General features: G+C 39.0%; 1 protein-coding gene across 3 annotated transcripts; it reads left to right on the top strand.

Annotated features, from left to right (window-relative positions):
* The first annotated feature begins 38,941 nt into the window (after window positions 1-38,941).
* On the top strand, window positions 38,942-121,272 carry MEF2A (myocyte enhancer factor 2A). 3 transcript variants are annotated; one of them, XM_063314490.1, is made up of 11 exons: window positions 38,942-39,043; window positions 62,619-62,812; window positions 70,427-70,630; window positions 93,462-93,593; window positions 93,658-93,795; window positions 95,252-95,471; window positions 95,586-95,645; window positions 106,294-106,484; window positions 111,849-111,975; window positions 113,741-113,867; window positions 115,625-121,272. In XM_063314490.1, the coding sequence occupies exons 2-11, from the start codon at window positions 62,759-62,761 to the stop codon at window positions 115,983-115,985; spliced, it is 1,614 nt and encodes a 537-aa protein (XP_063170560.1). In that variant the 5' UTR covers window positions 38,942-39,043; window positions 62,619-62,758; the 3' UTR covers window positions 115,986-121,272. The 3 variants fall into 3 exon arrangements, with proteins under 3 accessions (XP_063170560.1, XP_063170557.1, XP_063170559.1); XM_063314487.1 differs by lacking the exon at window positions 93,462-93,593 and having other exon boundaries at window positions 38,944-39,043; XM_063314489.1 differs by lacking the exon at window positions 93,658-93,795 and having other exon boundaries at window positions 38,946-39,043.
* The last annotated feature ends 355 nt before the right edge of the window (window positions 121,273-121,627 follow it).

Here is a 121,627-nt window from a genome sequence, read left to right as displayed (position 1 = left end):
AACATACCTAATACTCCTTCCTCCTCCTGTTTTCCCCACAACAACAACCCTGTGAGGTGAGTTGGGCTGAGAGAGAGTGACTGGCCCAAGGTCACCCAGCTGGCTTTCATGCCCAAGGCGGGACTAGAACTCTCCTACTACACCTGATTGGCTCTTGGGCTGAGAGAGATGGACTGGCCCAAGGTCACCCAGCCGGCTTTCATACCTAAGGCAGAACTAGAACTCACAGCCTCCTGGTTTCTAGCCCAGCACCTTGGACTAATTAGCATGGCTGTTGATGTCCACAACATCTGGAGGGTGTGTGGATAGAGAGGACTGTGCTAAAGAAGTTAGGAAACAAGCTTGTTTTTCTTTGCAGAAGGTGGGCCTTAAAACTTGGATTTGGTTTGGGGTTTGTGCTAAACCCTTTTTTTCCATTTTCATTTCTAGCAAACTGAAAATTTTAAGTTTATCCTCCAAATCAACACTGGCAAAAAAAAAAAAAAGTGAATACAAGGACCTTGGTGTAGCTAACCAAAAACACCACAGGGCACAATTTATAAAAGGGCAAATGCCGTTTTTCCTGTGCTTCTTCCTATTAATACAGTCCTTAAAAGCATAGAAGCCTTTTTGAAATCCAGGTGATGACAAGCTCTTAAAATATTGGTGTCTGTATGACACAAATGGAGGTGTGAGCAATGATTAATGCCAGCAGCCAGGACTTTTCAGACGTTTCATTAAAGTCATTAGAGCTTAATACCTCCTCTGAAGTTCAGATGAAAGGCATAAGCAGCTTAAAGGGGTGCCGATGATTCAGAGCTGTGTCTGCCCTTCAGGCAAGATGAAGGTGCAGGACCTTCTGTTTTGATTTTGTTTTTGTTCCAGTATGGTATTTTAGCCAAATGCTGAGCTAGCAGCAAGGGTAGAAAATGACTCTTCTGAAGCTAGGAGTGGTTTAGTCACTAGAGGTTTGCAATTTGTTTCTGGGCTCGGTGGTAATAAGATGTCCCCTACCTTCTTCAAAAACTGCTTGATCCTGCAAGAGGTACCTATGACCAACTATAAATAGTGGTGCTGCTGCTGCTGCTGCTATTGTTCATCTTTCTGTAGCAGAGATGATGCTGGTCAAGGCCAAATGAGGAAGGGGAGTCGGATTAGACATTGTAACAAGAAGAATAGGCCACTACGGCTATTCTTGTAAAAATTAACATAATAGGAAGGTGGCCATGATAAATAAATGCATCCTGACAGGCAAAAAAAAAATTGGTTGGATTTCTACCCTGCATATATGTAACTTTACTGATTAGTATATAAGTGCACGTCACACCAAGGTATGGCTGGCTGGCTTACGTTTTGTTGAATAGGTCACAGCTGGAATCTTAGGATTTCATGGAGTTTAGTAGACAGGTGGTTATAGGAATGATGGGGCACTCTTTTGTATTTAGCGCTAAGCCATAGTTCACTCCAACTGTGTGCGTTGATTAACCTCTAATGACCAAGCTCACACATAAATCTAAGGAATAAACTATCTGTTGTAGCACCTGGCCTTTCGAACCATACTTCCCCCCTCCGCCTCCCAAGATCTGTTTGGCCCCTCTCCTGACGTTTAAACAAGCCCTTAAAACCTGGCTATTCTCTGAGGCCTTGGGCTAGAGGAGGTGGTGAGCCTCTTGGGTGATGAATGGTTTGTCAGGGGGGGTTTATTTTTCTCTGGATGCTTGCTTGCACTGTTTTGTTTTGTTCGTTTATTTATTGTTCAAATTTAATTTCAATAATTAATTAATTTAATATTGTGCATGGCCCAGATTTGTGATGGAGTTAGGCAGCCTTATAGATGTATTAAATACAATTTGCGAATTAAAGCAGGTCCACGTGTTCGCTAAGCGTACACCCAAGAAAGCACGCGTTCAGTATAATATGTGAACCCGACCTGGGTAACTTGCCACTAGTGCCAGTAAAAAAATATCCTCTTGCTTATTGTTACACATGGCTCTTTAAATCATAGGCTTAAGCTTAAAACCTTTGAATGGAAACTGGCTGCCACTGGGGTTTATGAAACCCAAAATTGTCACTAAGGCTCATAGTTTCAATGCCAGTTTCCATAAACCCCAAATGGTGGGCAGGTTCAGACATCACTATGAAGCCTGAGACATTGATTCAAGACCTGTGTGGAGAGGCTTAGGCAGCAGTGTGTATGCACTCTTTAATTTGGCCCTTGGGCCTGCTGTGTCATGGGAATGTCTCCCTTTTTAGTGAGCTGAACTAAGCAGTGGACCAATAAAAAGGGGGCTCTGTTATATGTAGTCTGTAGATACGTAGTCTCTATTTGAAGTTACCTAAGACAAGAATAGTGTGCTCCCCTTACTCATCTAGAAAAGGATGAATTGGGAGATTTGAGGTAGTATAGCATATAGCATTTCTTCTGTATCTGCTTGTGGTCTTATTTAATATTTTGGCTCTCTTTGCTTTGTGGAGTCCTTGGTGCTCTCTGAGCCTTGTTGTCTTCCTGCAGACGTTTCATTGCCAGACTAGGCAACATCTTCAGTGCCTGAAGATGTTGCCTAGTCTGGCAATGAAACATCTGCAAGAAAACAAGGCCCAGAGAGCACCAAAGACTCCACAGTTCAACCATGAGCTACAAATATTCGCTTCGATCGGTCTCTGCTTTGACGGCGGTTTAAGTCAAAGCCTGTGTGAGGGCTTATCTCTGCCTAGCTGTCTATCATGCTGCGGCAGCACTTGGTGATGCCAGCTAAGACGTTCAAACCCAGAACAGCTTTCTGGTTCCAGATGGCAAGTTAAGCCAAACAAACACGAGCCTCAGCAGATTCCCTGGGAACCTTGTACTAGAGTTTTGAACTCTACCAGTAGAAACCAAATAGTAGAAATGTTATTTTTAAACATGAAATGAAAAGGATATTGTTTTAGCTTTTAATTTCAGGCATGAACATTTCAGGGATCTGTAAGAAGCTAAGGCTCCAGGATATTTATCTATTTCTTCTCTTTTTAAGGCTGCCCACTCACCAGGCAACTCTTTAACCCTTACATGGGGCTAAAAATGTGCACATGATACCCATGTGCTTCTCTCTATACATGTTTCCTTATATATCCTGAGACTTGGAGAGGTTTGGAGTTGACCCTAGTCATAAAGAAAGCTTAGGACTTCCAAAAACAACTTAAATGTGTTAATTCATTGGACATTTCTTGATTAAGTTAGTTTTCCCCCAAATAACTTAATGTACTGGAGCTATAGCTTCCAGAATTCCCAACCAATTAAAACATCTTGAGCTAATTTGAGGTGGGAAACAAAATGCAGAATAGGAATGGAGTAAAGAAATGCTAACAACTGGCCTTTGTAGTGATGGTTCTCAATGTGTGGAATGATTTCAGCTGTCACCCCACTTTAGAATCAGTTGACCTTCTGTGAAAGGTTGCAAGGAAAATACATTCTGACTGACTTCTGGGGTGTCTGGATTGGATTTGGAGCTAGGCTAAGACATTTGAAAGACTCACTGCTGTCTTCTGCTTTCAAGAGACTTGGTTTCACGTTCTGATGGTCTTTAGCTTGCACTTTGCTATTGTGTGAATTAAGTTTTCAGTAGTGTTATGTACCTATTTCATAATCTGTTGTTCCCCAGCTTCTTTGAACAGGAGAGAAAACGGGCATTCCATAGACATTTTGATTTAGCATGAGCTGTCAACACTTCTGGCTGTGCTGGTTCCTACCAGTTCTTGCTGAGTTGAGCACTTGGGCCTTGGGCTGGATGTTTGCACCTTGGCACTCAGTGTACAAGGACAAGTTCCAAAAGGCAAGGCAGCAACAAGCTGAGTCTGTTTCTTCCCATAGATGGGTGGGTGGAAATTTTAATGAGAATCACAGAAATGGTGAGATACCACATGATCCAGTCTTTGCCAGCTTTCCAGTTGGATACTGTGCTAGAGCAAAAAAGGGCTAACAGTCTGGAAGTGGAAAGTGCTGTGACCAATAGATTGCATGCCAAAGGGGGAGGGGGGCATGTTTTCTAACCCTTTCTGGATTTGACAGTTTTTCAAAGCTTAACAGGAATGCAAGATCCCATCCTCAATATCTATAATTAAATAAGACCAAAAGATATAACAAGAAGAGTCTGTCTCAGTTTCTCCTTCTGTTTCTCCTCCTCCTCCTCTTAAAGAATTGACTTTCTCTCTCTCCTCTTTCTAGAGATCTGGTGAAGCCTGTCTGGTACCTGTAAGTACCAGACCTGTGAGAGGTGAAGTTCCCAGCTCCTTGATTTTGTTGTTTCAGGCTCAGTTCAAAGACCAAAAACACTATGAACTAGATTTCTCAAAATTTTCTGACATTATTGTATTAAAGAGGTTGGCAAGAATGTAGAACGCTTAGAATGCATGAAAAAAAACAAGTGATTTCTAGTAATGGTTGGATTTTATTTTCTTCAAAATAGGGAGTAAATCCCTCCCCCTCCACCCTTCCCAGCAGGTCTTAGAAGACTGTTGAAAACATCACAGTGATAGGATTTCCAAATGTCTGCAGCCTGCTTCCACATTCCATTATAAGACTGTGGCTGGGTTCATATACAGTATTGGGCTAACCATGATTTTTAATAATGACTTATTAAATAAGTCACTATCGACTGAGTTTACAGATTGTTCAAACCCAAACCAAATATATCAAAAAATGGTGAACCATAACCAAGTGAGCAAAGTAGTTTGATTATTAGCTACTCGTTTCCTTCTTATTTGGCTTTGTTATTCTCCCTGTTGAAAAGTTCTGGTGAATTTGAAATCTTACACATTGTAATTTTTATAGTAAGATGTAAAAAAGAAAAGTATACAGAGTTCAAGGCAGCTTACAAAGGAATAACAGAGTTCCCTACAACAATGAAGATGGTATAATAATCAGTGAAATGTTAAACGAAACAGGTAACAAAGAAATAATGCAATTGTAGCAAAATTCTACATCTTGGGTACAATCATGGAGAAGGATGGTCCCTTTGAAATGAGGTGATAGAATTCATCAAGGTTCAATCTCCTACATGAGGAGTTGGGGGCAGGGGAATCTCCATAAATTCAGTAGAATTTATACCCAGGCATATAAGGTTAGAGTTGTAGCATTAACACCCCATTTCTGGAGGTACCTTCTAACTGGAATTGCATGTAAGCTTTAATGTGCATGCAGCATCTTCAGCGAAACTTAAGCATGTTTATTCAGCAGTGCTTCCCAGTAGGGCTTCCTCATTGGCTTGGTTCACACTTCGTGCATGGTGTGGTTTTGACTTAGCATGATAATTAATCCAGCCATTGTGATTTATAAATCATGGTTTAAGGTTGAATGTGTTTTATGAATACAGTCCCTGTAGGTATGTTTAGGACTGGAATAAAGCAGCCTTGCCAAGATATTAAGCTTATCCAAAGTGTTCTGGTTTGCTGCAATTGATCAATTCTTGCAAGCTTTACTTTGTGTTTCCAAGTAGCAAATTAATTCAGTCCAGGGAATTTCACTGAAAAATAACATTTCTAGCCTTGGAGGTGAGTAGCTGCAGAAAAGGATCGTGTGTGTTCTAGCACACTTTCACACAAAGCAGACCAGTGGTCAAACTCAATAGATTTGACATATTGTTGTGTGAATTGAGCATGTTCCCTGAATCCTCCAAAGTGTACAGGATCTACAATTGCCTTATAATGAGACACAGTGAATCAACTGCATCCTTCAGTGATGACAACAGCCCTCTAGCCACTCAACTAGCTCTTTCACCTAGAGAACAGCAAACATGGCAAAAGAACAATCTAGGGACATGAAACAGCCAACTGAATGATGATTTCTTTTTCATTGTTTCCTGGACTGGAATCTTCAGCTTTTATATCCATTAATAGGCTTTCTATCTCTTTGGTGAGGAACAGGATTTCTAAGCCCACCGGAGGCTGTTGCTTTAGGTATCACAATCTTTTCCCCAGCAACTGATTAAACGCCAAGTCTCAAAGTGTTTGGAGCTTAAGTCCATTCGCTACTACTGTTGTAGCTTTGAGAAACTTCTCTTTGAGATGCTAATTTTTTAGTATCTAGGAAGTTATCTCCAACTCCCATGGACCATCCAGCCTGGTACTGCTGACTTGTAGATTTCTCTTGTTTTTCACTGAGCAAATATATTTGGCTAAGCAAAGACGCAGTATTGACAGAGCTGGTTTTTTTATTTCCAAAACTGGGCAACCAATAATAGTTGCTTGTTATTCGTGCTAAAGGAGAGAACTTAGTGTAGCCTGACACAACTTTGATTCCTGAAAGCACCCAGTTTGCATGGCTTGAAACACCAATTACATTTCCCTTCCCCACCACCCATCACTTCCTTGCCCACACATTCCACTTTCCTGGCTTGTAAACCATCTTCCTGATGAAGAACTCTTGGATACTCAGAGGTCTGTAAAGTATTTTGAGAACATTCCGTCAGCCTACCAAGGTAGCACCTCAGAATGGACTTAAGGATATTTATTCATTTATTTATTGTCTCATTGTCAACATCGGTGGTGACTCAGTATCTGTTAACAGCTTCAGGCAGGTATGTTTTGCAATCTAGAAAATGCTGGGGAATCAAGCCTGAGGCTTTCTATATGCAAAGCAAGCACCCTACAACTGCTGCAGGTCACTCTTTCACCTGGAGCTTGTTCTTAACACCTTATATGCTTCTGTCCTCAGTTAACTGGCTTTTCATATGTGCATCTATCCATGGCTCAAACATCTTTTTTCTGCCATGTCCTCATAAAGTTGCCTTTATCTCATTCTTGGGCCAGCCCATAATTGAGGAGTTTAAGTGGCCTTTAGTTTTACTGGCATTAAAATAGCATTTTCCTCGTTTGGTAACCATCCAAGTACAGTCTCAAGGTGTGCAAAATCTATTTGATCTGAGACCCACTGCCAAGGAGGAACTCAACTGGTTGCAGTGACTAGAAACAGAGGCCATGGAAGTAAGCTAGGGAACAGAAAAGGAGATAGCCAGCTTCATGCTGGCACAGTTTTCTGCAGACTCAGAGGTAGGTTGATAGCATTTCACCTCAGCAGCAGGAAAGGTCCATGGTGTTTGAGGTTTCCCTGATATATTTCTCATGCCTGAGCTACTTGAAGGCTCACATTCAATAATGTGGTTGGGAGTTGGGGCACTGCTTTGCAGATGTTCCATTCCTACTTGAGCATGCAGTTCCAGTCAACACTTATAAAGGAAGAATGATTGAGCCCTTGTCCTCTCCAATGGCCTCTCCCGCATGTAATTCAAAATGTATATGAAACTGAGTTGAGAGGTCATCCAACAGTTTGAGGTAAGTTTTCATCAGCATGCTGATGATACTTAATTGTACATTGCCACTTCATGATGGGCTGTGGACGTCTTGAACTTGCATGGAAGTCTTGGAATTGGTAAGTAGAGACTGTAAAGGACTGGATGGGGAGAAATGAGATCCGACTAAAACCTAGCAAGATGGAGATGCTTTTTGTCAGCAAACATCTTGGTCTTCTGGAAACCTCAATCCCAGTGCTTGTTCTAGATAGAGTTGTGCTGCTCCTGAAGAGCTGGTTCAAGGCTTGTTGAGGGGTGGGGGCCTTCCTGGATGTGTAGTTCCCTCTTGAACAGTAGGTGGAGGATCTTTTGGTCAGAGTACAGTTATGGCCCTACCTGGACAAGAAAGCCAAAAATGGCCCAACCTATCTACATTTTTAATGTAATTTTTTTTTTAAAAAATTCTCCCATCCTAAGCATATCCAAAACCACAAAAAGGAAAGAAGCTGCACATGTCTATCAAGACCTTTGTGGATTGAAGTGTCAACTAAATAGGAAGAACTGGCTGTACCTTGGCTTTTGTTCCTTCTGTAGCTTGGCTTGACTCTCCTCCTGAATCTTGCCTAGTGGAAAACTGGACTAACCTTCTTCCTGACCACAGCAACATGTGTGTGCTAACAGGGGCCATAGGTGTATTTGATGCAGGCAGTGAAAGTTTAAGCAGTGAGACCAAGTGTCCAAAGGTAAGTTGCTCAGATCTGTTGCTGGAGATCATAAGGCTAAGACCTCTGTCACTTCCTTGGAGGAAGTCAAAATTCAACAACCAGTTTGCAAGAACCAGGCTGAACCAGCCTAATAACACCTCTGCATTATTTTTACCTGTCCTCTGTGCAAAAGGACAGGCCTGATTATGAAATAAAGAGGCACTTGTACCAACAGAGGCCAAAGCAGAGTTGTTCCAGTGCACCTTTGGCCTTTGATTTACTTTAGCTTAATGGTGCCTATGATGTTTTACATTGTTTATTGATACTTTTAAATTATTGATATTTTGGTTGGTATAGTTTTGTTTTGTTTTTGACCAAGTTGTATGTTTGGAGTAGGTTGGAGTATAAATATTGCTAAACAATGAAGAAATATATAAAGAAGTCACTTCCAACCTTCATCACAACAAGTATAAACAGATTTAACAACTCTTCACCCCATATAAGGTTAAACAGATACTGTATCTCTTCATCCCATATTCCATCCCTTCTCTATAAGCAAATCTATAAAACATCAATATTTAATCCTGGTGTCAGCAAAACGTCCATAAAGGGTTGCCAGAACATTGCAAACAAAATGTCTTCTTTTAACCTTGATCAAACAAACCAACTTTATATTCCTTCCTTTTACTTCTAACAGCCTTAATCTTTAATTCAGTCAAATATTGTCATAGGATTTTATTTCTCTTCAATTCTTCTTCATTTCATTGGACAGATTTCTTCAAGGCTTTAACAAGCCTCTTGTAGATCCAATAAGAAAACCTTCTCCAGGTCATTCTCTTGGTTTATCATTTGTATTTCTCTTTTAATTTTTAAAAGTTCAGACAGTTTCTTTTGTATGTCCAGGAAAGCGTCCTTTTCCAAATCATGCTCTTGGTCTGTCATTTGTAGTTCTACTTTTGGTATTTTATCAGATAAAATTTGTTCCATATCTGTCATTCCTTCATTAATATCTTTTAGACATAGTCTGCCCATAGAAGCAGACAACATTACTGACAATGTTGATATTGTAGTTACTAATTTCTGGCTCCATTCTTCAGAGATCTCCTTTACTATTTCCGATATTATAACATTTTGTGTCATTTTTTAAGTCCCAGTATTAACTGACATCAAGAACAGGCTTATTTTTTTTTTCCTTTGACTTAATTTAGTCCCCTCCAGTGTCCAGATTCTAAAATCATCACTTACCTTTTGTTATGACTCGCAATAGCCAAGATAGCCAAAATAAGCTGTTTCCCATGAGTTGTTGTTTATTATTTATAGTTAATTTCAAAATCTTATAGTAAAAGTCAATATTCCAAATTTATCTGGACCCTTAAATCCGTTTATATCTTAAATCAAAATCTTATTTAGCTTTTTGCTGTTTATTTCAAATTCTTTAATTTCTTAAGCTTTTAAATAATTTTTCTTTTGCCCAGAGTTGAAGATAAACTCACCCGATGAAGACTTTTCAAACTTGTCGTTCCGAAGGTCTCTAATAGCTTTAAGATGGTTAATAGACAATTTCCGAAAGTGATTAGAAAGTGAGGCTTGCAAACTTAATGTCCTTTAAAAGGCTCCACCACAGTTGCAAGCAAGATGGCCAATCCTGTTGTCTCCCAGTGCTCACACCCACGGAAAACCACTATCCCTCAGTCTCCTCATGAGGAGCAGCCATCTGGAGCGCATGTGGGCAATCTCCCATCCTCTCCTTATCCGGAGAGGTTCCAAGGAACCAGTCTACTCACTGATTCCTTGGTCTTTGCCCTGGATGTTGACTCTGCTTTTGCAGAACTGTCTAGTTTGCCGTACCTCCCCTGGAAGTCGGATATAGCCAGCACTAAAAAGAATTGTGAATGGCTTCATCTAATGCTTATGCCTTTTAGTCTTTCAATTGGAGATTTAGAAAAAATAAAGCTGGAACAAAGCACAAGTTATATAGAAAATAATTGTCAGTCCTACAAGGTAGATCAGATCAGGAAATTGACTCCACAGGAAGGTTAGAACTCTATTGAGACAAGCTATCCAAACAGAATCTTGCAAGTCTGCTTGTTACATCCCATTGAGTCAGGGAGGAGCCAGCCTGAGTCTCTTCTTAATACAATCTCCCTTCCCAGGACTTAAGGAATGCTTCTGTCCTTTTTGTTGACATAACTGATTCTGAACTTCTGCTTCAAGGCCATCTCCCTGGCTCTGTACCATAATTTAATAGATGGATAAAAATGGTATGTAATGTGTCGTTACATTTGATTTCATTTTTCTGCTTCAATATATTATTACGACATTTTGAGCTTTATGGTTGTCGACATAAAACTTCTCAAATGTCTGATAAATAGAACAAAAGTTCTCCACTTTATACACAATCTGATTGCTATGTAAATCAAACTGAGCTTTCCACTTTCCCCCCCCCCCATTTTCTCTCTCTGCCTTCTTTCATCACTGTGTCCTTTTTGTGAACCATACATAATGCTTTAGCCCATTCCTTCAGTGCAAAACAAAGCATCCGGTGCAAAGCAGTTAAAATTAAATGTGGAAACATTTTTTTTTTATTTATAAATGTGTACATGAGTATTAAAATGAATGCTGGCTCTTTCATCTTTATTTATAGAGAAAATTACTGTTTCCAAATACATTTATACCTGTTAGGATTTTGTCATTTGTAATGGAAAAATGTTTGCCAGACATTGTTTCTCTACTTCCCTTGTACTGTTATGGACTTATATTAAATGCCACTTTTTTTTGCCAGGAACTTTGAGTGTTATTTGAGAATAGCCAGGTATGTAAAATATGGCAGTAAAGAACAGCTGAGTCAGAGTTAAAATACTTCTATTTAGTCTGATTCTGCAAACAAATTGAAACTCTGCAAGGATCTTTGCAGTTAAAAGGCCGCTAAATTAAACCCAATTTCTTATGATGTCCTGGGTTTCCTTAATGTTACATTTCTGGCAGATATTGAGGATTTATATTCTCTAGTTAAGGGACTCCTACCTTTTAAGTTATTTTTCCTTTAAGGAGCATATAATCTGTTTATTCACTCATTCATTCTGTTTTTATTCTTTTCCAACTCAATGGAATTTTGGAGGAAAAGTATGTAACAAGAGCTGGGATTCTGTCCTCCATCAGCAGGATAACTCTCTGAAAACTGAAAAGAGGTAGGGGAAGAAGCTGTAGAGAAATAGCGGACCGCACTTCGCTGGGGGACGGCACTTTGCTTGGGGCTGTGAGGAAAAACGTAACAGAAAACGGAATCCCCTCATCGACCCCTTCATGAAGTTTCAGGTTGCTCACCGATTCCCAAACATTTATTATATGAAAATACATTAATAAATACTACTATACTTTTTTTTTTGTCCCTTTGAGTCAGTATCGATTCCTGGGGACTGTGTCAAGTCAGTATCGATTCCTGGGGACTGTGTCGACTAGTCCCTGCAGTTTTCTTGGCAAGATTTCAGAAGTGGTTTGCCCTTGCCTCCTTCCCAGGGCTGAGAGAGAGTGACTGGCCCCAGGTCACCCAGCTGGCTTTGTGCCTAAGGCAGGACTGGAACTCACGGTCTCCCGGTTTCTAGCCTAATGCCCTAACCGCTACACCAAACTGGCTTTAACTTCAATTAATAGTACTACAAATAATAATATTAACAATAAGAAGAATTATTGACCCCTTGGATAGTCCCACTGATGTCTGGGGGTTGATATAGACTACTTTTGGGAACCCTGGCCTAGCGCATCCCTGTGGTGGGACAGTTGGGCAGCAGCTACGAATTCTGCAGATTGCTGTATCCTGAGCCCTCAATGATCCAGTGGAGTATATGCAGCTTCCTGGTGCTTCCCGGTGTGTACATCACACACACGCAATGCAAGAGGAAAGCAAAAACCCCAACTTACACAACACATTGCTTAGAAGAAACCATAGGTGCTTCCTATGACCATTGCTGGGGAAGTGTTCGGAATAATTCAGAAGTGATATTCTGCATCCTTTTCCTACCATGTTTAACTGCCTTTCAAGACCACAATCTTCTCATGATGACTTATAGCGTAAAAATGATTTCCAAAAGGGTAATAAAAAAAATGCCAAATACGAAGACATTGAAAAGCTCATCAGCAACACATCCCATTCCAAAACCCTAATTAGAAGTTTAAAAGGAATCGTCCTATCAGTGGGAGATGGGATTTAATGCCACTGGCATTGGACTGAACTAGCACTTACTTACAAGTACTCTGATTGCTGCTGGTATAATATTATTAGATTTTTATCCCACCTTTTTTTTTAATCAATCAATTTTATTTTGATCATAGACCAGCATAGAACTAACAACATAACAATTACACCCCAACAGAAATAAAAACAAAAAGTCATATTGATAGAATAAAATAAGGCAAAGATAAAATTTAGTAAAGGTAAAGGTTTCCCTTGACATTAAGTCCAGTCGTGTCTGACTCTAGGGGGCGGTGCTCATCTCCGTTTCAAAGCCGAAGAGCCGGCGTTTGTCCGTAGACACTTCCCTGGTCACGTGGCCGGCATGACTAAACGGAATGTCGTTACCTGCCCGCCGAAGCGGTACCTATTAATCTACTCACATTGGCATGTTTTCGAACTGCTAGGTTGGCAGGAGCTGGGACTAGCAACGGGAGCTCATCCCGTCATGCGGATTCGAACTGCCGACCTTCTGATCTGCAAGCTCAGCAGCTCAGCGGTTTAACCCGCAGCACCACTGTGTCCCAAAGATAAAATTATTAATGTAAAATTACAGAGTACAGGAAAGAATCCTATAAAATTACACTTAATTTTGCAATGAATAACCTAAATGCTATAAATTCTAGTATTACTTATGCCCTTTTATTTATCTATCTTAGTTATTTATAGCATTATTTTTTAATATTCAGGAGGGAGGGCTGCAGTGAATGGGGCGATGATACAAACTGGACTGGTCCAGAAATATAAGAAGGGCCATTATTTTGCATTTGTACTGTTTGGGGTCATGATTGAGTATTTCTTGGAAATTTTTTAGAAAAGTTAAACCTCTTTTAAGGCTTATGCCACTGGGGTGTTGGTTGGTTGTTTTCTCCTGCAAAATAGGAAGAAACCATGTACTGATTTTTAGCAATCCAGATTAAGTGCTCCGGAAGCTGCAACCCAATGGTTTGGTCCGTAAAGGTCACGCAGACCAGGTTTCAGCTATACCTGACTGACTGCTTTTTATTTTTTTACCGCTTGGGTTTTGTCTTCCCAGCTGATATTTTGCAGCATATTTTGCTTTGCTTTGCTTTGCATCTGGCGGTAGCGTTTCCCTTTTCCCTTGTCTTCCTGAATGCCATTATTTGATCAGGAAGGAAATAGTTAAGATGGAATGCAACAGGAAAGTTGCTTAAACAGGAGAGAAGGAATTGCATTCACAGTACAATGCCCCACTTTTCTTTCCCCACCCCTCTCTTTCTCTCTTTTCTCCCAAGTGTATTCTACACCTCTTTTAATGAAAAGAATGAAGGATTAAAAGGGCCAGCAGCTCCAGCTATTTTCACTGAGTGTTCTAACGTTAAGTATACAAGTGGGACTTTCCTCTCAGCTGTCTTTATCAAAGGAGCCACTTGAAATCTTTCCATCCTCGTACAATGCAACTTGCTTGAAAATATTTTTAAAATGCAAAGGGAGGACGATAGAACTGGGGGAGGGGGGTGAAGAACCTTAAGAGTCTTGCAGAAAATCAGGCAGTTTTTCCAACATAATTCTTTCCCAGCATGTGCATGCATTAAAAATAAGACAGATTAGTTGTCCTTTCCCCTTAGCTAGTGATAAAGACTTACATCCTGCTTGGACATAAAGGGGGAACATTGAACAATCCATGGGAATGGTGCTTGCAGAAAGTGCGAGCCTTAGCTTTGCAGCTGCCAGAAAGAACTCCAACTGTGTTGCAATGATTGTATGTGACCTACATTTTGGCTCTTTTTAATCTCATCCTCGGCCTGTCTAGCTATGCTGTTTGTTTTTCTTCTAAAAGATGGATGGCGCAAAGCCATCTTCCAGCTCCTTTTGGTAAATCACATTCTTTCTCTCCCACCCCTCTCATAGGCAGACCCAGACATGACTTCTCTGTTGATTCCTCCTAGTCAGGACCGTGCCGAATGCTGAGGTCTATTAGTTTAACATTGAAGAGCAGGGGGCCTTAAGAAGAAGCCATGCCGAGAGCATCACCTGCACTGCTGCTGTCTACCCTTCTAGAGTAGCTCGGGGATGGGTTTAGGGGTGGCTGGGTAAAGCTTGATTCAATCAAGCAAAAGGTAGTGATGAGAAATAAAGCCCACATGGGTCAGGTTCCCCAAAAGAAGCATCTCCAGACCTGACTGGCGAACGTATTATTTCAAAAGGACGGAGCCTCAAGTGCCTTTTGGGAAGGCAGAACCAAAATGAAACCAGGAGACGGGGTAAATTGAGGGAATGCCATCAGGCGAGTTGCAGGCTGGGCAGACTGAAATCTGAACACTACTCAGTCATTAGGCCTCCATCTCGGGTTCCACTTTGTGCTGGGTGTCTGTGTGCGCAGATCAGCAGCAGGACCCTTTACCGATCTTCACATCAGTATCACGTGAGGCAGGTGCCCAGAATTTCACTCCCTGCTGCTGTCTACCTGATCCCTCTTAAGAGAAGGGGGCCAGCATCCTGTGGTACTGATCATGGATTACTCCTTGTATGTTTTCTAACCTGCACTTTTACTCTGTTTTATTCCAATCCTGTTTTTTTAAAAAAAGCTTTATTTATTATCCAGCGCTGAGTACCATTTTTGGAAGAAAAGTGAGCTATAAATGGCAATAAATCAAAAGGCCCAGAACAAAATGCATGTCCTGGGGAAAATGGAAATGCAGGCAATGTTGAATTTAATTTGTCTATTGGGAGGGGTGTGTTCTCCTATGGAAAGTAAGCTGCACCCTTCTCCTTTAAGCAGCAGCAGTTTCACAGTATTCCCACCGTTGCAATTAGTCTAACGCTGTATTAAGTAAAACATTTCCAGTTTGGGAGTGAGCTGTTTTTGTTTTTCTGCAGTGCTACAGACAAAAAACAGGCCAGATCTTAAATCAGGGAGCTGAAGCAAAATACAAGAATCAAAGAAAACAATTCTGCCATTTGGCTTGTTCTGCTAAACTTGTGTGAAGTTGGCAGGACCTTCAGTCGCTTACATGGACCTGCCTTTTTGTAGCAGTGGATGGAGAGAACAACTGGAGCCCATACTTTCTGACATGTTCCTTGGCAGAATCATCACAGCAATAAAGGGAAGAATTTCCCAGCCATTGCTGAGTTCCTGTACTTTCCCCATGCATTTCTGGGAGGCTACGTTAGAGAGTACCAGTGGCAGTCAGTATTCATTTTCCTTCCCCTGAAGTTAATTCCTTGGGAACGACAACAAAAGAGCCGTTTCCCCACTCCTTTTGGATTGGGAGGGAGGTCACAGGTGGACAGAAAAAGAAATTGGTCCCTGAAGCAGCGTAATTACAGGCATTGCTTGCAAGGCAAGATGCACAGATCAGGATTGTCTCTCATGGGATTAAAGCCTGGAATCTGGAAAAGTTGGCTTAGTCTGAGACAAGGTTCCATTACGGGCCAAGCTCACTGGTTTTGGTATTTCTGTTCAGTTCTTTGTAGGGTGTATTATGTTCATACTTAGCCCATTTGCTTAATTATTTCTGTATGTGATATGCTACTAAATGCAACAGGTAATATACATTATATGGAAGTTTAGTGTCGTGGTTAAGGCATCAGGCTAGAAACCAGGAGACTGTGAATTCTAGTCCTGCCTGAAGCACAAAGCCAGCTGGGTGACCTTGTGCCAGTCACTAACTCTCAGCCCTAGGAAGCAGGCAATGGCAAACTACTTCTGAAAAATCTTGCCAAGAAAACTGCAGGGACTAGTCCAGGCAGTTACCAGGAGTAAAAAGAACAAAACAAAACCTGACTTGAAGGCACAAATACACACACACAGACACATGTTATGTACTTACAGCAGCATAATGCATTTGCATATGGCTTTTAAAATATATGGGCATTTCCAAACAATTTAAAAAGAAATAACATCTGGGTGGAAGAATCTTTTCACTGCCTACCTAAATGACCCAAGAGATGGGTCAGGTCTTACATCCTTGCATCGTAAATGAGCTATGGATGAAGTAGAGACCCTGCCGTGAATTCCCAGCAAGCATCCCTCTTTGAGATGGGATGGGAAGTGTGTCTCTTGGGCTGAGAGACATTGGCTCAGTTGGGCCCTTATCTTATACCATGGTATGACTGGTTTGAGCCAAAATCCCATTTAAAACCTGTAATTAAAGATTAGAATGGATGATTTTCTAAATCTTTTCAAAAGCAGCCAAAGGCTGAGCACTCTTAAGTCACTTGGGAGCAAATTCTGGGCAGAAGGTTTTGTCCCCCATTCCCATCAGCCTTTACTGATGAAGGAGCGAACAATCATAAGGAAGTTGGGCCATGTTGGGAGACCTTCTAATGTGGCTTTATCAGGACAGAAACAGGTGCTTTCTCTGCAGTTCATAGACTGCAGACTTTCAATTGCTGCCGCTTCCTTTAATTAAAAATTTCCCTGGGCATTCAGGTGGATTTTTTGTAAATTAGCAGCTAGCAGACAGAAACCTTAAAGTCATTATCGGGTGGCAAATTTTTGCACCAGATTTGTAACGGCATGCCATAACACTGAGGTTAAGTCTGATTAATGGTTATAAAAGTGGATAAAATTATATGGATGTATATTATTGCATGTAGTGGTTGTTTAATTTGATTTTGACCTAAGCCCACAATAAAGTTTGTTTGTTTACAATTGTTTCAACAAAAGCTAACACTATACCATTGATAGCCATACTAGCTATCAACATAAATAAAACAGTAGGCCCTTACATCTTAACCCTACCAGAGATGTTGCCTTTCTAATTAAATTTTGCTCTAAAATTACTCAACAGAATCTTTAAATTGATTAATATGCCCATGAACGTATTTAGCTCTATTTAAATGTTTTAATTTATTTGCATAATTATAAATAATGCAGTCTGGATTGGAATCACTATATGTGGGAAACGGGGAGAACATCTAATCCTTCACTCTAGCCCAGTGTTTCTCCACCTTGGTTGTTTTAAGATGTGTAGACTTCAACTCGCAGAATTCCCCAGCCAGCCAGCTGGGGAATTCTGGGAGTTGAAGTTCATACATCTTAAAATGGCCAAGGTTGAGAAACACTGCTCTAGTCCCTTCCTTAAAAAAATTTTTAGATTTTCCACATGAGAGTAAGCCTAAAACTATTTTTTTTAAAAGATCTCTCTCTCTTTTTTTAAATACCCACATACTAGGGTGGTTGTTATTTTTTTTTCCAAACCAAACATAAGGGTGGGGGGGAGATTAGATTTCCCCTCCCCAAGCACAATTTGAATCTTTATTAGATTAGCGTGTGTTTACATCTGTATCAGAATCTGAAAGGGATGGCACACAGTTGATATATCATCCAGTTAAGCCCAAAGATGGTTGTGGTTGAGCAAAAGCCCTTTCAGCATTCATCACAAATCAGGATTTTTTAAAAATTATTTTTGCACATGGCTTCCAGTGTTTTATGTATTTAGCATTTGTGCACTTCCCTAGAGCTTTACTGCTAGGATAGCAGACGTCATTTGCTACAGCCGTTTGAGCGAGAGCCAGAAAGTCTAGGGAATAGGTTTCTTGCTAAGTAATTATTCAAGTATCCCAAAGCATTCTCGGTCTGTGACTCCATGACGTCACCAATGCACGCTTAGTGCGCCCGTGTGTCCAGAAAGCAAAGAGCGCAGCTGGGAAACATGAAGCAGCATCTGCCAACCCGGACTCCTAGGGGTACTAGAACACACAGCAAATGCCAGTCCAAACAACAGTAATGAAATCACGACAGCCTAGCCCTAGAGGTACCCTTGGGTCTGAGGAAACAAAAGACCCATGGGGATAGAATGAGAGAAATTCTCAATAGCCATTCTGGAAAGAACATTAGCAGTCTGGCCACCTGCTTGCTTTATTTATTTATTTATTTGAGGTCCGCGTGAGTCATTTTTATGAAAATACAATACCTCTGCATAAGGCCTTCCAGACTTCCATCTCAAGGCTCAAAAACATCCTGCTACGTGCACAGAGCAATCAGAGGAGATCAAAGTCTGTTTCCCAATAACCTGGATTCTGTTTCCTGCCCATCCGTGATTTTGTTTTAAGTGTGTCTGACCCTCCACCCAACCATTCTCAAATGTCTTCAGTCTTCCCCATCTTGTGCTACATCCTGTCTGAATTAATGGTTTTACTTTTTGATTTCTTAGCCTATGGCTAGCTGGCTTCCTCCACGGCCACTGTATGCCAGAGAATTCAGCTTAAAGAGGGTTCCGGTTGCTTTTACTGTACTCAGAAGATGAAACTCAAGAATTTGAGAACCTGGGCTTCGGAGATAGGCAACTTTTAAGGGCCAGCAACACACTTAATATTTTAACAACATGCTGGAGATGCTTTCGCAGAATGGCTGCCAGAGGGCTGACTTGTTTGGCTGCCCCATCAGGTGTGGGTGTGTAGGTGTGAAGGTGTGGCCAATCACAAGACATTTATTGGAGCAAACTAGTAAGTTGGCTCCCTGCCATTCTAGGATTCTCTCAACCAGCCCAGCTTATCTATGACTTCTTTTCATCATCTTCTTCTGGGTTCACTTCCAGACAGGTATTGGACCACAGCTATCCTCCATATTTATCTTCTATCTCAGGGGGTTTCTGTGAGGCATTCTACTAATTAGCAATCAGGCTAGAGCAGGGATGGGAAAGCCCCCAAGTCCCTTTTTTCTTTTTTGAAGCCATTAGTGGACAGCTAGGACCACTGAATGGAGCAGAGCTTAACACAGCAAAAAGACATGCACGGAAAGGAATATTATCTAACATAGCATTAATGAGCACGTTAGAGAAATATAGGTCCAAGCATAAAGAATTACACACTTAGACAATGCAGGTTCTAAAGTAAGCAAAAAAAAAAAAAGTCTTACTCATTTATTTGGTCCAGTTAACATCCATTCAGGAATAATGATTCTTGTTCTTCTTTCTTTCCCTAAACCAAATTGACCCTTAGCCCTCTTTGCTGCTAACGGCTGCATGCAGAATGGGGGAACCTCCTGACTCTAGGCCCATGCATGGCCCCCAGATGGAAGGAGCAGCAGCAGCATGCTTCCTTCTCAGATGGTAGAGGAAGGTAGAATTAAGGAATGTGGGAAGGACAACAAACAGCTTCCTCCAGAAGCACATAGAGAATTGCATCCTAGAATGAACTCATCCACATGCTAATGAGGCATGCTGATTTGCTGGGACCTCCAACACTTTTGGCAGCCTTTGACAATCCCTTTGACCACAGTGACCAAAAATGATTGCACACCTTCTCATCACTTGGGGAAAACTATGGCCTTGGTCTTAAAACAGATTGTTCCCAATTTTAAAAAAAACAAAGGAAATCCACAAGACCCAGCCTCACCCACTTGGAGTGCAGCCCCCAACCATTTTGTGGCTCTTGGCTCCCTCCCCCAGGTGTGAAGCACAGCCCTCAAAAGGTGGCCCATCCCATGCTAGTGGTTGGCTGTTAGGGTTGCCTCAGCCTGTTTCCTGTTTGCTTTTCTTTTTTCATCATAAGAATCAAGCAAAAACTAAAGTCAGGTGGAGCAGGAAACTGGGCACTTGCCAGAGAGGTGACCATGGAGACACCAGTTTCCATAGGCACCATGGTATTACTTCTGCTGTATTTTATGGTAGACTGCATTGCATATACTACAGCACAAGAACATTTCTTGCCCTGTTCCTGCCACTGCACAGGCTCTGCAGCTCAGTATTTTCAAATAAAGAAAAGCAAGATAACAGACTGCTGATTTTGATTCTTCAACCAGCATCAAGAAATCCTGTGAACATCTGCCGAATTTTCAACCCTCCTAAGTCCTAGAAGGCCATCACAGCAACAGGAACAAAACGGGGTTCCACTTCCACCAGCCAGATGCCAACCACATTTATTTAAGAATAAGCACAGTTTCTGTTTAAAGAATAACATTTTTTAAAAAGTAAAATAAAAATGAGCAGCTCTAGCCTGGTTAGTGTTCAGTGGGACTCCTCCAGTCACTAGACTTTTTTTTTTTCTTAAAATCAGTATAATGGGATTATTTCCAACCAGCTTTTCACAGGCTCCATTTTAGGAATGTTTCTGAATTTTTGGCTGGATTTAAGATCATTTTGCATTTGAGATGGTAATATCTTGGTATGGCTATATCTAATGCCAATTTTGATGTTTTCTCCCTCTTTCTTTTCTTTTCCCGCTGTCTTCTTTGCAATCTTAAAGATGTCTCACAAGTCCATCCTGCAATTTTTTTTTAAATGGCATCCAAAGAATCCATAACCTGAACTCATATGTGGCATGGTTTGAATGCCAAGGAAACCAAAAACGATCTTCAATCTTCCCCAAGACTTTTAAGGCAAGAAGTTGCAGCTTTACAGAAAATGCACGAAGAACAGTTTTGTTTTGTTTTTTAAAATCTGTTCAATCGTGTCTAATTCTTGGAGACTGCCTGGACAAGTCCCTGCAATTTTCTTAGCAAGGTTTTTCAGAAGTGGTTTACCGTTGCTTCCTTCCTAGGGCTGAGAGAGAGGGACTGGCCCAAGGTCACCCAGTTGGCTTTGTGCCTAAGGTGGGACTAGAACTCTCATACCACACTTGATTGGCTCTTGGGCTGAGAGAGAGGGACTGGCCCAAGGTCACCCAGCCGGCTTTGTGCCCAAGGTGGGACTAGAACTCTCCTATCACACCTGATTGGCTCTTGGGCTGAGAGAGAGGGACTGGTCCAAGGTCACCCAGCCGGCTTTCATGCCTAAGGTGGGACTAAAACTCATAGTCTCCTGGTTTCTTGCCTGGTGTCTTAACCACTAGACCAAACTGGCTCTCGAGAAGAACAGTTGCAGGGTATTAAAACAAATACATCAAAAGAACATTATCCAAGCTGCAGCAAAGGAGCCAATACTATACAAAAAAGCAGACACAAAAAAAACTGAGACTCTGAGCACTTGCACTGAATTGTTCTCATTGCAAACCCACGACACTATAATCAACATCTGCTCCTGGACTCTCCCAGCTACTTTGCCTGGAAAGAACAGGGGAAACAAACTGTACCTTCTACACTTTTGTGGGTGGATTTTTTTTTTATTTTCCATGATGGGATGGTGGTGCCTGATGAAGCTAGACGAGTGTGGGTGAGTGAGAAAGAGAAGAAGAAGGGGGCTCCTTCAGTGCAGGAGAAAAGGAAGCAAGTCTGTGAACCCTTCAACTTCTTACCGTGCTGACACATTTTCTTTCTGGCTGGGTCACCTGCAGAAAATCTGATCAGGAGCTCAGCATTAATCTCCTGAGGCCTCGAGAACCCAGCCACAACATATGGATAACAAAGCTGAATTACTTCTATTCCAAGAAATTCATTCTCGGATTTCTTAGTCCTCCTCCTTTCTTCCCACTTTCCTCCAGCCTCTTTTTCCTTGAGAAGAGAACAAGAAAGAGCCAAAATGCCAGTTTTCAGAAGGCAATCCAACACTAGCAAGTGAATGAGAGAGAGAGAACCAGAACGCCAATTCATGATTTATGAGCAGAAGACAAGGCCAAGTTATTAGCAAGGGCAATGTTGTTTCAAAAAGAAAATGGCTTTTGGATGGTGCTATCTGCTGCAAATGCTTCCATGACACTTTTCGGCAGTATTTCAGAAGGGTGATTCCCCACACCAGCCCTTCCTTAAGTGAAATACTGCCTGCATTTGCAGCTCTTTCCCCTCAATAAAGTTGTTCAGAGTTTGGGGAGAAACGTTTTGGTCCATTGAGTAGAACCTTGGCTGGTGAAATGAGCAGAGGTGATGATTCCCATCTTGGCCCTTTGAACTGCCTATAGGAATTCAGTGAAAGAAACTTAAGCAGGCAGTCATCTCACCATCCAAGAACGCACGGCACAAAAATCTTGCACCTGAGCGAACTAGCAAATGAAGGCAGGAGAAACATACCTGTCTTGCAAAACCTCTGAGCAGAATTTGGGGCCACGTAATGAGTGTTTCCCTGCACAGGATATCGCCACAGCTGAAAGAATGTAATTAAGACTGAATCAGAAGATGTATCCTATGTTTTGCCCCCCTCCCACCACCAACGTGACAGAGCTACTTTGACGCTGGCTCATTGATTCCACTCCAGGCTTCATTAACAGTGATTGCTTTTGTTTAATTTTGCTGGTGCAATTATTTAATGGAGATAGCTGGCGCCATTTTACAAAGGAGGAAAATAAAGTACCTGTTTGCAGGTGATAAGCTGGTAGAGCAACTACCAGCCAACCAACATCCTCTAAGAGCTTCTGGGTCCCTCTAGGACCTACTAGATATTGATGTTGGCTTGAGCCCTTTCTGAACATATGTATACACATAGTGGCCTGGCTCATGCTTTATATCAAACCATAATATTCTTTGTTTGATTTTACCTTGGTCTGTTATAGAAACACCCAACCAACTGTGGCTTATTAATAGGTCATGATTAATGCCACGATGTCTGTACTTGTGTCAAACTTTGGAGTGTAAGTAGCATTTGTGTGTCATAATTTGGTGTCATTGTGGTGTGCTTGCAAACCCCACTAGACACAGTCTAAGTCTTACAGAGGCTTAGTACATCCATCTCACCCTTTCTTTTAACCCTCCCCACACCCAACAAAAATAAGAAAAGAAAAGCAGATTGCACAGACAACCGTTGAAGGAACTACGGAGTTTCTAGAGCACAACCTGAAGGTTATGATGATAGAAAAATCTCATTACTTTTAGAGCGCTTGGCAAACTGGAGAGTAAAAATCAGATCCGGCAGGAGAGACATGTTATGAGTACTGTCTGCTAAGGGATGTCATCTGATGGGACTCAGCAAGAGAGCCTTTTCTGCTGTGGCACCCGCCCTTTGGAACCTAGTTCCCCCAGAACTTAGATTGGCCCTGTAATGGGCTGTGACAATAACCCTGAGGAAGAGGAGGAAGAGCTGCAGCCAAGGCAATGGTCAGATAAGAGAATCTGAGTCCAAAGCAGGAATGCAATTTGAAAAAGCATCTTCAGGCCTGACCCTCCCTAGTTCTCTTGAGGATAAACGCAGGGAGGGGGGAGGAGCATTCAAAGTTGCAAGATTCTGTTACTGAGAGCCTATAATAAAAGGAGTTTTGATATTCATAACCTTGGTGTTCAGGTCTGGTCTACCTTGAAGGGCTGACAGGTACATACCCTTCTGGCCTTTAGGAAGGACCTGAAGACTTGGCTTGGCCATCTTGCTTGGTCCAGTAGTGGTGGTGTGGAACCTGCTGAATAGCTATGTTGTTCGTAAATTGGATTGCACTGTCACAGATTGTGTTTTTTATGTTTTTAATAGTTTTCATTGTTTCTAATGTGTTTCATGGTTTTTGTTGTATGATTGGGGGGGGGGGTTGTACTTTTTTTGTGTTTTAACTCTGTGAGCCACCCAGAGTCACGTATGTGAGATGAGAGGCTACATAAATTGAACAAACAAACAAATAAACAAACAAATAAACAAACATATTAGCTGTTAGTAATGATTAAACAGTTGGGGCCTGGGGATTCTGGAAGTTGTTATCTCAATACATCTAGAGGGCACCATGTGGGGAAGATGGATGTGAAACAATTCCATTTTAAGGTCTCTAGTATGGTACCTTGAGAGGAAGAGCTCCCCTGCTCCATAAATGCAAATAATCCAAAGGAGAGCTGTGGGGTGCCAGCTATTCCAATCATCTCCAAACACTGGAAGTGATCTTTGATGGCATGTGCTGCAACTTTGCAAGGTACACCTGACCTTGCATTTTGGTTAGAGCACAGGAATTAAACATTAGAACGACGCTATCTTGGTTACCTTTCCTTGCACTACGTTTCTTAGAAAGGATGGACTGTAAGGCCAATTCAATTGGGGTAACTTTAAAGGGAGAGCCAGTTTGGTGTAGTGGTTAAGGCACTGGCCTAGAAACCAGGAGACTATGAGTTCTAGTCCCGCTTTGGACACAAAGCCAGCTGGGTGGCCTTGGGCCAATCACTCTCTCTCAGCCCTAGGAAGGAGGCGAACCACTTCTGAAATCTTGCGAAGAAAACTGCAGGGACTTGTCTAGGCAGTTGCCAGGAGTCAAGACTGTATGGAAGGCGCACACACACACAACCTCAAAGGACAACTTTCTTCACAATTGCATTTAAAACACTGGGATTGGGTTGGTGCTGGTGAACTTGCATTGCTTCCAGACCTCCATCCTAATTGGACATGAAAATTGAGTCTGTGTGATTGAAACTCACTTAAAAAACAACAAATAAAGGAGTGTTTTAAAATGCTGGAAACATCTGCAATAAACTTTAGAAACTTTAGATCAGAAAATATGAGGCACTCCATTTTCTTCAGCATGTCCAGACTGATGGCCTTTACATCTCACCAGCCCAGGGATGTGTCAGTCGTTACAGAACGAGCACAAAGCTATAATTGGGCTGCAACGTGGGTAAAGAGGAATTAGGTAAAACCGATGGAAGACAACTTGTACAATACTGGAAGTCTTCCCAAAATGCACAGATGCACAGAATGACATGACAAACAATATGGTACATTATCCACTGTGTTTATCACATGAACATGAGGCATGCTTCTTCCAGTTGTCAGAGACAGGCAGGAATTGCTGGAGAGACCATATGCTTTGGGTGATCAGTATCCCTGCGTCTGTAGTCTTCCAGTACTGCCATGGATGTCAGGGTTGGTTGGTTTTTTTGAAAATCCAGTTTTCTGTTTGCAATTTACACAAATTCAATCCTTCCTTGTGCCTTTGTAATTTTTAAAAAATCAGTCCATCTGCCATCTTCTTCTGCCAGATTAGCTTATTTCAGCTAAGTTCATAAACTGACCAGATCAGAAAGTGTCCATCTTAGTCCTTTCTATTCAGCTTCCCAACATAGCTAGCAATTTATCCAATTTCATTTTCCCTTTTTCCTCCTCCCTCCTCCTGTCACCTTTTTTTTTTTTGCAGATAATCTGATTGACTCTTTATTTAAATCTTTGAGTTTTTCTAATAAAGATATTGCTGTAATGATTTTCTAATCATTCTCATAGACATTAACCCACATGGCTATTTTTGTTTACATTAAAAAAAAAACTTCCGTGGGCTTTTTTTCCCCCCTTGGCTAGGCATTGACTCCTGCATAACAGAATAAGGAATATTTGTCTAAGATAATGCTAACAAAAGATTATTGTTTTATTGTTATTAATCCCATATGCTAAAACTATACATATTTAATCAATTATAACACAGAAGGCTAATGAACAATTCTTTTAGTTGACTGGCCATCTCAGAAATATTTGTACAGCTATTTGGAATCACAAATTCGTTTCCTAACTAGTACAGGCTTCAGTGGCACAAGTAAACATAAATTTGCCCTTCTAGTAAAAACAAAACAACTACTTCAAGTCAGTTTGTTGTTTTGTGTTTTTTAAAAGGGATGTCAGCTAAATTTAGCAAGAAGATGAGGCTAAATTGCTGGAGGACAGCTGGATGTCAAGGTTCCCTTTTACAGCTGGCGTTCTGATCGCTGCTTTCATCACCTTCCTTTCACCCACTTTGTTGTTTCTTAAATTTTTATAAATATAAGTATAGTTTCCTTCAGGTATAATAAAGAATCTATAGCAACACAGACTGTACAGAACCCTTATTTAGAATTTCAGATGACACTTAAAAGTATGTTAGCAAGTAAATGAAGACCAGGAGAAATGTGATTTCTGTTAGTATTTTAAATAGGATTGTTGTATTCAGGCTGCAAAAAATCAGAGTGACCAGTAGAGGGCAGCAAATTTAACTTGGGCATCTCTTTGCTCCCCTCTGCGGGTTATCTGTGTTTTTGCAGCCCTTAAATTAGCAAGCTGAAGCAATCGAAGGAGGCAAACATTTTTTAAAGTCTTAAGACAGTGCTTCCCAAACTTTTTTCCTTCATTACTCCAAACCTCTTATCTGAAAGTCCTTTTCACCCAATGTAGGCAAAACACTTCAAGTCAATTTAAATGTCCCTGTTGCGGTTGGGTAATGGATTCATGAGTTGTTACCCAAAGAAAAACCACTTTTACCCAATTCTGGATAATTTACCCAGGTCTGGGAAGCACTGTCTTAAGAGCATGGAAATCACTAGGAAAACAATCCACTATAACTTGCCTTCCCTCTATGTTGTATTAGGGGGGTTGTACTGTATGTAAACTTAATGGAACAACATGGCATCGACATGCACGGTATAGTAAATCTTTTAATTGCCAACAGGTGGTGCTATTTCTTAACTCTTTTATAAAAAACACATTAATTAACTGAAGAAACTAGAAATGGAAATTCTCCTGGTTTGGAGATGTTGGGAGTGGGTGGAACAGAAGTAAAGAGTCAAAGAAATGGAGAGCAGAATCAGCAGCTGAGAATTTCCAGGGCAAAGCCTATGGCTATTCCAAGCCGAAAACCACAATCAATTCTATATTTGCAGCTAGGATCTTTGTTCCAACTTTAGTTGTGGTTAACATGGTTGATTTTGTTCATTTGATATGGAAGTATGTGATGTGGCCACCTGAAAATGAGAGGTCAGACGTTTTGGTCCAAACCTGAGACTTTGCCACCAACTCTGTCTGTGTAGTCTCAACACCACACCGAAAACTTGGTGCATTTTGTCTGTGATATAAAACGTAAGTTCTTTATTTCTGCCATAAGCCAATAAACAAGTCCTCCCCCACCTCTGCCGCTTTATGCTGAGCACTGAATGTGAAATGAGGAAGCTTATTTATTCATGTTTTTGCAAAGCAAATCCTTCACCTCCGTAGGAGTTGAAAAGCAACACTTGGCACACAGACACCTCACCTGTTTTCTGCTGTCACTGGATGATTAATAGTCCTCCAGATCCTGCTGCTATGTTCAGGACAAGCCTTTTCAGATGGCATCAAGGTAATATCCATATGCACACATCATTAAAGCTAGAATGTGGGTTAGCTCCTCAAACAAAATAAGTTCAGTTAAAGGCAGAGGACTCAGTTGGACAGACATCTCACTCTCTTCCTTATACTGTCCCTGTTGGTGTGGAGGCGGTGGTGGGTGTTGTTATCAGATTGAAAATGTCCACTTTGGAGTGCATGCATTTGCTTTTTAAATTTGTTCTGTTCTGCAGGTCTTCAGTTAATCTTTTCTTTTGGAAATTCTTGCCTAGTGGCATTATAACTTACGCTCCCAGGCATCATCCAGCAGCCATTCTTAAATTTCTGCTAAGAAGATTCCATCACTTTGGATTCTTTTGCCAGGCTTATGTACCTATTCTCAATTCTATTTTTATGTTCACATCTTCACACTTTTTGGGGTATGTGAAATGTTCATGAGACTTTTTACCAATTTCAAGTAGTGACATATAAACCATAAAACCTATTAAGAGCTGCAGGACATAGACTAAATTTATTCCATGACTCACTCCTGAAGTCAATCTTCAAGAGCACAGTTAAATCCTAGAATAAATAGACTGGGTTCCCACCATAGGAAGTCATTATTTGATTTAACAATGGTTTGCTGAATAAGCAAGAAGAAGTATAACTACAAGCAAGGATACTCAAATTATCATTTTAAACCACAAAGACTAGCTTTACACATCATGTTATGCCAGGACCAAATGGATCCTGTTGCCTCTTGGAACAATGTTGAGACTAGTCATAAAGTCAGATTAAACAGAGATGTCCCAGAGTCTCCCTTTCATGGGTATCTGGAGAAGAGGAGGCAAGGAAACAAATGTAGTCATGTGTGTGGTATTATTGTGCCTTCTATTGGACACTGATGGGGCCCTTCTGCCATCAGTACCACCTGTCCTTGCTCCTTATGATAACGGGCACCTTGGTTTTCAGCTCCTGTTTCACAAATTTGAGGACTGTGACAAATATCCTTTACAGACCCACAGATCGTTGGTTGCCATTTGTTCGTTCGAATTAAGCCTCCATCTGGCAAGTTTTTCAGTGTGAAATCTGTCTCTGCCTTCTGGTATGAAATGTTGAAACAGGTTTCTCATCAACACATTGGGTTGGAAAATAAAGCTATACAATCTTAGGGAATAACATTTAAAAGACAAATAGCAAAGGAAGAGGAAACATACCTCTAGAAAATTTTTAGTGGCTAAAGCAATTCAACAATATACAATTTCCCCTGTCATATATCTGTGTATATGAGTGTTGCCCAGATTAGCATTGAAGGCTTTTGATGACTGTAGTTAATGGTACATTAAAAATAAAGGTCATTTGGGTAGTAACTGGACAGGAGTTGTCAAAGTTGGAAGAAAGATAATCAGAGAGACACAAGTCTTTGTAGTCAACGGGAGCTGATTCCAAGTATTTATTATTTGCTTTGGGGGAACAGGTGCTACTTTATAAATCCCTAGGTACAATCTCTTCAAGGTTAATCCACTGATACTTCCTACAGCTCAGGAGAGGGAGGGCATAAGGATCAACACTGTTTCCCCATCTTCACTTCCTGAGTTGCAAACACCGGCTTGGTGTTATTTGCATGACAGTCATTGGATCTTTTTGGCTTTAGCTCTATGCACCAACTGAAGTGTGCAGTGGAATGTAAGTGGAGGCAAAAGATTAAAAAATAAAAATCCTTGGAAGTCAGAGTTCCACTGTCTGGTATCACATCCCAAGCTTTTGCCAGGCTTCACTTGCACTTCCACTGTGTGCAAATGGGAAAGGGTATGACTTTTACCCTATCCACTTGGCTTTAGGATTGCTTACTCCTGACTCATAAGGGTTTACTCATAAGGATCTGGACTCTAGAGATCAAAATGTTCAGACATTGTTCAGGTAACAGAACATATTGCTCAAGGGAGTTCTAAGAAATCATTGCAATGTAGAGTTCTCATATTCAGGGATTCGACAAACCAGGAGTGCTTTCATCCATGATGCCAACTAACCAGTCCTCCTGGTTGATTCTCCTCTTCCAGAATCAGACACTGTTCCATACCCATGAGCCATGAAGATGCTTTGTAGTTCTGTCAAACATGGGCTTTCTTCACGGCAGCTGCTAGCACAGCTGATACTATACTTTTGGTTACATGTGGATTGGGATGCTCAGCATTTAGTATTTGCTATTGATATATCTTGTACAGTTCTTGTACCAAAATGTTACAGTGTGGAATGTTGGAGAGAGAGAAAACGTGAGAAAGAAACTCGGAACAACCTCACATTGATTTTATTAAGTAAAAATGGGACAAGGAAATGAGAATGCTCATTCCTGGAATCCCTGCCTTGCCTGTTTCTTAACCTGGCCTACTTCAAAGGGCTGACATCAATCCTGAAAGCCTGTCCAAGTTTCCCTCTCTCCCATCTTACACTAAACCTGTTTTCCTGTTTCTCAGGACTGTGTCATCTCTTCTGTAAGTCCTCCTTTAACAATCTGCTCCTTCCTTCCCCAAGTCAGTTCTCATTCCTTTACACCAGTGTTTGTCAAACTTGGCAACTTCAAGATGTGTGGACTTCAACATGCTGGCTGAGGAATTCTTGGAGTTGAAGTCCACATATCTTAAAGTTTGAAAAACACTGCTTTACATGCTACTGGAATTAGCATTGGGGAGCTGATTTTGTTGGGATGTTTTTATGATTGGGTGACCCTGTCTATACCTCATTCTGCATTGCTTTTGAGGAGGTGTTGATCATATTTTTTTACTTTAATTTGTTTATTGTAAACAGCCAGAAGCTGTTGCAACTGGGCTGCATGGAACTACTTGTGAGATAAATAACCTCAATCTGTTATGAGCCACCCAGAGTTGTGTTTGTTAAGATGGGCAACCATATAAGTCTTTTAAATAAATAAATCAGGTGTGGGAACTACCATCACTACCACCATCCCCATTCCCAACTGGTGGATCCATGTCAGGTTGCATTAAAAAAACCAACAAACCAGGGGTTGTGTAATGCTCTACGCCTAAACAGAATATTCCAATTTAACTGGGTCAAGAAAAGCCAAAGTGATGTAAGTTACGTTGTGTGTTGCAAAGCCTCTTTTCTAAATGCATCACAAGGCCTCATGTCTGCCCCAAAGGGCAGAGTTGTGCCACAACGCCACTTTCATCATTCTAATGAAAGCAGGGACATATTGTGGAGGCTGCTTTTCCACTGGTAACATTAAATTTAATGCAACTTATCTGGAAACAATACCTCCCCCTTCATAACAAGTATAAACAATTTTAGTAACTTATCACCTTCTCTTAAAATACAACAAATGATCTCTTTTTCCCATATCTCATCTCTTATCTATAAACAAATCCTTAAAAACCTCGTTATTTCAGTCCTGATCAGCAAATGTCCATTAAGAGTTACATCTATTTTGACCTTGATCAAATAAACCAACTTTATATTCCTTCCTTTTAACAATCTTGATCTTTAGTCCCTTCAAATACTGTCCTAGAACTTGATTTCTTTTCATTTTTTCTTTGACCCTTCTCAGAAAATTCTTCAAAGCTTTAACAAGACTCTTTTGTAAATCCGTTATAGGAAAGTTATCCAAGTAACTCTTCTGGTTTGTTATTTGTATATCTCTTTTAATTATTTAGACATCAGCTGGTTCCATTTGTAGATTCAGTGTAAATACTTTTTCCATATCATTCTTGTAGCTCGTCATTTTTAAATCCACGTTCAAATCTATTTTGGTCTTATCCAGTAGGTCATTTCTTTATATACTTCTTTTTCTTTACTATATTATTTTTTCTTTCTTTTTTCTTTTTCTTTCTATTTTTTCCTTCTTTTCTGTACTTTCTAGTTTTTCTTTATATTCATTTTTTTTTTAGTTTGTATTATTGTATTGTAATGTTTAATAAAATCACTATTAAAAAAAGAAGAAACTGTTGCATGTCATGTAAGAGCATTGCATCACACCGGAAAAGCTTCCTTTGATTTTAAATGATATCTGCACACACCCATCTTCAAACATTATTATATATATATATTAAAAAAATTGATTAATAAATTATATATGTGTATGTATGTATGTATGTATGTATGTATGTATGTATCTTCTGGCTTTTTAAATGAAGGTGGTAGGCAGAAGGATATGAACATTTAAAATTACCCAAAGGAAACTCATGAAAAAGCTCTGGTTAAGGTTGCAGTCCAAAAATCCCGGCTATGTTATGTCAGAAAGTTTAACTTGAAAGCTGCAGTTTAATGAATGGAAAGATAGCGCAAAAGCAGGAAGCCAAGGGAGCTTGTGAAAATAAAATCCCAATGGCTGGGCTGGAAACAGAGACCTCAGCTAATATCCCTGTGTGTACAGTATATAATGTTACAAGGAGACATTCAGAGGTTCACATTCCCCAGCCATGAACCAGTTACCACTTAATACCAGTGATTAATTTCTAAAATTGGGAGATCCAGAGCTCACACTGTAAGCACTGTTTTGAGGCATGGTTGCTCAGCAGTGGGGAATTCACTGTACGCATGGAATACCCAGACATACTTTCTTCCAGCTATAAAGTCTTGTTTTCTTGCTGAGGCCTTGCAAGACATGGCTTGAATTAAGTCAGCATCACTTGCCAAGGTCTAGAAGCCCCAGGAGAGAGCCTTGCAGCTCCTCCGCTGGCCACCACTTCCTCCTCCTCACCAACCCTGTCCAGCTGACGGAGCAAGAAGAAACAGCAGCTGGTTCAGAGGACCAGCTGAGCTCCAAAGGAAGGAAGAGGCCAGTAGCACAGGATGAGGTTCTCAAGAAATTGGGGCTGCTGAATTCTGAATCACTGGATATGTTGGGTGGGAATTCTGGGGGTCATCCTCCTAACAGGTTTGGAGGGCACCAGGGTGGGAAGGCAGAGGTCAACCAAGGAGAAATGGTAGTAGCAACACAATGGCAGTGATCTTAAGTCCCCTTGAAATCAGTATGAAAAGGCACATCTGATTTAAGACCTACTTATTTTAATGGGATTGAAGCCTGGAATGCTTTTGTTTTTTGCTGTCCAATTGTGTCCGATCCTCAGTGACTGCCTAGACTAGTCCCTGAAGTTTTCTTGGCAAGATTTCAGAAGTGGTTTGCTATTGCCTCTTTTCCAGGGCTGAGAGAGAGGGACTGGCTCAAGGTCACCCAGCTGGCTTTGTGCCTAAGGTGGGACTAGAACTCTCAGTCTCCCAGTTTCTAGCCTTAATCACTACACACACTGGCTCTCTTAATGCATATTTACTTTCTGATTGGACTGGGTCAGACTTAAGGGCTGGGCTCGTACATGGTGAAGAAACCATAATGTGAGTTGTCTCACTTGATGTGCACATTTTGGCCCAGATGGCTGAGTTCAACAATAGTGGGTTCATGTACACAGCCACTCTGAGAACAATGTGGATACCTCTCTATGCCTTTATATCAGCATAGTGGGGGAGTAATTTTAACCCCTAGCCAGCCATGGCTGATCTCAGAAAACTAAACATGGTCAGGCCTGGTTTGTTCTTGGATGAGAAACCACCAGAAATTCCGGGAACTAAAACAAACAAGTTGAGGAAGAAGGCAAAGGCAACTTCAGAAGGACATCGTTGTGGGGGAAGAACAGAAGGGAGCACTGCATAGACTGCCCTGAGCTCCTCCATGAAATGTAGAATGGAAATCTTATAATTAAATAAATAAACAAAACATCCCCATAGCGTTGCCAAGAAAACTGTGCTGGCATGCCCAAGTAGTGTGTCAAGAGCATCTGTCATTTATTGCAGAAGAAGGAAAGTAACCCAAATTGTGTACTCAGTGGAGGGAAAGGCAATCTTTCACTGGATGGGGCCCACAATTACTCTTGATATTTTGGGGGGTTTACGGATGCAGCAGGGAGCCTGGGAAGCAGGCTGCTCTCATTGCCATTCTTCACCTACCCCATAATTGTTCAAAGCTAGATATGCAATTTTGGGGTTGTTTTGCAGGGTAAGAGCAGTGGAAATGGGAGCAGGAGATCTCCCCAAGGCTTCCTGCTTCCATTTCCATCCTTATTTTTGAAAACCAAACAAATACATGTGCCTCTAAATAAACCCAGAACCCTATTTTGCAGCCAGCTTTCACAGCCAAATCCCAGAAGACCATACCAAACATCTGTATTGCTCCCACAAAATTTACATGGATGTGTCCATGAAGTTGCCAGGAGCTGAGCTAGATTTGCAGCAGAGTTTAGCTTTTTACAAATTGTTTTTTTGGCTTTGCAGGTATACTAATGTTCCTTGAACTCTGATATCTGAGAGGCCAGGAACCTAGCAGGAGATGATTTGGAGAAAAATGGCATTTATGTTTTCTGAGTTAGGGGAACAGACTCTGTTCCTGATGCTTAGGTATAATCTGACAGTGACAATATCCATCACTGACTAATTAGACTGTAACTTTTATGCTGTGTCATGAGTTCAGACTACACACTTTAGGACTGAAATGTTCTCATTTCTTCCTCATCTTCTCCTTTTGATAACATCTTGCTTGATGAAGAATACAAATGCCAGTATGCTAATATGTGCCATTTGGGAATTCATTCAGTGACTGATCTAGCTATCATCCAGCTAGATGGCAGCATGTAGTTCATCTTGGTTCATGTCAGAAATGAAAAGAAGTATTGGACCTGGTTAGTACTTGGATGGGAGACCATGAGGAAATCCAGGGTTGTGGGTTATATTGGGAGGTTGAAAAAACATCCTGGAAGAAGGTAGTATCCCTCCATTATTGCACTGTTGCCAAGAAAACTACCTTGACACACCCATGAAGTTGTCAGGAGTCAAAACTGACTCCAAGGAGACTTTACTTTTTGATATAGCTAACATCTATGTCATGCAGAATAAGAGAGCGCCTTGAAAATGTTTTCATCCCCTTAAAATACGCCTTTATGTACGTACTTATAAATAAAGGTAAGATCAGATGTGAGGGTGAAGCGAGGATTCTAAATCTGAGTTCTATTTTACCGAGTTAGTCTTCGTATTTTGGGTGTGAATATGATTTTTAAAAACAAAACAATTTGGGAGGTATCTGAAAATTCAGGGGAATATAGGGGAATCAATTCTGTTTCATCTCTTTATGTATCACAAAAACTCAGTTGCTATTTATATCGTATCCTTTGAAGCCAGCTGTTTATATTAGCATGCAGTGGGAATGAAAATTCCAGCAGATGAGCATGAATTGCATTGAGATCTGCATGGAGTCCTCTCCCTCCCCTCCCCTCCCCTCCCCTCCCCTCCCCTTCCCCACATAAAATATCAGAAGTTTCACTTGAATATAGGCCAGTTTGAAATGCAGATAATGTCAGGAGTACAAATATTTCACTGCGATTGCACAGCAGGAGATAGAAGAAATCATACAGGAAGCCTTATTGGAGCTGACTCCATAAATCAGATCGACAATCTGCGCTTGGAAGTGTTTGAAAGGTTGTTTTTTTTTACCTGTTCACTTCAATCTGGCAAATCAGTGCTCCGCATTACCTCATTCTTAGCCAAGCGGTGTCTGATTTAATCTTATGTACTTTGGTCATTTGTCTTAGAAAAGCAAATATTCCCAAGGCAACTGAAATATTGAATGCCATATATAAAATGTTAGAAGTATTTTCATGCAGCAGTACAGAACTAGGAATTTATGAAGTACAGCTTCTTTTAAGCCAAAATGACATTTTTCACTGTAGTTTTGGAGTTTAAATATGGTTTATTCAATAAGCCACAATTGGATAGGTTGACACAAGCTAGTTACACCCTCAGGATAACACGACACAGTGAGCTAATCAACGAAACCTTAGTACAATGTATGAAATCATATGCTTCTGTAGGTTTTATATGTGAAGAAGCAGGATAGGAAGAGTATTGATGCTTTTGAACTTTGGTGTTGGAGAAGACTCCTGAGAATATCATGGACAGCCAAGAAAATAAACAGATGGATCATCGAACAAATCAACTCAGAGTTCTCCCTTGAGGCACTAATGACCAGGCTCAAATTATCCTACTTTGGACACCTTATGTGAAGACCCAGCTCTCTGGAGAAGGCTGGGAGAATGCTGGGAAAGGTAGAAGGAAAGAGAAGAATAGGATGACTAGCAGCAAGGTGGATGGACTCAGAGTAGCAGCAGGTACATCACTAAAAGACCTGAAGGAACTGTTGGAAATGTTAACAAATCAGCATGCCTCAATTAGCATGTAAATTGAGTTTCTCCCAGGATGCAACCCTCCATGCTTGTTAGAGGAAGCTGTTTGTTGCCACTCCCACTTCCTCTCTCTCTCTCTCTCTTCCTCCTTCGCCATCAGAGGAGAAGCGTGTTTTGCTTCTGTCTCCATCTTGGGCCTAAAGCCATGTGCCTAGCCCTTTCTTCCATGCAGCTCCTAGCAGCTATAGGGCTAAGAGATCACTAAGTATATTTAAAGAACAGAAGAAACAGGGAACATTATTTTTCCATCAAAGATGGATGTAACTGAACCAACAATAAAGTCAGTAAGAATCTTAAACCTACTTTATCTAAGTGTGTAATTCTTTATGCTTGGGAGGGCTGAGTGTGTAAGATCAATAACCTGTGTTTCTCTGATGTGCTCATTAAAGCTATTTAAGATAATACTCTTTTTCTGTGCGCAGCTTCTCCGCTGTGTTAAGCTCTGCTCCGTTCTGTGGTCCTAGCAGGCCACTAATGGCTTCAGGAACAAGTCAGGGACAGATCATCATGGAGAAAATCTATCCATGTGGTTGCTAAGAGTCAACACCAATGGCATATAATATATTGTTCCAAAGCTGTTTAAATGTTAGATATTTCAAACCCACATTGAAGGTGGCTCAGAAGAGAGGAATACGTAACAAATCAGAGCGAAGAGGGCTTTTTTAAAAGACATGAGGAGACAGCGCAACAGATTATGATAAAACCAATGTGTGGGTACAGGCAGTTCTGTTATTTCTTGTAAGTACTCAGGTGGTTGGGCAGCTATTGCTTTAAAACGAAGTGCAGCCACCCTCCAGATTACACAAGTTTTGTTATACTTGGGGATGACCTTAGTTACATATAAATGTTTATGTCTGTATACTTTAAAAGAAATGGCCCTCCCCTCATGACAACTTTGGAAAGGTGGTTGAAGGTGGAATGCATCATGCTGGGTTGTTTACAGACCTTACATTATCTTAAAAGTACTCTTGGCAGACCCTAAGCAAGGAAGAGTGGAAGGAGATATATTCTGTATACCTTTCTGCTTCAAAAAACTTGCACACTTCTGAGAAGATCTACAGGATTGTGTTATGCCCAGGATTCACTCTGGACCTAGGACTGCAGCTCAAACTTGCTTTACCTATTATTAGCATAGAAGAGGACACACCCACTTCAAACATGTGAGTGTTTAATGTACGGAGGATGACTCAGAAAAACTTTTTCTAATGGGAGTGCAATGGGAAATACCCTGATTATAATATTGCCAGGAGCTTTGTTGTCAGAGATCATTAAAATTATTTACATCTGGTAGAAAACTCACTAGGAGAGATCTTAGGGAAGAACAGTAATGCCATCCAGGTAGAAGTGGCCCCTGCCATTATTATACAGTTGATTGGCTAATTCTCTGGGTATTACATCTGGAAATCTTAGGGACAGTCTTGCATCCTGCACAAAGTTTTACTCTTTGCATATTAATCTCTTAACAGCATTACTGTGATACCGAAAAGAAGGCAGGGCTAAAAATATGAAGACATCAGATAAAACTGTGAGGCCAAATTATTCCTGGATATTAAAGAGATGTCAAAAGAAGGGACCAAATATAGGTACGGTAACTATATTTTCTTGGAAAAAGTAAAGAACAAACCTGAAAAAGGGACAAAGCTGAAAGAGGTTGATAAGGATAAAAGAAAAATTGTTTATAACTTTGCTTTACAAAGGAAAATTCAGGAGAAAAACCAAAATTTTCTACATTCTAATAAAAATATCTAAAAACAAACAGTATATGTAAATGTATTTAAAAAGACAATTCAGTTTCCATATTTTTCACACAAATGTGAAAGACTGTGCCTTCAGGGGTACCATTTGTCTGGTAAAAGTTCAGTGACCAAAATAAAGGACAAAAGTCAGGTTTTGAAAAATAAATACATCTAAAGGACAGCTTTCTGAAATAAAGGACTCTCCTTTATAATAAAGGGCATATGGTCACCCTAAATATAGGTCATATTCTCAGTTTGACTGCAAATTGGTCAAGACCGAGAACAAAAATCCCATTGGGCTAGTTCAAGATTTAGCAAAATTGCATGCAAACTTGGGAGCTCCCAGTTCTTCAGAGTTGTTGGAAACTCAGACACCTGCCTGCAATTTGGTGGCCGGAGAAAAATATTGCTTCAATGTGGAATTGGGGTATCAATTTCTCCCCTCCTTAAGACCCACATCAGTGTGTGTGCATTTGTGCTCTTATGAATCCTTCTAGAGTGGGAAGGACTGTTTTTACTGGGACTTATGGATAATCAGTTAGAAAAGACTTATGGAAGATTGATTTTATATATGGTAACTGCAGCAAGATTATTATACACACAAGGATGGAGAAATATTAAAATACCCACCATGGAGGAATGGATTGTGAAGATGGCAGAATTAGCAGAAATAGCAAAATTGACCTGTTCAGTCAGGGATAAAACATAAGTACTTTTATAAATAAAAGACTGGAAACCTTTTATGGACTTTTTGCTAAAAATGGAAAAAAGTGAAATAATAAGTTCTGGATTTGCTGATTGAAAAAAGGGTTAAATATGGGATAGAAGGAATCTTTGTACAGTAATGTAATCTTAAAGAGGGATAATTAGTTTATTTGTAACTGCTGCAAAGAAGATGGGAAGTCACTTGTTTTTCCCAATTCTATTGCTTTTTGCACTTTTTCTTTTCTCTAATTTTTCATGTTTATCTTTTATATATGTATACATCTTCAATAAACCCATATGTAAAAAAATTAGAGTGGGCGGGACAGGTAGAAGAGCTCGTGCTCACAGGAGGACCGTGATTGGCTGGAGTCCACCTGACAGTGGCTTCTTAAGACGCCTTTCAACCAATCGCGCTTTTCCTCTCCCAGGGGCCACTTTCCGTGTCTTCCCGGGGAGGGTGGACGAGGTGCGTGTAAAAGGGTGATATGATGCGTACGTAGCGAGTGTTAACGGAGCTGTGCGGAAGGAAAAGGCTGGAACCAAATTGGTGCCCGGGAAGGAGGCCTCCTCCGCAGGGAGAAACTCCTAAGGGAGGATGAATTACTTCTGCGCATGCGCTGCTTTTTTCGCTTCTGCGTCATCCGTTCCCTTAAGGAAAAAAGAGGAAGGAAGGCGCTTTGGGCGCCTGCGTTCGAGCATTTCCACTCCGTATCCCTGTCAAGGACGCTTCGAGCAGCGCCCCGCCTCCTTCTAATTGGTCCTCCCTTATCCGGTTTGCGGCCCTCTGACTGGCGGTGCCTCCTGTCAAGCAAAGGAACGGGATCCACCTATCAACATTTCCACGATTGGCCCCCTGCTTCTCTCTGCCGTACGTCATCCTTTGATTGGATCCTGGCGGCATCCGCTCCCGCCCGTCGCCCTATCAGCTCGTGGCATCGCGCTCTGACGGCATGAGTAACGTCAGAGGCCGAGCCGCTCCCCTACTGTTAAGTAAATATAGTTCCACGCCGGGGAAAGCGGAGGGGGGGGGCTGGTCTTTGAAAGGAGGAGGAAAAAAGTAAACGAAAGCGTGTCCGAGGAGCAGCGCCGGACTCTTTAGTCACCCTTCCAGCCCGCTCAGCCATCCTGCGGTGTCGGCGGGGCCCGGCCCGGACGGTCATGAGAAAGAGCAGCGGAAGAACACGAATGTGAAAGGGAGGGTGAGCCGTCCCACCCGCTCGGAGAACCTTGAAGCGAACGGAGGGGGGCGGGGAGGAATGAAAGCAGTTCCGGCCGTGCTTGGGTTGTGTCGCCTAAAAATAGCGCCCCGTGGATATCCATGCGCTGGTGTCAGTGTCTCCGGAGGAGACTCGGCTTTGGCGGCGGCGGCAGCGCGGAGGCGGCAGTGGGAGAACCAGGACGGCTGCGGATGGGTGAGTCCGGGTGCTTTCCTGGGCGAGGGGGCGGCACGGCCCCCGGGGGTGTGGGGCTGTGAAGAGGCAGGGGCGCTGAGCGCTCAGAATGGGGGCTGGCAATTGCCTCCCCCCCCCCCCGTTCTCGCAAGTCCTCCCGAGTTAGGAAGGAGTTAACGGCCTTGCCTTGCGGGGTGGGGGGGCGTCGTCGGAAAAGGAGGGGAGGCCGGCAAGTTCTCCCTCTCCCCGCCCCTGTTAACTTCGCAGCCCTCAGAGTTGGAGCGGGGATGGAAATGGGAGGTTTCGGCGGTCCCTCAGATCATTAAGCGCGGGGTGTGAAACCCTCGCCCCGACGCGGGCGTCCGTTTACACGTGTCTGTGAGTTCTGCTGATAATGCCTAGCGCGGGGGAGTCTTAATGGAGGATGCTGGCGAGCGGTTCGCGTGCGTGTGTGAGTGGATGTGATGCTCCGAGGGAGCGTGCATGTTCAAACGCACATGCCTGCGCGCCTATCGGAGCGCGTCGGTACGGGCGTTTGCGTTATGTTTGGGAAGTAATCCGTAAGGGGACGTATTCATAATGCAGTGGGGTGGGGGGTTGTGATTTGGGGAGGTGGTCTGCGCGTAATATACCCACTTCCATGTGGATCTGTATACTGTATGCATGTTTGTAAACACCAGTGATGGGTAGGGGTAATGCCTAATCGAAAGGTCCAGTGTGTGTGTGGGCGCGTGCATAGTGCCCTTTAAGGTACGCTTACATATCTATTTCTATATGTAAGAGATACATACGTTTTCAAATACGTGGATTGTACTTATTGTACTGCTTCTACCTGTATTTTGAGTTTTCACTCTTTGGGGGCATGTTCTTTTTTTAGGAGAACGTCCAGTTGCAAGAACAATGACCAAAGTGATATGTATTACTTTTCTTACAGAGATTGAGTATTTTTTGCACTTTCCTGTATACCCCCCCCCCCCAAATATAACATTTTTCAGTGGAATATGTTAGAGATTGGAATAATTGTTTCCTGCATCTGTTATTTCCTGCTTTACAGTCCAGGACAAGATGTTCAAGGCAGTTTACAAGCATATTAAGTTGTCAGAAGGATGCTTTATTTGTGCAAACTTCTTAAAATTTATTCATGCTTTCTTGCCTGGATTTTCAGGGTTTAATTTTTTAGGAAATAGTGAGTTTGGTGAGTAAGGGAAGTGTCAAGGGAATCTTCCTAGTACTAGCTCTTTAAAGTAAGGAAAAATGTGATGGGGGAGGAAGGATGTAAGTCTTTTTCTTGATATATTTTTGTTCCCTCTCACAGGCTGTTAATTCCTCCATATATTCTCGTGACACTGTTCCTCGCTTCTTTCCCTTTACCCCCACCCCCATTTGTCTATGAGCTTGAGAAGAGTCACGCAAAAAAACTTCACTATGACCAAAGACCAGCATAAAACAATATCATGTAAAAAGGGCATAGAAGTATAAAACTATAATATAAAAAGCAAAGGAAGGTGCAGTGTGGGGAAGAGTCGGTTTTGTGATGAAGATATGTGAGAGTGATATGTTTTACAAGCTGTTTTTTTTTTAAAAAAAAACTTCTATTGTCAGATAGAACTATTAGATGCTCAGACGAAATTTTGAATGTTTTGAACTCTTCTTTTGCATGTGTGTGAAAAATGGATGGTGAGGAGGAAAGCACTTAGTGGATTGAGCAGGAGAATCTTTTTTGAGTTTAGTGCAGAGCTGACTACATTATGGCAGATGTAATGGAAGGGGTGCTTTCTCATCAAATAAACAGAGGAATACATTGCTCTTTTTGTTTTTACTTAAAGTTTTGAGCTGTCCTTGACTAGTGGCAAACTCTAGCTGGAAATATTTATCCACATTCTGTAAGATCAATAGAGATACCTGTTTTGTCTACTGGGAGAAGACAACCATGGAAACATTTTCTCATGTTTGCCAAACAATTTAATTTTTCAGTTTTACTGCCAATAGTTAAAAAAAAGCAAACAGCCTTATACCAAGCTTTCTTAAAAAAAAAAAAAAAAACTCAAAAAGGCAAACTGCTGAAGCTTGATTTTTGACTGCCAGGAAAAAATATGACAAAGTATTAGAGCTCTTTTTATTTTGTTGCAAAACATTTTCCTACTTATGTAGGTGCCCTGTTGGTGGCTGGAGAACCCATGTGTTTAGAAATAGTTCTATCTTTATTAAGTGTTTAATGAGCGGCCGTAGGCGTTCTTCTCCTTCAGTGGGTGTTGATAGTTTGGTATTGGCTTTTTGGCTTAGTATAAAACTTGTAAGCCTTGCCAAGGGTGCTGTTTAGCTTACAGGTTTTCCTTGTGAAACATTTAGCTCTAGGAAGTGAATAGAAGGGAGAAATATTTTTTCCAGAATTACAACAATGTAATACCTGTTCTTTCAAAGCAAGCGATTTTTGTTTGTTGTTCCCTTTAAATGTATTCTACTTCGAAACCTAAACAACCAAGGTGGCTAATATGTGGCGACCTTAAAAAAAAACAATCAAGAACCTTATGCAGAACAAGAATTTAAAACAATATCAGATCATGGCATTGACAGATACTGGTGTATTTTTATTCATTAATTCTTGAGACATAGCTTTCCCTGTTTCTAAAGAAAATTTAAAAGTATACTTTTGACAGTTCAGTGTGTTTAATATGAAGCTTAAAAGAAATGGCAGCTTTTTTTTAAACTGGCCCAAAGTGTCCTAAAATATTCATGTTTTTTCTGTGTTAGGTTGAGATTACATGATTTCTTTTTTACTCATTTTCAGGCTAGTTGCTGCTGTTCATACTGAAGATGAAAGAAAACAATTTAATTTTGTATTATAAGCCACCAACAAAAGACTGATGTTTAAACTATGATTATGATAGAATCATGACATCTAAACTTTAATAATAGCAGGATTAACATAAATTTGCTGCTGTAAATAATTGGAACACTTATAAGTTTTGGGAAAGAGTGACCAGTCTAAAGGAAGAGGTTTGGGGAAGATTATAAAGTAAAAACGCAAGATTAATTTTGGATATTTATTGATATCTAGTGAAGGATGAGTAAAGTGAAAGAATAATAATCCCATGATTATGAGTTATAAAATATGGCTTGGAAGTATGTAACATGAATGTAATAAGGTGGGCCCTGGAAGCAAATATGCTGGACTGCTCGACAAATGACTCTGCAAAGTGGAGCTCCAGGTTGCAGGACATTGACATTGCTAAAATGGTTATAAGCGTATGAATGCTTCCTTACTGCTATTGGCTGACGTTTGTTCTGTATTTGAAATGATGTGGGGGCAAGGGGTATGAAAGAGCAGGCGAGTGGCATATGGAAATGTGAGTAAGTGAGGTGACATGATGAGATATGTTCAATAGCATTTTTAATTTGGGTATGTGTAGAAGGTGGATTAAATATAGAACGTAGGTGTGATTTTTTTTATAATGCTTGAGAGTCTGATCTGAGAGTCATATTTTAACACTGCTTTCATTACTGTTACCCATCTTAAATTCTGTTTAAGAAATTTAAGCTGATGATCTAAGTGAAGTTCCTTGTTCTCCAGTCACTTAAGGAGTCTTATTGAAGAAAGACTTCTCTGCTCCTTTAGTATAATACTACAGTTTTCAGATCTATAATTTCTTCATAGTTGCTACTGTCCAATATCTGTGAAAGAAATGACAATGGCATGTGAACTCTTAAGCATTAGAATAATTATATCATGGCACATAGTATAAAGTTTCATACTTCCTAGGTCTGAAACCTTTGAAGATTAATATGTACGTACTTCTATTAGTTTATTCTTAATGATCCTCTGTATTGTAGCTATTTGGACAAATGTGCATAGTTTGTCACTGACTTACTCTATACTTGAGGAAACAAGGGAATGTTATCTTAAGTTCCAGAGCTTCCTCACTTTGTGCATATTTAATTGTATGTAACAACTGCCTACAGTTTTTCCAAATGCAGTAAATGTCAAGTGTCTTTGGTTATGATGCTAAATGCTCTTTAGATCTTTTGGTCATTCTGCTGGAATAATAGGGGTTCCAGGCCTGCTGTTATGGAAAGCCCCTGATTTTGTAGTAAGGCCTCCTCCATTTGTTCTTTCCTCAGCTACCATGGTTGCAAGGAGTAATGTTATAATGTTACTTTTTATATAGATGATTTGTAGCTTGTTATACTGTGCAGTTCCAGCAAATACTCCTTAACCTCAATTATTATTAATTAATGGAAACATGCTAGCTTCAAAGTAATAATTTGAAGTTGGCTTATTCTCATTAACCAATTAATCAGAGCAGAATCTTGTAGCTATGATGAAGGGAACTTGGACACCAATTCTTAATGTTATGAGTCTTAAAATGGCCAGCTTTAACGGAAGTGTGCTGATCACAGTTAAAAGACGGATGCTACGCTACAACTACAGATACTAATGACCTTCAGTAAACAATGCAATGGTCTAATCTATCATGTATATCTAAAATGCAGCTAAACATTATTACTGAGATCAGGCTGGAAACTGCAAATCATTTGTAATTCCTGCTACTGCAGGTAAAGCTGAAGTGACCTCTGTAGCTAGTAGGGCAGCTGCTATTTATATGGTAGTTGCTTCAAATGAGTTCCTCCAGGAGAGGCCTGGGCTAGCTGATAAAAGCAGCAGCAAAGACAGTGATGGTTCCTCCTCCTCTGCTGTTGCTTCTCTCCTTGCAGTCCTCCATTTGTACAGCAAGCTGGAAAATATCCAGAACGGCAAGAGTAATGGTTGTTTCCCATGATTTACCTTTAATTTATTATGCCTTTATTTGTACCACCATTACAAATTACTCTGAAATAGCTCTCTTTCCTCAAATTCCCATCTTTGCCCGATTTTTTTCCCACTCCCTATGCCCATTCCCTATATATTCCATGTCTTCATAGTTTTTTTTTTCTTTTCTTGGTGATGATTGTACCGGTAACAGTTGATAATTTATTTCCACATTATGGCTCAAGTGAATAACAAAATGTTCTGAATTTCTGAAAATTTCCACAGCATATGTCCTGAAACTCGGAGACTGTGAAGCTGAAGTTAATTTTCCTTATATTAGCCTCCCTGTTTTGAAACTAAATTATCTTTTCAGTCTGACTGCTGGTTAACATAACTGGAGATTAAAAAAATAAAAGACATGCTACAATTTAGGATTCTTTAGGAGATTATGGGTAGTCCATCAAAGCTTTAGGACCAATATGTTAATCAATTCTGCTTTTACTTATTTCCTTTTAAATGATTCAGCCAGCTCCGGTTATAATAACATAAATACCCTGAAAGGTTGCTGCTAACAAAAGTAGGTGAAACCATCATGAATGTTTGCTTTCATGGCTAAGTTACAGCTTAGTGGCTAGTATATTTTACTGCATGTGTGAGAGAATAATGGCTATATTTATCTTTTGGAGTACAGTGTATGAATGTGAAGCCCAGTGTGTATGGATAGGAAAGGATAGTTTGTGTTGGCTGGAATAAGTTATGTTCAGATGAACATCTACAATGACAATGTGCTGTCGTATGAATAGCTGTAATGCAGTAACTTGAGTGGAAGAAGTCTGTTCCTTTATCAAGTGTTGTGGTGCTGCTGTCTGACCTTTGGGCCTTTGAAAATAAGCATTCGCATTCCTAGTACTTGGTGATTAGTTGGATGGAGGAAGAAGAGACAGAATTCTGAGCTCTGGGGATCATCCTCAAGGAACAAAATTCCAAGAGCTAGTTAGTCGTGTATGTTGCTGCTAAATGTTTTGCTTTGCAGGAAGAGTTGCTATGCATATGTCCAAATTGTTAGGGCTGTATGAAGTGTGATTCCCTCTTATTCGTTAACGTTACATCCTGCCTTTTTTGTTCAGGAGATCCAGGTGGCACACATAATGCTCCATCCTCCTGTTTTTTCCCACAACAGTTTTGTGAAATAGGTTTGGTTGAGAGACAGTGACTGGTCCAAACTCAGTGACACTGAACTTCTATAGCTAAACGTAGACAAGAACTTGGGGACTCTAGAGCCAGTCCAGCACCTTAACCTGGAACGATCCACTTACAGCTGGTGCCGTGATGCAGATAAGCAAGGTGCTCTGCCTCTGGGCTTCTGCTCAGAGCATGTGGAGTGGGTTGCCAGAGGCCAGCAAAGCTGTGTTTGACGTGGCACAGATGTCCTGATGTGATGCTTAGAAGTGGAGGCTGCCACTTCATTTTGCACAGCACACCTCAAGGAGGTGGATTGGTGAAGCATTGGCAAAAATGAACTGCCTTTTGAGGCTTCACACAAGCCTACAGATTGTGGTCTTGCTATGAGCTGTGATAAAGTCCAGGCATATTAAAGTTCCCCAGTTAGTTCAAGGAAAGTTCTCTGAACAGATTAATGACAAATAGATTAACTGAATATAAATGTATTGTAAAAGGTACAGCTTAAATGAAACCTATTTTCTTCCTATTGTATGGGAACTCTAAGTTTATCAACTGACAGAGTATCTGCTGTCTGTAAGTAAATTTGTGTATGATTTCAGTAGAAAGATTTGATTACAGTATAATCAGCAGAGTTTCGTGTTCACTTTACTTTCCTCATTCTACCCTAATTCCTGTATGGTTGTAACAAGCTTGTTACAAGATATTATTGCTTCCTGAGTTTTCCTTAAATTAGACTTGCTGAAATGTACTACATGTGGTTGACTGACTGATTTAGAACTGTGTCTGGCATAGTATCCAGTGAATGAGTAAAATATAGTGGCAGTTGAAAACAAACATTGAATTACAGCAATCTTATGCTTATGCCTACTGTATAGTGAGTTAAATACTTGTAATATGCTCAGTTTTTGAGTAAGCTGCTGCATACCTACTTGCTTGTAAGTAAACTCAAAAAGTTACAAAATGATTCATCATAATTCATCAAGAACCTTGTTTGTATAGGATTCAGAAATCCTTGGAGAAATAAATGCAGTGTTGATATGTAAAAATATAATAATTTTTTTTAAAAAATGCATTTGGATTATCATATAGTGGGTTTATAGTTATTTTTAGCCTAGAGTGCTGAAAATTCTCGCAAAAGTGACTGACCACCTAATCATACCACTGTACCTTCATTTGTTTCATTTTCAGTCATGTTCACTTGTGGAGAGATTAATAGACAATTTGTTAGTGTCACTAAAACCCTTACAGAAATGAAACCATTAAGTCGGACTTACTTAGAATTTTATAATGCTTGCCCCATGATGGTGTTTGCCCTTACATTTTGAAGCAAAGAATAGTAATCCATCCCTGTCTGGATATGTATTGAATAGCATATTTTAACCCTAATGATCTGAAAACTATGATATACTTGGATAGTTGGGTTGTGAACTGGGATTTTTACAAATAACTCTTGGTAATTTTAAGTTGGATCTGACTTCTTTGCCCAGAGAACATAAGAACAGCCCTGCTGGATCAGGTGAGGGTCCATCCTAGTTCTGAATTTTGCATATTACAACAGCTCTGATGATGCCTCTGGAATGCTTTTAAACACGAGGTAAATAAATCCCACTTCTGTCTTTGGACCCTGCAACTTGTATTTGAATCATGTCATCAATCAGAACTAGCATTGAGTCTTCAAAACTAATAGTATCTCTTGATAGACTGGTCTTCCATGAATTTATTGAATCTTTTAAAGCCTTCCAAGTTAGTAGTTATCACCATGTCTTGTGTAATTAATTGCATGGCTCTGTGAATAAGTACTTTTTTTTTGTTCTGAGTCTCCTTATAGTCATCTTTATTGAATCCTACTCCTAGTGTTTTGAGAAAGGGACAATTTATCCCTATTCATTTTCTCTTTGCTGTGTATGATCTTATGCATCTTGATCAGGTGTTCCTTCAGTTACCTTTTTTCCAAGCTAAAAACAAACAGAGGTGTGATTCTGCTTTATAAGTAATGCAGCAAGCCAGGATATGGGATCTTGTTGGCACGGGTTGTGATTAACTTTACCACTTAGCTTAGTAGGAAGAAGCAGGCAGGAGTAAAAAGGCAGATGTACTGGCAGAGAACTTATACAGGAAAAGTCAGGAATCGTGATTTCTAGCGGCTTCTTGTATGTGAATGTGGCTGCTACATATAATGTTATACAACTAGGTAATCAGTCTAAGACAGAAGATTTCCAAACTAGTTTATAATGTGTTTTTATGCTTATGCTGCCAAAATTGTACAGAGCAATATTTAAATCTCTCCTGATTATTTTAGGTGTACACTGTCTAAAATTGGCAGTATAGATAACTTTTCAATAAATGCTTGCTTACAATTTCCCGATCTTTTGTGGAAAGTAGATAATGTGTCTTTTTTACCTATAGTTTTAGCCTTGTAGCTGTAACAACACCTGCATCTTGAGGAGAGAACTACTTACCACATATTCTTTTGTGGTTTTAAGTTGTTAGTTCCTGTTTGAATTTTTGCTCTTTCAAGAGAATAAATTAGAAGACTGACTTGAGATATTCTGGTTACAGGTAACATCAACTTCACCCTGTAAAATTCTGGCTATACACACAAACACATAGGTGTGCACGCACATGTGTATGTGTATGTTAGACTAGGAAGCTGAAAAACATTACCATCCTGCACTGAATCAGTGTGCTAGATGACGGTCCATGACCTTCATTGGAGAGGCCTTCATGCTGCAGTGGATTGATTTGGCTGATAATAAATTCTGTGTATGTGCACATACATATACATACATACATACATACATACATACATACATACATACATACACACACACACACACACACACACACACACTCTAATGTGGACTTCAGTGTGAAGTAGATTACAAATAACTATTTAAGACATTTGGATGACTGTACCTAATCCCTATAGCAATGCTTGGTTTTGACTTTTAAACATGTAGTAAGTGCACAAATTCAGCTTTATAAGCTACTACAAAAGTCATCCATTGTTTTAGTGATGTTTATGTTGTCTCTACGATGTGTCTTCTGAGCAGCAGTTTGGTGTAGTTGTTAAAGGCACTGGGCTAGAAATTGAGGGACTATGAGTTCTAGTCCTACGTTAGCACAAATCCATCTGGATGATTTTGGGTCAGTCACTCACTCTCAGCCCTAGGAAGAAGGCAATGACAAACCACTTCCGGAAATATTGCCAAGAAAGCTGCATGGACTTGTCTATGTGGTCACCAGGGGTCAAGGGTGACTTGAAGGCACAACAAACAAACAAAAAACTGCAGCCTTTGGGCAGAGGAGAAGACATTATAATATTTCAGTGAAACATTTGTTAAAAATTAGATTATTTTCCTGCAATAGGGTTTGTAATGCTTTTAAAAGGAGTATTATTTGTTAATGTGGAAGTTTTACTGTACATTGCTCTTCTAATGAAATCCTATGTAGGATTATTTATAATTAAGTTCAGTTTAATGGCATTTACTCTTACATTATTATAATTGTTAGGGTTATTGTATTTATTTTATATGCTGCCTGACTCCCAGCGACTCTGGGCATTTTACAAATGATTTAAAACATGAAATATTAAGACAATAAAAACAAACAAAAAAGAGTAGAGATGTCAAAATAACAAGCCAGGTGGAAACAAAATAATCGAGTTTAGGAGACTTCAGTCATCCTAGCCAAAGGCCTGGGTGAAAAGCCAGATCTTCAGGCCCCTTTGAAACACCAGAAGCTATGTTCTCTTATGAAGCATACCTTCCATTTAAAAACTTTGGTAACTCCATTTGAAGAGTAGATATGAGAGAAAATTGATTTCTTTAAATCACCTTGTAGTTTGGTAAATGATGTGCATCAGTTTGGTGAGAAGGGTTTACAATTGTTTTGCCCAGAATGAAGCCCGTAGAGCTGAAAAGCAGCATTGAACAGGATAACAGAATAAAAGTTCCTTGCCCTAGAAATATTTTATATTGCTTTCTCTTCTTTCTTCGTATGTCTGTAAATGACTATGTGGTCAACAAATATAATTTAAGAAATTCCATTTATGTTTTCCACTAATAAAAGTAAGAGAATATCCAATTCGGATTTACCATTTATCAGTTAATTATTCTACTATTGGCAGTAAGTACCACTTAATTGACATACTGTTTAACGTAAGTCTTCACAGACTTTGACAGACTTCAGAGTGACAAAGATTTTAACCATAAAACTGAATGTATGCCCCCCCCAGAAAAGAGGAGAGTAATTTTTTGTCCCCAATGGTCACACCAACAATGTTGTCTCAAATGATATGTTGAAAAATCAGGACTCTACTGAATTCCACAGGAGAGTTCTGTAATAAGGGTACTATCACTGAGAATATGCATTTTCTACATTGATACACAGGAAGGGGTCCTGTGTAACCTCCATGTGCATGTGTGCTGATAAGAGAAAAAGCATTTCCTAGGAGAGCCTTAACATAAGCAATTTAGGGTTTTAAATGTTAAAATGGCTGGGAGCAAAAATGAATATTTCAGCATGAACGCTGTATGTGTCTTCCAATAAATTCTTAGCATGAAATGACATTTTCAGTTAAAGGTTCTAGGAGATGATCAGAGTTAGTCTCACATAAAACACATAGCCTGTACTAGCATGAATTTAGATACACAGTGCTGAAAGTTACTTAGTTTATAGTTTAAATGCCCTAGTACCTGGTTTTTGTGCTAATAATACAAAGGTAGCTGTAGTCAAATCGTTAATGAACATTTTGGAATTTATAACTTTCTGGTATCGTAAATTAATCAAGATTTGTTAGACTGATTTAAGTGTTAGACACATTTTAAATCCTGTATAAATGTTTTATTTTTCTGTAACTGTAAAACATACAGTACTTGTATAAAAATATTGATTAGGATAGATATTCAGAAATCAATAAGGCAATCATACTTGAAGTTTATTCATTATACAAACCATCACAATCACCAGGTTCACTCCATATGTTAAGCCAGAATCAAACAAAACACATTTTGACTTAGTGTGATTTATAAACCGGGCATATAGACATTAGGGTCGTGCGTCCAGTTCATATCTTGAATGATGTATGGGAAGAGGTTTTAGGAGACTAATAAAAAAAACAACTTTACTGCTACTCGTTTTAGTGAGGTTTTATTTGTTGTATTGTGGAAAATAAAGTTTCAGTTCTTACTGATTAAATATTAGTTGAACTGTGAAAGAAGAAGAGGAGCTATTAACTGGTAGAAAAAAAGATTGCTAAAAATTTGTCACTACATCAATACAGTAAGCACTGGATTTAAAACACCAATCAAAGGCATGCTGTGAATTACCGAGGAAAAACAGTTAAATTGAAAATGAATAACAATTTCAAGTTACGCTGATACTCACCGGCCCCCACTTTTTGCTGATGCAGGTTGAAATAGTAGATCAGTGTGGTTGTTGGCATTTCAGCTGTTGCCAGCCAATCATAAGCAGACATTGCTTCAGCTGCTATAGCTCTTCAGGCAAGGAGATAGTGAAAGACTTGAGGATGTTCTGCCAACTTTGGATTATTTGGCAGGGACTCATCCTTCTGTTGCATTAGATTTGCAGAAGCATCTGGCATGCACTATAACTCCACTATTACCAGTTTGTAGTGTCTGCTCATAAAATATAATATTGAAAAATACAGTCATTATCCCCTTTACGTTTTTAACATAGACATGTGTAAGTGAACCTTGGAGGGGGCTGAATTGTTACTATTGGTATTGATTGCTTGATTATGGGTTTATGGGTAATTATGTTTATTTCTTGGCTATTTTTACATTCATAATAAGTATCTCTCTTGATTGTGACCGATATCTACTAAGTGAAGTCTTATTAGTTTAATATAGCGTGCAGACCCCTAACTACTAAGTTTCTGGAAACGTACTTTGTTTTTTAGAAAATCTGCCAACTTTAATTACTGATTGGTTGATTGATTGACTGCTTTCAAGTCAGTGTTGACTCCTGGTGAGTGCCTGAACAAGTCCCTTCAGTTTTCTTGGCGAGATTTTCAGAAGTGGTTTGCCATTGCCTCCTTCCTAGGGCTGAGAGAGAGTGATTGGCCCAAGGTCACCCAGCTGGCTTTGTGCCTAAGGCAGGACTATAACTGATAGTCTTCAGGTTTGTAGCCTGGTAATACATCAACCTGATGCTCCTTTAAAATAAATGAATTAGTATGCCAATACATCAGAAGTTTCATTGCATTCAGTGTAACAGGATTTAAGTTTTATGCTTTAATTTATTGATACTTTAATTTATTTATTTATTAATTATTCAAATTTCTATCACCACCCATCTCCCTCCAAAAACTCATTTCCTTTCTTTGAGGACAGAACTCTGTTAGAAATAGCTGAATAGTTCACACTTCCACAGAAGAATGAGATACGATCTTTCCATTGCACATACATATATATCAGCCATCTACTACTCTCTGCTCTTTCTTTCTGATCTTAATTGTGGTGACATTTTCATGGCTGACCAGAAAACAATAGAATTTCAACTTGTCCTGTTCATTTTTTTTCGGAAGAGTGCTATCCAAATTCTTTCTGTTAAGAAATTAACAGAGATAAGGGGATTTTGTGAGCATCTTACTGCCAATGCATAGTTAAAGGTATATGGAAGTGATTCTTTGTCTGTTCGAATATGTCATGAGATTCAACAAGTGAGAGTATTGAACTGCACTGAAAATTAGATAAAAATATGGGGAGGGTACAATAATAAAAATTTGCATAGCTCCCATTCCACTAATTTTAAATGTCAGAAATGGTAATGGCCATTGTATTGTTTACCATTTTTTCTTTCAAAATGGAAATGATTATTATAGTAAGGATTAGAAAATCTGATGATGTTCTTCCTAATTTTGGCATACTGTCATTCAGTAAGCCCTTAAGACCTCTAATAATTCGAATTCAAAGTGGAAATGATATTTTAGTTCAAAGTTTATCTTGAAACTATTTTTATTTTTAATAGATTATCTCTTTTTTAATAGGTTATCTTTCCTCTTCAAGGGACAGAAGCATTACCTTGTGGTTGGGCTGTTTGAAGGAAATATATATGTGAGATCAGATAACTTGTTCAAAGAAAGAAATATTTTTCTGTACTTTTTCCTTTGTATTTGGCCTTTGCCTCCAGTTGGGTTGTAAGAAATAAAACTATTAACATTTAATACAATTTATATAAAAACAATAGTCTTTGTTTCATGGGACATTTTATCACGTACTATAGATATTTTTCTCTAAAGGTATTCAAAATGTACAGTGGTGTACATGTATGAGCACTATATTTCTGTGCCTCAATTAAGCATTCCTTTTTTTGAGTTGATCTTGGTGTTTTATAACCTTAACTCTATAAAAAAATTGTTTGGAAGTTTCAGAGTAAACCAAAATCTAAACCATGAATTGAAATTGTCTTAAGCTCCTGCCTTCTTCTAAAGCTAGAAACACACCTTTTCAGTTGAAACATAACACTTTCTGCTTAAGTTTAGCTGAAGACTTCCTGGCTTACTAGAATGCCAGAACAGAAAAGGAAGGAGTGGCAAGTAGGTGGAGTGCATAAGCAATAAAAATTAGCTTTTTTATTCCTTTAATAAAATGAGATGAGGTAAGCACAATGTGTTTTGCTGTATATAATGCTGAATTAGGTCCTGTATCTTGATTTCAGTTTACTGCTTGGACACGGGTGGAAAACATACATAACTCGTATGAAACTCACATCACACATCTGGATAGTGAGGTTTGGTGCTTCCAATGAATTGCTAGCTTCATAGGGTATTTTCCTCTTACATCTGTATTAATGGTGTTACATTAATATGTAAGTATTAATGATGTGCTATATTTTAAGTTTCGTGGCTTGCTCTTGGACAGTAAATGGGTTTTTTGTTTTTGTTTATTTGAAATTGTTTTCTTGCTTGAAATCAGGCAAATAACTCATTTTATCCATAGTTACTTGTAAAGTTATTTTTAAGTAAATCTGGAGAAAAAGAACATTTTAATAAATTTTGCATGAAAAACAGACAAAATTAATTTGCTAAGGAGTCACTCTCCGCAAAGGATCGTTACCTTGTCGTGGTGCTGGAGCTTGAGCACCTCAATGATGCCATGAGCTAAACCGTGAAGGGCCACCCAAGACGGGAAGGTCATGACAGAGAGGTCAGACTAAATGCGATCCCTGGGGAAGGTAATGGCAACCCACCCCAGTATTCTTGCCGTGAAAACTAAATGGATCAGTACAACCAGAGATATGTCGGTATACCATCGGAAGATGAGACCCCCAGGTCGGAAGATGGTCAAAATGCTACTGGGGAGGAACAGAGGATGAGCTCAACTAGCCCCAGTCGTGATGACGCAGCTAGCTCAAAGCCGAAAGGACGGTTAGCGGCCGACGGTGCTGGTGGTGAACGGCGAATCCGATGTTCTAAGGATCAACACACCATTGGAACCTGGAATGTAAGATCTATGAGCCAGGGCAAATTGAATGTAGTTATTGGTGAGATGTCAAGATTAAAGATAGACATTCTGGGCGTCAGTGAACTGAAATGGACTGGAATGGGCCACTTCACATCAAATGACCACCAGATCTACTACTGTGGACAAGAGGACCACAGAAGAAATGGAGTAGCCTTCATAATTAATAGTAAAGTGGCTAAAGCAGTGCTTGGATACAACCCCAAAAACGACAGAATGATCTCAATTCGAATTCAGGGCAAGCCATCTAACATCACAGTGATCCAAATATACGCCCCAACCACAAATGCTGAAGAAGCTGAAGTAGAGCAGTTCTATGAGGATCTGCAGCACCTACTGGACAACACGCCTAAAAGAGATGTTATTTTCATCACAGGAGACTGGAATGCTAAGGTGGGCAGTCAAATGACACCTCGAATTACAGGTAAGTATGGCCTGGGAGAACAAAACGAAGCAGGACATAGGCTGATAGAATTTTGCCAAGACAATTCACTCTGCATAACAAACACTCTCTTCCAACAACCTAAGAGACGGCTTTACACATGGACTTCACCAGATGGACAACACCGAAATCAGATTGATTACATCCTTTGCAGCCAAAGGTGGCGGACATCTGTACAGTCGGTAAAAACTAGGCCTGGAGCTGACTGTAGTTCAGACCATGAACTTCTTCTTGCACAATTTAGGATCAGACTAAAGAGATTAGGGAAGACCCACAGATCAGCTAGATATGAGCTCACGAATATTCCTCAGGAATATGCAGTGGAGGTGAAGAATAGATTTAAGGGACTGGACTTAGTAGATAGGGTCCCGGAAGAACTCTGGACAGAAGTTGGCAGCATTGTTCAGGAGGCGGCAACAAAATACATCCCAAAGAAAGAGAAAACCAAGAAGGCAAAATGGCTGTCTGCTGAGACACTAGAAGTAGCCCAAGAAAGAAGGAAAGCAAAAGGCAACAGCGATTGGGGGAGATATGCCCAATTAAATGCAAAATTCCAGAGGTTAGCCAGAAGAGATAAGGAATTATTTTTAAACAAGCAATGCGCGGAAGTGGAAGAAGACAATAGAATAGGAAGGACAAGAGACCTCTTCCAGAAAATTAGAAACATTGGAGGTAAATTCCAGGCCAAAATGGGTATGATCAAAAACAAAGATGGCAAGGACCTAACAGAAGAAGAAGAGATCAAGAAAAGGTGGCAAGAATATACAGAAGACCTGTATAGGAAGGATAACAATATCGGGGATAGCTTTGACGGTGTGGTCAGTGAGCTAGAGCCAGACATCCTGAAGAGTGAGGTTGAGTGGGCCTTAAGAAGCATTGCTAATAACAAGGCAGCAGGAGAAGACGGCATCCCAGCTGAACTGTTCAAAATCTTGCAAGATGATGCTGTCAAGGTAATGCATGCTATATGCCAGCAAATTTGGAAAACACAAGAATGGCCATCAGATTGGAAAAAATCAACTTATATCCCCATACCAAAAAAGGGAAACACTAAAGAATGTTCAAACTATCGAACAGTGGCACTCATTTCACATGCCAGTAAGGTAATGCTCAAGATCCTGCAAGGTAGACTTCAGCAGTTCATGGAGCGAGAATTGCCAGATGTACAGGCTGGGTTTAGAAAAGGCAGAGGAACTAGAGACCAAATTGCCAATATCCGCTGGATAATGGAAAAAGCCAGGGAGTTTCAGAAAAACATCTATTTCTGTTTTATTGACTATTCTAAAGCCTTTGACTGTGTGGACCATAACAAATTGTGGCAAGTTCTTAGTGGTATGGGGATACCAAGTCATCTTGTATGCCTCCTGAAGAATCTGTATAACGACCAAGTAGCAACAGTAAGAACAGACCACGGAACAACGGACTGGTTTAAGATTGGGAAAGGAGTACGGCAGGGCTGTATACTCTCACCCTACCTATTCAACTTGTATGCAGAACACATCATGCGACAAGCTGGTCTTGAGGAATCCAAGGCTGGAGTTAAAATCTCTGGAAGAAACATTAACAATCTCAGATATGCAGATGATACCACTTTGATGGCTGAAAGTGAAGAGGAACTGAGGAGCCTTATGATGAAGGTGAAAGAAGAAAGTGCAAAAGCTGGCTTGCAGCTAAACCTCAAAAAAACCAAGATTATGGCAACCAGCTTGATTGATAACTGGCAAATAGAGGGAGAAAATGTAGAAGCAGTGAAAGACTTTGTATTCCTAGGTACAAAGATTACTGCAGATGCTGACTGCAGTCAGGAAATGAGAAGACGCTTAATCCTTGGGAGAAGAGCAATGACAAATCTCGATAAAATAGTTAAGAGCAGAGACATCACACTGACAACAAAGGCCCGCATAGTTAAAGCAATGGTGTTCCCTGTAGTAACATATGGCTGCGAGAGCTGGACCATAAGGAAGGCTGAGCGAAGGAAGATCGATGCTTTTGAACTGTGGTGTTGGAGGAAAATTCTGAGAGTGCCTTGGACTGCAAGAAGATCCAACCAGTCCATCCTCCAGGAAATAAAGCCAGACTGCTCACTTGAGGGAATGATATTAAAGGCAAAACTGAAATACTTTGGCCACATAATGAGAAGACAGGACACCCTGGAGAAGATGCTGATGCTAGGGAGAGTGGAAGGCAAAAGGAAGAGGGGCCGACCAAGGGCAAGATGGATGGATGATATTCTAGAGGTGACGGACTCGTCCCTGGGGGAGCTGGGGATGTTGACGACCGACAGGAAGCTCTGGCGTGGGCTGGTCCATGAAGTCACGAAGAGTCGGAAGCGACTAAACGAATAAACAACAAACAACAACAAGGAGTCACTGTATACTTTTGAGTCTTGCCATGTATCAAACATAAATTTTCTACTTTCCTTGGGGCAATACATGGGTCGCCCAGAGTCGTTCCCTGAGTGAGATGGGTAGTAACTAAATTTGAAGTATAAAGAGATCTGTATGGATATAAAATATATATAGTTAAGTGTGTTATGCATGGCAAGGTCCTTCTTTGTAAAACTCATCATGACATGTTAATTAAGTATTTATTTTATTTTTATTTATTTTCAAATTTTGCTTGCCGCCCATCTCCCCCCAGAAGAGGGACTCTGGGGGGTTTACAATAAAGCTAACAAGTTAAAAACAATAACCATAAATAGTATATAAAACATAAATACAAATACAAAATATAAAGGTAAAAGGTAAAATCCAGGTGGCGGTAAAAGATCTAATTCAGTTCATATGTATGTGGGGAGCACTCTAAGGCGCCAGCCATCCCCAGGGGTAACTGCTCCCCTTCCCGCCCCAAGCGAAGTGGCAGATCCAGGTCTTCAGGAAGGTCAGAAGCAAACGGGCTAGCTTCACCTCCAGGGGCAGAGTGTTCCAAAGGGTGGGACACAGAGTAACAGTTGAATTTTAAAAATATTTTTTCCTAGCTGTTACCTGATACGTTCATGCCATCCATTAAGATATAACATTTGGTCAGAAGCATTGTTTAAAGAATTTTGGCATGCAGTACACACTCCCTTTGGAGCCCTCTTCCAATACATACAGTAGCCCTAGATTAGCATTTCAGAATTAAATGGAAGAGGTGGAAGATATAGGGCAATTCAAAGGAAATTGCTTTTTTGCACTGACAAAATAACTTGTGGCTCAGAACAGCACACTTGGTAAAATCCTGCTTACGAAATGATCCTGTTGGCCCAGTCTACCTGTTGGCTAACTCAGAGCTGTGTTAGCCTGTGGGTGGACCTGCCCATCTAAAAATGGGGTCAGTCAGGGTGCATTTTCAGGGGTGGTGTGTTGGAGGCAGGCAACTGTAGGCTGTTCGTTTTCACTTGCTCAGATTGCTTTCTTGTAGACTGCTTTTATTTGCTCCTCTGTTTAGGTGCAGACCCTTTTCTCAGGCCCCATGCTGTTGTATACACTGTGATTCCAAAGAAGTTGTGACCAGAAGATATTACAATTTCTAACAATTTAGTACATTAAGTCAAAGCGGAGGCCAACGCTTGGCCAGTGTTCATTGATCTCAAAAAATGAAGTACAATGGGCCTAGTAAGTACATAGATGAGAGACCTCCAGGAAGTACCCGAGGTGTAGGAAAGACTTTGGAAGATGAAAAACATTGTAAAAGAGAAGGCAGGGGCAAATCGCTTCCATGTTGTTGCCAAGGGAGCATGTCCACATGGTCACCAGGAGCTGAGTTCCATTTGAAGGGGACCATTCTTAGGTGCTATCTACTCTACAATACTATAAGAGCCAGTTTGGTGTAGTGATGAAGGCATTGGACTAGAAACCAGGAGACCCTGAGTTCTAGTCCTGCCTTAGACATGAAACCAGCTGGGTGACCTTGGGCTAGTCACACATATTCAGACCTAAGAAAAAGACAGTGGCAAACAACTTCTGAAATCTTGCCAAGAAAACTACAGAGTCTTGTCCAGGCAGTCACCAGGAGTCAATACTGACTTGAAGGCACAAAAACACACTATAATATTACATAGTATGTATGTGTATAAAACTACAAACTACACAGCCTGAAACTGCATTCTTGAAAAGGTGACACCTCTTCACTGTAGTATTCTAAGACTGATGTCTGTTTTATACCTCTTCCCTTGCCCTGTGCCTAATCATTTAGATAAGATTAGAAGGCAGGAGATACGTCGTTGGATCTCCTATTTTTAGACTTAAAAGCAATTTTTGGTAGGAGCACTTAAGTTGTGGCTGTGAGATTGATTGCCTTTTCCACATGTTGGTTCTCATAAAATGTTCAGATACGCTACTGAAAAAAGAAAAATCCAAGGATGCTTTAGTCTTTTTTTAACGGGGAAAATAATAGCTTTGTGGAATTTAAATCCCACAGTAGCCTCACACTGAACACTCTATTTTGGCTGTTTTATTTTATTTTTTCCTTAAGTTCATTAAGAACTGTGTTGGAATCATAATTAGGATTCTCACAGTAGCCAGCTTTAGGAGAAAAAATCTGGTTTTGGTGCTAATGTATCATAATTATTTTGGGTAATTCTTATTGATAACCTTGTTCTCTGCTCTTCTAAGCTATGCAATAGCCTCCTTGAGATAAGCTGATTAGAAACTCTTACAGAAGTATAAATAAATATGTGCAAGAAAAAGCATTTCAAGGGAAAATTACCTTGAACCTTATACCTTGCAACCTAAGTTTTGCTTCCTGAATCACACAGTTACATCTTTCCATGTCACTGGTGCAGATATGCAATATGATAACTTTACTACTACTTATCCCCCCCCCCCAATGTCTGTCTTGACTTCAGTGAGTATGCTTCTTCTGTAACAGTTCATAGCTCCTGGTGCACACCCATAATTTCTGTCTGATGTTCTGTACACTATATGGATAGTCTAATATCTTCCTCTACCTAGTTGTCAATATGTACACCTTTTCATGTTTATTGGATTATCAGGAATGTTGGATCTTTTTTGGTCCTGTAAAAACCTATGAGTGCTAGCCTGTTGCCTTGTCTCATGTTGCAAAGACAGCGTAAGTCTGTGTAGGAACTGTCTTTTGTCTTGCTTGATATTCCATGCTTAGATGTTGTAGGTTCTTTGGAAATAACTAATATGTGGGGATTTTTTTTTTTAATAATTGGAGGTTCTACATATTGTTACGTATTAGAGTTTATGCAATACTGGTGCATGGGCACATGACCAGAGCACTTACTGCAACTCCTTAAAGCAGCTTCATTATTTTCAGGGCTTATGTGGCAGCTGTGTCATGCTAGGAAATCACACAGTCAGTTTAAAGAGTTGTAGGTACATGCTATGTTTGTATTCCCATATGTTCTAAAGGACCTGTTCTAAATAATTTCTGAAGTGCTTCATGGCCCTATTACATATTTCTGCTTGATGCCAATCAGAACATTTTTAAAAAACTTGGCAATACAGTATGATAGTTGTTGATTTTGATGGAATAAAATACTTGCACAACAGACAGCAGCACCTGTCTGAAGTGGGCTGATCTTGAAAAGGTGAACAAGGTAAAGTCTGGTTTTGTACTTGAATGGGTTGCCACCAGGGAATCCCTGGGCTAAAGTGGAAGTCAAAGAAATATCCTGGAAGGAAAGAATGGTAGGCCTGTCCATGTAGTTACTGGCTGTAAAGCCTTTTTAATCAGCTATTTAGAAAGAAAATAACGTGCTTTATATGTTTTAAGACATTTGATCAGTCAGAGCAGAAGGATCGTTCAGTCTTTATTCTGTGACATCAACTGTAGATTAAAAGTGCTTGTAAAATATCCCAAATGGACTTTTGACAGAGGATAGCGGTTACTGCAAGATGCATATGCAGTCAGATATCTATTCTATGTAATATGTGCAGTTACTCCTTTTTAAGGGTTGGTGTTGTTCCCAGTCTTGAAGAACTTAGCATTCATTGAAATACTGAAATATTCTTGGCAGAGAACAGTAGCCATTTAGCAGGAAATCAAATTGTCTGGAAGAAACACAGCTCATGCTATTTTTTTGTTCTCCAAAGTATGCCAATAGGGCTTGCAAGTTGCATTTTTAGGGTGATTATTGTTTGGAAGATCTGCCATTATCAAGTATGTGCTGTAGAATTGTTTCCATATGTCTTTTCAAATCAGAAACACATCGATAAACTGTATATATCCTAGGGGAGGAAAGTTGACCAATATGTGCTTTAAAAAATGGTTTTAATCCAAATGTGGAATAAATTCCCAATGGATCATTCCAGTGGCATGACGTGTTTCAGAAACTTTGATGGTAAAACTGTGGTCTTCAATTTATTCACTCCTGGTATGCTTTCTTAATTACTAATTTGGAAGTACACACCCACACACATTTCAGAAGGCCTCCAACTTCCTGTATGAAGAAAAATAAAAGCCCACTGATAGAGTCAAGTTTTGGGCAAACCTAAGAAATGCTAAGCCTCGTGTGGCGCAGAGTGGTAGGCAGCAGTATTGCAGCTGAAACTCTCCCCACGACCCGAGTTCGATCCCAGTGGAAGCTGGATTCTCTCTCAGGTAGCCGGCTCAAGTTGACTCAGCCTTCCATCCTTCCGAGGTTGTTAAAATGAGCACCCAGCTTGCTGGGGAAGGTGATGACTGGGGAAGGTAATGGCAAACCACCCCGCTTTATAGTCTGCTAAGAAAACGTCGCGAAAGCAGCGCCCCCCCCCCCCAAGGGTCAGACATGACTTGGTGCTTGCACAGGGGATCTTTCACCTTTTCCAAGAAACGCTAATTGGATCCTGAACACAGGGACACAAATATGTTTTCCAGGTTGCCACTGATGCTCACCTTCTACCCAGAGAAGAGCACAATGTTCTGAAGATTGTGAAATACTTTTGAGCCTCTTAAGGCTAAGAATCTCCAAAGAACCTAAAAGGAATGAGAAATTGTTTTCTGCATACTTCAAATATCAGTATTTTTCTAGGCAATCTGAGTGTCTGATTTTGTATTGAGAATCAAGATTAACCCAATCAGGACAGCTGGGGGAGAGGCATTTCCAGATTGACTTCAAAAGAACAAGCCATCGTGTGAAAAAGTTTCCTCATTCCTTATGATCTCTTTACAGACTCCTAACTTTCTGTAGGCCCAGATTGTGCTGCAGACTATAGTAGGAAGGATATGTACCAATTAGTGACACATTCCAGGTTCTCATTCTAACCCATGTTTTTGAAGATAATGCCTGATTTGGACCACATTTTCTGAACTTTGTTATTGGTGGTTGCTTATTCTTCTCCATAGTTGTCACATCTGCTCTGTATTGTGCTATGTGCTTTGATGCTATAGTTGTTTTCAGAGAAATGGGGAACCTAGGCTCTTCAACTGCTGCTGAAGATAACTCTTGTCACTTCGGCCAATAGTGAAGGATACCTGGAAGGTGTGGTTTGGTAATAATTGAAGGCCTACTGGTCTCTCATTCTTACCCCGAATGAGTTCTGTGTCCCATTTTCTCTATTTTGTGCCTTCTTTATAAGCATTTGTTTGCTAGATAACGATGTCTTGATTCTGCTGTTCAACATGCTCACTGTCATGTGTCTGTCTGTCTGTCTTTCTTTCTTTCTTTCTTTCTTTCTTTCTTTCTTTCTTTCTTTCTTTCTTTCTTTCTTTCTTTCTTTCTTTCTGGCTAATTTGCTTGAAGCTTGTTCATGTTTGCTGCTTCATCACGATGTATTGCAATCCTTTGTGTAAAAACCTTAGAAATCAGCAGCACAGATACTTTTTTTTAGGTATAGGTCATCTGTTAATAAATTTACAAGCCTTTAGTTCCATTTATGTGGCCAATGACGTAGCGTTACAGTTGGAAAAATGTGCAAGCAGCAAAGAAATGTTCAGATTGGTAATTGGCTTGTTAGTGATGTGTGAAAACTTGCAAGTTTTACAGTAATGAATATAACCTTGAATTTCTCAGCTATTTGTCAATCCGTATGTTCCTGTGAAATAGCCTTTTGGGAAAATGAAGTGCTGCATAGAAAAGTCTCAAATGGATTTATTTTTAAACAGCATTCAGAAGTTGTTAGTTCTTGAATAGTATCTTGTATGTGAGCCTACACAGTTGTCAGGGAAGAAGGCACAGAAAAATACTGAAAATGGAACCAGGCCCAGAAATGTTAAACTTCAATTTGACTTTTCTTGGTGGAAAGTATTGGAATGAGGCGTCCAATTCCTGAAAGGAATTTTATCCTGTCGACAGTGAAACAGAAAAGCTAAATATTTTGATTTAATCAATGTAAAATATAGAATCTAAAAGGAATTTTATCTTGAAAAGATATAAATACCTCACAGTGAATAATGAATACATTTTGCCTTATAATATATCTGAAAAACTGGCTCAGGACTTTTAAAAAGCAGCTGTTGATTTCTTTACATATGAAAGCATTGGGTGAGTGGTGCAACCTTGACATGGCTTCTGTGGTTGAATTAGACTTGACCTTGTAACGTGAGTGCTGTAATGTTAAAACATAATAGGACCATATTCCCAAGGCTATCCGTATATAATAGAATTGTCTAATGCTTTGGACTTAATTTGGAAAAGGAGCTTTTGAGCATACAGAAGTGAGAATGCAACTCATTAAAGCAGACATGTCATTTTCCAGGTTCACTTGACTGTTGGGAGAAGATGCACAACACTAATTTAGGAACATTACTGATACGAAATACGTATTTTTAACAAATTAACTGATTTTCTTCTTTTCTTCATTCTAGATTTCTAAGTCAGTACAGTGCATGGTTCTGTGCTTGGGCTTTAGTTGTGGAAGAGAAATGCCTACCATGTGCTAGGATACAAAGCTTGTGGATCCTTTTACTTGTGTGGTTCTGGAGTATAAAAAGAGAAACAGGACAAAATGGGGAGGAAGAAAATACAGATCACAAGAATAATGGATGAACGGAACAGACAGGTGAGACATGATACTTCCTCAGAAATATATTTATCTTGCATTCACTATTGTAAAAAGGTTTGAGAAGAATTACTTTTGCCAAGCTATATTTTCTCTCTACAACTTTATCCTGGTAGCCACCACAGACAGGGGCCACAGAAGAAAGTATGATGAAAGTATCTTTATTTGGTGGTATATTTATTTTTTGGCTAATCCTAACTCTAATGTAATTATTAACTTCATTCATGACGGTTGCACAAATTCATTTATCATTTTAAGGGTTTAGAGTATTGCAAAAGTTTGAAAATCCCTGTGTTAACCTATCCTTAATGTATGAGAACTTAAGCCTAATTTCCATAAGCTGCCCGGAGTCACCGTGTGTGAGTTGGGTGGCCTTATAAATTTGTTTAATAAATAAATAATCCTTCAATTTGGTTCTGTATGATACAGAAATACTCAGTGGATTTATAATTACAATTCCATTGCGGTGTTAGGAACTTTCCTGCTTAAGAGAGCTGTGTGTTATTTATATAACTGAATTTTACTGTATAAAAGTTTGCAAATTATTTGAAGCAGACATTTAATAACGGATTTCTGTGATCAGTGTTAGTGGTTGTAGCTATCACTTTAACCTATATCTTTTCATCTTTTTTAAAGCTCTTTGATAATCATGGCTTGGACCAGTGGGCTCTTCTTTTTTTTTTCTCCTTACTTTGGGAAGTTCTGTAGTATCTCATCCATTCCATTATTGTTGGTGGCCAGCTATGTCATTCACCTCCCTTTGGCAAAATACAATTATAACCCTGGAGAAATAGTTAAAATTTTGAGCCATAATTGTATTGCTTGACATAACCTATTGCCTTGTGCAAAATGGCGTCACCAAATGGTGCAGGCATGTTCATTCTTTAATAATAATGATGATGATGTTGTAAACTTGCATTCAATGACTACATTATTTTTTTATTGGTCTAGAAACCATTTGGCTAAAGTGCAGGTTTATACTATTTTTAAATAAATAATTGCACCATAAAAATGCTGGAAACTTGATTTCATAGCATCTGGTTCCATGTACTCCTTTGTTGACAGAGCAGATGTGGGTGGGTGTTGCAGAAAATTGTTTTCTTCAGGAAAAAAGAAATAAGGTAGCAATTTGAAGTGTTAAAATCATGTGGCAGGAGCAAACTAAGTCATTTGTTTCTGTGTATCCTTGAGAACTATTGTTCTGTCTAACATTCTAACAAGTAAAGGCAGCTGAGGACACTTGGTTCAATAAGGCTATAGAAAAGGATGCACTTAATTTTGAAAAGGAGCTTTTGCAACTATACCTACAGTAACTGTACCTATCCTCAGTCTTCCCTAATGGCCACAGTTGCCAGAGATGTTGAGAGTTGTGTGTTATAGACATTTAGAGAACTAAATGTGAAGTAGAATGGAGAAACCTTTGTTACATGTTATCAGTTGATTCAGAAAAAAAATATTTTAAAAATACAAACAGAACAAGAATATAAAAACAGCTCAATTGGAACAGTCTAACAACCCATCCAGTCCAGCATTGTGTTTCACACAATGGCCAACCAGATGCAAACATGGACAGGAAGGGCCAGTGCTCCACTATTCTTTTACAAGAGCTGGTATACAAGTGCATCACACGTTAGTGATTTTTGAGGTAGCAACGCCAATTTGCTTATATGTTTCCCTTTAAAATCTGTACCAATGCTGCTGCTTCTTACATCTGTATTTACTAAGTGTAATAAGGCAGACCTCAAAAACTCCTCAGATGGGGTTGTATGCAAGCTCACCAGGCTGTATGTGAAGTAACTGATGCTCTGAGGAATTAATATGAGACTGCCATTGTAGTGGTAATTAGGAATTCTTACCTGCTTGAATGAGCTGTACGTTCTTTATATAACTGAGCTAAGCTGAATACAACCAATTATTCATATTGTTAACTGGCTATCATAGGGAAACAATATCAACATTTTCAATTACTCTCTTTTGTTATTTGCACATGTACAAAAGCATTTTCCAACTGCAAAATATTACATTTCTAAACATCTTCCAGCTGTTGACTGATTTAATGTAAATATGAACTTGTGATCCTATGAGATGATGATAGTGATAGAATAGACAGTACAAAGGAGATTTGTGTAGTGAGGTAGTAAAATTCAAAACCAGGAATGTATGTATTTGTAATACAGCATAAATATATGTGAATGCTGACATATGTAAACTCTGAGCTGCTTATTGGTCAATGTACGTGGTGCATGCCTATATTCTCAGGCATCATCATGAATAATAATGAGACTAATGAAAATTAAAGTCCATGTGTTTAATACCTGAAATCAGCTATGGTTCTCACACTGTGTTAAGCCATGTTCTACCATAATTTCTTGAATAACTACATTTGCTGTGTTTACGTATAAGCCATAAAGTGTAGTTTACAAATCATAAGGTGTTAAGCCAATACCAAACAAGGATTGTATTATTTTCACTTTGCTAATCAGTTCTCTCTTTATCAAGATTCAGTCCAAAATAACAAAAGTCCCATCTTGTGTAGTATGTTTTCTGTGGGATAGGATTATAAAAATAAGTAGAAAACTTAGTGGATATTTTATTTGCAGGACTTGTCTTCTAACAGGTTACAACATTTGAAAACTTCCATTTCTATTTTAATATACCTCCAAGAATATTTTTGGTCATGTTTGGAAAAAGTTATCATTTGGTCATTTGATTGGGTAAAAGGCTATGCAACAATCTCAATTTCATTTCTCTTTCATTGGCTAGATTACAGAATATGATGAATTTATTCTGTGGTGTGAACCCTGTTGTTTTGTTCTTGCCTAGATATTTTAAAAAGGTTACTAGTCTCTTTCATGGATTTCTATGGGGATGTGTATATTATTTATGTATAATATTAACCCACTGTCTTTCTGTTGGCTATTCTTTTAAATAAGATGAACATTTCAATTAAAGTCTTTCCAATCCTGAGTCTCATCCCACCAAACCTCTGTGAGATTTATCAGATTATATACTTTTATTTATTAAGATTTCATGTTCATGTGCTTCTTTGTCACACTTTATGCATTAATCTGTCTAGGTACTGAATGGTATTCCTGCAAATTTTTGCTCTGACACATGTTCTTTCATGTTTGGGAAATAATGCTTTGCAGTGAAAACATACTATTTTGGATTGGGGGATGTGTAATATGTAGATTTATCAACTGATTGGGATATTTTTTATGAGACATGAAGTCAGTTATCAACCACTCAAGCATTTTTTGCATTATTTGGAAGAAAAAGTATGCTAACCTGTTTCTGGACCCTTGAGTACTACTTTCAACCCATTTTCCTTCTTTCAAGGAGATGCTTTTGTGCCAGTATCGTTACTGGTTGCCATTAAGCTTCCAAGTGCAATTCAAGGTGCTGTTTACCACCCATAAAGCCCTCCAAGTTATAATGCTGTTTGAGGGACTGCCTATCGCCAATAGTTTCTGCCTTCCTACAAGATTGGGTAAAGTGGGTGCTTTCAGATTGGGACCTAGGTAATGTGCCTTCTCTGCCATGGTGTCTGCCCTCTGGAACACATCCACCCAGAGATCTGTATGATTTCCATCCAAATTTTGTTCAGAAAGTCATTGAAAACTTGGCTATACTCCCAGGTCTTGCAGGGTGGGCATTGTGCCTCTGTATACTTCTTTAATTGTTAAGCATCTGTTGTCTTCTGGACATGTGGGTTCTATGTTGTTGTTAGTGTTTTCCAGCTTTTAAAGTAGTAAGCTGCCCAGAGGCTTGTGGAGTTGCAGAGCCACTAAATTGAATAAATGCATTTTCTAAGTATGTGTACAACTGCACACCCCCAAAGTATGTGGAGGGGTATTGAGAGAAAATGCATTGCCCCCATTAGTTAGGAGTGATTTATTTAACATTTATTTAGGCTTGTAGCCCTTGTAATGAAGTCTCTTAATTAACTTTGATTAATACACTTGGCATTTCAGGTCTCTAGAGACAGACAGAATTTAGATCTAGTGGGAATTTCCAGGGATTGAAAATTGAGTGATTGCTTTTTTGAAGGTGAGAATTAGAGATCACTATCAGTTTCTGTAGGGGACCGAAAAGCTTTTATTAGTCTTACAATATTTGAAAACAAGTATTGTAATATTTCCAAGGATGTTGTAATCTGTTCTTAAACTTTTGTTTTTTCCTACTGTGTGGATTTCATCTGTTTTCATTGCAGCAGAGTTTGAACTGACCATACTTACAACTACATTGGAAACTTTGGTGATCCAAATCTGCAGATAATCCAATGTGCAGCGGCATGTCTTAGATCAATCACTAGACAGCATGAACAGAGTGCTTTGACTTACTGTTTTAAAGAGAGCTATACCTTGGCCATCCTTGCAAATTATTCCAGTTTTGGTTATTGTTATTGCTCCCTTTCCCATCCCAGTTGTTTCCTAGTCCTAACCCTGTTACTAGAGCAATCAGTCTTGTTTTATCTTATAATTACTAATAAAGGATTGCCAGCAATCATGATTTATCATCATTTCTGTCTTTTACCCTTAATGCCCCAAAACAGAATTGTTTCTGGGTATGTGCTTGTGTTTCCATGATACACAGCAGCTCATAGACTGTTAACCTTAATGTTACTTGTAAGTAAGCCTTTTTAGTTCCATTTTAAACTGGGTATATGTGACTGTGGAAAACTATATTTTTAGTGTGTTTGATAAAAACTTGAAGCATATATGCATATATGAAGACGAGTGGGAGTTTCAGATACCCATCTGGTTTACATCTAATTAAAGCATGGTCGTCAAGTTAATTATTTGCAATTATGTGCCATTTGGTAAGTTTTGGTTTGCTAAAACACAAAAAAATAACAGTTTCAACCTGCGAAACTTGCTGCCTTGTCATTATGTAGCATTTCAGGGAGTTGCTTCTGTATTTGGTTAGATTTAAGAAAATAAACAACCAGTCAATTATTACACAGACAATACAGTTACTTGAATGTATCTTTTGGGAAGATAAACTGGAGGCAGAGGCACTGAGTACAGTAACCTGAGCTACTTGAAAGAAGGGCAATATGGAAAAATGTAATAGTTCTGCATCTCTGAACAATTTTTGGACATTAAAACTCAGGTGACATTTTTGTAATGTTCCTGTTTGGGGGAAGCAAGAAAGAAAATGGCTGTAGGAAAAGATTTACTGTGAACGTGTAAACATCTCAACTATAACTGGAGTATTTTAAGGCTTTGGTTTATATGGGAGATGCATGAAGAGTACTTGTCGCTGAAAAGCATCCATCTGAAGTATTGAGAATCCTTTTGCTTGATGACTTTTTCAGTTTTGCAAAGGCTAATTTTCCTATTTACAGTGAGAAATTATCAAGGATCCCAATATCTTTTCTTTTGTAGGTAAAGAGCAACTTAAGGAAGGGAGTTTTGATCAGAAAAATGGTAGATTGGGGACAGGCAAGCAACCTACATGCAGTTGTGCTGAACCTGGCATCTGCCTTTTTAGTTTAAAAATGAAGTGGTTGGAGATGGGGAGACTTCTCAGATGTCCAGGATCTCTTGTATTATTTTGAATGATGACTCAAAAGAAAACTGATAACCTATTGAGAACTTGAATAAGATACTAAACAGGCCTGCAGGCTGCTGGCAGAAATTCTGTCAGGCGTATAATCAGTCCGTCCATCCATTTTGGGGCTCATTTCTGTGGTCTTAAATTATCCTTCTTAAATTATACAGATGAATTCATGAAAAGAACACTGAGAGAAATGCTTAAACTATGTCCTTAAATTAGCCTTTTCCAGGTGAAGTATTGGTAGATGAGACTTCCTATCTGGTGCAATTTGCAGTAGAATAATCTCCTCTAGGAATGTTTTCCTGACAGAGCTGTGTGAACTCACATTCTGGGCAACTGCCAGATATGTGTATATCTGTGTGCTTTATTTGACTCTTGATCCCACTTATTACACATGTTTGGCCAGCATCCCAGAAGGAAGTAAGAATGAGCAAATGGATGGCTTTACATAAAGAACTACTTTATAATTCTTAAATTCATATTCTTGCATTAAAAATTCTGTAGTCCTATGGGAACTGCCAAGCTTTACCTGTCCCTAAAGCAGTTCCACATACCACTTTTATACTATAGTAGCATTTAATAATGATTACTGTTGATTTAGGCAAGTCTGTCACTTTGTTAAGTGATAGGCATCCTTCCAAAAACAACAATACATTTTACAGCTTCTTTACTTTAGAATAGTACTGAGCTGTATTGTTCCTGTTTTTTAAAAAAATCAAATATCAAGCTAAGGAGACAATGCGTAAGAAGGAAAGGCTCTGGTTTTTCTTCTTCAATGCACTGTTTTATAGCCTTGGAGTTGCACAGCCAATTATTTTTACTCATGGTAACCTAAAATCCTCCCATTGCTTTAAGCCATACGTGTTATTCCCAGTTTATTATTATTTTTATTTATTATTCAAATTTAATTTCCGCCCATCTCCCCCAAGAGAGGGACTCTGGGCGGTTTACAATAACGATCTTGCATATCCAGTCTGTAACTAATTATCCCATTATTTACGTGTGTTTTAATTTGCTGGACTATCCTTAGTGAGATGGAGGATGTAGAAACTCAGATGCTTTCTTCCTAGCCTTTGTATAACATCAAATTGTAGGTAACAGCCTTCTTTGGGTGCTGTTCATGCATGTATATGTCTTCAGTGTTTATTATTAGTAATAAACTAATTCTTGTAGTTTATTATACTTATCTAATTATATGTTACCAAAAAAAACATGCAAGCTTCTTAACATGGGAAACAGAGTAGAAAATAATTGAACAATAAATATTATTTGCAGAGGCCAAGTAGATCCTTGCAATTTAGAGAATATGCTTCAAATCATGTGATTAGTATTGCATCCAGAGGGCAGCATGAATTAGAATTGGGTGGTGCTGAGGAGCATGTTGTTTTTCACAGCCAGGAGTGATTCTGCCATCTAGTTCACTGCAAGTCTTTCATTATCCATCATGATGGACCTTCGGCTATGATGTTTTTTAATAACCCGCCCTGACTAGCTTTTGTCCAAATTGATACCTTCCTTTTATGAAGCAGCTGTTTTTTATTGCTATGTCCATGATTGGCGCTATAATAAAAGCTTGCACACATTTCATTCGATAATGTTTTATAGTGCTTTATTACTTGTCTATTTCTTTTTTTGGAAGAACTTCATAAATCATTGTTAATTAAATGTGCATAGACTTGAAGTCATTTCAGTTTTTATTTTAATCAATTTCTCTGTTGGTAAAACAATGTATAGATTAAGCTATCTGGTTAAAAGACTTGTTTATTTTTTTCTGGAATATTAAGAAACATTGCAAGGGTACAGTTTTGAAATAAAGACTTCAAAATGCAATTTGTGTTATCCCATAAAAATGCTGTGTTAAAATAAAAAAAAGTAACCCCCAAAAGTCTAATGGGCCCAGCTTCTCCAGTTTCCTAAAACATATTCAGCCTTTTGCCATTCGATTTTAAAATATGTCCTACTGAAATGAGCAAACTTTGGCTGATGGTACCAGTTGTAGTCAAATACATTATGAAGATGTTCTGAAATTTTTTTCTCCCCTTTTGTGTTTAGGTTACCTTCACAAAAAGAAAGTTTGGATTAATGAAGAAAGCCTATGAATTAAGTGTGCTTTGTGACTGTGAAATAGCACTCATAATTTTCAACAGTTCTAACAAGCTCTTTCAGTACGCCAGCACTGATATGGACAAAGTTCTTCTCAAATACACAGAATACAATGAACCCCATGAGAGCAGAACCAACTCGGATATTGTTGAGGTAACAAATTACCATGCCTGACTGCATGTACAATAATGTTGTTAAATATTAAGTTAGTAAGTGATACTTATTTCAGGTTAGATAATTCTACCCATCAGTTTGGATTGTGGTATAGTTGTTAAGATGTTTGACTAGGAGGGTGGTGACTTAGGTTCTAGTCCATCCTTAGCTACAAAATCTCACTGGATAAGTTTGCGCCAGTCTGTCTCTCTCAGCCCAGCCTGGCTAGAGAGTTGTGGGGTAAATGGAAGATGGGAGCGCTATATATGCTGCCGTGACCTTCTGAATGAAAGGTGGACAAACAAAAAAATCATTATCATCGTCATCGTCATCTTGAACACTCACTGAATAAACAATCCCGTAGATAAGTCAGGGATATCACCCTAACTCAGATTTAGGGTGCTTAATTTTATTTGGCCAGGTTCAAGTTACTGAAAGCAGAGTTTAAGTAAGGAGAGGTTTTTAGTGGTTCTTTAATGATATTCATTAAAGATTTAATGATACTGGTGTAAAGTTTGAACTTTTGAGATAGGAGAGATTTAAGGAAGCTCAATTCCTGCATAGTTCAGGTATAATTCCATATATCTGGATACTTGTTCTCTGTTTCTTTCATTCTTGGTGATAAAAATGTTGACCTATACCTCTGTCTGCATCCTTTAACTGCCAGTATTTTGAAGCAGAATTTTCAAATAGTTCCTGGTCCATTTTTAAATTATTGCAGGTGGTATTAGCACAGCTTGCCTATTTCAATACAGTAAAGAAAACACATTATGTTCTATACTCAAGTATATATATCTATTAGGTAGATTTTACTGTTCCTTTAAAAAAAAAACAAGTACCCTAAACATCTTGAATTAAGATGTTTCCCCAAAACATAGATGCTTAAAGGACATAAGGAAAGCAATATCATCTTAGGACATGTATTTCATGTTGTCCTCCCATTTGTCAGTTTTTCAAATTGCCTTTTTTGCAGGAATACTTTATTTCTGCCTCAATATATTTCATGCACAGATTCCTTCTGTAGTGACTTAAACAGTTTATTTGCTATGGTGTGCATACTTGTTATGAGCAGTATATGATTTTTGTTTTGTTTTGCTTTAAAAGAAATATTTAGTATTTCAGGGCACTGATAATTCTATAGTTGGAAAAATTTTGTATCTACTTGCTCTTAAAAGTTAGAAGTCACACTTCTTTGTAACTTTGAAAAAAAATTTCTCTTGTGTTTTCACTCTTTTTTAGTTTTGTTTTTTCTTTGTAGTTTTTTGTTTTTCTGTAGCTTTTATCTTTGCTTGAAACTTAATAAAATTCTCATAAAAAAAGATAATTCTCTATATGTAGTCTTACATTATGTTATGTTTTTGGCTGAGCAAAATGTTTGTGTTCATAAAGACCTTTTTATTAATTCCTCGGGATATTGTAAAGGGATGGCCTTCTTCTCCTTCTGTAAAGAGAAGACCAAATCTATGCCTCTCTGCTTACTGCTTGCTATGGTTCTGGACCCAGCAAATAGAGAGTCAGAATAAATCCCGGTCTTTAGAATGCTGAGCTGAGCAAAGAAAGGTTCATTGCTTTCTTCAGGTCTTCAGGATTTTATTTTATTTTTTTGAAAAACTTTCGAACTTGTTTTGCTTCCAGTGACCTGTTTTTCCTTATGGATGGTGAGTGTGAGTTTCTGCATAAGATTCACTTCGTATATTATTGAAACAGAAGCCTAGTCATAATGGAAAAATCAGCGATCTTGTATAGGTCCTATGGTAGTATCCCTGCAGATCAGCTGTTCTTTTTTATGGAGTAAATAAAACCAATCTAATTATTACGATAATTCTAAAATGGATTCTTTTTTTCTCATTGATAATCCTATTTACGAATAAATCAGAAGTTCATTCTTTTAAAATTAGAAGAGCTACTTGTATGACAATAAAATTATATTTTTGTCTGGGCCATAAAAACTGTATAGCATTGGGTCGAGTCTCTTCAGCTCATTAGTGGGATAGCTTTTTTTAGGTAATGTTGCAGAAAAGTAATAGAAATTTGAATAATAAATAAATAAAATTACTCACCTATAGGTATTTATTGAGTGGGGCAGATGGCAGCAGTTGGCTAACCTCGTCTGGTATAAGCACCAAAGCAAAGTCAGGCCTGGCTAATACTTCAGTCGGAGATCTTCAGAGGATACGATAGGTGTAGGCTATGCTGGGAAGATGAAAAAGCTTCCCAGAAAGCTTTGACAAATTACTTCTGTATTGCTGCCAAGAAAACTGCATATCTATGAAGTCACTAGTAGTTGAGCTTGATTTGAAGGAAGCTTAACCTTAAAAACCATGTGTAATGATTGCCTACTCTAATAGACTCAGACTCACAAGCAGGAACTTAATGATACCTGATTTATTAAAGAATAGTATGCAAATACAGAGAAAGCTGAGAATGAGCAAAAGCGCGCCAAATACAAACTAAAAACCCTCGGCTCAAACGTAATCCCTCCCCTTGCCCTGCCGTTGCAAACTCCCCCCCCCCCCCAGGTGCTGGTAACCGTTTCTGCTGATGTCCTGGGAAAGGAACCTTGAACACACGAGATAACCCAAACACATTCCAATCCAGCTACTAACATATAACAATCCCACGAGATGGAATCCTCCTCCCCTCCCAGACGAAACACGCATCAGCAAATGACATGCGAAACGTTACGATGTACCGGCAACATTGGAACGGTGAACATGACACCATGTAGAACTTGGAACTTGCTGGATGATATGCAGGGATTAACGTCTTAAATCCGGATGTAAAGCTTCTGTTCAAGAAAACAATTACCCATGTGAACTTCTTCCTGAAGAAAGTATAGCTGTTAGTTGTCTAAAAGACTGCTATGAATATTAATCTTCCAAACTTACAAAAGTATAAATTCATTGAATGTATTAATGCTAACTTCAAGCAGTAATTGATTTTATTTGTGAATATGTTGCAACTTTTTTTACAATAGACTATGAAGTTTTGAGTGGAGTGGGATGCATTTAGTATAAGTAAACAATTGAAAACCTAAATGTATTTTTTGTTCATTTGTGTACTAGAAGTTAATGTTCTACTGTAGTAGATTTGGCTACAATTTGAAATGGCAAGGGGTAAAAAATAAGGCTAGCAAAGTACCTCTCTTAAGTTTGTGATTGTTTAGGAAGGCCAATCTGTTGGATACTTTGTATTTCTAGAAAGTGTTCAGAACTTCCTATAAATACTTTTCCTTCCTGAAAACCAGTCTGTGTGGTGAACAGTTGGTCAGTATTCTGTGCCTGTTCCAACCAAATTATAGTGAGTGGATGAAAATGGAATGAAATGCAACACTTTACTGACCTTCAACAAACTTTATTTTATATAACTTTGTAATTACATTTCACAGTTGCTGGCATTTTCCCAGCATAAGGAAAAATCTGGGTCTGCTACAGTGATAACATCTGGATTATTAAGGACTCCATACAGGGGATCATATAAGGGTACTTGGATACTGACATCGTTAGGTGAAAGATGTAAGTCAGTGATCCAAATACCTGTGCAACTAGAGATCAGACGTTTTTAAGAACAGAAGAAAATGGTATCAAACAATGGGATTTAGGAAGGATATTTCTTTGATTCCAGTAAAGCCAGAGGAAAATGATGGTTGCGATTTTGCTGCCAGGTTGCAGGATACTGCTTGCTTCTGCACCTAGACTAGTAGGAGAAGGACATGACATAATGTTTTTAGTGGTTGCTGTTTTAAGTAATAATTAATATAAAATTACAATAAATGGTCAGTTGTGGAGAGTAAGGATTTTTACTAGGTGATCTGCTAGAGAAGTTGTTTGTCTGTTGAGAGGTGTTTGGTTCTTTTATGTCACTGTGGTCTAGAAATATTAGGTGTGTGCGAACAGGGAAGTATGTAGAACACTTTGTAATGAGGTTTAATTAGTAGGAGAGCTTTTTCTTACTGTGAATTCTTGATGTTTCCATGTATGTGTTGTCTCCTATAATTGACTTGAATAAAACATATCTAGATACAGAATTTCAGAAATTAGGACTACTGTACAGCATTCTAATTTAAATAAACTCAGCAGTGCTGAACATTCATCCATAACTGGAATCTGGCTGCTGTATTTTGGAAATGCCCTAGTTAACTTATTGCAGTAATCCAGTTTATTTGTGATTATTGCATGAATCAGCATAGCCAGATCTGCTCTTCCAGAGCAGAATTCCTTATCCATAATAAAATGCTATTATCAGATGTATTATTTTTTTATCTTTTAGATTATTTCAGATTTTTGGAAGTTAAATTTATGGGTTGATTCAAGAATGCATGATGCATTTTGAGAACAATGCTGTGAAGCTATATTTACAGTTTATTTTTATTCTAGGAGAGTAACAGGGTAGTTAGGAAGTCCTGAAATTATATGTCATTCCCTGCTAGAAGTTTATCCTCTTCTTTAAAGAGATGACTGAGTCAGCATAACTCCTTTAATTCATTCAAATTGACACAGTTCAGGTAATTGTCTAAAATATGATCTGACTTCCTTGTTTGTCCATACTAAATAAAACATTTGCTACTCACATACGAAAGAGTGAGCTTTACTGCAACTTAAATTAAAAAAACAACAACCCTTGAAGTACAGCTTTAGAGATTGTCACCTATTACTTACCCAATAAATTTATTTTCCAGTATGTCAGTGTATTTGCATGAGCTGGTGAGCAAGAATTGTGAAGAATTCTAGTTTATGATGAGTGAGTAGTATATTGGTAACACTGCAGTATTTGGTTATTCCTGCTTGACTTTTTCTATCATTAAAACAAAAAGAGTTCTTAGGGTTGACTCTGATGACTTCATGGACACGTTCATGCAGTTTTCTTGGCACAGCATGGAAGTAGCTTGTGACTGCCTTCTTCTGAGATGTGTTCTGCCTTCATGCCTAGCCTAGCCTGGAGCTCTGGGATTTTCTGATAGGCTCCCATCCAGTCGGTAACCATGCTTGGTTTCCTTGGCTTCTGAACCCAGATTAGGTAAACCAGGTACTGCCACCTGCAGAATATGACACTTTTCTGTCAATGGAAGCAAGTAAATAAGCTCCTCCTGCTGTTGGTTCTGGGGAAACCTTGCCTTTTCCTTCCTGAAGGTCCACTGTGCCTCTGACTTGTCCATTCTTGCCATACTTAATATAGGACATCCAGCAGCATGTGCAGCAGAGGCAAGGGCCAGGTAGCTAAAGCAGCATTGAAATACCCGCCCTGCCCTTTTCTACAATATTTGAGTTGCAACCTTGCCTGTACACCCTGAAGGGACAACTTGTGGAACAGCTCTGTGACACCGTTTCGACACTCCAATGAAAGCAGTGAGATCCTATGAACGGTGCTAAGAACATTGTGCTGTGAATGTACAGCTTTAGGTTGTGATGTTGGAGTTAATTTTCACACGCGGAATTTGCAGCATAAAAAAACAAGTGCACTTTTACGAACGAGATTGACTGTGGGGAACATGGATTAAATAGATTCTAAAGAACTTCACCAGATATGTAGATTGCTGCCTTAGCTTTCTAGGTGAGCTACCTTTTCTCCCCCCCCCCTTTTTTTTTACAACAGGGCATAGATTTAAGTGAAAGGAGTATCCAGATATATAATACAGGGAGTCCTCACTTATCGACCACTCATTCAACAACCGTTCAAAGTTGCAACAGTGCTGAACGAGTGGTATTGATGACCAGTCCTTGAAGTTCTGGTTGTCACATCACCCCCACAGTCACGCGATTGTGATTTGGGTGCTTGGCAACTGGCTTGCACTCATGACAGCGGTAGTGCCCCGTGGTCACGTGATCACCATTTGCAACATTCCCTGTTGGCTTCCCACAAGTCAGTGGGGAAGCTGGCAGGGAAGATTGCAAGCCACTCTGGTAAGTCACCTGGCCTCCCTGCCCTCGTTGCAGTGCCGCACCCTGCTTTCCCTGGCCTCCCTGCCCTCGCACATCACCTGCATCAGTGCCCCCACACTACTTGCCTAGGACTCCCACCACTCCCTGCTTAACGGCCTGCGCGTCTTGGGGTTATGACAGCAATCAGGACTGTCGGGATTATCATTGCTAAGTGAGGGGGCCATGTGACGTGGCACTATTAATTGGGACCGGAATTGCCATCATAACCCAAGGACTACCTGTAATTGTATGTATTTCTACACTTTCATGTTCTTCTGTAACATTAGGCTGAAGTTGTATTTTAAAATGTGCACAAGCTCCATGTAGACTAGGGGATTATAGAGGTAAAATCCAGTGCATTTAGAAGTCACCAAATTGGAATGGATTGCTTTAGTTTCAACTTTTTGTTTCATGGCTCAATTTGCTGCCTTTGAAGAGAATGATGGGAATAAATTTTCCAGTCTAAAGAAGGTTCATTTCTTTATGGTTTCCCAAATACAATTTTAATTTTAGAGTCAAAGACCAAAAATTCTTTACACACATAGTTTGCATATAGTTGAAAGAAATTAAAAAGAGCGGGAAAGCACAAAGAGTATTTTAAAACTTCAAATTGTGTACATTAAATGATATAATTTTATAAGATGCATGTTTATCTATATAAATTTCTGATTTCAAAGCTATTCCAAGTGTCTCCAAATGGCAGTGACTGCAAGACAGAATTTGGATACCCTTCTGGAGAATTATGTGGATGTGTAAGAAAAATGTTTTCCTTGTCTGATTTGTTGGGGTGATTAAATGGGCAGTGGAGTAAAACAAGTGCCTAAAGATTCCCCAGTTGTAAGGTGATCTTGAATAGGAGAGTCACCTTGTGAGATAGGTGGCTATACAAATATGATAGACAGACAGACAGATAACCCTTCTATGAGTGTAGATAGTAAGGCATTGAACTTGGGTAATGCAAAGGATCTCTGATGTTGCCTGCCAAGATAGCTGGATGTCAGTCCCTTGAGGTAGGCCAGGTCAAAGCATGGAAGCGATTCCAGGAATGCTTTTTATTGTAGTAAGAAAGAATAATAGAACCTTGAAAGTTTGTCTAGCTTCCTCTCTGTCCCAGCTTATACTGAATAAAATCAAAGTGGGGTTATTTTGAGTTTCTCACAATTTCCTGTTTCTCAGGTCTATGTAACATGTAAGTCTTCCCTTAATGGTTCAGTTATTCCTTCTCTATCCCCAAAGTCAACTTGACCTTCCTTCACACTGGGATAAATACAGTAGTCTTCCAAATAGATTGCTGTCACAGTAATGGAGGTTTGTATCCCAAAATGTTTGAAGATTAAAGATAGTTCTTTACCTCCCCATTAGCTTTCTCAGTCCCAGATGGGATCAAAGATTAAGCAGAGGAGCCAATCTTTGTCTAAGATCCAACTCTGCCTCTTTCCAACATAATACAGAATTATCTACAAAGATCAGTTGGATTAGAACTCCCTCTTTGAAAGGCAATTTTAAGCATATTTTAACTGGCAGTGTGTCATGTTTGCTTCTAGGAAAAATAGCCCAGATTCCAGGCATAAAGAGAAATTGGTGACATGCTGAAGAACATGAAACATTCTTTGAAAATTTGATAGTACTAGTATCTTTGTAAATAGAAATCTGGGAACATAAAGAGACTGAATATCTTGGATTTTAAGATGCTAATAACAGCAGATACATAATTCTCATACTGTTAAAACACAGAATTGCATTTACTATATTTTGAGCATAGTCAGAAATGGCTTTAATTTGTGACTTCCACAGATGATTGAAAAATGACTTCTAGATATATAAAGGCTTGAACTATGGAGATGCCATTTGGCTTCCAGTGAAACCACTCTTTTTGGTTAGGTATGGTTGATCCTGTTTTTTCCTCTGAAGAATATAAGACAAGGACTTGGAAGTTCCTCCTGAAGCCTGCTAATATGTGGAAATAACAACAACTTGCTTACTCTAGGCAGCTCACACCAAAGAAATTACAATCAATTTAATAAAAGATATTTTATGGTAAACTGCCCAGAGTCCCCCATGAGGTGGAGATGGGTGGTGAATAAATTCGTAAATAAAAAAATAAAATAAATAAAAGATGGCAAGTGCAATGAAGCGAGGGGTCTCGCTCTTCTTTGCCAAAGGCCTGGGTGAAGGGCCAGGTCTTCATGGCTCTTCTAGACAACAGCAGAGTGGGGGCCATCCAGATCTCAGGGGAAACCTTGTTCCAGAGGGCAGGCACTGCTACAGAGAAGGCGCAGTCCTGGGGTCCCAATATATGACATTGTTTAATGGAAGGAACCCAGAATGCGCCAACTCTGCAATATCGAATCGACCAGGCAGATGTTATAGGAGACAGGCAGTCCTTTAACCAGGCCCTGTGCCATTTAGGGCTTCATAGGTAACAACTAGCACCTTGAATCACACCCGGAAGCAAACCAGCAACCATCGCAGCTTGTGAAGCAGAGATGTTACATGGGCATACCAAGGCATGCCTATTACTGCTCCCACTGCAGCCACATCCTGGACTAATTGAAGCTTCTGGGTGGTATTCAAGGGCAACCCTTTGTAGAGCGTCTGCTCTACATAAGTACCTAGGGTATGAGTGACTGTAAACTGCAACATCAATGTATAATAAGAGGATCAAGTTTTTTACCTGCTTCTTTAAATTGAATGCAGTGTGTAAAGAACTTCTGGTCTTTCACTGTAAATAAAGTATTACTATAGTAAAATAAAATTTTATATGCCTTACCATCTAGAGAATGTATGCTGGTCATGGAATGAGTTTAAAAAAAAACATTTCTCCCTCTCATCACACATCCATTGCCCTCTTCATTTGATGCTTCAGCTTGAAAAAATGATATTCACTGGAGACAGGGTGCTTTTTTCAATTGTGTCAGGTATGCACAGCTATGTCATATTGTGTGGGAGGAGAGGTGGGCTAATGCTTTACTGTTTCCAATTTAAGCCCCCCATTGCAAATTACACTTTAGCAGAATTTCAGTTCATATTAGCTCAAATATGAATTTTCCAAGCATACTTACTATGTGTGTGCATGAATTTTCAGGTTGTTATGTGCAGGAAATGGAGGGCTAATCCTGCCCCAGAAGTGCCTCCCACAAATTGCTTCCCCATGTGACAACCTATGTTAGAAACTACTTGACAAGAGTGTAAGTTCATTTTAAAAAGAAGCTAATTTATGTGTAAAAGGAGGGAAGAGGGCTGAATCTTACCTATTGAAGAAGCAAGGAACTGGAAATGCTTACTTTTGGGGAAAGTGCTGATATAATAGTGCTCTTCAAGTATGGGGGGAGGGGGGATCACTCAGAAGTTCTGTATTATCCTGGGGTGCAGTGCATGGAGTAATGGTCTTAAAGTATAGGACAATAGATTCTGGTGGAATATTAGGGACAAATCTTAACAATAAGAGCCATTTGACAGTGCAACAAATTTTCTTGGGAAATGACGGGCTCCCTGTTCTTACACGTGTTCAAGCTCTGGTTGGAATCTCTTGAATTTTGATTCCAACACTGAGCAAGGAGTTAAATTCAATCACCTAAACGGTATTTTCCAGCTCTGTATTTTTATGATGATTGCATATAATATAGTAACGATCCTTTTTATGGTTTTGTAGAATTGAATACTTATTCCTTATATTTCTTTGCAAGTTCTACATAAACTACAGCTTTTTATAGGTCTGGGTGATGCTCATGATGATCCAGGCAGCTACAGTTTTTTTTTGTCGTAATAAGATATAAGCAAAAATAAATAAGAACATGCTTGGATTAATTTACTTATCTCAATGAGCAACCAGTGGCATGTGATAAGCTTTGATCAAACTACAAAGTTGAAATTTAATTCCAGGGGTTCTAAACTGCTGAGGTGATGTGTAGGGGACTTTGATGACTTTGTAAGTTGGACATGCAATAGCAATCTAGTACAATAATTTCTAAGTTTGTTAACAATTTAAAAATAACATGTTGTTTTCTTCAATACTATAGGAAGAGGGATTGCCCAGCTGAGTTTATATAAATACCTTTTTGGAAGCACAGAGATTTAAAGAACATTATTTGTTTGATATTGAGCAACCAATTACATTTAGAGGAACTTACCCTCAGGATTTTTTATTATAAAGGTTTTAATTCAGCTGCTTCTTAAAAAATAATCCCTTTAACAAGTCCTGTACAGTAAGCAGCATTGTGATTTTGACTCTGAAATCAATTGTATCTTTTGTAGTCAGGCTCCAAAGAGCTACTTCTAAGCATATCTAGTGGCTTGTCTTCATGTACTGAACTTTTAATTTTTACAAAGTCTGAGCTATGATGCAGGTTTTTGTTTTGTTTTTTTGAAACATCCATAGGCTTCTTCATTCCACATAATCAAGCTTTCTCAGTGTTGGAAAGAAAGAAGGGAAAGACAATTTTGTGAAGCTACAGAAAGTTTAAACAGATACCTTAATTGTTTTTTAAAAACTCTGAGGATTGAATTTAGCAGAAAGTTGGACATCAGTCTGTTTCTGTTTGAAAGGGTTTCTGATTTAAATTCACACATCACGTTTTATTTATATCTAACAAAAAACAGATTTTCTGTAGCTCAATTCATGCAGCACAAGTAAGGAAGACTCACCATATAAGCAGCAATAACAGACTTTTTCCTTGATGTCATACTTGTGACATCGCATTAAAATAGACATCTGCATGTTAAGATGTCTTGTTTGAATGTACAGCTGTATGTCTTTTGACTTTCACACAGTTTGACTCTTCCAATATAGAAATTCATGTGTACAGTTGATTATATGTGCTGAATAAGTAAGGTACCATATTAGTGGTGCAATATTGGGAATAGAGTTCACGTTAATACTTGTGAATTTGATTTATATTTGTAATATCTAGATAGCTAATGTGTACGTGAAAAGTAGTCTATAAATACATATTTCTGAAATATGGCAAAATATGGGCTTTGCCCCCATGTTGAAGAAACAACAGCAGGTTCTTGTTAATACGTACTACTTATGCAAACCAACATTTTCATTTAAATGCTTGATGAAATTTGGTTGTGCTACCTTTTTGATGTTCTGTAACTTCTTCTTGACAGAGGCCTAGAAAAGGAACTCTGAGTTTCTTTTTTTAAAGTGGAATACTTTGAGAATAAAAATGGCTTCCCGTATTATACAGATTACCAGCCAGTAACCACTCTGTTTAAGGAATTATTTTTAAACAAGCAATGCGTGGAAGTGGAAGAAGACAATAGAATAGGAAGGACAAGAGACCTCTTCAGAAAATTAGAAACATCGGAGGTAAATTCCAGGCAAAAATGGGTATGATCAAAAACAAAGATGGCAAGGACCTCACAGAAGAAGAAGAGATCAAGAAAAGGTGGCAAGAATATACAGAAGACCTGTATAGGAAGGATAACAATATCGGGGATAGCTTTGACGGTATGGTCAGTGAGCTAGAGCCAGACATCCTGAAGAGTGAGGTTGAATGGGCCTTAAGAAGCATTGCTAATAACAAGGCAGCAGGAGACGACGGCATCCCAGCTGAACTGTTCAAAACCTTGCAAGATGATGCTGTCAAGGTAATGCATGCTATATGCCAGCAAATTTGGAAAACACAAGAATGGCCATCAGACTGGAAAAAATCAACTTATATCCCCATACCAAAAAAGGGAAACACTAAAGAATGTCCAAACTATCGAACAGTGGCACTCATTTCACATGCCAGTAAGGTAATGCTCAAGATCCTGCAAGGTAGACTTCAGCAATTCATGGAGCGAGAATTGCCAGATGTACAAGCTGGGTTTAGAAAAGGCAGAGGAACTAGAGACCAAATTGCTAATATCCGCTGGATAATGGAAGAAGCCAGGGAGTTTCAGAAAAACATCTATTTCTGTTTTATTGACTATTCTAAAGCCTTTGACTGTGTGGACCATAACAAATTGTGGCAAGTTCTTAGCGGTATGGGGATACCAAGTCATCTTGTCTGCCTCCTGAAGAATCTGTATAACGACCAAGTAGCAACAGTAAGAACAGACCACAGAACAACGGACTGGTTTAAGACTGGGAAAGGAGTACGGCAGGGCTGTATACTCTCACCCTACCTATTCAACTTGTACGCAGAACACATCATGTGACATGCTGGGCTTGAGGAATCCAAGGCTGGAGTTAAAATCGCTGGAAGAAACAATAATCTCAGATATGCAGATGATACCACTTTGATGGCTGAAAGCGAAGAGGAACTGAGGAGCCTTATGAAGGTGAAAGAAGAAAGTGCAAAAGCTGGCTTGCAGCTAAACCTCAAAAAAAACAAGATTATGGCAACCAGCTTGATTGATAACTGGCAAATAGAGGGAGAAAATGTAGAAGCAGTGAAAGACTTTGTATTTCTAGGTGCGAAGATTACTGCAGATGCTGACTGCAGTCAGGAAATGAGAAGACGCTTAATCCTTGGGAGAAGAGCAATGACAAATCTCGATAAAATAGTTAAGAGCAGAGACATCACACTGACAACAAAGGTCCACATAGTTAAAGCAATGGTATTCCCAGTAGTAACATATGGCTGCGAGAGCTGGACCATAAGGAAGGCTGAGAGAAGGAAGATAGATGCTTTGGAACTGTGGTGTTGGAGGAAAATTCTGAGAGTGCCTTGGACTGCAAGAAGATCAAACCAGTCCATCCTCCAGGAAATAAAGCCAGACTGCTCACTTGAGGGAATGATATTAAAGGCAAAACTGAAATACTTTGGCCACATAATGAGAAGACAGGACACCCTGGAGAAGATGCTGATGCTAGGGAGAGTGGAAGGCAAAAGGAAGAGGGGCCGACCAAGGGCAAGATGGATGGATGATATTCTAGAGGTGACGGACTCGTCCCTGGGGGAGCTGGGGGTGTTGACGACCGACAGGAAGCTCTGGCGTGGGCTGGTCCATGAAGTCACGAAGAGTCGGAAGCGACTAAACGAATAAACAACAAACCACTCTGTTACTGTTGAGATGTCTGCAAAACTATGAAATGTTATACTCCTTATTATCTGGTCTTATCCATGGAATTCTCTGTATAGTTCTGTTTTCTTTGTGCTTACAGTTCAGCTGCTTGACGTTATCAGTTGAGATGTATCATGCCCCTTCAAAATGTTTTTGGACTTGATCATAATTACTTTTCCTAGTATAACATCAGGTTGATTTAAGAACCCATAGTTACTTGATCATTGTACTTGTGTGAAATTAAAGTAGCAGTGTTTCCCCAAACCCCCTTCTGTTTAAGTCAGAACATCTTTGCAAATATACTCCATATAGTAATGGAATTTTTTGATAGCATAACAGGGATCAAAACTGCTAGTAGCTTTAGTCAGGTAAATGCAGGTTAATATCTTAAGTGCATGATTAGTCTGTTAAGTACCATAAGTACAGTACTAGTAATATTTTGACACATAAGTCTCATTTGTTAAATGATTTGGGGATATTGCTTTAGGATTGTAGTCTTGGAAGTCAATTTATGCACACATTATAACCAGAAAAGACATGATAGCACATCATGAATATTTGAAATAACATATTTTTCAGTACAAAGATACTGTTTTCCTACATTTGCTGATGAATGTCACTGGTACTTGGAAAACTATAGTATCTTGAATGTATTGAAATTTAAAAAGAAACTGCTTGTGAAACTGGTAAATGAAATGGTGGAACTCAACCCTTTATATAATAATTCAGCTAAACTCTAGTGTTGTTTCTCAGCTGACAATATGCATGCCAGTAGTGGAATATGGATGTAGTCTAGATGAGATGTGGGGTCAGCAATGTGGTACAAGTACCTTTCAGTCATCCCAGCTCAAGGAGATTGACTTTCAGCTATTCCAGCCTAAAATTGATGGTGCCTCCAATTCCCTCTGTGTGCTCCTTGTTTGAGTGGCTTTAAGTCCTGCTTTGTAAGTTATTGAAAGAATAAGGAACACTTTTCTCTCACCATTTTTTTTTTTTTGGCTTTCTGATGTTTCTTGCAAAGTAGCAAAGAAGGAAAAGTCTGTGGGTGACCCAGCAGCAGCTCGTCTCCTTTTCCATTCAGCTTCTGCTTTATGAATAATCTTGTCCTCAATTCACTTTTTGTGTCCGCAATGACTAGAACTCCAAGTGTGCCTTTTCACTCTTTTGCTGTGTTGCAAGCAATTGCTAGAAGCAAGGAAAGCTTTTCCCTTTTTGCTTCTTCTGTTATTTTGTTTCTCACCATTGTTTGCAAAGAAGTGACTGTTTCATATGGCACTCAGTTCGCTCTTTCTCAGCCACTTCTTTTGCCTTTTCTTTCAACTACTGATGGCATTATTTTATTTGAGTTTTTGCTGTATAAAATCTATACCAGTATTACTGTATTTTAAAATGTCCTTAAAAAGTACCATCAATATATAACAGGGTATCCAAATCTACTAATATTCTTTTAGGAAAAAGTGAGATTTTAGTTGTTATCATTGTGAGACAGATTTTTTTGATGGAGAAATTGGTAGGGAATGAGACTGGAAAAGTTGAGAACCTCTGTTGTTGGAAAAACATTATTGTACCAGGAAATAGTTATTATGGCCACATATAAATTTAACAACAACAACAGTATTTGAAGGTTAATCTTCTACTTTTTTGGTTCTTAAACACCTAGAAAACTAAGCTGCATGTTTTGGTCAATGAAGGTAGGCTAAATTAAACCGGATTCCAGCTGGGGTTCCAGTAGGTTGTTTTTGTGAATGAGTCAAATTCTTGCTTGATAATTAGGGATTACAAAATAATGCAACACATTTGTTTCTCTTAAAATGTGTTTGCATTTGTATAGTCAGTATGATGACTTTGGGGTGGTGCTAAGATGGAGAAATCCTTTGGAAGAGTGCCAGAACACTTAAAGGTAAAATAGAATTTCTTATTTTTGGTCTTAAATATGACTGGAATGAATTTTGCCTTTTGTTCTTGATTGTAAATGGTATGATACAAGCTGGTGTATCATCGGTTTGCCATCTGTTGAGCTTCCTGGCTTAATATGTCTTTTCACCATGCTTCCGATGACTGCATTTAATGTATATTGGTAGGTAATATTGTGAGTCTTTCATAACCTCTGCAAAATAGTATTAACTGGATCTTTGCATTTGGAGGTTAGATAACAAAAATGTCTGCAGTCTTTAGTGAAAGGTCTTTCCCCTTAACTTTGCTGTTAGGTTTTGGCATCAAAGGTTAGGGTTAGTGTCTATGACCACAGTTCCCAAACTCACAGGGGTGCCCCCAGGATGTTTTACATTTTGAGGGAAACACAGCGATGCTCATCTGTTGTACTAATTCACATTTTTGGCCTGGGGACACCTTGAAAAAATCACTGAGATGCTCAGGATGCTGTGAACTGAGAAAGTGTGAGAATCTCTGGTCTGTAAAATTCAATTCCCTTCTTGCCTTCTGAACTTCTTCCTTTCTAGGTTGGAGCAGTAGTCAATTTTCTGAGTGTATTTTTTAAATCAAATTTATTTTCTGCTATTAGTGGCATAATATCATGTGATTAAAACACAACACTGTATGTTGGAAAGTGGGGGAGATTGTCCAGTGTGACAGACCTCTTTCCTTAATATACTTAGTTAATTATTACTGGGTTAGTTACTTACCTGTCAAAACGTTATCCAGCTAGCAAAAATGAAATTCTGCTAAATCTGTTACGGAATCATTCCATAATATATATAAAATATGTTATCTCCTTAAATCTTGGTTAAATTCTTTGTACTGGGTATCTGAACCCCAAGAGCCACAGCAAGTAGAAATCTGCAACATAGATCTTATCCTTTGATGCCTGATTATTCAAAGGCTCAACAAAGGCTTGCATAGCAGCTGAAAGAGAACAATGGGTATAAAGTGCATAGCCATCAACCCCAGAAGAAAAAAAGTAACCAATAGGAATTGGATTTGGTGGTGTATACACCTATACTAATATATAAATGAAAGTAATGATGGGTGTGCCTACTATCAGTTTGAAGATTATGATAGCAGGGGTTTAACTTCCCTGGTTAAAGAGCATTTCTAAGGGTTTGGGTTCCCATTCTATGACCGGAAAGACCTTAGTTTAAAACACTATTTTAGTATGCACGAATTGTGCAGATTTTACTAGAATAAGGTCTAATTCCAGCATATAATTCTAACAATAGCAGTGAGGGATTCATAATTCTAAAAAGACATTTGCTACCATCCAATGGCACTTGCACCAGCACTTTCACTGGTAGTTAACTCAGTTTTTAGAAACAGATATCCAGAGACCCACAAAGGTCTTATGACAATACAGATGAAATGTGATTTTGAGTATTGATCTAGACTTGAGCCATGCCAAAGAAAAGCTGCTTCATTGCCTGCAATGGAAACATGTTCATCTTCTTGCAGTGATGCCCTAAAGCAGTTTTGGTTTGCAATGTTCAAACATCAGTAACTCCTTCAGGGTTTATATCTCAATCAGTTCATGGTTGAACTGGATGAGATATAAGCACAAAAATATTCATGTAAGAGCAGTAGTACCCCTTTTCATTTGTTTACAGCATTTTAGGATTCAAATTTTCATGTGAACATCAGGCCAAAATACTGGTTTTTCTTCAGATATGCATATAGAGCTGGATATTGTCAGTCAAGAATACCCTGATTCAGACCCCCCCCCCCAATTGTTTACAAAGTGTAACTGTAATAGTTGTTCACCTCTTAAGAGTTCAGCTGCACAGTAATTTCTTAGCATAATCAACCACTCTTTGTAATTATAACTGTACAATAATATTAATGCCATAATTATCTTCTTGCAGAGCCTGAAGTTCTGCATCTGTTGGAAAAAAGCTAATGATTATTCTGCACCACAGTGTAACTTGTATGTGGCGTTATCCTGAAGAATATGGTTGCTAAGTGTTATCTACTATAGGAGTGGCCCAGTCCTATCAAATTTTAGTTGTTGAGTGAGTTACATAATCAAATGTTTAGTTATGGAATCAAGCACTGTGTAGAGACAGTGGTAGGTTTTTTAGTTCCAGATGGGTATGGCCCAGAGCAGTGATCCAGACATCTCAGAGTTTGACTATTACATCCCAGAAGAAATTTGTTGGGATGGCAAGACATTTCTTCTCACGTGGTGGGGACTTCTTGATCCTGAAGGTGTAGCAAATGTTCCAGCTTCGCCTACTGACATAATACTAACATAATACTAATGCTATAGTCTAACTCTAACTAAATACTAATAGTCTAACATCTCTTTAAGAATGCTGGCTGTGTAATGAGCAAGAAGTCCATCCCTGTGTATACATGCTGGGTATCTAGCCAGTGCCTCAAATGAATGCATCAAGAAGTTATGATGAAAGAGCTATAGAACAGTTAAACAAAAGTTAACAATATGCATTACTGATACCACTGAACAGTGTAGATAAAACTCCTTCCAGGCCCTGTCAACTAGCCACCAAGTTTTGTGTCTGATGACATAGCAAGCATCCAAACAATGGCATATTGGTGGTGAAGATGGCAGTAGCAGGATTTGTATTTGTGCCCTAAGTGGTAACAAAAGGGGAAAGAAACTTCCTTGAATTGCATTTTATGATTCCCTTCCCATTCTTCAGAAAAGAGTTATGGCAAGAGTATGGCTGGGTACACAACTGGTAAGGAAAAAATCCGTTTTCCCTATGTTGGACACAAATAGGAAGATTTGGTAAATAAGGATCTGATTTTCTGTCATTCCTAGGTAAGGCTCTCACCATACAAAAGTTCCTGGGTCTCATGATTTTCATCTTTTGGTATATGTTTCTTTTCACACCTGACAGTTCATCGGTCCTCCAAGATAAAGCGCATGAGTCCACATTCTCATCACTCAAGGCTTTTCTGATGTGGACAGGCTGTATTAATCTTCTTTGAAACTTCTTATTTTTCTACTGGTATTCTCTTAATTCTAATCAGAGAATTAACAATACAAAGAGGGGCATTTGATTGCACAGCATTGTAGTTAGTGGCAGGTGTGCTCTGTGAAATCAGAGTAAAAATATTTCTTGAGATGGAGACCAAGAAACCAACTTTTTCTTAAGCAGTCCATTTTTATTTGCATGATTCAGTGTTTAAATAGTCGAAGATGTTGCTAATAAAAAACTTTATTGTGGGGTGGGGGAGAGAGATTCTTTTAAACTGTATCTGGAAGCCTTTAATATTTGGCCCTATTAGTAAGTGATGATCCATTTGAGGGAGAAAAAATATATTTAAGGCAGTGTATTTGTTTTGCTTGATACATTTGTTTGTGGATGCTCAAGTTTTCTTTGTATTGGGATATATAGTGAGGGTGAGGACCACAGAATCCCAAACCGCCTCTTCAAGAAGCCCTCTGGATCTTTCTCCTCCTGCTTTAGGATAGTGGCTTGATAGTTCCTGCTGCTGATGCCTGTTATCCAAGGGGCACCTCACCTGGCATCTGTCCCCTAACCCCACTATGTCAGAGACAGATGAAGCTCTCAGGTGCTGTGTTGCCTTTCTGGTGATTACAGCATCATAATTCAAACATTGAAATAAATTTGATACTATCTCCTGGCCAAGGTGAATAGAGATCTGGTGGCTAGATGATTCAAGCTTTGTCCCCACCCCCCACCCTGTAGCTAAATCATGAATGTGTTTAAAATATTACATACCACAATATAGTTCTAAAAAAAATCCTAAAATATGAAGGAAGGCTGGAATTTGACACCAAATTCTAGAACATGTACAGACCAATAAAGAGCACAGTATGTTATTACTAACCTGGGATGCTATGGCCATAGTGGATTATGTAAAGTATAAAGAGGTAGAAGGGATATCCTCTATTTAAAAAGGATTAGAAGTTTTTTTTAGGTATGTACAGATTTCATTAGCCTGACTACGTGAAGAACTATTGAAAGAAAAGGACATACAAATATATTGAATATATTTCAACCAAGTTTCAAAACAAAGAATGTCCTGTTACTGACAAATGCTCTATATCACTCTATTTATGAATTTGAAAAGGAGAAACTTCCTTTATTATTTAATACATGCAGCTAAGTAAAAATAAGCATCTTAATCTTACACCCTCAAATAAGAGATGCAAATATTATGACTTACTATAGGTATAAAAGCAATACCTATAGTAACTATAGGTATAAAAGCAATGCCTATAGTAACTTTTACTGTAAAAGTTAAAATTACTACAATTTAATAAAAAAAGTTTTTTAATTGCCCTGGCATATTAGGAGTCCAGAAAACACTATGCTAATTACCTTTCAACCACCTTTTATAATTTAACAATGTGACAGTTTATGGGAAGTGAAGGGTTCAGTGATAGTATATGAGTTTGTGAATGATCATTTGGAATCTGGAATGTTGCTGCTGTTCGCTATTTCTTGTGATCTGTAATCCTATTAAATGATCCTATTAAACGATGACCTTCTGTTAGACCATCTACTGAGACTGCTGTTATTTTCTGGTTTCTAGGAGGCAGTGTCCCCATAGCACTGAAGGAATATATGGTTGAGTGGAACCTATCAAGGTTATGAGCCTACTAAGCTATTAACCAATTCACCTGTAATAAGTGTTATATTATTTTAGCTTGAAGATCACTTCTGATCTTATACTGGACTTGGAGGCCCTTGAAACTTTACAGCGGTGTGCGGCTAGTGGCTAATGCTCCTCTGTGCATTTGGGAGGTGTTTGGAAGCAGCACGAACAGGACTAACTTTAACGATGCAATTTAAGAAAATATTCTCCCAAAGAATTGGCTTCTTGCTTTATGAACCAAGGGAAGGGTATTGCATAGGCCTTCCCTGGGTAATAAATGCATTCTGATAACAACAAATCTTGTTACTGGAATGTGCCCCTGACACAGTATAGCATTTCACACAAGGTCATTTTTCTATCCTGAGTTGAGCAAGCAGCCTGGTTGTGATGACTTGTCTTACTACCAAGACTGGCAAAAACTGTTGATAATTGAGAGTAACCTATCTATCTACAAACATTCAGTTACCACTAGTTATTACATTGTGTTTTGTTTAGGGAAAAAGAAAACTTGAAAAGGAGTACAAGCAAAAATACAAAGAATGAAATAACAAGAGATAATGTCTGTGTGTGTATAAGTCATGCTCAGGTGAGATGGGTGGTGATGAAATTTGAAAAATGTGTGTGTGTGTATATATGCACACACCCACACACACACAGTATGTAAGCTGCTTCCCAAGAAAGAGGGCCTTTTCTCTATTATGGGTGAGAGTCAGCTATCTCTGACAATGTTGCCTTTGAGAAAACATGGTCTGGCTTATCTGTCGGATTCTCCTGGGTTTTGCATCAAGATTATAGCATTCTGCTTGCTTTCCTTTGACACACAGGAGTAACAGTTTTGCTCCTTTGTTACTTGATAGTGATAAAATGTGATATTTCTATCTGAATTAAACCTCAAGGGGCATTTTCATGAAAGAGATTAGAAGACCAAACTTTCACATACCACAAAATTGTCAGAAAAGGAGGACTGCAGTTTTAAGAGACCTGAGAACCTGACTTGAAGTTTTCCAGAATCAGAAGTGGGAGATAAGTAAGATCTTTCCTTTTCTTCTGAGTCAAGGCTTAATTTTGTTCCTAAAACAATTGTTGAAAGAAAAAAAAAACACCTTTTGTTCAGAAATTAAACTTCAGCCAATGGAGTGAACTTCACAATTCATAATGCGCCCAGATTCCAGTTCAATCGTGTATTGCACACAATATGTATGAGATTGGAATGCGTCTTGGGGAATAATGAATATTGCGAAGAACTCTCCCTTATATAAACTTGTTTAAAAACTTGTGTGCGGTTTTTAACATAAATAACTTCCTTTTTTCTCTATATGCAGTTTTAGAGTGTCAGGTCATGTTGGGCAAAATGTATCCATTCCTTTATGAATGCCAGAAGCTTTCTGGTTCTATTTATAGTATTCAATAATTTGTAAAGGTTAAATGTAATCCAGACTGTAGTGTTAGCATTTTCCCTGCTGATATCACAGAGTAAAAGACTGGCAGGCTATCCTCGTTGGAAGTTTGGGAGGGCTAGCAGCTTTCGAAATCTTAGACTGCAGGACCATGTATGGTTAAGGCCATATAAGTATCCACCTGATTGGTTAGACAGTAAAGATAAGTACTGTGACAGGTGTTGGTGAAAGCTACACCTGTTTTCTCAACGTAGGCTGATTTAGTGGGAGTTATAGGCATTGCATGGGGGGTGGGGGGAAAGAATATTGTGCCAAGTAACCTGAGAAGGAATTATTTCTTAATGGTGCCTTGTGATCTTTACATGAATTTGATTGTGTTATGTGAAATGCTGAGAGCACTTTGGTGCTGCTGAGAAAGAAACTAAGCCAAATGTTGCTTAAGTGCACTATAGCTTCTAAAGTTTGAAAGTTGTTATGGAAATGCAACTGCCCCACAAAGTGGTTTGGTTTGGTTTTTCTGCTTTTCCTGAAGACGTACCATAAGCTTAGTGCTGCTGAATGTATTTAATTCTTTTTTAGCTATTTTAATAGTTTTAAATTTGTTACAACAAAACAAAGAAGTTTTTTAAAAAATCAAGTTAGTCTCTGCTACGTTATTGGTAAGAAATTGCAAACAATAATGAAACGAGAGCTATACCTTTTGCTGTAAACTGTAAAGATGAAAATCTTTCTACTAGCAGTGTTCAAAAAACTTTGACTAAAAGCTTGCTGTGTGTACCTTTCAATATAAAAGATTAAGGTTCCCATTTTAAAGGTGAATAGAATGGACATATTGTGTCCCTTTCAGGATCCTCTTTGTACTTGGAATGAATAAGCATATTTAATAATGCATTTTTGGTTTGTAAACTAAGTTGCTGGAGTCATGGAACAGGACAAAAAAATGGTCTGAGTTCAGAACATACTGTCATATCTTTGAGATGTTAAGCTTGTAGCTCTTCTGGCAACAAGCCTTTAACTGCTGCTTAGAACAGTAATTTTCAAGCTGAGGACAGTCTTTTCACAGTGATTGTCTTCTGAGGAACCATTGCATTTTGCAGGACGTTGTGGAGAATGTGAGACAGTGGACCAACTTAGTCTTGTTCACACAATTTTAATGAAAAGGTTATTACAAAATGTTTGGATTCACAATATAATAGTGATTCTCAGGCTTGTAAACTACAGAAGTTTGTGTGGAGAAAGAACGTGGTGTTTGAGCTTAAGCATTCTTTCTGTTCAGTGTATTACAGCTCAGGAATCACCCATTTACCTTTTCACCAGTGAGTGAGAAGAAGGGTAGCTTGTTCTGTTCTGCTAACAGTTTGCATCGTAAATGGTGAGGTGAAACAGTGGGTTGGAAAGGGTTAAGAGCCTCTTTCTCTTGCTGTTTCTCCATTCCAATTGCAGACTGCATTTGGCATTAAAATAAATAAAAGCAGAGGGGGGAATAACACAGAATGTCTTGTAACAAGCTGTTTGATGCTTGAGATCTCTTAAAACTAAAATCATCACACAGTGAACACAGTGATCCTTCATGTGCCTACCTGAGAGAGGGCAGGTGATCTACTGCCCACTCTTGTTCTAGGACATCGTTTGAGTTTACACAGGGAACCATTTAAGGTTGGAATGCTCATAACTCATTGGAGATTTAAATTATAGATGAATAATTATTATTTATTATTCCTAATTTCCCATTAAATGATCTTAAACTTTTTTTAAAGTACGCCAGAAATTTGGAATATTCTGTGTTGGTTACTGAGGGGATGGGGAATTACAGTTCTGCTACAAATGTTGAAAAGTTGCAGTGTTGTAAGAAACCAATACTTTTGTGGCTTTGGCTGTGAAACAGTCTGTGCCCTCTTTATACAGCTTTGCGATTTAAATGACAACATGGCAAGTGTAGTATTTTCTGTGTGTGTGAATTTTCCAATTGTATTTCAGACTTTAAGAAAAAAAGGCCTTAATGGTTGTGAGAGCCCTGATGCTGACGATTACTTTGAGCACAGCCCACTCTCGGAGGACAGATTCAGCAAACTAAGTGAAGATAGTGATTTTATTTTCAAACGAGGCCCTGTAAGTACTTCTCTTAGCTCCTACTTTTTATTTGTTGATTCTTTTTATTAACTTCATTATTTAGGCTCTGAACAAGAAGGAAAACAGAGGGTGCGACAGCCCAGACCCTGACACTTCCTATGTGCTCACGCCACATACAGAAGAAAAATATAAAAAAATTAATGAAGAGTTTGATAATATGATGCGGAATCATAAAATCGCAGTGAGTACTGTGGTATGCCTTGTGCTTTTATTACATGCATGAGAAGACTTTATGATACTACCATATATGGCTCTTTCTGCTTGCAAAGCAGAAGTACCCACTCAAGGTGGGTATATCTGAGGTAGAAATCTTGAATGGTTATAAGAATCCTATTATGCAAATTCTGTTGAGTGATGCAGTTTGAGTGGTACATCTACTTTGGTATAGAATGCAGCAAGAAAAGCCTGTTGTATACTAAGAAATGGTGCATTTCAGTAAGAAGGTTCTAGCCCTCATGAGTACTTAGAAATACATAAGCCTTTGCAATATCTCCTGATGTACCTGAAGTCATAGGCGTATGGATGGATGAGAAATAGCTCTTTTATCAAAAAGGACCTCCTCAATAGTTTTTTACTTTAAGGAATTGTTTATGTTAAGGACTGTTGATTCATAATCACATGAATGAATATATGTGTGTGTGTGTGTAGCATGTTGTAATGTATATATTCTTAACATACAAACTGTTAACGAAGGAGGAGGATTTCTAGTGCACTTTGTAAGGCAAAATCCTCATTCATGATATCATGTACTTATATAATTACCCAAATTGTAATGAGTTAGCAGTCAATTAAATCATTAGTTACTTGGTTTTGTTGTTATACATAGTACCATTCAAATGCATGATGCTTGACAGATTATAAGAAGAAAAACTGCTGCCTTAAATCCCATAAGCAGAGAAAGAATATGGGAAACATAGTTACATGCTTGGCTGTACACAGAGAGGAATGTACAGATTAAGGGCGAAAAGCTTCATGTAAAAGATGAGTTTCGAGAAAGAACTTGAAAGCCATAAGGGAGTGTTATAAATAGAAAGGCTTATAAAGTTTATCTGTGTGTAGATGACTTTAGTGCAACATTCTTTCAGACACATTCCTTCCACAAGCGCTCTGTCCCTCACACATGAATACTGTTAGAATACCATAACACACTAACATTTTATTAGCCTCTCGGGAACTTTCAAACTTTTAATGTATGAAATTAAATTTATGTTCAACTGCTAAAAATAAAATAGGTCTTAGAGAGTTTTTGTGAGTAGTATACTTTTATCTGCATGTTATTTCAGATAGTAGCAGTCCAACTTACAGTTTGTGGATTTTTTAAAGCAAATACGTTTTCTTTAAAATGTTTGCTTGAATGTAACACATGAATATCAATTAACATATTTCATTTCCTACTTGCAACGTTGAATAAACCATATCTTAAAGTGACGAATTTGAAGTAATTAAAAGCTCTTCATTTCTTAACTAATTCTGAAACTTGTCATTGTATGTAAGAGATACCAATACTTTACATTAAACAATATTTATGATCCGTGCATTTTGCAAATATCAAAGCTAGTATTCTAACACTTGATTACAACTTAAGATTTAAAAAGTTGTATTTTTCTGTCTCACATAACCCCCCCTCCCCTTTCCAGCCTGGGTTACCTCCGCAGAACTTCTCAATGTCGGTCACTGTTCCTGTATCCAGCCCCAATTCTTTAAGTTATACTAGCCCTGGGAGTTCTCTTGTATCCCCAGCCTTGGCAGCAAGTTCTACCTTGACAGATCCCACAATGCTCACTCCTCCTCAAGCTTCACTGCATCGAAATGTCTCACCTGGAGGCCCTCAGAGACCACCAAGTACAGGCAGCGCAAGTAAGACTTTTTCTCTATATAAGTTCTTATAATCTTCCACATTGTGCTATCTACGTTCAGTATGTTAGAGGGAATGTAATACGCATCTTTTTTTTCTCTTTATTGCTTAATTAGGTGGTATGTTGACCACCACAGATCTCTCAGTGCCAAATGGAACTGGTTCTAGTCCAGTGGGTAAGTTTTAAAATTTTGTATTTTCACTATAAAAAAAGGCATAATTGGTGTCATGGTATTTGAGTGCTTTCTGAAGAAAGCAAAGCTTAGTAGACCACTTTTTTTTTTTTTTTTTTTGAGAAGACGTTTTGCTCGTTCTAGTGTTGGCTTGGGCATGCAAGTTTTTGTGTACCTGAACCAAAATAAGTGACAGTGCTTAGAAACTGGTTAGCTTACATTTTAACCCATTGATTCTTGTAAGACATTACTATCCCTTTAATTTTATATTTTGGTCCTTGCAGGCCAGTGGCCTTCTGTTTTTGTCACAGTACAGGGTGCATAACTTTGTATATATTAATTGAGGAGAGCAATGATCAGAAAAGGGGAACAGAATCAGCTTGCATGTGAGCTTGACTTTGAAGGGTGATTATTTTTTCCCTTGGTACTTGTTGACAGTAGGGAGGTGTGCTGTTTGCTTCAGTCAGTGTGGAGGCATCTGTGTTCCAATTCTCAAATTACCGGAAGATGGCATGAACACCTGCTGCCAGTATGACTTGCCTACTCCCAGTATCACTTGGTGGTGAAGGATCAGCTAGCCTGGAATGAAGAGCGTAGAATCTCTCCTGAGAAGGAGATTGATCCTTCCTGCCACTGATATTCAGAATCAGGTCTTGGGGTATATCTGCGTAATGTATAGGGTTGGAAGTCCTTTGGATATTCTATATGTAAAACTGAAGGTACATTTGGCCCATTGGATGTGGGAAACTGCATTCTTTCGGCTTTAAAGATTGCTCTGGCATTTTGCAAAACTGACTGATTTTACCAAATTTTAGATATTTGAAGCTACAGTTCATTAAATTGTTATTCACTATTTGTTAATTCAGGCATCAAAAGCAACCAGGCCCTGAGTGTTTGAATACATTTTTGCTAATCTTTATAACAACCTTGAATATTATTCCCAGGTGGGAATTAGGCATGGAGGGGTGATAGTTTGTCTTATGTAGTTTACTGCTTTTGTGACTAAGTAGGGTGAGATTGCAGTGAGAGAGTCTACAGTTTCTGTAGTCTTTTGTAGAAGACAGTGGCTGTGTTAAAACATTTTGCTACGTGTTAACACGGTGGGTTTGAATTTAGTGTAGCATGTTGCATGAATCCTGCCATTATTGTTTGCTCTATACCCTGGATGACAATTGACATAAACGATGATTTACAGCCAAAGCTGGTTTATTCAACAAACTCTGAAAATCTTGGCTTAGTATGACATACAAACCAAGCAATATGATCCAGGTTGCCAAGGTACAAATCAGGAACAAGTATCAGGCCCATATGCTCATATTTTCTTTTGGTATGCTGATCCGTATTATCTAAACTATCATTTCCTGTTGGGTTCAAACTGTAGCTTAAAATTTAAATAACATTTCAGACACCACAGAGTTGAACTTTAAGGTAATCAGAAACATCACTCTGACCAAGGAAGGAGATGAAGAGAATGTGCTTATGGGGGTCTGATGTTTGTTCCTAGTTGCATTATTGGTTAGAAGCCCACACTTTTACTTCGGAATCTGACTGATAATTCTAGTAGCTTTTGTAGCTCACCAGAAGTGCAGTTCTGTTCCTTGTAAATACTTAAATTGGACCCAGAACCAAACTAGCAACCACTGAAAGCTTATCACCAGCAACTGGCTGTTGAGGGTGGGTTGGATAGGAAAGGAGGGAGACAGGCAGCTGCCACGTTTGAAAGGCAAATAGGTTCTAACTTGATAGGGAACTGTATACTCAGGCACCCATTTCCTGGAATTATCAGCTCATCAGTTCCATTTAAATATTGATCCTATCTGAATGTTACACTGATAATAAATAATGCTTAAAATCCACTTCATTGTACAAAATGCTTTTATATTTTATTTATGATGACCCTATAGCAGGAGTATGGACCATGTACCCTACAAATATTCCCAATTAGCAACTCCCATCATCTCTCATCATTCACCTTGGTGCCTGGAAGATTGTAGGTTCTCCATTCTTTGTTCATTTGGATGAAGGCTAATTTAAACAAATACTCAGAGCCTGATAGCTTGCCAGCCATCTTAGTCCCCAGAACAATAAGCATAAACATTTATATCAGCCTTGTAAATGAAGCTAAGGAGTTAATTGTGATGGTAGGGTTTGAGGAAGAAAAATAATTTTAAAAACATGTGAGATGTGGTACTTACTTGAAGTTAAACTTCCAAACTCTATATAATGATGATTTGCACTGTTACATTTTACTTGGTTAGATCCTTGTCTTTGTCTGGAACACAAAGCAGCATGAACAGATTTCATCAATTCATGTGAAAAAGACTAGATAGATAGAAAGTCAGTCAAGGTCAATCTGGCTCATACATAAGCCCCTAGTCTTTCCTCCCCAGGCAATTGTGCCACTGGAAGTTGGTGATAGACGAAGAAGTATGTTGGTACAATGCGGTAAGGTAAAGGTAAAGGTTTCCCTTGACGTAAAGTCCAGTCGTGTCCGACTCTAGGGGGCGGTGCTCATCTCCGTTTCAAAGCCTTGGAGCCGGCGTTGTCATAGACACTTCCGGGTCATGTGGCCAGTATGACTCACGGAACGCCGTTACCTTCCCGCCGAAGCGGTACCAATTAATCTACTCACATTTGCATGTTTTCGAACTGCTTGGTGTGCAGAAGCTGGGACGAGCAACGGGAGCTCACCCCGCCGCGCGGTTTCGAACCGCCGACCTTCCGATCGACAGCTCAGCGGTTTAACCCGCAGCGCCACCGCGTCCCTGTACAATGCGGTAGGGGGTAGTTAAACCAAAACAAGTCTCCAGTAGGCTTAAGAAATCTGCTAGACTTAATGCATCTATTTTACATTAGCAGAAAATATTCCCAAAAAGTTCAAAAGTTGCAAAAGTTTGCCTTCCCTTTTTAATCATCAGACTTAGTAATAGCTGCTCATACCTTTGGACATCAAGGCTAGCTAGAAAAGCTCTCTGTTTGAAGGCTTTCCCTGACACTTGTTCTTCAGCTTGAATTGGCAGAAGCAGCGAAGCTTCTGTGTTTGTAGAAGAATATATCTACACCACCCCCAAGGAACAATCCATCATGATTAATATCAACTACAGAATGGGAAAGCATGCCATATGCTATCTCTAAACAACAAAGCTTAAGAAACAGCCATTTCATTTGGAGCTTCATGGCATGAAAAATCTTTTCCCAACAAATGGATAAAACTGGACAGCTTTTGAAGTAGCTCTGATTTTACCTGGCTTTTGATTGCTAATGGTAAGCTACTCAGGCAAAAGTGTGTTTGTGTGAACCAGATGTTTTGTTCTAGTCTTTAGCACAAGCTGCCCTCAGGAGCCTAGTTTTTACCAGAGAAGCTGTTTAATGATACATATCATTTAATTATCAGTCCTAACAGTGGATGTATTTGTAAGGCTTTCTTTGCTATAATTTTATATTGCATAGGTTATAATACATGTACCTTCACTTTTTTCTTTGACAAATTTTAATTCATTTTCAGAGGAACACTGAAAGATGAAGAGCTCTCCAGTCATACATAATGATATATTGCAATGTTATTGTGAAATACTGGGCTGGGATATAGATTTTGATATTACTTTAATAATGGATTATTAAGTAAGAAAGACCATATTAAAAAGCTTGAAGATAATAAATAGTTGAAGTTCTTACTATTTTTAGTTTTGGCTTTAAATTATCTTATAGGCCAACTCCTTTTTCTGGGATAAACTAGTAACTGACAGCAATAAATGCTGTTTGGTTTAACCTGGTGGACAAGTTTGTTTTAAAAGAAGTATTTTTCTTACATTTGTAGAAATGCCATGCCATCCAGTAGAGCTATTTTTAACATGAAAGTACTTTCGTTAAAAGTGCATTTTGGAGAATGATTACGCTTGTCTCTCTGCGTTTTCCGAATGCTTATCCAGATGTACACAGTATGTGTTCTTCTCATACTCCTTTTTTTGCACTTGCATTTGAAAGGTGCATGTTACCGGCTTTGCTTGTGCACAAGAGGGAGCTGGCACGGAAAGGGTTACCCAGGCTTTATTTGACAAAGCTTTCTGACAATTACATCATCTTACAATCGTTATTTGCCGCTGGCCCCTAACCTTTTGCAGAAAAATTTCATGCTTTATCCTTCCAATTTGATTTATGATTTGATGTTCTTGTTTCAACAACATGTGCCTCTACTGAAGCATCTTGTCAGATATTGAAGAACAGAGACTTTTCTGTCTGTCAGTAGATTCTTAAGTTGTGAGGAAGTTGTTGCAACCTGAGCAAACGATCACAAAGTATGCCTATGAGGGAAAGAGAAACTCTGCACAACCGGGAGTATAGAGGATAAGCTGTATTCTCGGCCCCTCCTATGCTGATGCCTTATCTAGAAAATGGCTCTGCTTTCTGGCAGTGTGTCAGATAAATCTGCCTGCATGAGTAAAGCTCTGCACAGAATATTCAGCTGAGAAAGGTCTTATGTCTTACAGTGCCATTAAAGGGTATAAAATCCTCTCTTCAAGACTGACAGTCCCTTGTAAGAAGGGCTTCAGGAAATGATTGTATTGGGTGTGGAAGCAAAAGCAGAACGGCTTTAACTCATGAGTTGCCCACATACTTGGAAAGAGTAGGAAGGGTAGTGTAAAAAAAAAGGAGAAGAAAGATTAGCTCTGTGCACTGATGTAATTCTTGTGATAAACCAAATGGCTAAATAAATATTCGTGAGCACGCTCGCTTTGAAGAAATCCCTATTGCAATTAATGGGGGATTACTTCAGGTATCTTTGCTTAGAGCTTGGTCTTTTAGACTCTGTTCTGAAAGACTTCTGAATAATATACGAGTCCCGAGCACTTGTTTACCGTGGGTGTATCCGTTGCTGCCAAATTCTGTTTCTGATGTATTCCACTGAAAAAAACAGGCTGTGATGTTACCAGAAAACTGTAATGGACAATTAACCTCATTGGTAGATTCATGACTGAGTGCACAGTATAATATTAGTGATCTTGAGTGCTGAATTGAATTAGCCTTGGTTTTAAACAAGTTGGCTGACAGAAGTAAGCATAATGATGTATTTTGCCTTTTAAACTGAAAGGCGGGCTTTCTTAAATAGATGTTGCAAGCTTCTAGTATGGTATTACTGTATATTCTTGCAAGCCTTTCTTTCCATTCTGTGTACTGTACCTTGCTTTCCAAATAATTCAGATTGTGCGAGGATGTTTGTGTCTATCACTTCTGGGGATTTCCACTGTTAGAGAGCAATTGGGGCACACACACAGTGCTCAATACTGTGAAGTGCACATGTCTTTATTTTCTACCCCTTCTAATTGTCAACTATTATGGCAACTGGAGATCCATCAGTTTCTCTGCAGAAATTCCCTTGGTGTCTGCCAGGCTCCCTGCCCTTCCTCACCCATTACATCCTGTGTGGGGTGGGGTGGGGTGTCAATTTATGGGAAGCTGGCATGGTACAAAGCAAAGTGTCAGCCTTCGGCATCTTCTTTATTTCCTGTAGGTCTCAAACAGGTTCTATAAGCTTTCTAAAAAACAGAAGCAATGGATGGCTACAGCCTGGGGCTTGCTTTCAAACCTTCCCCAGGGGGAAAAAAAAGATCAACTGAGATAATAGGGAGAGTTCTGGCTGTGTGGCTAGAGTGAGTGGCAAGTAGCATCCAGGTAATTAGTGCTTTGCAATTGATTGTGGCCTGTAGGCAGCCATTTTGTGAATGGCATAGGCTCCTCAGTAGCCCTTGTACAAGCACACCCATCACACGTCTTCAAAATTCAGAATTTGAAATGCAGCCCATACTACAGATCTTGAGAGGGCTTATGTTCACTACCATTTCATGGAAAATGACCATAGATTAGTAGGTGGTACAATGTGTTCTGTTTACAGAAGCTTCTAAGGTAAAGCCTAAAGGAAGTACACACTGACAGACTGAGTGCAATTGTGGTCTGTCTTGTCCTTGTGAAAGACAGCAACACACCTGAAGGGTGCTATGATGAGACAGTTTGATTTAAGGAAATATATGTAATCTGCACAGTTAGATGCGATAGCTCAATCTACATGGGAATTTTCTTTTATAAGTTGCCTTCATCAACTAATTTTATAATAAACAGAGAGCGCAGATGGGGTTAGATGCTTAGCATCAATTTCTTAAAAATCAGTTGCATGTGTTATGTAAACACTGCCTATCAGTTGACTGTGTGTGCCAACCAGCCTTCCATGACTCTTCATTTTTGTCTCAGGTCCAACCATCTCTGTGCCTGTGTGTGAGTGTTTGTGTTTGTGTGGCCAGAAACAAATGTTTGACCAGATTCCCATCTTTTTAGGCTAGTTAAAATTACTGTGTGTTCTTCCACATGCAAGATTATTTGCAGTTTGTACAATACAGTTGCTAAGCTACAGCCACAGTACAGTTGTTCATACATTTAAAATTGTGGTGCTGAGGGACATTTGTACCTTGCTTTTAGAAAGATGAAATGGTAGCCTTATGGTTAAGGTATTCATATGTACAAAATTGAAAACAAGATTAATAATAACTAATGCATAAAGCTAAACAATATATAGTGCAAGGTTTGTACATAATCTAGGTGAAAGCAACACAGGTTATGAAAGGAGTTACAGAAGAGAATGGCTAGGGTGAATGATTCAGCAACATTTAAGCATTTACATGACTAAATTTGTGTTGCTTAATTTGGCTTATTTTTGTTAACTTCCACTGTCCCTTGTAGAATTTGAGATGTATTGTTTTAAGTTCCTTAAAATTCATACCAAAATAGAAAAGTTACAGGTGTTACAGAGAAACCAAAGAAAAGGAAGACTTGGGCTGATGAGTAGGGTTTTCATTGTAAACAACAGCTTTGTCGGAAAAAATAGGTTTGCATCCCTCTAAATGAAGCTACAAAAAAAAAAAACTCTGAACTTTTTGTTTCTAGTTTGAATTAACCACAGCTACTTGTAATATCCATGTGTAGACAAATTATAGCTAACTATGGTTTGTTCAAACAAGCTAGCTTCAAATCATAGGTTGGATTCACCATAAAATTATGAGACTGAGGTTCAACAGCTTTGGGCTCATGTTCTGTCTCCTTTCTACTGTTGGACCCTATTTGCCACCGCTTCGTATTACCTGTGAATTGTAAAATGAAGCTAATCTTAACAGTGATCCATTAAAACCATTCAGATCCATTTGGCATTACACATCACACTAAACTGTTGAACAAGCTATAGCAGTCTGGTTCACACACCATGCTTTTCACAGTGGCTACATATATCACTAAGCAAAATAAGCCATGTTAGAGCACTTTGTATGTCATTGTGTTCAGACATGGACCAGCTGTGGTTAGATATAATGATGATATAGGACAGTCTTCCCCAGCCCGGTGCTTGCCAAGCTTATTGGAGCCAAACATTTGTGAAATGATTTTAATCTGTAATTTTGGTATGACTACACTTTTTTTTGGGGGGGGGGTGATAATTTCAAGGCACCATATTAGAGAAAGTTGGTTTTAGACAAGACAAGATTTTGATTTAAAAAAAAGACAAAAAATTATACAAGATGATAGGAAAAAACATCTTGTGTACTTAACATGGTAATGTGTGAATCCTGCCTACTTATGTGTCCAAATAAAATAGAGAAAGATAGCTTTTTGTACAGAGTAGTATGTGAAAAAAAAGTAATGGACGTTCTGGGACTATATTTTATTTATAGGTGCGTATGGAATCTGATATGGGCTTCTATTCTGTGGTTTTCAAACTGTTTTCCAGGATTAGGGCTGCATTAAGAAACATGTAGGCCCTAGGCACGTTTATATTCGTAGGCCTTTGTTACAGCAATAATCCAAATACTTAGGGTTATAGAAGTATTTCTTGGACCTATATTTTTTAGTAAGTCACAGGGATTTTTCATTTATCCAAGAGCACAAAGTAATACTTGCAGTTCAAGCATCCAGTATATGCAGAATAAAATAGTAATAATATTAGGCACAAAGCCAGCTGGGTGGCCTTGGGCCAGTCACACACTCTCACCCTAGGAAAGAGGCAATGGCAAACCACTTCTGAAAAACCCTGCCAAGAAAACTGCAGGGACTTGTCCAAACAGTCTCCGAGAATCAGACACGATTGAAGGGATTAAAAAAGAAATCATTAGACAAACAACCGTTTCTGAACGGCAGCTTACTTTTCATATTTGGTCTTCCCGTAAGTAAGTGTATTCTAGAACTTCAGTTCTATTGCCCAGTGTAGATCTTGGAATCTGCTTAAGAATTTAGAGTTCAAATGTTCTTTGATAGACAGGGATGTGGACAGCGTTCCCTAAGAATACAAAGCTTTGGAAGTGTTGAATCTCTCTCATTTAAATATGTAATTGATGTGTACATTCTTTACTAATTTACTTAAGAACATGGAGTGCAGAGTAAGTTTCTGATTTTTGCATAGCTCCGTATTTAATATAAACTCTGTGTTATAAAATGGGACAAATGGAATACTTTGATCTGGTTTCTAATTGTTAACAGAACATTCCATGCATAGTTCTAGTCGAGGTAAGAAAACTGCCAGATTGAGCTTTTGAGTACAATTTTTAAAAATGGCATATTATAATAAATGTGGGAGCTGAATGGATTAGTCTTAGTGCCCATTAAAAGGTTTCCCTTGACATAAAGTCCAGTCGTGTCCGACTCTAGGGGGCGGTGCTCATCTCCGTTTCTAAGCCTTGGAGCCGGCGTTGTCATAGACACTTCCGGGTCATGTGGCCAGCATGACTCACGGAACGCCGTTACCTTCCCGCCGAAGTGGTACCTATTGATCTACTCACATTTGCATGTTTTCGAACTGCTAGGTGAGCAGGAGCTGGGACGAGCAACGGGAGCTCACCCCGCCGCGCGGTTTCGAACCGCCGACCTTCCGATCGGCAGCTCAGCGGTTTAACCCGCAGCGCCACCACGTCCTGGATTAGTGCCCATTAGGGAAGTTTTATTAACACACAAGAGTTATCATCAACTTCAACCCTGATTCCAGTCAGTTTTGCAGCTGATTCAGTAAGTTTCTCCCTAATTCTGTACAGTGTGGTAAATGGGATGCTAAACTTTTTGGGAGAAATAGGGAAGCACCATCCCCTACAATACATACATACTTTTTGTTTTTGTTTTAGTGTGATATATAATCAGTGTCTACATCCCATTTCTTTAAACCTGGCAGATTTTGTGTCATAAAACAATAGAATAGTGAATATACTTTTATTAGTTCTGCTATTAAAGTTCTCCAAAGCATCTTATTTCTCAGAAGCCCTGTTCTAGATATATATACATTGTAACTGAGCATCTGAATTTTTTATGTACGTTCTGTGTGTGTGTGCGCATGAGCGGATGTATGTGTACATATCCATACATATCATGGCAATTTGGAATGTTCCATTTTCTAGTCAGCTATAGACTTTTCTATAGACTTCTAACCTTTGGTAGCCTAAGTTAGCAACAGTTAATACTTTTTGGTCCCTAATCAGTCATAATCTTCAAGGCATGTTTTGGGGCAAGTTTTGGGGGTTCTCCCTTTGAGTTTTCTAAAAAAATATATATATATCAAACCAGACTAAACAACAATGGCATCATTGTTCTCACAAGCTTATTAATACCTCCAACAATTGAATAAATGCTGATTGGGGTGGGGAAAAAAGCATGGCAGGAGTTACTTTATTTTTCTGAGCAGGAAATTTGGTATCTTCAAAGAGAACAGTAGAGAACAAAGTTTGTGATTTGTGGCAACCGCACTTACTCAACCATTATTCCTGTGTATTGTGCTGCTGTGTGTAAATAGCCCAGGGGAAGGCAAGCATGTTTTTCATGCCTACCAGCATGCTTCTGTGTATCTCCCTTTCTGTCTCTCTGGCTCCCTGTCCCATTTGACTTTTTAAAATTTCTTTTATTAGAGAGGATTTTTAGAAAGCTGGCAAAATGAAGCCATGAGCCTTGCACATTTTATTTATTGACAACAATGCTTTTGGGCTCCATAGGAGTCTGACAGATTGGTTGAAAGTATCTTGTGGACTACTTTTTTAGAGATAATATAAGCCAAGATCTAAGTGACGTTCCTACTACCAGAAGGAATGTTGGCCTGTAGTTGTGTGAGAGTATGAAAGACCATTTGTTAGGTAAGGCTGATAAAGAATCTTTAAATACTGTGTTAAAAAAAACAGACATTAGGACATCTTTCTTATCATTCCATCTCTTTGAACTGATGCATCATTCCCTGAAGCCTGGTTATCCTTATATACTGATATTTTTTGGCACTTGTTTCTCCTATATAGTATTCTTCATCAGACAACCCTGTGAGTTGCAGATTCTCTTGGAAGTTTTGAAGGGCATGCAGTTGTGGGTTCTGGGCTGTTAGAACCTGTCATTGTTGGACATGAGCTGAATGTTCAGAACATAACAATCCTGTCTTGAAACTGAATTTAGAGAACAGTGAAGTTGTCTTGTAGGTATTTTTGTACCACTCTTGATTTTTTGGAGGAAGTTTCCAAAGACCTCTGAGGTTTGTATCTTTGTAAGCTCTTATAAAAGCAATAATTGCAAGAATCAAATGGTCATATATTTATTGATAAAAGTATCAATATTTTTCTGTCAATCCCCTTCCCTTTTTCTTTATCTCCTACCTTAGGAAATGGTTTTGTGAATTCACGAGCATCACCAGGCCTGCTTAGCAGCACTGGTGGTGGGAATGGTTTAAGCAAAGTGATGCCTACAAAATCTCCCCCACCTCCTGGTGGGGGCAGTCTTGGAATGAACAGTCGCAAACCAGATCTCCGGGTTGTCATTCCTCCGTCTAGCAAAGGCATGATGCCTCCATTGGTAAGGTTTTCCTTCTGACCACTTGTGCATGTACTGTATTCTTAGAGGGGTTTAAAAGTGCAGTTGCCGACTCTATGCACAAAAATGTTGCCTCAAATACTATTTGGGTGTTGTACTTGAGGGTACCTTCACATGCTAAGCATTAAGAAGCAGCACTTCTTTGCAGGGGGAAATGACCCACAATCGTTTGTGTGCTTACTCTTTCCTTTTCTTTATTCATGCATCTGAAATAACTTTCAAACTAGTTGCAGGCAGAAGTCTTTTTACTTCTGCGAGCTATTACCTTACCACAATGGTTGTGAATTCTGGAAACCCACACGGAAGATTCTGTATGGGGAAGGTGCTCTAGGTACTAAACTTCAGTATGGCTTAGTAGTGGTTGCTCTGAAATCTAACATGTTTTTGTATTATTCATGCCATTCTTTATGTTTCTTTATGTCAACCCTCATGGGTGACCTTGATAAGTATCAATTTTCAAGAATATTTCAGGATCTATTTTTCAGAATATAAGCACTCTGAGGAATGGTGTGTGCTTTATTTTGTTTGTGTGAATGCTGCTAATTGCTCATTTTCTTGGGTGTTCATTTGACTTTCATTCAAAATGGGACTTGAAGTGATAAGTTCAAAGGCAGTGTCAAGCCTGTGCTCTAATCATTCTTCCCCAATTTTCTATCCAGTGAAACATAGTATGAATTTAAAAAATGCACTAACATTTCTTAACACAACTCTATAACCTATTCCCATTGGGTTCATACCTTTTCTCTTTGTACTAAATGATTTGCTTATCCACTTAATTTTAAATACACAAAATTATAAAGAACATGAAAATTCCTGCCAGTACAGATCAGAGTTATCTGTTGTCCTGCATTTTGTTTCACACCATAGCCAACTAACTTCTTCTCAGAAGCTCACAATCTGGACATTATGAAAACAAAGGCCCTCCCCTATTTCCCATCTCCAGTTCCCAGCACCTAATCTTGAAGAATGCTGCTGCCAGTTAGACATATCCACCATGTATTTGTTTAATTCTTAAAATTCTAACGGATAAGCCAGTGGTCGTCTCCTTTTGTGGGAAAAGGTTTGGCATAGTATGATCTAATATAGAACAGTTTTATGTATATATTCAAGTTTATAGCTATTTGAGGCTATTTGCAGGTCTGCACTGAGAAAAGCTGATTGCTTTTATCAGTGTATATGCGGTACTTTGCGTATATAATGTTTCCAGTCATAGGAAAAAGTGAAAAATTATGCAAGGCATTGGAATCTTGGCATAGCATCTGAGCTAGAACCAAGTATTGACTCATAACTTCAGGCTTTACTTTCTCAAGGGGTAGACAGATGACAGGGGGGTTGAAGCTTAACTTCTGACCTTGAACCATCTGGTCTGTGAAGGGTACCATTTGTCAGCTGTGCAATTTCCATTTACTTTTCTCATTCCTACAAACTAGGCTCTAAACTTTCAAATAGTTGCTATTTGTCCCCATTTAATTAGAGTTTGAAGTGGAACTTAGGTGATCCACTAAATTTTTAGCACTGAATGCAATCTGGGATTGCCAGCTGCCGAACTGGCTTAACTGAACTAACGTTAATTATGCTAACCATAATAAATTAATGTTCTCTGTCAGAATAATACAGCAGCATTAGTTTGCTCACATAGGATCTAGACCAGTTGTAGGTAGAATCTTTGCCAGACTGGCTGATTTAGGTTTCTTAAATTATGCTGTTACACATAGTACTCTATGTAAATTCAAAATACTAGCGAGGCTAAATATAGCTAGCTTTTCAAGCCACAACATGACTCTTTTATTCTGGAATACTATCTATTCTTAGTAATTTTATTATTCCTCTTATTTGCTGAGTACAGTCGGAGGAGGATGAATTGGAGTTGGTGAGTCTGGGTTCTTACTTGGTATGAAACATCAAAATCCGAAGAGCTTTCCTGTCAACTATGTATGTAACCATGCCAATGTTCCCTTTGTTGCAGAGAAAAAAACAATACAATGAGGGAAATCAGTAAACGTTAAACAAGAAGCGTGGGTTCCCCCCCCCTTTTTTTTTTTTTCTTTTTAACGAAAAGGGGAACATTGGAACCAAACCTCTAACAGCAACATCAGGGAAATATCCTTAAACAATGCCACAAAATATGGCTCAGATATGTTGGTGTTTTGAGATAGGGATTTGGCCTACAAAGTTCTGCAAATATTGAGACAGATCTTGTGCTGCTGCTTTCCTTCTTGGAGATTACATCACTCCTGATGAGCTCACCATTCTAGAGATAAAGCTAATTCCGTGCTCTACAAGAGAAGGAAGCCACAAGGGGATTCCCTGTTTACCAAAAGAAACTTCAATTGCAAGCTGTCTTTTCCTAGTGAAAAAGGCTTACTCTTAAAAAGAGTTTCCACAAAACATACATGATTTAGTTTCTTGCTGACCCTATTCTGGCCTTAAAAGTACCCCTAAAATAATGTTTCTCAACATCACAGCATTTCAGAAAAGTCTGCATCTCGATAAACCTGTGTAAAAGACACAGGTAACAAGTATTTTGATGCTTTTTATCAATTGATTTAAACCCAATGAGTTGCTGGTATGGGGCTTTTTCTGCATGACAGCATGGTTTTTGTGGGGGTTTTTTTCCTTGTGTCTTGTTGAATGCATCCAGTTACATAGTAGATGTATGTTTTCAGACAAAAGTATCATACCTAATATATCTAGTGGAGGTTATTGGTGTTCTAATTCTCCATATGTCATTCTTTTCACATATATTTGAAATGCTAAAGATTTAAAAGATCCTTTTAATCAGTCAGCCGATTATGTAGGTACAGTAGATCAGTGCATTAAAAATAAAAACAGCAACAGTAAATATGAAACCCAAATGTAGCATAAAAGGCTTAGGGAAATACATACTTTGAAGCTCCCTCTGAACCCTGTTAAGGAAGGATTGTACTTCCATTCCCTTGGCCAATTATTCCTTAATATGGACTCACCATGGAGAAAGCTGAATTTATCACTGATGCTAAAACATCTCCTTTGAGGGACCCATAAAAGATACGCTATAGGGCGAAGAGAGTGGAGCAGACTGTTGGGCGTAGGTGGTCCTGTAAGTAGCTTGGTCATAAGCCTTATAAAGCTTTATACACAACCATAAGCAGCTTTCGGTTGACCTCAGAGACAAATGGACAGTTAGTACTTTCAACCAAGAGGTAAATATAGGGCACGAGAAGGCCCAAGTCATCGTTGCTTGTACTGCCACATTCTGGGCCAGCTGTGATTCTGGTACTGTTGTGCATAGTCGTTTGCGGTTGACCCATCTTGAATTTGGAATGCCTGACACAATTTTGAAATAGTTGTTTCAAGGGCAGAGCAGTTGTTCTGAATGTAACAGGCTGTTTCAATAATTCTGGAAGCATTTCAAGCTTGAAACACTTTGTTCTGAGCACGAAATACTTCCGGGTGTCAGGATGCACCTACATCCAGCTTACCAGTCTAAGTTATACAAGACCACTCTTGATTCAAATTCACCAAAGAAGCAGCTGAGCATTAGCAGCATGCTGATGGCTCTAAATCCTATGCTGACTGTACCCAGTGGCTTCATATAGGAATTAAATAGCTCTGGAGAGAAGTATTTCCTGAGGCACCTTCCAAGAAGACTACTGGTAGGCTGAGCTACAGTCTTCCAGTGTCTTTTCCTGGGAGTTGCTCTGTGGCATGATCCAGAGCTGCTCCAGAGGAATATCAGTGATATCAAAAGAAAGTAGCACTGCCATTATCTGACTTCTAATGAAAGTAGTCCATCAGGACAACTCAGGACAATTGTGACCCATGACCATAACCTGGTCAGAACAGAAACTAAAATGGATGTAGATAACCAGCATCTTCTAATAAATAACTGTAATAAATAACTCTAGTAGCGTCATCTTGTCAATTATATTTTTTAAATTAAATTGATTTTTTAAATGAATGAGGCCTTTTATTTTTTGTTCTCTGTCAAATTATACCTACCTGTAAAGCTTAGGGACAGGAGATTATTTTAATATTTTTCATCTTTACAATATCCTGCTCGTTAGAATTTAAGATATCCTATTTCATAGATAGAAACTGAAAAGCTTAGGTATTATGCTAGCAAGTCACCAAATTTATTTTGCTCATGGATGGGATTGTACACCGTACCTCATTCTTCCCAATTTAAAATCCATGCATTGTAGAGGAAGCATTATGAATTGTACCCCACAAATATAAAATGGGCATACAGAGGTTTCAGTGATCTGTTCAAATGATGTCTGTGTATATTTATACTTCTCTTTCCATAAACAACGTCCTAATAATCGTTTGCATGCAAACTGCATGTATCTATTTGTTGCAAGGGAAAGGGCATGTCTGCTGTTTTATTTTTTTAATGTGTTGAAATGTAATTTGAAGTAGCTCTCTGTTTTCATATACAAGGGTAAACATCAATTTGTGGCAAGCATTCTACAGGAGGAGATTGCCCTCTGGTGGTATAACTGCTTATTAGCGTCAGCCCATGGAAAAATGACACGTCCTCCTCCAGACAACTAGGTCATTTAGCATTGGAACTAAACCCCCAAAATTTATTCAAGCTATACTGTCGCCCAGAACGAAGGTTTTAAGTACTGTGGAGCCTTGTTTTATCAATACAACATACTTTGCCTGCCATGGACCAGCTTTTTGTCATATATGCTATTTAGTATGATGCCATCAGGATAGCAATTTGAAAGGGCTGGAATTAGGAAAATAATATTGGGGAGAGGAAAGGATTTGGAATTCATTCATTTTGTACAGTTATATTTTATCAGCAATTTTTCCCAAAACTGTCTGTCACAGTATTATGTAATGCACTTTTTCTCTGATGATCCCAGCACTCCTGGGAAGACAAAGTTTACAGGAATGAGTCCAGGGGCAGTCTTTTCTCTTCATATCTTGACTAAATCATCATTCTAGTCAATAAATCGCTGTGGTTTAATTTTTTCCTGCCTGAAATATGTTCACCTGTTATTCTGGTTGGACATTAGAAAATACATTACAGCCCAGATCCGTTACTGGATGTGCTCAAACAGGCTGGGCAACCATGATGGATGCTTGAATTTGGATTCTTTCACTGAGGTGGGAGTTGGACTCAGTTCCAGTTCTCAGCCAAATGGTCCTTTTCAGTTCTATGACTCTGTCGTGGTTAATAAAAGAAATGTGCTGGTTAATTACCACAATAGAAATTGGTTTCATTTGATTTGATTTGATAAAAGAACTAGAAGAAAAGAACCTCAGAGTCTGTAACTGTTCAATGCATGTTTGAATTCACTATGCACTCTTTGTTTTGTTGACTACTTTCATTTTTTTGGTAACAATTTACAGAACACGCAGCGATTAAGCAGTTCTCAGTCCACGCAACCTCTTGCAACACCAGTTGTATCTGTGACAACTCCAAGCTTGCCCCCACAGGGACTGGTATATTCCGCTATGCCTACAGCTTACAATACTGGTAAGTTGCACATTGGTTGGCTCTTCATCTCCCCTCCTCTGTTTTCTTAATGGATGCTGCATTCAGAGGATTCTGAGCCTTTAGAGAAACCTGTCTTTGCTACATTCAGTTGTTGCCAACAAAAGTCATGAATATTGAATTATTGCTCAAATGTACGTCCTGCTCTTCATAGAATAGTTTACAGAAATGGAAATGTTTTAAACTAAATAGCCCACTAGGGCACATAATAAATAATACAATAAATAAAAACTCACAGCAGCCTAAAACTAAATAATGTATAGCAGAATATTATATGGGAGCGGTTTGGTATGCTAGAGAAGAAATTATTTGGGACTTTATCTTATATAGATGAACTGGGGACATGAGCCTCTGAAATGGGGATGTTGCCTCTGAAACAAGGAAATGGAGCAATGGTTCTTTCAGCACAGTAGTAAATGTTAACACACACACACACACACACACACCCCGATGTATGTGGTATAGTGCCTGGCATATATGCTCAGAAATCTTCATGTGCCCCCAAGCCCATGGAAAAAGTTGTCTAGCCAGTAACTAATGGATAAAAAACGAAGCTGGAATATAAATTGTTACTCGTTCACAGGAACCCATTTTTATCTCTTTCCTTCCCCAAGAGGCAAAGGGATATATTAAGAGAACAGTATTATAAAGTGATTAAGTGCTGAAAAGTATTTGCAGCTCCCTCTCCTTCCATGTGTGAGAGAAAAAGAAGTGATGATCATGAAGTGAAATAACTTCCTGCATGTTAATCAGAAGTGACGACTATTTAAGAACTATTTTGATTTTAAAAACCTAACATTTAGTCCGTGAATGAAACACTGGAGACATCCATTCCATAAGGCTGCAGTACCCCAAAAAGGTGGGGGTGGGGGAATCATTGTTCTTCTGGAACAATAATCAGGCATCAGCCTTAAGTGCTCTTCAACTTACCTACCATTAATCTTCAAATGGGCTACCTGAGCTGTTTGCATCTTAACTGGTTATTCTTTAGAGTTGGTGTCTGATTCCACCCCATTCCCTTTTCCTTCCTTCCTTCCTTCCTTCCTTCCTTCCTTCCTTCCTTCCTTCCTTCCTTCTGCCCTTCCTTCCTTCCTTCCTTCCTTTTGCCCTTCCTTCCTTTTTACTGTAAGCCTGAAAGCAGGGACTAATTTTATTACTCATATTTATAAGCTTTTTGGGGAGCTTTTTGAAGGCTTAATTGCGGAGTAGATGATACTTTAAATAATGCTGCTAATAAGATTTGAATCCTTGGCTGTTTTGCAGTTCATAAATTTGTGTGTAGATATAAAAAGAAACTGGTGATCCCTCTGGGCTTGCTCTTAATGAAATTAACAGGACCCTGTTAGTATTTGGAATAATCTTGTTTTCCTCATGGGAGTCCACCTGAATTTCTTGTATCTGAATTGTATCAAGGACTCTGCATCTGCTGTCTGCTCATAAGTTAAAGATGATCTTACAGACTTTCAGTGTTTCAGCATCCCAAGTAACCTGCCCATACACTTCCCTTGAGCAAAAACAACAACAACAAATGAACATGAGAGTTAATCCTTAGAGATGGGGGACAAGTTAGTTTGGCTTGTATTTTAGTACAAATTTACCTAATCCACAGTACTTAAAAGCTGCAAATAGGACCTCACAATTGTTTTGGCTGTTGGCAAGCTGTCCATGAGGTATAGAAAATGAAAAGTTTAAATTTTCCTATGAATGCTTAGTATAAGATCATGTGTACTTTTCTCTCCTGTTTCAGACTACTCCTTGACTAGTGCAGACCTGTCAGCCCTGCAGGGGTTTAACTCCCCAGGAATGCTGTCATTAGGACAAGTTTCTGCCTGGCAACAGCATCATCTAGGACAGGCAGCTCTCAGCTCTCTTGTGTAAGTAGGAGGCGATTCTTGCAGCTTCGCTGAATCCGCAGTCTTATTCCCAGCGGGAGCCTCTTCTGTATCGCCCACAACCTCTGCTCATGTCCGGGTTTATTTAATTCAGTACAATGTTCTTTAATTTCTAGTTTTTAGTCAGTTGGATACGCGTGTATATTTTCTCAGGAAGAATATTGATTTATGATTTGCGAAACTGCATTTTTGCAGGTTCGGAAAAATATTTTCAAGGGAAGTCTTGTATTCTTTCCTTACCCTGTCACTTTCCAGTACAAAGCCATGTTTTTCATTTCAAAAAAACAGCCAGTGAAACAGCCTATAATAAATTTTGGTATAAATTGCCAGGGGCCATGAAAAACAAGACTCTGTTTAGTTTCTTTACAAATTCCGGTAACTGGATTAAAATCCAAGTTCTTAACACTATCCTTTTGACTCAAAAGAATGAACAGTGGTTTGGAAAATTAGGAAGTTTTTCTCAGTTTCTTCAGGCTGCTGCATTCCAACAGGATAATAGACCCACTCATCTGTTCTCCTGGTCACTTGACTCTTCCCTGTGCACCAGCAACACACAATCAATTATAGGTCACTTGGTCAGCCAAGAAGCAGGCATTTTCTAAGCCATCCCACCCACTACAGAAGGGATCGGCAAATGGTCATGTCCTGGTCCTCTTCTCCAGCATGGGGGAAAAAGTGGTCACATGTTTGGTGTCAACTCCATCACAGACAGATGTTGGGGGCTTCCCCCAGTTTTTTCTAAACCTCTTTGATAGACTTCTGCAGCTGTAGGAAGGTGAAAAACTAAAAAGCAAAACAGAATTCCCAAGGAAGTCCAATTTTCTTCAGGCTGTTCCAAGATTTTGTCTCCGAAGGAGGAATGGGAAGTGACCTTTCTCCCCTCCCCCACCCAGTAAAAGCAATTTGCACAACACATTTGATGGTAGGAAGTTAGTTTAGCTTCATATACTTCAAAGGTTAATGTTAATTAACTAGATTAGGATTTGCGTCACACACTTCAATGTATACATTCTTTGACTCGTTGGAAGTGTGTTGTGCCAACAGGGCCATTATACGCAGGCTTGTTTCCTCCTTCATAACAGTGCCAGTGAGCAGATTTGGTCAGGTGTAAGTTGTGACCTCTGCACCTTTTTGTTGCTATCTCTGTATCAGATTGCACAAATGTAGTTCGTTTCCAAGTGATTAGAACACAGGTATGTAATTTATTTCCAATTACTCTTCCCATCCTCGGTCATTTTTAAGAAATGTGTTAGATATAATATGATTGTGGTAAAGGCTGATTACTGATCCAACAAATAATAACTTCTCTCACTTTTGGATGAACGCAATGACTAGCTTCCCAGACTGCCCTAAATTATAATGTGATTGAGTTGCTTTGGCTTAAGGGATAGGTGTTATATTCAGCCAACTCTGCTGATTAATGTTAATTGATTAATAGGACATGCAAACCAATTAGTTTATAAGACTAGGTCTGAGTGCTCCAAATGTTTGGAGAATACTAGCACAACTGGGTTTGGGGGGAACTGGGTTTGTTGCCTCCATGTAGTTGCATTTGCACGTGGACTTGACTAGTAATGCATGTCATTACCCCCCCCTTCTTCCCCCCCCCCCATTTTCCATTTGCTTTCCTAAAGATCAGATTCTAATTTCTTTGATGCAAGGTTGGGCTTCTTAAATTTTGGCTCTGGCAAGCACAGTAAACCATGATTTTTCTTCTCTTTCTCCCTGGCTGTAATTAGAACGGGAAGCCAGTTAACCCAGGGTTCCAGTTTATCCATCAACACCAGTCAAAATCTTAACATTAAGTCTGAACCAATCTCACCTCCTCGAGACAGGATGACTCCCTCCACCTTCCAACCGCAGCAACAGGCATCTCAGCAGCCGCCACAGCAACCACCACCTCCTCAACAGTCACGGCAGGAAATGGGTCGCTCTCCCGTTGATAGTCTCAGCAGCTCCAGCAGCTCCTATGATGGCAGCGATCGGGAGGACCCGCGGGGTGACTTCCATTCACCAGTCGGGCTGGGAAGACCTCCAAATTCAGAAGATAGAGAGAGCCCCACAGTCAAGCGGATGAGAATGGACACATGGGTGACATAAGCCTCCTGCTCCCTACTTTGGTTTCTACTTTTGAGTTATCCCAGCGAACAGTCCTGACATATCTAAATTTATAAATAAGGACATCAAATAAATATTTATATGTGTGTGTGTGTGTGTGTGTGTATATTATATACATGCATACATGCATATATATGTATGTATGTATGTATGTATATATCTTTGTATACATATATATGTGTGAATGTGTGTGTAGCAAGACACAAAAAGAAAAATTGGGCACTTAATACCAACTTTTTATATTGTTGCAGATGCCCTGTGGGCTAAACAAGTATAACAGAAGATTCTCCTTGTAGACATTGGCCTCATCTGGCACTTAATGCTGGACTTTGTTCTTTGTTGTGCAAAAGAAATATTCTCCCCCTTCTATAAACTGTTCAATTAGATGGCTGAACCATCAGGGCCTGCCTCTAGTAGTATTTCTGTGTGTTTTTCAACAATTGTGTGGTTTCCTGTAATTAAAGTTACGCTTTGTAGCAGTAGAAACAGAAAGCAATAGTGTACATAGGATGACCTCTCGCACGCCCAGTCTAGCATGGGTCTCTCTTGCAAAGAATGCATGGAGAAGGGCTGGTATTATTTTAAAACACACACACAAACTCCTGTTTTTGCACGTGCAAAACAATCCTGGGTCTGATAAGATTTTTTTAACTACGTGAGACAGACGCATAAATAATACGCATGAAATCTTCAGAAGATATTAGCCTATGAGATAGTCTATAAAGAAAAAGAATTAATATATTAAGTTATAATTGGAGTATGTTTTAAAAGCTTTCTTATGTTAATCTTACCTTTTTTAAAATATAGAGAAACAATTTTAGCTCGTGTATATTTTTTATTAAAGAAAACCATACCTCCCTTGAAGACTATATAGAAAGTTATATATGTACTTTTGAACACATTCTGCTATGAATTATTTATACAAGCCAAAGTTGTATTGTGTAGTTGTTGTTTTTTTTTAAATTTGTAGAGTATAGTTCTAACTTGATTTTTGACTGTCTATTGTTTTTACTTTCAGGGGAGGAAGGAAAAAAATTGCAGGCAGAACCTTAGGGAAAAATAAGCCATGAATACTTATTATTCTTTATGTAAATTAAAATTTGAGCCAAATTTTGTGTATATAGCATCTTAAATATATTATCACCTTTTGGTGTAAGTACGTATGTATTGTACGTTCACCAGATTAAAAAGTATATTTTTGTGGATTGATGCCAACTTGAAGAAAAAAGAAGAGAAGGCGAGGTCCTTATTAGTAGAGTATTCACTGTTTAATACTATTTTGTTCATATACTGTACTTTCTTTTGGATTTAATTAATATTCAGATTTTTTCAAAGGGTGTTTTAGAAAGGGGTTGTCCCCCTTCACTGGTGGTGAATGTGTTTGTTAAAACTGTACTCTTTTTTTTGTGCTGTATAGTAAAGCTTCCCTTACATGTTTTATAAATATACACACACACAGAGACACATACATATATACATACATATGTATGTATGTATGTATAAGTGTATATTTGTGTGTGTGTATATATATATATATATATATATATATATCTCAATATTTATATATAAAAATATATATGTATATAGATAGTAAAGTGATAAATCCTTCCCTACCCCTCTTATAGAAATCTGGTATTGAGTTCATCCTGCATAAATAGAAAAAGTTATTGTAACATGGTTTTAAAAGACATTATTCAAAAATGTCTGTTCTGGGTGTGGGGGAACAATCATATTGTTCATGTAATGGAAACATGCATGGAGAAGCAAAAAAGGGATTTTGAAGTGGTTTGTGTAGGTTTCGGACAAGGTATGTTTTACAAGCATTTTGCTAATGAGAGTTATTTAGAAAGAGTGTTTACACCTTTTGGGGCAGTTTGGGAGTTTCCTCTGGTGTGTTCACACATCCAACATGTATTTTTGAGCGCACATTAGAATATTTACATCTTTAGGCCCAAGGGCTCCTCCCTGGCTTTCATTTGCACTAATTGAGATTTAAAGACAGTGTAATGCCCAGTCTGAATTTGGCCTTATTGTGTACAATACGGGTGCATGTGTCAGGATCTTGCAGACTTGGGTATAGAAGAAAGTAAAGCTCACCTGAGCCATTTCATTTCAGTGGATTTTCTTTTGCAATATAAGGAGGTCATCCAGTTCGCAAATACGGTTGTGTTGATCTGCAAGCAATGCTAGCCGTCCTATAGGGCAGTCCAAATACAATTCATTTCTGTGGATCAGTTCACAGTTGATGTAATAATTGCTGTGGCAGAACTGCTGTGAGGTTGGAGTCCAACAGTGCAAATGCAGGGACACCGTTTGTGAGAATCAGTAACCCTGTGGACTCTAGTTGTGTGTAGCTACATGAAAATTGTATCTGGACATGTGATTTACTGTAAATGTGAGCCAGTCTTTATAAGACACTAAGTCATTGACTGCTTTCTTTTGATTTTTCCTGGGAGTGAAATAGTGATTCTGTTTCATATCTAAAATAGAGAGCATTTCAGAACACCTGCAATTTAATTCTGTGATGCTGAGAAATTGAGTTTTAAGGTTACATTTTGACCTGCATTCTCTCTAACCTACGACCCTTCTAAACCTCTTAGGCATGGCTTGCTGGAAATGTACTCATGCTAAACAAAAATGAAAGCTGTTCCCTTTTTGACACCTTACCTATTCTTGTTTTCTTCTTCCATCTTATTAATCGTATATGCTAGTGGTGGATTGTGGCCTTTGTAATAGTTTTTTTCAGTTTGGAAAAGTACCAGTTGCCCCTATTCTTTGTGATTTCTCAGTGTTTTGGGGAACTAAAAGACCTAGAATTTAGCTGCTTCTAACCTGATAGTGTAGAGCAGAAAATGCCTTCAAACTTCCCTGTTCCCTCACACAGGGATGACACAGCAACTTCAGAGATTCCCCGATGCTTCAAAAGAGCATGTTTCTCTGGCGCTACAAGGACATTCCTGCAGATTCAGATAGGAGTTCTTCATTTCACATTTACTGTCTCATTTCTTGTGTGCCTTAATGCAAATGGCTCTGCTGACTGTATCTCAATAGTCTTTATTCCTATGCAGGTCTGTAAGGAGTTACATCACCGCACGTCTTTTTAAAAACAATACGCAGAAAGTCTTGGGCGTTGCACGTTAAGCCGCCCAACTATTTTTTATTTTTGAAGAATCACTTCTTGAAATCAGACTGTTAATTCTCGGCCCAACATGTTGTTCTAGGATCTTTCCCCATCTGTTTTCTCCCGTGGAAGAACTTCACACCATGAAAATGAAAGTGACTTTTTATAATTAGCACTAATAATGTAACTCTAGACGTTTTGGAAATACTACCCTTTGACCCTATTGATAAAGTTGCAGCAGCAGATAGGATTGTTTATGCTGAGTTAGTTATGGCTGCATCCTGTACTTTGGCATTTGAGTGAGTTGGTGTTTCTGTGCTGACATTTGCTGTTCCTTTGTACCAAATACAAGGTTTTGCACTGGCATTGCTGCAGTGATCCAAAACATTTATAGGGCGATGTATTGGTGAATTATCACCCCCCCCCCACCTCCAGCAAGAATTGTGCAATTATTCAGTAGCAGAGGCTTCTGGGGCAGGGGCATCCAGGCATCCAAAGAGCCCTTCAACTAGCTGCACATGCCTCACCAGATCTGAGTTTGCTTCTTGAATAGTACAGGTTGTCCTCATTTAGTGACCGGCAAGTTGGTCATTAAGCAAAGCAGTCACTAAGGGCAACCACGACTGTGCTTACAGTCTGACTTCAGCTTTCCTTTGCAGACCTGCAAAGGTCGTAAATGCAAGGACTGGTCTCAAAGTTACTTTTTCATCACCGCCATAACTGCGAATGATTGCTGTCCGAGGCAGTCACTAAATGAGGACTACCTGTAGACCCTTATATTGCGTGAAGAACCATTTTTGAAATCTTAGAGGAGTTTGTATTACATCATGGAAGATGTGGCTGGAGAAGGAGCTGCTCTTTAAGATGCTGAAATATTCTTGTTACCTGCAAAATCCTCAGCCTAAAGCATGCCGGAAGTCGCTCTTTGGTTTGATTCTGGTTCTCAGACCCAGTCCCTGGGATTTTAGCAACACCCTGAAAATTAATCCAGACATACAGGGTGGCACATAGTGTGGTTCCTGGGCCAATACACTTTCATTGAGATCTGTGGCTTGAAAGAGCCCCAGTACAAACCCTCCGCTTGCTGAAAACAAGGACATCAGGTAAGTTCAGTTTTGATATGTCAGGATCATTGGTCAAAGGAGTGCTTTCAAAGAGTGAACAATCCATCCTTCCTGAGATTTCTAGGGGGTTACTAGCATGACAGAGAGCTACATCCTCCTAGAGTGACTTTTACTAATTAAACAGCTTAACTAATAAGGCTATTCGAATACCTCCCCCCCACCCCTTTAAGCTAATGACTGAGTTTAAACAATGGAGGTAATGGTGTAAATAGTTTTAATGCATTTATGATAAGATTTCAGCAAGACTGCATTGCACACAAATCTTTCTAAAAAGGAGTTGCGGAGGGTAACACTGACTATTAGTAACATTTTAAAAAATAAATGAATAAATAAAGGCATGTAAAGAAACAAGGCTGTTCAGCACTTTGGAACAATTCTAGAAAGGTGCTTTGGGATGTGTGAGGGCACGGATGTATCAGCTGTATGCAACTCTTTAAAGCAGCTGCATCTTTTCGTGGGATTGCACGGTGCTGCAAAATCCTAGTAGGAAATGCTTTAGCCTTTTACCTATATAGGACATTAATGCATAGGCAAGTGTACTGTGTGCACAAGAAATATATAGTAAATAAAGAACATAAATGACTCCTCCCAGATCAACCATGGGAAAAAGTTTGAAATTTAGAATGTGAAAGACTAAAAAAAAAAAAAAAAGATTTTTTTCCTCACTTTGTTGTGCAAGAAAACACTGCTTTGCTATATTTAAAAAAAAAAGCTTTTTTTAAAAAATAAAAATAAAAAAAAATATGTGCTTGTAATTGTTTGTAGTCGACAGTTCACAGACGAAGCTGTTTGCGGTTAAAGCCGCCTGGCGGCACAAGCTGGACTTTGTTGCCATCTTTAAGATGAATCTTTAAGAAAAAGAAATTAAGTTAATCTTTTTCCCTGAATGTGGTGTTTTTTTCTTCGTTATACAATAAATATTCTAGTGAACTTTTTATGAAATGGTTAAGAAAATGCTAGAAGTTGTTGTAAAATATTTGTATCTTGCATTCACTAAAGTAAAAATAATGGCTTTTACTGTGTATATCAGACTCACTCATATTTAGAATGCTTGATTATTCTACCTTCCCCTGTTCTGAGTCCTTCCTAAGTTCGATTCATTTTCTGTGGTCATTGTCCCATCAGCAATGCCTATTGTATGAACTTGAAAGTGGAGCTGTCCGACTTCAAAGGCCTTTGTTATGTAGCGTTCCATGAAAAAAGCAAGGTAAATTCTTTTCTGCTAGCTAGTCTTGACTTTAAATCATGTCCAACTTTGCACCCAGCAATGTCAAACTACATCATCAGGGGCTGTCACGATTGTTGGCTCAGCGATGCTAATTATAGACCAACTTACCCAATTGGAGGCTGATGTAGAACAATCTTCACCTTTTTAAAGC

This window comes from Candoia aspera, chromosome 13 (genome assembly GCF_035149785.1).
Source record: "Candoia aspera isolate rCanAsp1 chromosome 13, rCanAsp1.hap2, whole genome shotgun sequence".
Lineage (NCBI taxonomy): Eukaryota > Metazoa > Chordata > Lepidosauria > Squamata > Boidae > Candoia > Candoia aspera.
The sequence above is the reverse complement of the archived record's forward strand: the minus strand, read 5'-3'. Positions and strand labels throughout refer to the sequence as shown.

Excerpts from the sequence above, each read along its gene's own strand:
- MEF2A (XM_063314490.1), top strand. The coding sequence starts at position 62,759 with ATGGGGAGGAAGAAAATACAGATCACAAGAATAATGGATGAACGGAAC. Across the intron at positions 70,631-93,461 it reads CCAACTCGGATATTGTTGAG|ACTTTAAGAAAAAAAGGCCT; the intron begins GTAACAAATTAC and ends ATTGTATTTCAG. Across the intron at positions 111,976-113,740 it reads GCCTACAGCTTACAATACTG|ACTACTCCTTGACTAGTGCA; the intron begins GTAAGTTGCACA and ends CTCCTGTTTCAG.